At 51.2% G+C, this 136717-nt stretch overlaps 7 protein-coding genes and 1 long non-coding RNA gene across 26 annotated transcripts in view; 4 read left to right on the forward strand and 4 right to left on the reverse strand.

The window, feature by feature from the left end:
• Window positions 1–619: 619 nt before the first annotated feature.
• Window positions 620–32681, forward strand: Sorbs3 (sorbin and SH3 domain containing 3). 4 transcript variants are annotated; one of them, XM_063234861.1, is made up of 22 exons: window positions 620–4556; window positions 8397–8546; window positions 13086–13242; window positions 13481–13598; window positions 14918–15111; window positions 15895–15958; window positions 19209–19247; window positions 19787–19877; window positions 21091–21181; window positions 21351–21437; window positions 21533–21586; window positions 22364–22450; window positions 22847–22932; window positions 23345–23487; window positions 23608–23660; window positions 23756–23802; window positions 24002–24116; window positions 26788–26913; window positions 28437–28730; window positions 29580–29677; window positions 29995–30101; window positions 31973–32681. In XM_063234861.1, the coding sequence occupies exons 2-22, from the start codon at window positions 8440–8442 to the stop codon at window positions 32032–32034; spliced, it is 2220 nt and encodes a 739-aa protein (XP_063090931.1). In that variant the 5' UTR covers window positions 620–4556; window positions 8397–8439; the 3' UTR covers window positions 32035–32681. The 4 variants fall into 4 exon arrangements, with proteins under 4 accessions (XP_063090931.1, XP_063090932.1, XP_063090933.1 ...); XM_063234862.1 differs by lacking the exons at window positions 620–4556; window positions 8397–8546 and adding an exon at window positions 10201–10384; XM_063234863.1 differs by lacking the exons at window positions 620–4556; window positions 8397–8546 and adding an exon at window positions 10249–10384 and having other exon boundaries at window positions 13089–13242.
• LOC134472716 (uncharacterized) lies at window positions 7659–9884 on the reverse strand. Its single transcript, XR_010042643.1, has 2 exons — window positions 9584–9884; window positions 7659–8482 (listed from the first exon to the last, which is right to left on the reverse strand). It is a non-coding gene; the product is annotated as an uncharacterized LOC134472716 (long non-coding RNA).
• Window positions 31971–37352, reverse strand: LOC134472714 (uncharacterized). 2 transcript variants are annotated; one of them, XR_010042641.1, is made up of 2 exons: window positions 35122–37352; window positions 31971–35037 (listed from the first exon to the last, which is right to left on the reverse strand). XR_010042641.1 is itself a non-coding variant. In XM_063234876.1 (2 exons), exons 1-2 carry the CDS (start codon window positions 37226–37228, stop codon window positions 35761–35763), a joined length of 762 nt encoding a protein of 253 aa, XP_063090946.1. In that variant the 5' UTR covers window positions 37229–37352; the 3' UTR covers window positions 31971–35760. The 2 variants fall into 2 exon arrangements, 1 of the variants encoding a protein (XP_063090946.1); XM_063234876.1 differs by having other exon boundaries at window positions 31971–36372; window positions 37079–37352.
• Pdlim2 (PDZ and LIM domain 2) lies at window positions 35103–47283 on the forward strand. 6 transcript variants are annotated; one of them, XM_013143573.3, is made up of 10 exons: window positions 35103–35236; window positions 37411–37505; window positions 38117–38268; window positions 40431–40500; window positions 40620–40768; window positions 40913–41006; window positions 44235–44305; window positions 44503–44651; window positions 45606–45723; window positions 46739–47283. In XM_013143573.3, the coding sequence occupies exons 2-10, from the start codon at window positions 37413–37415 to the stop codon at window positions 46917–46919; spliced, it is 1077 nt and encodes a 358-aa protein (XP_012999027.1). In that variant the 5' UTR covers window positions 35103–35236; window positions 37411–37412; the 3' UTR covers window positions 46920–47283. The 6 variants fall into 6 exon arrangements, with proteins under 6 accessions (XP_012999027.1, XP_063090944.1, XP_063090945.1 ...); XM_063234874.1 differs by having other exon boundaries at window positions 44506–44651; XM_013143572.3 differs by lacking the exon at window positions 35103–35236 and adding an exon at window positions 35924–36061.
• Window positions 47284–50275: 2992 nt separating this feature from the next.
• Window positions 50276–54815, forward strand: CUNH8orf58 (chromosome unknown C8orf58 homolog). 3 transcript variants are annotated; one of them, XM_063234873.1, is made up of 7 exons: window positions 50276–50482; window positions 51563–52053; window positions 52357–52497; window positions 52632–52740; window positions 53036–53145; window positions 53324–53427; window positions 53927–54815. In XM_063234873.1, exons 1-7 carry the CDS (start codon window positions 50434–50436, stop codon window positions 54036–54038), a joined length of 1116 nt encoding a protein of 371 aa, XP_063090943.1. In that variant the 5' UTR covers window positions 50276–50433; the 3' UTR covers window positions 54039–54815. The 3 variants fall into 3 exon arrangements, with proteins under 3 accessions (XP_063090943.1, XP_023417332.1, XP_023417331.1); XM_023561564.2 differs by lacking the exon at window positions 50276–50482 and having other exon boundaries at window positions 50524–52053; window positions 53042–53145; XM_023561563.2 differs by lacking the exon at window positions 50276–50482 and having other exon boundaries at window positions 50530–52053.
• A 566-nt stretch (window positions 54816–55381) lies between these two features.
• On the forward strand, window positions 55382–75007 carry Ccar2 (cell cycle and apoptosis regulator 2). Of its 5 annotated transcripts, none has more exons than XM_003479356.5 (21): window positions 55382–55563; window positions 56414–56509; window positions 56780–56871; window positions 57471–57562; window positions 57756–57870; window positions 58051–58180; window positions 58363–58459; window positions 68274–68393; window positions 69862–70084; window positions 70164–70277; window positions 70536–70699; window positions 71022–71193; window positions 71275–71508; window positions 71603–71839; window positions 72434–72578; window positions 72710–72792; window positions 73101–73247; window positions 73360–73471; window positions 73556–73744; window positions 73846–74051; window positions 74210–75007. In XM_003479356.5, the coding sequence occupies exons 2-21, from the start codon at window positions 56452–56454 to the stop codon at window positions 74252–74254; spliced, it is 2775 nt and encodes a 924-aa protein (XP_003479404.1). In that variant the 5' UTR covers window positions 55382–55563; window positions 56414–56451; the 3' UTR covers window positions 74255–75007. The 5 variants fall into 5 exon arrangements, with proteins under 5 accessions (XP_003479404.1, XP_063090929.1, XP_012998829.1 ...); XM_063234859.1 differs by having other exon boundaries at window positions 72713–72792; XM_013143375.3 differs by having other exon boundaries at window positions 71603–71797.
• A 177-nt stretch (window positions 75008–75184) lies between these two features.
• Window positions 75185–115130, reverse strand: Bin3 (bridging integrator 3). 2 transcript variants are annotated; one of them, XM_003479659.5, is made up of 9 exons: window positions 115018–115130; window positions 92974–93022; window positions 88855–88895; window positions 88483–88544; window positions 83544–83680; window positions 83221–83261; window positions 78663–78804; window positions 78359–78493; window positions 75185–75902 (listed from the first exon to the last, which is right to left on the reverse strand). In XM_003479659.5, exons 1-9 carry the CDS (start codon window positions 115023–115025, stop codon window positions 75756–75758), a joined length of 762 nt encoding a protein of 253 aa, XP_003479707.2. In that variant the 5' UTR covers window positions 115026–115130; the 3' UTR covers window positions 75185–75755. The 2 variants fall into 2 exon arrangements, with proteins under 2 accessions (XP_003479707.2, XP_012998830.1); XM_013143376.3 differs by lacking the exons at window positions 92974–93022; window positions 115018–115130 and adding an exon at window positions 88041–88293.
• Window positions 115131–133105: 17975 nt separating this feature from the next.
• Window positions 133106–136717, reverse strand: part of Egr3 (early growth response 3) — a 5353-nt gene continuing 1741 nt past the window's right edge. For all 3 annotated transcript variants that reach the window (XM_003479660.5, XM_005008113.4, XM_005008114.4), the window contains one exon: window positions 133106–136717. This exon is cut by the window's right edge and continues 26 nt beyond it. In XM_003479660.5, coding sequence (XP_003479708.2) covers window positions 135731–136717 — 987 coding nt within the window. In that variant the 3' untranslated portion in view covers window positions 133106–135730.

Here is a 136717-nt window from a genome sequence, read left to right on the forward strand (position 1 = left end):
ATGCTCTAGTGCTGCTATGTCAGCTGCTGACATAGCAGTGACAGTGCTGCTATGCTCATCTGTTTCAGTGTCAGTGTTTCTGAAAGGAGCCAATGAGGGTAGGATCATCCCCTCATGAATTGAGCCTTCTTGAAGGGCATTGGGTTTCCTGTCTTCTAGATCTGGTTAGAAGTTTGTGCCTCTGTCTTTCACGCTTATTAGGTTGAACTGTATGTCAACTTTCATTAACATATTGTGGGATACAAAAACAAGTGTTTAACTACTGTGTTTAAATAATCTTCCCTTAATTTGTTTTTCATGTCACAATCTAGTGAAGGAAATTCTGGATATCCTTAAAATCCTGTTACTGGCTTAGTCTGAACACAGGTGCCAGGTCACCTCTGTAATAAGAGTTTGTGTTTGGGCACACTGTATAAAAAGAATGGGAAAAGCAAATGCATGGCATTCCTGACTGTCATTTGGGTGTGAGAGTCCAGTATTGAAGCTGAAGGAAGTGTCAGAAAACAATGTACATTTTCCAAAAAAACTGTAATTTAATTGGAAGAATGAAGACTTAGCCCACCTATTTGTTCTGTACATTTTTGCTAATAGTTCTCAGATTGTTTATGACAGAGACCAAAGCACTCTTGGTGATTGGACTCTGCCTGCATGGATTTCTCTGTCAATAAAAGAAGCAGGGCCTGATGGTGTATACCTGTAATCCCACTATTCCAGAGTGAGGTAGGAGGATTGCCATGAGTTCAAGGCCAGCCTGGACTGCACAGTGAGAACCTTTCTCAAAAAAAAAGAGAGAAGTGATATTGGGGGAGAAGATAAAGGATTTCCTACTGAGTTCTAAATAAAGCGTAGGAGAGAAGAGAGAAAAAGACTTGAGTCCCTATCCTCTTCCGAGAGAGGAATTAACTCCCATGGATATCCTCACTTTCCTCTCTCCAACCTCAGTGAGAGAAAAATTCTGTCTTTGGAAATCTCACCTATGAATCTGAGTCTGTGTGACAGATTGTAGAGCTGGGAGTCCCTTACTACTTTCTCCTTTTCATTGCATATTGTTACATGCACTACACAAACACTGTCAGTCCATGCGTGGAAACTACTCTTAAAGGTCTCCATCTGCCAGCAGTAATGAAATAGTTGCAAATCCTTATGACCAAACAGTGCTTTTCTAGTGAAAAAGTACAATTATTTAATAATTTCATAATCTCAAAAAGATGATAAATCAAGTTCCCTTCAGAGTCATGTCATAGAAGATGCTGTATGGGTGCCCTCAGAGCTGTGAAAAGGTGAGAAGAACTTTTTCAAGAAAACATGAGCAAGTTTAAGACAGAACAGCACCAACTCTCAAAGGTAACTGGAATCAGAAATTCCGACTTCTAAAGATACTTCTGTGGAAAACCAGGCTCTTGGCTGGGGGAATAGCTTAGTGATCAGCCACTTATCTGGCATGTGGACCCCAGCACTGCAAAACTGAACTGAGAGAATGAATAAGATTTTTAAAAAGTGAGTCTTCCTTTTGGCATATAGTTCCCTAATACATATTTGCATCTATGACTAGAAACAGTTTCAGAGGCATAAGCGTTAGAAGTATGTTGTTTAACCAGACATGGTAGCACATGTTTGTAATCTCAGCTCTCAGGAAACTGAGACAGGAGGATCACCAAGAATTTGAGGCCCACCTGGATTATATAGTGAGTTGAAAGCTAGCCTAAACTACATAGTACAACCCGGTCCCAAAAGAAAAGAAATGTGTTGTAATAACAGTCCTGTTTCTTCACTTTAGGTTTCACTGGAGGCTTTTAATACATTTCAGAATGTTTGAATCTAAGCAGTAGCTTCCAAGGTGGCTAGATGCCTACCCTGGTTTGCCCTCGGACTACTGTTTCTGCCAGTAACCATCATTGTGAATAAACATTGTAACTGCTGTTGAAGCTCTGAGGTGTTGGCATTTTCAAATCCTCTTCTGTTTTATTAAATCCTTTCCATGTTCTAAAGATACTAAAATTACTTTCCTTTTGTTCACCTTCACATTAAGGTTCACAAGAACCTTCTTTTTTCTTAAACTTCTCCCATTTAGGAAAACACTTATGATATCAGTTCCCTGAGCATATCTGAAGACACCTGTGTATGATTTTCTGAAATGCCATTTTGAAAATGATGTTTCACATGGACAAATCTCTCAATTTTGGTTGCATGCACATCATGAGAAATTTTTAAGAAAAAAGATCAGATAGCTTTTTAAAATAAAAATTTAAATCATCCCACACTATTTCAAAACACTTATTTTAAATCTGTATTTTGATAGTACAAAGACAAAGTGATACACCTGTGTGTGCATGCGTGCTTAGCAGAGTAACCACAAAACCAGCTTCAGTTTTCTTTATGGCCTCAAGGTGACACTTTGCTTATGAGAAGAAACATTGCTGATTTACTGGACTTTTGTAACTAGAGTTTGATCAGAAAAGTGAATCTGACGGACTTGATCACACCTTGAACTTTGTGAGGAATAGAAAGTCTGTCTGTCTGGAAATATTAGAATATTTTCTTTTATTTGGATTTGCTTTGCCTTTTCTGTTGTTCCATGAACAGTTGCCATTCATTGAAGAAAAATTTCTTTAGGTTTTTTCAGATTTTTTAACTTGATAACTTAGGGATAGTTCCCTTATTTAAGAAAAGAAAACCTTTCGTTTGTTTTTGTTTTGTCTTTTTGAAACAGGGTCTTGCTGTGCAGTTCAGACTGGCCTTGAGCTCACTCGTAGCCAAGGCCAGTCTCAAACTTGCAACAATCCTCCTGCCTCAGTTCCCAAGTGCTGCGATTATAGCACTATGCCCAACTAACCCTTACTTCTTTGGTCACTCAAATCTGTATTATTTAGTGTCATTAAGGAGCATGGGTGGGATTTCTGTGAATCACTGGGAAGTTTCAGTCTTGGTATTGTCCCTTTCATCCTCTTCCTTCTGAGTGCTTTTAAAATACATTTGGAGGCAGCTAGTCTTTAACAAGAAAACTACTATAATCCATGTGAGATGCAGCTGGGCCTTTTGTCACAGTCATTACTTAGGAGCCTCTCCAGCTTTTCAGAATGAGGAAGGTAGAAATCTGTGCCATCTGCCTTCTCTTACTTTATATAAATGTTGTTGCTGGTCTCAAGAGCTTTTAACTGTACCTTATCCCTTAATATAAAATTCAAGCTCTTCAGAGTTAAGTTCATCCTAACCAGCCTCAGTGATCAGTCAGTTAAACTGGTTTAGGAAGAGAATGTCCCACATTGACTGATTTCATAGTTTTACTTTATACTGTCAAATTTTTCTTCCCAGTCTTTGTATTGAAATTACTTTCAGTAAGATTTTCAATTAGATTTGGATCTAAAATGCACTCGAGAACTCTCAAGTGAGAGAGGAGCTTTTAGAGGGAATGGGTCATGGTGAGGACAGTATATTCATCAGTGATTTAATGCATTGATGAGTTCATAGCTGAATGTGCTTTAAGGTGGGGCTGGATGGGGGAGGTATGTTCCTGGAGGTGCCTTTAGGAAATGTAGCTCTGTCTCTGACTCTTCCTGCTGTGTCTTGGTTGAGCAGCTTCCTTCTGCCATGCCATTTCTACCTTGGAGCCATCTGACCATGGACCGAACCCTCTAAAGCTGTGAACCAAATAGTTCTTTAGGTTGCAAGTGTCAGGTATTTTGTCCTAATGATGGAAAAGTAATATAGTAATCCATAAAGACTTGTTCAGATAGCATTCTAGAATCTCCAATATTTATTGTAGTTGTTATGGTAATAATAGAACCTCAGTTTCTTTAAAAACATTATTCAGTTTTTCCTACCCAGGCAAATACCAGAGGGGGAGAACCCAGAGCTCCAATTGTAGGTATGAGGCTCCAATTTCTTAAATTACTTGGGGTTATAACCATGGGTTCTACCTTCTCTGGAAGCCAATCCACATCTTCTCTGAAATCTGCTAGACAGGGAGTAAAGGTCAGCCTATAAAGGCCCAGCAAAAGATTGATAGTCTGGGTTACATGGAGGACACTTCGAAAGTATGATACTGCCACAGCTCCTTTTCAGCCTGATGTGATCACTCATAGGAAGGCTGTAATAAAGAGCAGATGTATGTAGAGGAAAAAAGTTGTGTAGCTGAAGGACAGAGGTGTTACTGTTATCGGAAAAGCCAGCAGTGAATTGTATTAACAATAGGGCTTTGTGCCATTGACAGAGTGCAGGAGAGGGACACCCCAACATTACACTTGGACTTGGACCTGCCCTGCCTCTGTCTGGCTAGCCAGAGTGAATGGGGTCAGTGTTAACTACCTTCATCTATGCAGTCACAAAGGTAAAGATGATACTGGAGATTATATTCCCTCTTGGGAAGACTTGACCTCATGCCCCCACAACTGTGGCAGGCCTTGCTAAATAACACCTTTGTTTGAGACAGGGATATGCGTCTTCTCCTCCTCAGCTTCCTCATGACAAGTCTAGGTGGCTTCAGATCCAGAAGCAAGGACGTGAACATGGCCCATCCTTTGGTGCAGCTGTGAAGTGGGGCTGTGCATACTGCCTCTGTAAGTTCTGGCCCAGGGCTCCCCTTCATCACAGTTCTCTCCAAAGACCTTTTTAAATTTAAGTATTTTGCATGTTAAGGTGAAGTGCATGTAGTAAGGAAAAGGCAGCCATGAATTTGATTTGGGCAATATAGATACGTTGTCTATCACAGTACCTTTTAGGAAATGCTATTGAAACACATGTTACCTTTCTCAGTGTGTTGTAACCAATAGCATAGAAACGTCAGCATACTTTCTCCAAGAAAAGTGCCTGATTTTGCTTCTTACTTGTGGTGGGCTAGTTGTGAGGCTAGTTGGTATTGTTTTTCTAAAAATTCTTCTGAATGATGGATTGTTTTGCTTGGATATAGAGACTGCCTACTTTTTCTTTCAGTGGTGTTAAAGAAATGAGAATGTTACTTACTGGCAGAAGTCATTTATTAAATCTTTTTGTGAACAAGACGTTACTTTGTTAGAACTTTGTTACTATAAATTGGAAGTTATCTTAAGATAAAAAGAAAAGACCCTTAAATTGGGTAATTTATTGGCTCCCTGTGTCTTTATTTCCTTGTAGAGGCACTGATACTTGGTTCCTACCCATTTAATAATTCTAGGAGTCAAGGGAAAGCCTGGTTTCCAAGGTCTGGTCTGTCTGTTACTTATCAAGGATTCTCCTAAAGGAGGGATCCCCTCACAGTAAAAAGGACTTCCTTCCTTCACTCTCCCAGTCCTTTAGTTTAAAGCTCTCTGGCAGCTATTTCCATGCTGCTTTTCCCACTGGAAACCTTACTACTACCTTGACTCTGGCCTCCTGGCTGGCATTTTGCCCACCATTGTTTCCTCCTGGAGCCCATATGCCTGTGACTTTTCGAGCAGAGGTCACTAGTGAAGAAAAGGAAGAAGGATATCCCAGAACACATAGTCTTCACAAAGGATAAAAATAGGTTTTTATTATGGTAATTTAATAACCCTGTATGTGATCCTAACACTAGACATGGCTGAAATGCAATGTAGGAGGAGTCAAAGAAGCCAGAGAGAAGTTGAAGTGGAGTTGAACTGTTAAGAACAGGAAGTCCCAGAGCAGCCTTTTGCTTCCTGTGTAAAGGGGAAATACCATGAGCTGCTGTGGATTCCTGGGGACAGATTCACTCCTCTGGGCAAGTAGAGGTGAAGATAGGCAACACTGAGGTCCTGGTGTAGAGGTGAAAGGGCCCAACCCAGCATTTCCAGCCCCAAACAGCAGTTTGAATTCAAATACATTAAGATTAAGGGGCCACCGTGTAGTTTACAGGCCAGAAAACAAGCTCAGATTTCTAATTTTACAAAAGCTGAGTGTGTGTTACCCCATGGCGTCCTGTGTTAGCAGGGTCATTTCCCTTAGCCAAAATACTAGTAAAATGAAGTATTACTTGCCCTTATTTACAGAGTTGTGGAAAGCTTCTGTAAGAGCCTTGGAATGAAAGGCTAATACAAAAATGCATGTTGACCTCTCCCTGGAGCTAGGTCTAGTCCCCACTTGTTGGCCTGGTACAGGTAATTGCATAGTCTTGCTTTTTGGTTTTGTTAAAGAATTAATTTTTAGAAAGTCTACTTATTGTTGATACAGGGGATTCATAATTTACTGCTAAAGTAAGTCTTTCCCTATTAGGCAGTGAAGGAGGAGGTTCATCGCAGAATTCAAGGAGGTGGGAAGACAGGTTATTCTTTGTTCTGAAGTCAGAGCACTGCCTCATGGTGTCCACTGGCCAGCCAATCAGCCCGCTTTGCTGCCTTATCTCAGTTTACCTGAGCAGAGAAGGAAGGCTGAGGCAGACCTAATTTTCCAGCCCCTGGTTCTATGCCCTTCTCTGTGGCCAAGTTGGCTTGGTTTCCCCTCTGAGATCATCGTGTACTTATCCCTCCCTTATAAAATCTGCTTTCTAAAGAGCTGACAGCTACTCGGTCTTTTTGTCTTTCCTGAGATCTGAGATTTGTCTGCTTAGATCTTCTCAAAGACACCCCATCTGCACATTGTGTTCATTTGCTCATCCATAAAAAGGGAGAGAACAGTTGTGGATGTGATGGCCATGTCACAGCTTTGGGGGACAGACTGGGAAAACTGGGCGAAAAGCCTGAGTTCTCTTGCAGCCCTTGGGGACTGGATGTGAGTGACGGAGAGCCCTGAATAGAAGCCTGTGGCATCATGTGTATGCTATGCAAAGATTAGTGAAAGGTAGACCTGAAGCCTCCACTCCCATGGGGTCCATGTTCCAGTCCTGGCCACTGGCCCCAAAACTAACGCCTCACAGAGATCCCTTATTTGTAGTGACTATGCCAAAAAAAAAAAAAAAAAAAAAAAAAATGTGGATTCCAGATGGCCAGGTCATGCCATTGTCTGCATAGGAGGGCCTTTGAAGCCCCAAAGTGGGTCACCTGCACTTTACTTCCTTGCTTGCCCATTCCCATGAGTGGCTGGCACAGAAAGGGCCCTCAGTAGAATTTGGCTGGCGGCACTGCAGGAGCAGGAATCAGGGGAGGACCCAGGAGAGAGGATGGGGCCCAGGGGATGAAACAGAGTCCAGACCACACTGGCATATCCAAGGTGACGTGATTTCAGCTCCTCACTGCCTTGTCACTGGTCTGCTTGACTCCCTTTGCTAACCCTCCCTGATCTACAAGGAGAAAACACTCCTCTGAATACACAAAAATGGAGCTTACCTGGAGCGTGTGCCAGCATTAGCAGAAAAGGGACAGCAGACATTGTTCCTCTAACACTGGGGGCTTGGGGCCAGGGCAGAAGTGGGAGATCTCAGAGCATGACCATGCAAATGGTAGCCTCCCAACACTAGAGAAAGACACTCAGCAGCAAATGAGAGTTGCCGAGTCTGGTGGAGCACACCCAGGCAGCAGAAAACAGCAACTTGACAGCTCTGTTTCCCCTCATTCTTTCTTTTGGTGACAGTTGGTGTTTTTGACTTCCTTTTCTGTGTGAGGAGCCCCAACACTTCTGGGTAGCTAACCATATGCTGGGGTGGTGAGGAGGACTGGAGTTCTGGCTTGGCGAGGGTATTCAACAGACAAAGTTGCCAGCCGCAGCCAGGGCTGGGGACCCCAGTGACTGGAATCAGATAGCTGAGAAAAAGAGCAGTTACATAACTGTGTTTATTACGGCTCAGGTGGCTGAGGAGGCCAAGGCAGTCTGACCTAGGCTGGCCTAGGTAGTCACGTAGCACACTTGATGAGAGCGAGCTCCCTTTGAGGGCAGACCGCAGGGGTCGGGGCAGTGGAAAGAATCTGCTCCAGGCTGTTCTGGACCATCTAGTCTGTCTGTCCAGCCTTGCCCCGGAAGCTGCACCAGCTGTGGAAGCCAGCCAGCAGCAGAGCTGAAGCTGGGAGAGGAGCTGGGAAATCAGATACCTGGGTCTTGGCCTAATCTCTGAACCTGGCTCCCTCCATCCCCTTAATCTGCTTTTCAAAAAAGAATTCTCCCTACATCAGGACTGAATGAGGAATGAGTCAAGTTTCCTTAGGTATCCCCTGACGCTGTGGTCACAGCCCTCTTCCATCCTGCCATCCACGAGGCCAGCTGGCCATCATGGAACATGGGGAGAGAGAGAGGGCTGAAGCAGCTGGGCCACCAGGCCTCCATAGGCAACAGAGCCAAAGCAGCTGAGAAAAAGGCTCCGGTCTCCAGCCGGGCCTCCCTCGAGCCACCACCTCCCTCCTCCAAAGCTGTTTACTGAGCTCCCCATCCCCATAGAGATGGAGCTGGTGCCCAGGTCCTTGCCCATGGCTGTCACCTCCCTTTGTGAGAATCACGAAGTTGGGGCCTTTAGTAGCTCAGAAGCTCCCTCTACATTAAATATTTATCTTGGAGTCCAGGTCAGAGCCCTAGAGAATAAGAGACGTGCACGCGGTGAGGGGCATGACCAGGATTCCTGGAGCTGGAAGATCTTCAGCTTCACCACCTTTGGAGAACAAGGAAGAAAATGAAAGTGATGAGACCCTTCTTAGTGCCAAGGACCCTTACAGGTGGGAAAACGCGGGGCTAGGGGAAGGGAGCTTATTTTCTCAGTGAATGGGAAGAGGCTGGAACCACGGGCGAGTGACCAACCCTGTGTCTCAGGAGGGCAGCAAGGACTATTCCTGAACTGCTGCCTTCTGTGGGCACCTGCTGCCCACCCTGTCTCCATTCCTTCTGCTTCCCGGGAGAGGCAGAAGGTATCTGAAGTGTTTGTTATCCCATGAAATATTTATCTTGGAGTCCTGGTCATATCACTAGAGAATAATGGAAGCTTGTAAGTTTGCCCTGCTCAGGGCAATAGTTGCCTTTTTAAAATTCTTTCGCTGCTGGCAGAATGGAGTCCAGTCATCATTTTAAAATCTTTCTTGGAAGCCTAGAACTGCTTCCCAGTGACCCCCTCTGCCAGCGCAGCCTGTCTCCATGGGCAACAAGCAAACATGGGGAGCCCCTGGCATGCCTGTCTGGAGCTCCTCCTCTGTACTTGTTCCCACACCCCCGGCTGGGGAGATAAGCAAGCAGTAAGGGAGGCAGGGATGGAGAACTGGAGAACTGCTTCATCTTTTTTCCATTCTTCTCAATTTTTGCCTTGAATGGTATGACTGGTACTGCACATTGCACGGTGACCCCAGGCACCAGTAGGATACCCCGTCGGTACCCGATAAATGGCATGATTTGTATAATGTACCCTCTATCACGACACTGCAGCTGATCAACTACTTGTAGTTGGTTTGTTGGGGCAAGGGGATCCCAGAGCTAAGCCCAGAGCTGAAACAACTCCAGAGTCTGTTCCCACTGTCAGTACATATTCATTATGTAGTTGAACAGGCCTTGTGCCGCCACGCTGGGGGTGGCCAGGGAGGGCGAGTGAATGGGGGAGCCAGTGGGCGGGGCCTCAGGGTCCACGTCAGAGCCGCGGGAACAGCGGAAAAGCCAGGAGATCAAACAAATACGGTGGATGGGAACGCGGGGACCCTCTAACCTCCTCCCCGCCCCGGGGACCCCACCCTCATCCTCTTTAGGGGCGCGGCGCACTTAGGGAACCTACGCCTGGCACCGATTTCCTCTCCTGCTCGCACGTGTGTGAGCATCCGCCGGTTCGCCAGCGCACGCGCGCGTGGTCTGTTTGCACACGCCCAGCCAGTGCTGGCTCACGCACGCACTCTCCCGGAGCGCGGGAAAGGGGAGGCGGTGGGGCCTTCCAGGCCACCCTGCGGGCAGGACGCCCTAATCTCGGTCCCACCCCGCCCGCTTCTCCGGGCGACCCGCGGCGTTAATCATCCCTCCCCCTGCCCTGGCTCCGCTGCGCAGAAGTTCACTCCCCACACCCTGGAAAAGTCGCTGGAAACTCTGAGTGGCCCTCGCCAGCCCGCCCGCCCCCTTCCCGACGCCAGCCCTGTGGTGGGGGCCGGGGGAAGGCAGCTGGGAACGCGAAGGAACTCCCCGGGGACCCTCGGCGGCCCCTCCCGGCACCGCCTCCCGGCCGGCCCAGCCCCCTCAGCAGTGGGCCACCAGCGTCCCCGCGGCGCGCCCCGACCGAGGACACTTGCGCGCCCCGCAGGCGAGAGGGAGGCTGCAGCCGGCCCCTGCACCGCACCCCCCCTCTGGCCCCGGCCCACAATTGTGATCCTGACCCTAAACTCCTCCCGCAACGCGACACTCACTGCCCGGCCTCCCTCTTCCTCCTCGCGCGCCCCTCCTGCCCCAGCGTCCTGACCGGGTCACGAGGCCGCGTTGGCCGGCGCGTCTCCCTGCCCTCCCGCTTCCAGCGTGTGCCAGGCAAGATCCCGACCGGGATGCTCTGAGCCCCCGGGCGACCGCGAGCCCCACCACCTGGTCGTCGTGGAAGGTAGGTGCGGGAGATGATGGGCGGGAGGCCAGGTGCCACCTCCCCAACCAGGCTAGGGAGGGCACGAAGTCGTTCCCCAGGGTCCCTGTCCCAAACACTGACAGGAGTAGTGAGAAGTTCCTCCACTCTCCATTCAGGGAAGGCAGAACTGGAAGAAGCCTGCCCCTGTGCCTGTGCCTGTGCCTGTCCCTGTGCCTGTCCTTGTATGCTGATAGCTGAAAAATACCTGGGAAAGCAAAAAGCCAAGTCCCAAGGCCAGGCTGGTGCCCAGAGGTGGGGGGAATGTGCCATCCACAGCACGGCGGCTTGGCCCCCTCCAGCTGTTTGGAGCTGGTTGCTGGGGAGAAGGGGGTGCCTGAATTCAGACAGCCCCAGAGCTGTCTGATACCTTGTCTTCTGTGAGGCAGGGAATAGTTCGTTCCCCAGGATGCCTCCATCTTGCCCAAGAGTCCTGCTAATAACAGTTGGCAGAGCTGCCAAGAGAAAAACTGGGACCCCCTTCCCATCAGACCCCTCCATGCTCCTGGGGAGTACTTTAGTCACATGAGCAGGGTTGGGCAAGAGCACATGGGGGCTCCGAGGGTCAGCTGCCCCTGAAAATAGGTGGGGACCTCCTTGGGCTGCCCATCCTAGGAGAGGCACTTCTCACTCAGCTTGGAGGGTGGGGCCTGGACACTCAGGGAGGAAGGCAGGGTCAGCTGATGGTCAGGCCTGCTGGTGCTGAGCCCACAATTTGGCCTTGAGCAGTCAGCAGGGCAGGGAGGATGGCTGTTGAGAGCTAGTGCCCTGCACCCCTCATCTTCCACTCTGCTCTGCCTCGCTTTCCCTATGTGGGGAGGCCCTGCCGTGGGAACTGGGGTGTGTCTGCATGTTTTGCTTTTGGGAAGAATCCTAATTAGATCCAGCTGCTTAGCTGCCCCTCCTCCTGCTTCACTCCTTTGCTCCCTCCATTTAGGTTGGCATGGAAAAGCTGTAGCCCCAATAGACTGCTCAGATGTCCACATGATACCCACAAAGGCAGACCAGAGACAGGGTACCACAGTGTATAGCCTTCCCTGTACACTTGCCAGTCCCCCAAGGCCTAAGCAGGAGCTGAATCTGGAACAGGACTCAGGACCCCCTGTGTACCTTCATCTCTGCTTCTCCTATGTGGCTCACAGGACCACTGCTGCCTGCACCTACTATCCACCTATATCCACCTACTACCTGTATATACCCATCCCGCCACCCCCAGGCTGCTCACACAATCCCCATGGTACCCCAGAAGTCCTGTTCACAATGCTGCATGTGTATTCACTCCACTCCACAGGACAGGGCACCCCAGCATCTCTTGCCCTCATGGAGAGTCCCACAGTCCCCATGGGCATAGATGAGTCTGATCTGGTCCAATCCAGAGGTGGTGGAGGTTGGCCCCACTTTCAGCCCCATCCAGCAGCAGAGGTGAGGAGGCAGTGCTCTGTACCACGGTTGTCTGGGTGCAGGAGAGGCCCCTAGACAACCAAACACAGGACCTCCCCTCTGTCCTCTTGTACCTGCCGCCAGAGTCTCTTCTTGCAGGTCAGCATCTCCTGGATGTCCCTTCCTCTGACCTTCGAGTAGGGCAAAGGAATCTACTAGGGAGTCAGATTTGGTGCTGCCAGGGAAGACCTTCCATTCTAAATAGACTGGATAATATCTGGATGTGGTGGCGCATGCCCACAATGCCAGCACCTGGGAGGCTGAGGCAGGAGGATCGCTGAGAATTCGAGGCCAGCTTGGGCTACATAGGGAGATCTTGTCTCAAAATAGCAAGCAAAGGCAGGAATTTAGCTTAGTGGCATAAGTGCCTGGCAAGCACAAGGTTGTGAGTTTGATCCCTAGGACCAAAAACAAACAAACAAAAAACCCAAGCAAGCAGAAGAGCCTGGAGGTGCAGGCCGAAGTGTGTGTGCACAGGAGTGTACCTGAGGCACTCAGCACCACCCCTCCAGTAGCAGGACCCTCTGTCTCCCTTTGCTCCACTCATGCTCCCTCTGCCCCCATCCCTAGCTGGCTTCCTGAGCGCTCTGAGTCTTCAGTCTGCAAAGGAGGCCAGAATGAAGCTGACACTTCCCCTGAACTCAGGGGTGGTTCCTGCCGCCTGGCAATGCCCCCCATGCTGTCCAGGGCCCTGTTAGGAATCAGGACACTGCTGGCTGCTGGCCACGACTGTGGGCTGGTGGCCTTGCTGTTGGCCTGAAGAACCCCTTGTGCCTTCGGGCAAGCACATGCTACACAGGCCTGGGGGAGGCAGAGGAACTGAAACAGTCCTGCTGTCCAGGCTCCTGGCTGCCAGCTGTCCCAGTTCCCGGTGCCTTCCCCTGGGGCTGCTGCCTGCACCACAGCAGGGCAGCCCTGAGGGCCTGGCCAGTGGGGCCACAGGCCTGCTCCTGGCCAGCATTCCCTTCCCTCCTCCTGGCCCAGGCCTTCCCCTCCCCCACTCCCACCCAGAGCTGCTGCCCCAGCCTAACAAGCAGCCCATTGTGCCTCTGGGAGCCTGCACAGGCAGCCTGCAGGCGGGCACCCAGAGTGGCCTGTTTCCTGGGTCCTTGAGCTCCCACCCAGCTGGCCCCATCCCACTGCCACAACCAGGCTCTCCTCCCCCACCCCAGGGTCGGGAGCCAAGAGGGCACGAGTGCTGCAGGCCCAGCAGGGCTTTCCCTTCCTTCCTCCTTCCCCACAGAAGACGTGCACAGGAGCAGCTGGCACACCCAGTGTCCTCCAACCCTGACCTCAGCATGCAAGGTCCACCCTGCAGCCTTCCCGCTGGGCTCAGCCTGGACGACTTCATCTCTGACCGCCTCCAGGCCCACGCAGGGTCATCCTCCCGGGGAACGCGGGTGAGTAAGGCGGAGTAGGAGAGGGTATGCTGTGGGCTCACGGTAGGTGGGGCACTGGCAGGTCAGGAGGGGACACCAAAGGACTGAGAGGACAAGTGGGAGGGAAGGGGATCAGCAGAGAGCTGCCCCCAGAAAGCTCAAGTGGCCCTTAGACCCTCACCATTGGGGGCGGCTGTGCCCTCCTCCTGTTTGGTGGGACTTCTGGGCCCTGAGCTGCTGCTCCTGGCCCTCCCCACAGGTGCCTATCATCCGGAATGGTGGCTCCAACACCCTTAATTTCCAGTTCCATGACCCCGCACCAAGGACTGTGTGCAATGGTTACATGCCAGTATCCAGAGATGATCCCCAGCACGCAGGTGGGTTCATTCAGGTACAGGTGCTCCGAGGGTCCCATGAGGGACCTGCTATCAGGCACCACTGTGTGGGATGCAGGCAGCAGGGAGCATGAGACCACCAGGAGGTCCTTAGGTCCCTCCCTGACTCAGCAAGAGAAACTGCTGAAACAGAGACACAAGGCCCAATGCCAGGGGAAGTCACTGTGCTGGTGCTCAGCCTCGGCTGTCAAGCGGACCACTTGCAGATATCAAGGGGACCGCTGGCAGCCTAGGAATTGCTTGGGCTAGACTGGGAATGACAGGAGTAGAGAGAATGCCAGCAGGAAGGGGTGGGGACTGAATCCCCTTAAGGGCCTGGCTCCTCCTCAGAAGGTTGTAGGGTGGCCCAGAGCTCCTCCTCCTCAGAAGGTTGTAGGATGGTTGTAGGGTTGTAGCCTGGCCCAGAGCTCCTGGGAAATTCTGGGTACAGGCCTGCCCTGAGGCAGGGATGTCCTTTATCAAATACACCTTTGAGGCAGACCCAGGGACTTCAGTCACTTAACAAGTAATGAAGAACACAGACATTTACACAAGACAGTTACAACCTAACTTCATTTTATTCCTCTGCATCCTGGAGAAGAAAAGTACAATATAAAGCCTGAATCTCAGAGCTGGACAGTAGCTGAGGCTGGGCAGACACTCAAACCCATGTTCTTTTGTTCACAAAGCCCTTTGATGGCAACACTGGCTACTTAAAGGCTACAGATTCTAGGGAAGCTGGTGACACCGCAGCTGTGACTGCAGAGTGAGTTTCTGTCCTCACTGAGAACCCTTTGACTGTGTGTGCCAGGCAAATCACACACACTCCATGTCGCCCAATCTTTGCCATGCTCACACTTGTTTCATAGAAGTGAAAACTGAGGCACTGAGAGGTGACTGATGTGCTCAAAGTCACACAGCCAGTAGGGGGCAGATCCGGGCTCTGAATTCAACTCTGTTCTTTCCAAACCTGGTATCTTTTTCTGCCACACCCCAGCCGGGATGTCCCCAGCATTTTCTCTAAGTGATGATTCCCAGATCTCACTCTGCAGACTTTTAGAGCAGTCCCAGGAAAGCAGGATGGGGTGGAGACAGCACAGATTTCTCAGGACGAAATCTGTTTTAATTCACTTGCAAGAAATAAACAAGCAGCAGCCTGTGGCATTGCTGGGGATGAGGAGGTTTGCAGAGTCTGCGTCATCTACTCAAACGGGCATGTTGAAACCGTGGACCCACGGGATCAATGTTCAATGGAGCTAAGGACAAACAGGTCAGGTGGGGACCCTGCCCTCAGCTAATGTTGTCTTGCACATACTCCACAGACCCTGCTTGGTACCAGACCTGGCCGGGCCCTGGGAGCCGGCCCTCTGCAGTCCCAAAGACTCCTACCTCCCAGCACACCCAGAACTGGTCAGCCACATGGACCAAGGACAGTAGGCATCGGGACAAGCGCTGGGTCAAGTACGAGGGGATCGGGCCTGTGGACGAGAGTGGCATGCCCATTGCCCCCCGATCTGTGAGTCCAAGGTTGGGAATGTCACAGAGATGGGATCTGGGGACCTACACTGAGCTGTCAATTCTGTCAGCTGGATCTTGGACAGGGCAATAAAGTCTTTGCCCGGACCATTCCAGGGGTTAGTTTCAGGAGGTGATGAACCTCATAAAGTTTCGGGCACCCTTATGTGTTGAGTTTCAGGTCCAGAATTCCCAGCAGGTTCTCCACAGTGGAGTGAGCCACCATCGTAAGAACCGAGCCTGGCAGAGACCCTGCTCTTCTTAGTTTTGTAGGGCCTGGTGCAATCATGGGCTCACAAAGTAGTTACTGAATGACTGAATGGTGGAATGAGGGAACAAGCTCAGGTGAGAAGGGTCCCGGGTCCCCAGCATTGCCAGCCCCTGTCCTCCCTCTGTCCCCTTCCTATCCCGAAGCAGCCATGGATCCTCACAGGGCAACCTGTTCTGGTAACAAACCCTCTCTGCATCCCCCGGTTCAGTGGAGGGGAATAATTAGAAATACCATGGCCCACTTCGTTACATAGAACCACATGCCCTTTGTAGAACAGGAGACATTGTAGACAAAGAGGAAAAGTGTTAATCACCCAGCTGTCACCAAGCAGCGGTACTCTGTGTACACTGGTGGAGGCCGTCTGATATCTAACTCACACATGGCATGCTGCATGCTTAGTGCATGTTGATTGTCATAGAAAGGTGCCACCAGAGAAGAGGCTCACAAAGGCAGGGCTTCATTCTGGGAGTGTGGGTGAGCAGGAAAGCCTGACTCTGTGTTTTCTGATTGCAGAGTGTTGACTGTCCCAGGGACTGGTATCGGAGAATGTTTCAGCAGATTCACCGGAAAATACCAGGTTAGACACTCAGGCAGGGCCCACAGTGGGCTCTGACAATTGCTTTGTTTAATATATATTTGCGGGGGGGGGGTGCTTTTTTTTTTTTTTTTTTTTTACTGAGGATTGAACTCAGACCTCATGCTTGCCAGGCAGGTACTTGTGTCACCGAGATAAATCCTTGGTCCTTTTGGTGTTTTTGTTTGTTTGTGTATTTGTCTTAGGCAGTCTCACTATGTAGTTCAGACTAGCCTTGAACTTGCTTGAGTAGCCCAGGCTGACCTCGAACTCATGGTGATCCTCCTGCCTCGGCCTCCTGAGTGCTGAGATTGCAGGAATGGGTCATCACACCTGCCCAGAGTAGATCTGGTGTTGCAGCTGAAGAGATGGGAAGGGACAGTAGAGGTGATATATCAGTTTAGGGGGTTGTCGAGACACACAACGCAGGCTGTCAGATGAGGGCTTCCTAAAACAATCCAAAGAAAGTGCTGTGAGTGGTGGCACACGCCTGTGATGTCAACACTCAGGAGGCTGAGGCAGGAGGATCACCATGAGTTCAAGGCCAGACTGGGCTTAAAGTGAGTTCAAGGTCAGCCCAAACTGCAGAGTGAAATTCTGCCTCAAAAAGATAAAAAAAAGAAAGGAAGAGAAAAGGAATCTATTTGCCCCCTGCCTTTCTTCAGGGCCAGCAGTGACCTCTCTCCAGAGCATCCTGGGGCAGACAGTGACTAGATACTGTCCCCCAGTGCCCTCTGAAGGTGCAGGGAAGCAGCCCTTCCTTGAAATTGTGTTATTTTCCTGCCAGGCTGACATCACACCATTAATGCCTTAGTCCTAGACCTGAAGCATTGGTTTCTTCCACAACCAGAAATGCAACCAGCCCCGTGGCCTGCATGCGCGTGTGAAATGGCCACAAGGGCACCCATCCATCCGGCACTCCTTGTCTACCTGTCTACAATGTGTGCAGCAGTCTTCTAAAATACAAGGGGAGATAAATGGAAGACACAATAGACAGATTAAACCTGCAGTGTGTGGCAGCAGTTGTGGTGGAAAGGCCAGGGAGAAAAGAAAGGCCAGGGAGCGGCCTCAGCCACAGCTCTATCAGAGCCCTAGAGGGCGAGCCCTGGTTCGCAGGAGGCACCAGCAGAGCAGAGGAGGGGCCCTCCTGGCCGAGCAGGTACCCAGGGAAAGCAAGGGGTCACGTGCTCAGACTGCAGAGGCTGGAGTGGCTGTCCTAGGCTGAAGGCATGCAGGAGATGGTAGAAGAAGCAGGGGCCCATTTCCCAGCTTGGCAGCACTGGGGGAAAAGTTCTGCTTTAGGCCAAGCTCAAGACTGCAGTGAGCTGGGCCAGGGCACCACCTGCAGACCTGGGTATGTTCCAGAGACAGTGATTGGAGTTCGCTGATGGATTGCATGGAGTGTGTCAAGGATGATCTTAAACCTGAGCAAGCTGAAGAACAGAGATGCCATCCGCAGAGACAGAACTGCAGGAATAGCTCTTTTATTTTTGTACCTGGAATCAAACTCAGGACTTTGTGCTTGGCAGGCAGGCACTTATGCCACTAAGCTATATCCCTGGCCCTGTTTTGTTTTGAGACAGGATCTGGCTGTGTATTTCAGCCTGCCTTCAAACTCACTGTGTAGTCCAGAGTGGCTTCAAATTTATGGAAATCCTCCTGCCTCAGCCTCCCAAGTGCTGGGACTACAGGTGTGTGCCACCACACCCAGCCTCTGGAGCCATTAAGGGGCATTTTGGTTTCAGATCTGTGTCACATCCAAATGGAAATGTCCAATAGGCAGTTGAATACTCAAGATTGTAGTTCAGAGCGAAGGTCTGAGCTGTGGCTGATAATACCCAGGGCTCACTCAAAAGAGATTTTGATTGACAGTTGTCTGGGTAATTCTAATGTGCAGCCAAGGCTGTGAATCATGGGAATAAATGATATAGTCATTGCCCCTCAAGATCCAGGAGGGACAGCGTCCATGACTCCTGCAGACACAGAAATCCTTGGCTGCTTGAGTCCCCTGGCACAGCACTGGCCTCACCCTACTGCATGATTTGAGTAGGCAAACTGCAGAATGACACAGTGTTCGCATACAACCCACGCACGTCCTCCTGTGTGCTTTAAGCCGACTCTAGGTTGCTTGTTAGACCTAATACAAAGTAAGCACTATGTAAATAGTTCCTATACCATAACATTTAAGAGACAGTGACAAAACAGAAAGCTTGTACATGTATTTTTCCTGAACATTTTCAACAAATGGTCTGGTTCAATCTGTAGATGCAGAATTTGTAACAACAGAGGTTTGACTGATTTTAAAACCTGGGAGGAGGGTACACACCTGGTAATTCCAGCTACTTAGGAGGCTGAGGCAGGAGGATCATAAATTCAAGGCCAATCTGGGCAACTTAATGAGACCCTGTCCAACAGAAAAACATTACACAGGTAGCTTTGTGGTGAGGCCTAGCATATGTGAGACCTTGGGTTCAGTCCCCAGCACTTAGCACTAGTCAGGGTCACCCAGGGAAATGGAGAGGCTGATCTCCCAGGCAAGAAGATGCTCGGAAGTTCCAGAGACCTCAGATATCAGCCAGAAGGGTGGAAAAGGCACAGCCAGGGAGGCAGAGGGGCACCGAGCCTTCTCCCTGCAGCTGAGCCTTCTCCCTGAGCCAGGTGAGGAAGGGATTTCAAAAGGAGGAAGTGGAGTGCTGTGATGGTTGCTGCCAGGGGTCATTTGGAGTTGAGGGGCTGAAGACTCGTTCAGGAGGCGGTTTGGGGAAGTTGTGAAGCAGAAAACCCTAGGAGCCAGTGCTGGGGCTGGGGCTCGCTGGTCAGTTACTGCTCTTCTCTTGAGGCCCCCCAGTGGTTCCCACGTGCCAGGAGATAGGGGTCTGGGCATGGGGATGGGGAACGGTGGGGAGGAGGAGTGCATTCAGAAGAGGGCACTCGGAAGGCAGGGAGAAAGCCAGAGGGGAGTCTGGCCTCCCAACCTGCACTGCGGCCTGCAGGACAGGTCTGCAGGCCAAGCCGGGGAGGGTGCCTGTGCGTGGGAACCCCTGACAAGGGCAGCAGTCAGCTGCCAGCAGCATCTCAAGCCCTCCAAGAGCTGCCTCTTGATTCCTTCCCTCCCTCCGGACATTCCTGGGGCCCTGACTCAGCCATCAGCCCCTTGGGAGGTGGGAGGGAGGCTGGGAGTGGCCCAGCAGCCGCCCAGCGTGCCCCACTCACTTTGTGCTCCACCTGTGACCTGATCCTTTCTACTCCTCAGACCTGCAGCAGGACTGGACCTTCCAGGACGCACCCAAAGGTGAGGGGGTGCGGGCTCACTTGTCACCCCAGCCTACTGCGAGGGCTGAGAGGTGCAGCCCCAGTGGCTTTGGAGGGTGGGGCAGCTGGTGTGGTTGGCCTCGAAGGTGTTGGTAGCTTTCGGGGAGTTCAACTGCCTTGGCAGCTTCGGTTTGGCGTGCTGACTCACTCCTGTAATCCCACCACTTGGCAGGCTGAGGCAGGAAGATTGCTAGGAGTTTGAGACCAGCCTGGATTACATAGTGAGTTCAAGGCCAGCCTCAACTACATAGTGAGACCCTGTCTCAAAACAACCAAACAAGGCCTCAGCTCCCTTGCCACGCCCTGGCCAGATTTCCTTGGATGTCTTTCCTCATCTGCGCTATAGGGCCACAGAGCTGTTCTGAAGATTTTGTAAAGAGTGTAATTCTGTGGTGCAAAGCCTAAATTGGGTGTCCCTGGGAACTGATCCTGGGAGCTGGGGTGAAGGTGGCAGTGTCTTGGAAATATAAGTGGGCCTCACCCCACCCTACCCCGCCCCTGTCTGTCTTCTACCCACAGTGATCTCCTGCGCCTCCTCACTGGACCCCAGGCATCCAGGGCTCCAGCAAAGATTTGCCCGTAGCCCTGGCACCACCTCGACTTCCAGGGGGTAAACTGTGGGCAGGGGCTGCCCAGGGCCAGCTCCCCTCCTTGCTTGACCTGCGCCCCCTTGTGGCCACAGCCTGCACAAGGGTCTGGCTCTGGCGCTGGTTTCCAGGTTTTCACTGCCTGATTTTCTGACTCACCAGAGCAAAAGGAGAAAGGCAGCTGTTCCTGGTCAGAAACGACTGCCAATCCCCATCAGGAGAACCCATCCCCCCTAAGATCTGTGGGCCACGTTTGGTGGGGGGAGTGTCAGGGCCCTTGGACAGAACTGTTGAGGGCAGCATGGAGCTGTGGTCATCCGCTTTGACAGTTGAGAGGGAAAAAAAATGCGCTTGGGTCCTGCCCTGATGTGGCTGAAACACAAGCGGTAAAGGTGCTCTCAAGGTGAAATCCATGAGTTGCTGGTGAGCTCACTCACCTTGCTGTTGAAGGCCCAGGTCTCTTGATTCATTATCGTCATCTCCAGACTGGTCCCAGAGTTGGGGTTCAAACTAGGGCACTGCCTTTAGCTGTTGGTGCTCCCTTCGGGGTGAGCGTCATTGGGTGTGGGGAGGCTGAGGCTGGACTGGGATCCTATGGACACCCGTATCCTGTCCAAACACAGTGACTTCGCCAAACATGAGCAACGCACAGGTTCAGCTAGGCCCACAGCCTCCTTAGATGAGCAGTGACACATTCCATTCTTATGATCACTCTTATTATTGCTAAAATCAGAGCAGAGCCATAATGGCAGCCAACAGCGCCTGAGCCTCGGGGTAGACATTCCATCATTTGATAAGCCAGATATAGTGCTTCTACTTGGTAGAGACTTTCAAACTAAAACCAGAGGGGGACATGAAAGCCAGCTGGAAGGGAAACAGGGAGCTAAGGTAGATGGGTCAGACCAGTGCCCTGGTGGCTGGGGTGGCTGCACAACTGATACCACTGATGTGGCACAGCCCCTCCCCTCTGGGGAATGGAAGTAACTGGTCCAGGGAATCCCAGGGATAGGAGGGGGCATGAGGTGGGACCACCCAACCATGGCAGCTGCTTTTCCCTAAGCCCTGGCCCACCATGAAGTGGAAGGAGCCAGGGCAGTCAGCGCAAAGGCAGCTGCCCATAGGGCCCTGGTGGAAGGGGAGTGCAGCTCTTTTTCTCAGGGCTGTGAGCTCCCTTATTCCTTAGTTTCCCTTTAAAAAAAAAAAAAAGCCTGAAGGAATGCCCTTCCTTTTTATCAGGAGAAGCTGGGATCACTCCCAAGAGCCACCTAAAAGCACCTTCGATTATACTCCTGGGGCAGCGTCCTTAGGACTCCATCGCCCAAATCAGGTAACCCCCAGAGTGCTCCCCACCCCGGGCCCAGCTGCCTGCTATCTGGCAGAGGAAGTGCCCCCTCAGTATGGATCCTTGGAGGGCCTGGAATGGGGGCAGGACAGGGCCTGAAAGCCGTGAGCTGATACCCCACCACTCAAGCCAATGGCCACCCACATCCAATCAGGTGCCCAGACACCGGGAGAAAGTGGACAGTGTCTGGACAGAAGACTCCTGGAACCAGTTTCTGCAAGAACTAGAGACTGGGAAGAAGGTGGGTGTTGGCCGGGAGCTCTGGGAGTGAGTGCACCCCTCAGCTGAAGCGTTTGGGAACCAGGTCCACCCCTGACACTCCCTTCCCACTTTCAGCCCAAGAAGCCGCTGGTAGATGACCCTGTTGAGAAGCCCTCGCAGCCCATCGAGGTGAGTGCTGTGGACTCAGGGTTGGGGTGAATGGAGGAAGATTCTGGGTTGTGCAGGGACCTCAGGGACCATGGGCACAGGCCAGAGGCTCTGTCTCCAGTGCCCAGCGGTGCCTACCTTACAACAGGGCTTGGCAGACACAAGCTGAATGCATGCTTCATGGCAGGAGCAGGGCGGGCGGGGTCCATGAGGAGCGGGGCTGTAGGAAGCCTCATGAGGTCAGGCAGCTGAGGTCCAAAGAGACCAGAGGGCAGCCAGGCAGAGTGGTGCATGCCTGTAATCCCAGCCCTGCTCTAGGGAGGCTGAGGCAGGGACGCCCAAGTTCAAGTCCAGTTTGAGCAACTTGGTGAGAGTTTAAAAAAAAGGACTGGGCTTATAGCTCAGTGGTCGAGCGCCCTTGGGTTCTATGCCCCTGGGATGGGCAGCGTGAAAGCAGCCTGGCTGAGTACCAGGGAGCCAGCCAGTGAGTGGGTGGCTGTGGAGGAGATGGCAAGGAAACAGCCCCCTGGGTCTGGATGGAGGAGCAACAGGCATGACTGGTGGGAAGGCACCACCGGCAACCTGGAGCATGAGGTAGGGAGAGGGGACAGGGATGTCCTCCTGACACCTGGAACCACATCTGTCCTCCAGGCCCACAGGCAGAGAGCTGTCCCAGGCCCTGGAGCTTCCAGCTGCCCTTAATCCCAGCACGGTGGCCTGGCCAGTCCGTGACACACGCGTGAGCATGCACACACACACAGTGCAGGCTCCTTGCTGCCCAGTCTCTCCCCACCCCAGGTCCTGCTGGAGAGAGAACTGGCCAAGCTGAGTGCTGAGCTGGACAAGGACCTGCGGGCCATTGAGACCCGCCTACCGTCCTCCGAGGTACCAAGGAGCTTGGCCAGGCCGGGTAGAGTCCAGGGAGGCTGCAGCAACTTGAGTGGACTTCCCTGGTCATCCCTGTCTCCTCTCCAAAACACGGGGCATCCACTTTCCAAGTGACCCCTAGGAGTCCTCGCAGGCTACTCCACGTCAGCCTGCAGCCCAGGATCCCGACCCCACCCGCCTTCTTCCCGGGCACAGGCTCCCCTTCTCCTCCCCTCCCTCTCCCCCTCCCTCTTCCTTTTCTCCTCCCCTCCCCTCCCCTCCCCTCCGCGCGGCGCCTCTAGGACCCCGCATCCCGCCACCCCTCCCACCTCCGCCTCCCGCCTGGCAGTCAGCGAACTTTTCCAGGGAAGGCGGCCTCGGGGTCCGGGCCTCAGCGCCGCGTCTCCCGCACAGACCTCGCAGGTGCCCAGACGGCCTTCGGAGCAGGCACAGACCTCACAGGTGCCCAGACGGGCCCCGGAGCAGCGGCCCCTGGCCGGGTGAGTGTGGGACTCGGCGGCTGGGAGGGGACGTGGCCCTGAGGCGCAAGCAGGGAGTGGCCAGAGGGCAAAAGGTAGCCAGAGAATCGCGGGGCGCCTCCGACTCAGGGCCAACCCGCACCCCCACCCCGGGCAGCTGAGCCCCAGAACTTGGGTGGCGGCGGAGACAAGGATCCCGCTCCGCCCCTCCCCGCCTGGCCTCTGGCCGCCAGGGCCTCACCCATTCCTGCCCTGGCTGAGCTAGGAAGTCGGACATCCTGCTGCGAGCCCAGGACCTAGGAGAGCCTTGGGACCCGCAGCCTTCAGGGGGAGATCTGGGCCCAGGGGGGAGATTTGGGACCCAGGGAGGTGTGGGCTGAGCCAGGTGGGCCCGAAGCTCCAGACAGGTGGCTCAGTCCCTGTGTTCCCACAGTCCCACCCCAGCTTGGAGCTCCAGTGCCCTGCATGCACCTTACCCAGGGTCTTCCCGAACCTTGAGCCCCCACAGAATGGCGGATGGAGGAGGAAGCCCCTTCCTAGGTCGTAGAGATTTTGTCTACCCGACCTCACCCCGTGGTAAGGACCAGATCCCGCCCCAGTGGGGACAGGGTGGGCACGGGCCTACCCAGGGGCATAACCCCACCCAGGCCTTTCTGCCCAGGCAGCCTGCCCAGGCTTAGCCGTGTCTCTCCACAGACCCCAGGGTCCCCAATCGGTGTGGCAGCCCAGCCAGGAAGGAAGAGAAGAAGGTAGAGGCGGGCGCCGGGGTCAGGGTGTGGGGTGGGCCTGGGACTGTGGCCCCTGCCTGACTGAGGAAGCCCACCCCGCCCTCTCCCCTGCCCAGAGGAAGGCTGCCCGGCTCAAGTTCGACTTCCAGGCACAGTCCCCCAAGTAAGCAGCTTTGTCAAGCCATGGGCTTCCAGGGCCTTCCACCCTGGATGGTCACTGAGCTTGGGAGTGGGTGGGAGACAGGGCTCCAGTCAGTGCCCCCTGCGGGATTGGGGGGATCCGGGTTCACTGGGCAGGGCCTGCCGCAGGGAAGGAGGTCAGGAGGCTTCAGCTTGCTGTGCCGTGGGGCTCCGGCCTGCAGGGAGCTGACTCTGCAGAAGGGCGACATCGTGTACATCCACAAGGAGGTGGACAAGAACTGGCTGGAGGGGGAGCACCACGGCCGGCTGGGCATCTTCCCTGCTAACTACGTGGAGGTGAGCGGCAAGGCTGGGCGTTGGCAGGAGCTAGGCAGGGCACAGGTTCCTGTGCTGAGAGACTTGGGCTGCAGAGCCCAGGATGCCTGGGACTCAGAGCCTAGAGGGGCGGCGCCCCCTCCCTCCCCTGAGTGTCTCTGCCCTGCAGTCCCAGCCTAGCGCCCAGCATATGCCCAGGCTGCTGCAGGAGGGTGGAGCCCAGCCCAGGAGTGGACCTTGTGGCCCTGATTCTCCACTCGAAGCCACCACCCAATCAGTGTCCTGGGCTTTTACCATTCCCAGTCATCTTTCTGAAACTGTCCTTGAGCCAGATGTGTAATCCCAGCGTTCAGGAGGCTGAGGCAGGGGAAAGTTCTGAGACTGCTCTGGGCTACATAGTGAGTTTAAGGCCAGCCTGGGCTACACAGGGAGACTATACCCTATCTCAAAAAACCAAAACAATAATAATAATAATAACTGTCCTTGTGAGTAATCCTAATTGTAATTAGCAAGAATTCAAGGTGTATAATGATTTAGAAGAAATAGTGCTTCAGGTGTATTAACCTCCTTTGTTCTTCCATTGCCTGGGGGCCACAGATTATCCCCATTTTACAAACAGCATTTCAGAGTTTCAGTAAGATTTACTAAATCATGCAGTTCTCTCCGTTTCAGACAAGTTCTAGACCTGATAGAAGCCTAGGTTAGCATAGGTTATTTTTAGGATCTGTGTCTTTAAGAATGTAGTGGTGCATGCCTGTAATCTGACCAACTCTGGAAGGCTGAGGCAGGAGAATTTCAAGATCCAGCCCAGTCTGGACAATTTAGTAAGACACTTTCTTATGGGGCTGGGGATTTAGCTCATTGGCATAAGTGCCTACCTTTCAAGCTTGCAGTCATGAGTTCAATCCCCAGTACGGGGTGGGGTGGGGTGGGGGTGGGGGAGTAATTGACATACTGCAAAGGCCCTAGGTTTAATCCACAGTATGTAAAAAATGAATAAATAAATAAACTAAGTTTTTAGCATAAAGTTGCTCATGCTAGTCTCTGATTTGTGGCACCAGGGATTGAACCCTGGGCCTAATGTATCCCAGACAAGCATTCAAGCACAGAACCATATCTCTAGCCCCTTTTTCTTTTTACTTTGAGACAGGTTCTTTCCAAGATGATAAGCTGCCCCAGCTGAGCTCAAACTTGTGTTACTACTCCTGCCTCCGCCTCCCAGAGATTATAGACATGTGCCACCACACCTGGCTTATTATCCTTTTGATGTCTGTAAAATGTGATCTGTTTTTTTATTTTTGGTATTGGCAATTTATATTCTGGCCAGTGATTTTTAAAAAATTTTTATTAGTGCATGTTTGTGGTACATAATGATTCTGTTCCTTGTGGGAAGTTGGTCCATGGACATGACACATCTGAATTCTTTTCTTTTTTTGTACACCTTAATTCTTTTTTTTTTTTTTTGTCAATTTCATGGATTTCTACCTCTTTATTATTTCCTTTTTTGCTTATTTTAGGTTTAATTTGTCCTTTTCTAGCTTCTTAGAGTGCATGTTTAGGTTATTAATTGGAACCTTTCTCTCTAATGAAAACATCTGATGCTTTCAGTTTACCTCTAAGAACTGCTTTAGCTGCGTGTCACAAGTGTTGATTTTTTTTTCATTCAATTTGAATGACCTCATTTCTTCTCTCACTTCCTGTCTGACCCAAGGGTTAGGCTGTTGTTTAATTCAAGCTCTTGATTTAATAGGCATCATAAGCCTCCCTTGCTAATAGGTTAATCTGAGCTGAAATCTCACAGTGTACAAGATTCTATTCCACCAGTTATTTATATCCTATTCTATTTATTTTGTTTTGCTTTTTGAGGCAGAGTCTTGCTATCTGGTTTAGGCTGGCCTTGAATTTACTGTGCAGCCAAACTGGCCTTGAATTTGCAATGATCTTCCTGCCTCAGCCTTCCAAGTGCTGGGATACAGGCTGAGATCAGGCTTGCACCACCACATCTGGCTCTGTGACTTATATCTTAGTGAAACAGTTGACCAGATTCTTAATTTTTATGAGCAGGGTCAACAGTGAGAGCATTGGGACTGGGCCCTGGTCAGGGAGGAGCAGGGAGGAACCAACACACTGAACCCAAGGATACTGGGTTTCATCAGAGGTGAGAGGTGAAGTCCCAGCCTCAGGACACATCCCAGATCCTCCCTGTGACTCAGTCCTTACTCTGCTCTGCTGGCCACTTTACTCTGAATTGAATGAGCTTCCACCTTTGCCCTTGCCCTTCCCTGCCCTGCCGGTGCCTGTTTCACGTACCTCACTAAGGTTCCTCCTGCAGGAAGCTGCTATCTCCACCTCTTCCTCCTCTACATCCTGCACCTCCTCTTCCTTTTTGGTTTCTTCAAGATAGCCTCTCACTGTGTAGTCCAGGCTAGTCTTGAACTCACAGCAGTCCTTGTGCCTCAGCCTCCCGAGTGCTGGGATTACTGGGTGCACCTCCATGCCCAACTAGGACGCCTTCTTGGATTCTGTGTCTCAGCTCCCCTTGGTCGTGGCTGCCACCAGGGCTGTGTCTGGTGTCAGTGTTGGAGGTGATGTCTTCCGTTCGGCCAAGGGAGCTCCTCCCCTACTACAGGGAGGCCTTGGTGAGCCAGGCAGATGCCAGCACCACATCTATCTCATTCCTTCCTTCCTGCAGGTGCTGCCCGTAGATGAGGTCCCCAAGCCCATCAAGCCGCCCACCTACCAGGTGGTGGAGTATGGAGATGCCGTGGCCCAGTACACCTTCAAGGGGGATCTGGACGTGGAGCTCTCCTTCCGCAAGGTAGCGGGGAGTGACAGGTGGGGTGGGACAGGGGAGAAGCAAGGGAATGAGCAGAAAAAACGAGTTTTTAAAGAGTCAGGTGGGGGGGGGGGCTGGGGATTTAGCTCAGCGGCATAAGCACCTGCCTTGCAAGCAGGCAGTCGTGAGTTCGATCCCCGGTACCAATAAAAAGGAAAAAGAAAAAAAAAAAAAGAGTCAGGTAGACCAAGCATGGTCGTGCATGCCTATAATCGCAGCATTTGGGAGGCTAAGGTGGGAAGATTGCTTCAAATTCAAGGCCAGTTTGGCTGCATAGTAAATTCAAGCCGAGGCTACATAGTGAGTTCAAGGCCAGACTGAATTATATAGTGAAACTGTCTCTAAAAGATGAAAAAATAAATAAATAAAAGTCACATATACCCACCTGTGCATAGTATTTCTAGTATTTCAAATTTCCCCCTAGTCTCTTGGAGCATGTTCCCTGTAGTCTAGTCCATTTTTAAGATTGTTACAAACTTCTGTAGTTTTTGGGCTGGGGATTTAGCTCAGCAGCATAAGCGCCTGCCTTGCCAAGCACGTGGTTGTGAGTTCAATCCCTGGTACCGGAAAAAAAAAAAAAAATCTAGAGTTTTCATTTTTCAGTGGCATGTTGGTAGGCCATGTATTTTTACAGCAATAGGTAAAAAATATTAGATTACGTTCTGTGTAGAAAGAGTGTTTTATTGGGCTGGATTAGAATAGTGATAGAATACTTGCCTCACATGTGCAAGACTCTGGTTCGATCCCCAGCACTGAGAAAAAAAAGTGTAAAAGAGAGGAACCTGGCTTGGTGGCACAGGCTGTAATCCCAGCTCCTCTGGGAGGCTGAGGCAGTAGGATCGCAAGTTGGAGCCCAGCCTCTCAAAAAATAAGAGGAGGACTGGGGACGTAGCTCAGTGTAAAGGCCCACAAGAGAGGGGTTACCTGATCAGACTCCAGGCAGATGGCGTGTGTGGGTGCTGCACAGTTTTTTAACTATAGATTATTTGAAAGTATTTTGAAAAATGCTGTCCTGGAAAGTAAAGAACCGACCTCACTGGGATTACTCTGGGGATAGAGTTCATGAGCGCTCTTGGGGAATACCACCCAGAGGACCCAGTCCCAGGGACGAGGGGAAGCAAGTGGCTGGATAGGACAGAGCAGATGAAGCCCCCACTCCCCAGGGGGTAGTGGTCCTGCTCCTAACCGCAGTCAGCTGGGGGCTGGAGAGCAGCACCTGCCCTGGGCACGTTGTGCTTTGCCGCGTTGGTGACAGACTGTCCCCACATGGGAGGCAGGCGCTGCTGCTTTCCCAAGCCTGCCGTCATCTGGCCAGATCTGACACTGGAGGAGAGAAGCTGAGAGAGGATGAGCAGCTCACCCCCCCACACACACCCTTCAGCGCCCTGGGACTGGGCAGAGCCCAGCTTGCATCTGTGCACCACCAGCTGCCCTGTGATTGGCGCCTTGGGGAGGGAAGGAGTCTGGGTGGGGATGAGGGGCGCACTCACCCTCCCTGCCTGCAGGGGGAGCGCATCTGCCTGATCCGCAAGGTGAACGAGAGCTGGTACGAGGGGCGCATCACGGGCACCGGGCGCCAGGGCATCTTCCCCGCCAGCTATGTGCAGGTGTGCCGTGAGCCCCGGCTCCGCTTCTGCGATGACGGCCCCCAGCTTCCCGTGTCCCCCCGCCTGACCCCCGCTGCCCGCCCGACCTCTGCTGCCCGCCCGGCCCCACGCAGCCCGGCCAACCCAGCGGACTGGGGGTGCTGTGCCTCGCCCCGGCGCACCGGCCTCACGGAGCCCAGGCCCCAGACCCAGGTGAGATGGCCAGGTCCCACCCCAGGTCTGGCATCCATTGGGAGTCTTGCCCAGGCCAGAGTAGAGGGCACACTGGCCAGCTCCAGGAACTCCAGACTTCAGCCAGCCTGCTTTAGGTCGAACCCCAATGCCAGCCCAAACCTGGTGGCCTTCCAGATGCCACTCTGTCAACATTTGCCTGGGGCACTGTGGACCTGCAAGGCAGGTGCCAGTTGCCTGCTGTGTAAGCCAGAAAGGGTGCTTTCACATCTCTGGGGTTGTGTTCTCGTCAGAACAGTGAAGATTCAGGTTTCCAGTGGGGAGGATGCATGGATGGGTTTGAGTGGGAGGTTATCACAGCTGACATAGGGAGCAGCACTGTCCCTGGGGCTTTGTGACCCATGTGAGCACCTGTTCACCCAGCACTCCTGTCTGAGAAGGTGCAGCCCTGTGTGGGGCTCCCATGGATTCCCAGTGTTGTCCTTGCTGGCACTCAGAAATCCAGTCACTTAGCTGGACACAGTGCTAGCTCCTGTAATCCACCACTTGGGAGACTGAGGCAGAAGGACTGCAAGTTTAAGATCCTCCTGTACAATTTAGACCTTGTCTCAAAAAGGTGGGGAGGGGGCACTGGAGCTATGGCTCAGGGTAGAGGCCCTGGGTTCCATCCCCAGTACTAGGGGGAAAAAGTCAGTCACTTACCGCTCCAGGCCTACTTCCTGGCATCTATGAAAAGGAAGAAGTCCTGGCACACTCCTGGAATTAAGGGATTTGTGAGACAGGATCTAGAAGTGTGTAGGATACACACCTTGTTAGCTTCTGTCTGATGCTGCTTCCATGTGACCCCCCTTTCCTCCTGTGAACCTCCAGAGTCTCGGCACCCCTGGCCCAGCACTGTCACACCCTCCAGGCCCCAGCCATCCCTCGGATACCTCGCTGCCCAGCACCACGCAGATACACTGGACCCCGTGAGTTACCACCTGAGGGCACTCGTTCTGGATCGGGATCACTGAGGTAGCACTGAGCACCTGGCCCCCACCTCGGGCGTGGCAATGCCTCTTGGGTGACATTTGTCCTTGCAGAGCTTCTGCAGCAGTGACGGTGAACCTTTTAATGATACAAACAGCTTGCTGCACATCACTGACCTAAGGGATTTAGACGCAGCGAGGAGTACTGGGGGAGCCGGAGACATTCGCAGGAAGTGGCAGCTCTTGGTTGAGCCTGAACTTCCGCCCAGTCTGGGGAAGGGGCAATGAGGATTCTGGCTACACTGCATTCCCTGCAGGTACCGGGCCATGTACCAGTACAGACCACAGAATGAGGATGAGCTGGAGCTTCGTGCTGGGGACCGGGTGGATGTCATGCAGCAGTGTGACGATGGCTGGTTTGTAGGTACGTGGGCTGGGATGACTATGGGGCAGGCTGGAAGGGCATCTCAGGGGCCTCTGGGTGGGCTGCTCCCCGCCAGCCTGATACACCCACCTAGTTTCCCACCTGGCACTGGCTGCTCCCCCAAAGCCAGCCTTCCTGTTACCCCGCCTTAGAGGCCCTGCAGAGGGCCTGACCCAGCTTCCTGATGGATCCCCTGCTGTGTCCCAGGGCAGGGTTCCTGGAGGGAAGAACACAGTCCCACACCCATATACACTGCATGTAGCCCAGGGCAGCCCCGACACAGCACTAACACAGGAAACCTCAGGTGGGCTCTGGCCTAGTTCAGGGTGATCCCTGTTCAGACCGCAGCCTCACAGAGTGGGCCAGCACAGAAGTGAGCAGCCAGAGCCCTGTCGTTCAACAAGCAGAGCTTAGGGCCCAGAGAGTTAGGGGGTACCTGGGCAGGAATGGCTACAGAGACACTCCAGATGTGGCATCTTGTCTTTTCTGATCTAAATTTCAACACTTAAGTACCAACCACATTTCTAATAGACAAGTGACTTTTGTTTCTTGAGACAAAGTCGCATGGTTTGTGGTTCGGTCTATGTGGTTCAGGTTGACTTTAAATTCATTATGTAGCCCAGAGTAGCCTTGAACTTGTGGCAGCCATCCTGCCTCAGCTTTCCTAGTGCTGGGCTCTCACGCATGTGCCACAGCTAGCCACACAAGTGATTACTAAGCAATAACGGGTGCATAGTCCTTACTTCTAGGGACACACTGTAATTTTACTTTGTACATTTTTGCTTTTGAATTTTTTTATGCTGCTGCTAAAATCTCTAGACTTGGGGTACACACCCCAGCCCTCAGAGGCATGGCGCACATTGGCACCCAAAGAGTGCTAGCCACTGGCCATTTTAGCTGCTCAAATGTACACAGGTTAGAATGAAAGGAAGCACAAGGCTCTTCCCCTGTGTTACACTAGCACGTTTCAGGTGCCCACTTACACATGACAGTGGTCATCAGTCTGGACTGGGCAGGGCAGGCTTCCTGGAGGAAGTGGGTGGTAGGCCCGGATGGTGGGCAGAGGAATGACCTGGGGAGGCCAAAAGGAAAGGAGGGCCCTCTAGGTGGGGCCTGGCATCAGTGAGGGCTTCTCAGGGCAGAAGTCAGAGTAATGGCCTGGGAGGAGGTCCAAGGCCGCCAGCACACCCCAGGCTCATGTCTTTCCACACTCCTGGACTTCCAGCCTTTGTGTTCTTTTCCCCGGAAATGTGGTCCTTGCGTCTGCTGCAGTCCCAGTTCTACCCTGAGCGGCAGTGGTTTGGGGCTGTTCACCTGGCTTTCTCTTAGGTCTCACCCACCCTTCTCTGGAATGAGGGTGCCAGGCTAGCCCAGTGAGGTTTCTGCTGGCAAAAGTTCTGTGATTCACCCTCCTGCTTTCTGGCTTTCATAAAGAAGGGTGGAGATGCGGGTGTGGCGGTACACGCTGGGATCCCAGCCCTCAGTAGGCTGAGGCAGGCCAATGACTGAGTTTCAGGTCAGCCTTTGCTTGGTACATAGTTCATGGCCGGCCTGAACCAAAACCATATCTCAAAAAAAAAAGGGAATAAAAGGAGGAGGAGGAAGAGGAGGAGGGTGGAGTGATTTGTGCTGTGTGCCGTTGTACACATTTGCTGAGAGCTCTCTTACTTGATTTTTGAGCTTGGGAAGCATCACTTGGCCTAGCTAAACTGCTGCCACCTGGGTGCAGAGGTGAGGAAAGCAAATCTTAACTCCTCTGCTGGGAACCAGGCCCCATCTGCAGTTCTGGCCCAGGCCAGCAGGTGGCGGAGGCAAACACCCCACCACCACCACCAATTCTGGTTCGAGCTGTGTGTATGTTCTTCTTTCAGGTGTCTCCCGGAGGACCCAGAAATTTGGGACATTTCCTGGAAATTATGTCGCCCCGGTGTGAATGGTCTTCATGGCAGCTTGGAGCCAGCTAGGATGGGGCGGGGAGCGCTTGCATGTGGTGGGGGGAGCAAGGCCCCCGTATCCTCTTCCCCCAAGACCTACCCTGCCACTATCTGCGGAGACCCCAGCAGCCTCTGCTCCAAGCCTCTTCAGAGCCTCCTGGACTAGTTGCCACCCACAACTCACAGGCATCTGACAGGCCCTTCACCTTCTCCCCCTCCCCAAATACAGAGGTCTGCTTTGAAGTGGAGACTGTTTCCAGACTTTATTAAGACCAGATCCCTGGTCCCCATGCCAGGCCCTGCCCGCTGTGTGCGCCCTCTAACAGGGATGGCTCCCAGCTTTACCCTGTGGGGTTCCTCTAACTAGGACCAGCCTCCTGACCTGATGGAGACCAAAGGCCACCTGTGCCTGGAGGGGCCTCCTGCTTGCCCACTGTCCCTTTGCCTTCTGGCCTCCAGCTGGGGCTGGGAGCAAGTGGGGACAGATGCAGGGTTATCATAGCCTCCAGGGCCACCTCTTTTGAACAGCCACTAGGCCTGATCCAGAGGGTTCATAGGGGGACCATTTGCTGTCCTTGCCACCCGGATCTCCCCCTGCATCCCCTTTCCTTCTGTACAAGAGCAGAAAATAAACATGGGTTCCAGAGCCTGGCCCCTAATCGTCCTCCTGCTGAGCGCCGTGGGGCTGTCCTGCAGGGGGCCATACCAGTCAGGTCCGACAGGTTGTGTTCATGCAAGGGGAGGCTGGGAAAACCCCATGGCAATCTTCAAGATCTCAGCCCTCGGGTGCAGGTGAGAGGAGCAGCCCCGGGACCGGGTAGCTGTTGGACCAGAAGTGCTGAGTGGACGTCACAGGGCCAGGAGAAAACCAGAGATCAAGTGTGGCCTTGTTTGCGGGCTATTTTGGAGCTACCACTGTGGGGCTGCTAGACTAGATGACATTTCTAACTATTCCACTGCTAATGTTTTCCTTCTGTGCATTGCATTTCCGCACTGAAGCTTGTGTGCTTGTTTATTTTGTTTTCTGGACTCAAGTTTTTGAGCAATCGATTGCGGCAAGCTGGGAGTGGCAGGGCACAGCCAGCCAAAACACTGCTCCCCTGAAGTTTTAGAGCCATGGGTCTGTGGCTTCTGTGGGACATCAGGGATGGGACAGTCCAGGGCTGGCTGCTTTTCCAAGAAGGGAAGCCCCATTTCTGGGGTGCTGTGGAGAGTGGGGCAGGAGTAAGACACCGGTTTGCTCCCTAAAGCAGGCATCATGGGCAGCTGCACGGGCTTCCATCTGACCAGAGAAGTAAACGAGGCCTGAGAAATTACACGGCTGAGTCACATAGTTATTCAGTGCTGAGCTTGGTTCCCCCTTGCTGCATATACTCTGCCCAGGGCCCCATGGTGCTTCTCCAGAGCCTCTGGAGGAGGTTTGCATGGGCTGTCAGGGTGGCCACGGGCTGGGGTGCTCCCATGTTCTTCCTGGGACTCTAGTCTCCTCCACCTGTCACGCAGGGTGCTGCTGCCCCAGGCAGGTGGGGAGAGCTGTTTGCTGCCATGAAGGGTGGTGGTGTCTGGTCCTGTCAGGATAAAGGGAGCACCCGGCCCACAAGCTGGTGGCCTGGCCCCGGCAGGTTCCTTGAGCCTGGGTGTGCCCTGGTCCCTGTGGGGATTGAACAGTGGCTTACAGAATGAAACCTACATGCCCTGCTTCATCTCCATCCTTCACGCCACGGCTTGGCTCTACCATGGCAGGTCCAGGCTGTCCTCACCAGAAATGACCACTCCTCAGAACCCCTAGCTTGGGCGTGACCCTCCACCCTAGCTCCATCCACATAAAACATCAGAATCAGGGCTGCTTTTCCCTGGGCAGAAACAGTCCACACCCTGGCTCTGATGGGATGCTCTCATACAGCAAACAAACCCTGTGTCCGCGGCTGCCTGCCTGCCAGGCGCATTCTGTGCTGTGCCTGGGCCTTGGTGTGAGGGGCAGGGGAAGAGAGGGTCAAGGCACCCATGGTATGGCTCACCCAGCAGAGAGGTGGGCAGAGGGACTCGTACCCAGGGACACAGAGTCACTTAGGGAGGTCCCTTCTGTGTCATGGAGACAGGGGACCCGGATCAGCTGATCTGCTTTCATGGAGGGTTTGGTAAACAGTTCACAGCACAGAACCATGCAGATGGATCTGGAGATGCTTCCAGGGCCTGTTAAGGCCCGCAGTAAGAGGGTCCCTCTGAGTACTTGTCCAGCAGTTTCTTGCACACGGTGGGTACTCTGTATTTGTGAAGCCTGGTGCAGTGCTGTAATATCAGCACTCAGGAGGCTGAGGCAGGAGAATCACAAGTTCAAGGCCAGTCTGGATTATGTAGAGACCCTGCCTCAAAATAATAATAATAATAATAATGATTTGTGTCTGGAGGCTGAGGCAGAAGGATTGCCATGAGTTCGAAACCAGCCTGGGTTACAAGATGAGTTCAAGGTAACCTGAACTACCTGGTGAGATCCAGTCTCAAAAACCAAAAATAAATATTTGTGGGATGAGCAGGGTCTCCTGTCCACCCCCAGTTGTGGCAGGCACTCTGGTTTCACCCTTCTGTGGCCCTTGGACTTTGCCTGTAGGAGAGTGATGCATACAACAGAGCAGCTGTGCATCTGCTTGGGAAAACGGAGGCCTCGAAGGCTGAGGACGTTGCCGCGGTCACACAATGAGAGGCAGCTATGGCGTTCCTGGAGCTCTGTGCATCCTGGAGGCCCAGTTTGCCCTATCTGTGGCTTCCTGCTCCCTCAAGGAGCTTCCAGGGGCAGGGTGTGGCTCTGTGGCAGAGAGTGTGCCGAGCATACATGAGGCTCTGGATTCAGTTCCCAGGCAGTTTGCCTGCCCAAAAAGCAAGGCAATAGAGCAGGTGCCTTCAGGCTCCGATTAGCCCCTGAAGTGGAGAGTGGCTCACTTCCCGCTCAGTTCTGGGACCACGGTTGCAGGAGGTGGGGCCAGGGCAGTGACCCGGGACAGCAGCTGAAGGTGTGGGGAGGAGACAGAGGTGGTGAGGAGGTGCTCAGGGAACTCCTCCCGAAGGACCTCGCCAGCAATGACTCACACCTGAGCCACGCAGGTTACAGCTGTGTCCGCAGATGCGCACCGAGTGGAGCGCCAAGTTAGGAGACGCAGGAGGTGGCTGGCTGGGCCTCGAGCTCCCCAGGGTGAGGGTTGCCAGGTATGGCTCTGGGGAACCACTGGGCACCTGGGTCCCCTGCCCGGCTGTCCTGCCTGACTCCGGGAGCCTGAGACCAGGTGGCTGGGAAGGGACAGAACAGCCCACCAGTGGTTGTTGGTTGGGGCTTCCTCCAGCGCGACTCCAGGCAGGGCTGCCCCGGGCCAGGCATCACCCTTCACGTGCTTCCCACCCCGCTGGCCGATGGGCTCACGGAGAACTGCTCGCGGGCATCTCTGGCAGGGACGCGGGGCGCTGCGGAGAGGGAGCCCGGCGGGCAGCGCCAAGCCAGTCCCCTGGCGTCCGGGAAAGGGATGGTGGGGATGAAGGGGTGGTGCTCGTGGGAATCTGTGGATGCGAGACCGCACCGGAGCGGGTGGAGGAACCCAGCAGAGCGCAAACCGACCCAGCCGGCCCTGCCTGCCCCGGAGTGCCGGGATCAGGCTCCCTTGAAAGTGGGGTGCTTGGCGCCCCTGGCTTGGGAGAGCCTGTGGGGCCCGCGGCCTGGGGAGGGGCAGGGCGGGGCGCTAACCCTTAAGCTGCTGCTCTGAGCTCCTGGCTGCGCGCAGGACGCGAGCTCCTCGCCTGTCACCGGTCTCCTCGCGGGGCCAGGTGGCAGCGCGGGACCCGGAGGCGCGGAGGCGGCGGCTTCCCGGGCCAGGGGCGCGGCAGGGGCGGCCCCGGATCTCAGGGGCGGAGCAGGTCGCAGAGCCCCGGGCGCGCTCTCCCGAGAGTCGGGCAGACGGCGGTAGCGGGCGCGGCGGTCCTTGCTGCCTCTTCCTGGCTCCCTCGTCGCCTCGCTCCCGGCCCGGACGCCCAGCGCGACAGGTGAGCGGAGCCAGGTGAGCGCGCGCCCGCCGTGCTCCCCGCACCCCGCGCCCCCTGACAGCCGCTGACCCCGCACAGCCGCTCGGCCGCGACCCGGGGTCCTGGAATCCCCCCACCACCACCACGCCCCGGGTCTGGTCAACCGAGCTACATTGACCTTCGAGTTGAAAAGGCTCCAGAACTGGGAGAGCTGGGCCAACGGGGCTGGGCTCCTCCCCGCGCACGTCTGCCTGCAGCTCGGAGTCCACTGGCCGGCTCAAAGGTCTGGGAAATCTCAGGGCGATTGCGTCTCCAGCGCCCAGCCTGGGGACCTGAGGAAGGGCAGAGGCCAGGCCTGGGCAAAAGGGGAAGCCAGCTGGCTGCGGTGGGACGGACAGACCCGCTGGCTTAAGAGTCCCCTGCCTCCCTGATGTCCTTAAGGAGAGTGGGCAGCACTCTCTCCAGACCAAAGTGAGATCTTTGGATCTCCCCTGGGCATCCCAGGATTCGTGCTGGGCTGGGTGGTGCCCAGCCTGGCATTGCAGCTTCCTGGCCGGGCTTGGCTCCTGGCTCCAGATCTCAAGGCTCAGGAAATCCCACACGGGCCTGGTCTGCATGGACACTCTCATGCCCAGCAGAGGGGGCAGTAGGCGGATGCTGGCAGGCAACATGAGGCAGCTCACCCTGTGGGTTGGTGCCAGGGGTGGTTGTGCACTGCTCCGCAGCCAAGGTTGGGGCTGTTCAGAGGGCAGCAGGCCCCGGGGGAGGTGTGAGCTGGGTCTTGTCTATCTGAACCACATTATCAGGGTTGGGCAGGCAGCCAGCTGGCCCCTCTGAAGACTTTGGCCTGACCCCAGCCAGCACCCAATAATGGCCAGCTTTTGGCATAGCCTGGCGAGGCCAACTCTGTTCCTTACCATCCCTCCTGTGCCGGAGCCCTGCTGTCCCTAGCCCACCCGTCTGCCTCCCCCAGAGTGGGGAGGAAGTACCTTGTGCTGTCAGTTTTGGGGACAGGAAGCAAACACCAGAGAGACTTACATAGCCTGGTGGAGGAGGGGAGAAGGAGAAAATGTGGGTCTCTGCCTCCACTTGGAACCCCTGCCCACCCATCTCCAGCAATCTCCGGTCCTGTAGTGGGACAGCTGCCTGCCCAGCTGAAGCCCACGGGGCAGGAAAACTCAGAGTCATGGCTTCCCAGAGTGGGGGGAAGTGAAACTCAGGGGTGAGGAGGGCGGGACTTAGCCACTTCCTCTACCCACTCTGCACACCCCCAGCCCTGCCGGCTGCTCCCAGACCTATCCCTCACTTTCCCCTTTTGCCTCTGGGTAGGCTGGACTCAGCCCCCCTCCTGCCCCCCTCCTCTTCCTCAGGTATGGTGCTGACTGTGGATGTGGTGGGGCCAGCGCCCTGGGGCTTCCGCATCACTGGGGGCAGGGATTTCCACACACCCATCATGGTAACCAAGGTAAGGGCTGCTTCCAGGACCACAGGAGCTACCCTGAAAGTCAGACCTGCTTTGTTCACCTGGGTCTCCTCTGGTGCCCTTCTTGTTTGCTTCTGGAGCCTGAGGCCTGTGGCTGACAGTGCTGATGGGGGGGGGGCTGTTGTGTGGGTTGTGGGAGACACTTCAGAAACAGGCTTTCATGTGGTGCGAGGGAGTAGGCCCAGACCAGCCTACGCTTTCCTGGAGGGTCACTAACCCACACCTGCTGGCAGCCATTTTAGGTGGTCACAGCAGTGAGCTCTAAGGGATGCTGGGCAGTGTTCTCCCACTGGCCCCGGCCAGGGTGCAGTGTGCAGGCAACCATAGGCAAGGTGTGATTTGCACAGGAAGGACTCTATCCAAAAGTATTTTCTAGCTCGGTGCTAAAAGCCTGCCATCATGCATTCTGTGGGTAGCCTCCCTTAGCTGGCTATGTGGGGTGGGGGCTGTCCTTGTGGCTTTGGGAAGGGATCAGCTGGTTAGCCCACAGACTCATAGCCAGAGAGGCTCAGCAGAGTTTTTGTGTTTCTTGGGCACCTTCCCTGTGTGTCCCAACAGAGGGACTCAAGGCTCACTGGTCTTCCTCCTTGCAGGTAAATGAGCGGGGCAAGGCTGAGGCCGCTGACCTCCGGCCTGGTGACATCATTGTGGCCATCAATGGGGAGAGCGCAGAGGGCATGCTTCACGCCGAGGCCCAGAGCAAGATCCGCCAGAGCGCATCTCCCCTGCGACTGCAGTTAGACAGGTAGGCCTGCACGGCTACAGCCACCACCGCCACCACCACCCCAACCTGGCTGCCCTGGGCTCCTCTAGCACGTCTGTGACAAGGTCCCAGCTCTGGGCAGCCCCAGATGCAGTGGGAGGTGGGGTAGGCAGAAGGGTGTCCCTGTGGCCAGCTGGGTGAAGGTGGGCGCCAGCCTGGGCGTGCAGCCACAGGCTGGGTAGGGCGAGCTGGCACCAGCCACCTGGAAGCCCGGGTCTGACTGGTTCCCAAGAGTGTGCAGAGTACAGGCTGTGGGCATGAAGTGGGTTGAAGAGGGGAAACTTCTGGGCAAGATGTTCCCTGGGCTGGGCCGCCAGGACCCCTTCCTGTCAGAGGTGCAGAGGAGTGGTTGGGGGCTCATTGCGCACAGAGCTCATCCTTTCCTCCCCATCACTGCTCTGAGCCCTGAGTGAAGTCGAATCCTGGGCTCATGAGGTTTGGGCCTTGATGCCAGGGTTGTGGGGGTGACAGGTGACTCCCCAGGGTGGGGCATTGCAGTGAGTCACCACCCAGGCACGCTGGGGGATCCTCCAGTCAGGAGAGCCCTCTGGGCAGCCTGGACCTGAGTCAAGTGCCTCCTGCTTCTCGACTGCCATCCGTGCTGCCAGGCTCTCGCCAAGCCCTACCTCCATGCCCTTCCTCATGAGGGCCCTGTCTGTGGTCTGCAGAGGCTCCTCCCGGCAAGCACTGCCTCCCTTTTGCCAGTCTGAGAGTCTGCAGGACTGGGACCCTGAGGAGGAGGTGCAGAGGGGCTCGTGGAAATGCAACCAAGACCTATGAGGCGAGCAGGGAAGGACAGGCAGTAGCTGACACCTTTACTTCCTCCCAGTCCCTGTGGAGGGACCAGCCACCTACCCTGGGCTTCCAACTGCACCCCAGCTCTTCCTTTCTCTGCCTGGTTGAGTCTTCTGTTGACGCCCTATTGTCAGCTCCCCTAGATCTGACCTGCGCCCTTCCCAGGGCGGCAGAGGAGGCAAGTGGTCCAGGAGCAGCACTGGCGAGGCAGTGTGGTGGGGACGGGGATGGGTGCTGGTGCCACCTGCCTGACAGGGAGGAGCCTGAGCAAGGGCATTCGGGCTGGCAGTGGCACCGCTTGCAGGGGTCCAGCCTGTGGGTGGGAGGAAGTGAGTGTCTGGCCCAGGTGCTGACGAGCTGGGGGCTTTGGGCATCTCACTGTCTCTCCCTGGACTTCAGTTTTCTTCTCCACAAGTTAAAATCTAAAGAATTATTTATATGAGATCAGCCAGCTTCCCCACAGTGATCCACAACTCTACATGAAATTGGGAAAAGAGCGGGGCGTGGTGGCTCATGCCTGTAATCCCAGCACTGGGAGGCTGAGGCAGGTGGATCGTTGCAAGTTAGAGACCGCCTGGGCTACAAAGTGAGCCCAAGGCCAGCCTGAACTGCACAGTGAGACCCTGTCTCAAAAAGAAAAAAAAAAAAAAAAAAAGGGAAAAGAAGGGAAGGGGGGATAATGGCAGGAATTTATAATCAAATTGAATTATGAAACTTTTTGTTGAAATTATGATTATGAAATCTCTTTTGTTTTGGCCCTGATTTTTCTTTTCTTTTTTTTTTTTTTTTTTTTCCTTCTTTTTCAGTACTGGGGATTGAACCCAAGGCCTTCACACTGAGCTACATCCCCAACTATTTGTATTTTTATTTTGAGGCTGGGTCTTGGCAAGTCATTAAGTTCCCCAGGCTGGTTTCAAACTTATCATCCCTCCGCCTCAGCCTTCCAGAGTGCTGCAGTCACAGGCGTGCGTACCTCTAATCCCAGTACTCAGGAGGCTGAGGCAGGAAGATCATCATGAGTTTGAGGTCAACCTGGGCTACATGGTGAATTCAAGGTCAGCCTGAACAAAAAAGTAAGAATCTATCTCAAAAATCCTCAGGGCTGAGGGTTTAGCTCAGTGGTATAAGGGCCTGTGAATTCGACCCCTGGTACCAAAAAAAAAAAAAAAAAAAAAAAAAAAGTTGAAAAACCCTCACACACAACACACAAAAGGATTGAGTGTCACATGCAACATCCAGGTGCCCTGCGTGGTCCCTTAGTTTTGAGAACCAGGTCTGAGACAGTATGTGTGACGAAGCAGACTGGGGGCTGGGCCCTGGGTGACACTCCTCTCTCTATGCCCCCTCAGGTCTCGGGCTGCCTCTCCAGGGCAGGGCAACAGCGATGGCTCCTTGGAAGTGCTGGCCACTCGCTTCCAGGTGAGCGGATACCACCAGCCAGGATCGGGAGCTCAGCTGCCCTGCGGACGATGGCGATGGCGGCTGGAGGTGGGCGGAGGGCTCCAGCCCAGCTCTTAGCGCAGCCCCTCTCTCCACAGGGGTCCCTGAGGACCCGCCCCGACAGCCAGTCCTCCCTGTGGTCCTCCTACTCCAGCCCAGCCTCCCTCAGCCCGCGGCCCGGCAGCCCCTTCACCCCGCCCCCCAGCAGCCCCCTGGGCCTGGCGGGAGAGGCCCCCACTGGCCACAGGTGAGCAAGCGGGCCCTGGCCTGACGCCCCCCAGACTCGCTGAGCCTCAGATGTGAGCAGGGAAGCCTGGGGGCCCCCTAGTGCCCGGGGCGTGCTCGGTGGGGCGGCACCGTGTCAACCATCGTCTGCCATCTGCCCTTCCAGCTTCCAGAGCTTGGCCCACTCGGCCGCCCTCTCCAGTGCCACCGTGGACCACTTGTCCTGCCCGTCCCCCGGGGGCCGCCCCGCATGCCGACAGGTGAGGCTTCTCTGGGATGAAGAGGCGCCTCCCATGTCACTGGCTGGGCTGCCAGCTGGTGCCACCTGTGGGGCCCTCTCCTAGCGACAGGCGAGTGCGGAGCTCCTTTCAGCCGCCTCCCTCCCTGCCTCCTTCCCCTGTGTTTCTCTTGGGCCGGGACAGACATAGTTTTGCTGACATCCCCTCTGGGCTCTGGCGGTGGCTGGGCTCTGGCACATTCCTCCCATCTGAGCCCTGACTCCCATCCCAGCCCCTCTGTCCCCTGACTCAGCCTGGGAGCCCCCAAAGGACTGCGGGCAGCCCTGAGCTGCCCTGGGCTCGTTCCATCCACCTGCTCCCCCTTCTCTGCTGGGCCCTTGTCCACCCAGGTCCCTAGGCCCACTGGTGACAGCCTAACCTGGGTGGCATTTCTCCTCCCCAAGGGCAGGGGTGAGCGGGTGAGGGAGAGGCAGCCAGCAGCCCTGACCACAGCTGCTGGGGGCGTGTCCAGCCTTTGGGGCGCAGGGGATGAGGCCCAGCTGCTGGAATCTCACCTCGGGTTGGTTCTGCATTCCAGGGAGCAGAGCATTTGGGGGTGGTTGGGGGAGGGGATGAAGGATGGGGGTTTCTAGAGAAGGGTGGGGCAGGATCTTGGCGGGTGCTGCAGCATGGGGACTGCCTGGGGACCAGTGGGGTGGGCATCCTGGCCACTCTGCAGTGCGCTTCATGAGATGCCTGTCTTTAATCGTGTGGGAAGCAGTTGTCAGCTAAGTTAAACATGTGAGATGATTTTGGAGCAATTAAGCCCAGCCAGTGTGGTATTAATTAGAAAAGCAGGGGGCTTTATGGGAAGGGGGAGAGAGCAGGGGCCAGGGCGGCCTGAGGAGGCCTCCTCAGGAATTTTGCTGGCCACGGAGGTTAGAAGGGGTGGGGCTGGAAAAAGGGTGATGGGCAAGCAGGAGGCGGGGCCTCCATCTGGGTAGGGCCTGCAAGATTTGGACTGAGGGGACCTGAGTTGTGGTCCCAGACAGGCTGGGAGTGAACTTGGCCTCAGGCTAGAGGTCAAGGGCGTCCTGTGTCCTCCTACCTGCCTTCTTCCAGCCCCCGAGGGCTATTGTCTCAAGGGGCACTACAGGGAAAGCCCCCTCCCTGGCAAGAGGGCATGTAGGTGGTATAGTGTGTGTTCTTCGGGTCTTGTTTTTGTTTTTGAGACAGGGACTTGCTACATTGTTCAGGCTGACCTTAAATTCACTATGGAGCCCAGGCTGACCTCAAACTCAGAGCAATCCTCCTATTTCAGCCTCCCAAGTTTATAAACATGCACCTCCATGCCCGGTGGCTCTTAAACTATCATTAACATCTGGGAATCTGTTGGAAATACAGGTTCTCAGGCCCCAGTCAAACCTGCCGAAAGGAGCATAGGGTGTTGGGCAGCAATTGGTGTTTGAACAGGCCCCCCATGAAAGGGCAGCCTGGCTGGGTGCCTGGAGATGCTGGTCAGTCACGCACCTCTGCTGGGAGGCTGGACTGGGTACCCTTTCTGCTCTCTCAGAGTCCGCGGAAATGGGTGCACAATTCCCTCCTCTGACCCTAAGGACTCCTGTCATTCTGCTGGCAAATATTCATGGCACAGCTGCTTTGTGTCTGGCACTCTCTGGGCTCCCGGGATGCATCTGTGGAAAAACAGAAGAGCTCCTAGCCCCACGGGGTATGGGATGGGTATGGGGGGCACAGGATCCTGTGTCCCTCTTTCGACCTACTGAGCTTTAGTCTCTTAGAGGCTCAAAGGCCGTGAGAAAGAAGGACATTTGATGTTTGATCGGATTAACTTTCTAAATCTATTGAACTGCAGAATTTTTCCTGGTGTCCCCATAACCCTTAACCCCTGTCCTGCTGCCCCACTCACCACGGCACCCCAAGTTCCCTGCAGGGGTGCCAGCTGCAGATTGAAGGGCAGAGCAGGAGCACCCTCCTGCACTTGGAGATGAAGGGTCCATGCTGGGCCCAGTTGCCTAGGAGGAAGGAAAGGAGAGAGAGAGAGACAAAGGCAGCCACTGTCCCAGTGAGGCTTTTGAGCCCCACCCCCGGAAGAGCTGAGGTGAGGCTCAGCTCTTTGGAAGCCTTTTGGAAGGCCCCTGGTGCAATCCCCGGTGTCACCGAGGCTGTATGCCCAGCCTCTTAAAAAGTTCTATTTTTAAATTTTTGTTTTGTTTTTCAGGTGGGTATGGTAGCACATGCCTGTAATCTTAGCAGTCAGAGACTGAGCAGGAGGAACATGATGAGTTTGAGACCAGCCTCGGATATATAGTGAGTCATAGTGAATTCAGGGTCATCCTCATAGTGAGACGTTGGTATAAAAATTTTTTTTAAGGCAAAGTCGAGGGCCAGGGTTGTAGCTCAGTAATGCAGGGCCTGCCTAGCAAGTGTGAGGTCCTGAGTTCAACTACTGGTACAAAAGAGAAAATAGAGGCAGAGAGAGGCAGAGAGAGAGAGGCAGAGACAGAGAGAGGCAGAGAGATAGGGACAGAGACAGACAAGGTCTCAGTTCAGTTGCTAAATTACCCAGGCTGGGCTGGGACCTGTGATCTGCTTGCCTCAGTCTCCCAGAGTTCTAGGACTGTAGGTGGACAGCCACCGTGCTGGGGCTCCTCACTTAGTAGAGTTAGGGTGACAAGGGCGCTTGAAAGGAAACTGGCCTCCAGCATCAATCAGATCCACAACTGGGGTGAAAAGCCGAGATTTCCACTTGGAGAGCAAAGGCCACAGCCCAAGAAGACAGCACTGCTGGGGCCAAGGTGTGGGCTTCCCAGAGCCCAAGCCATCTGGGGCTGGGGCCAGGGCCAAGTGAGAGGTAGGAAAGGACCTGCTAGGAAAGCAGAGGGGCTGGTGCAGAGCCCCACGCGCTTCCTTCATCTATGGGCTGCTCGCTGCAGGGTGCCCGCGTGCTCCTTCTGCCCTGCTTCTCCTGGACAGAGCCCGGCCCAGTGTGCACCTCTTTCAGGATGTGCAGCGTACAACCTGGCAGAGGGGACCTGGTTTCCAGCTTCCTGCATCTGCCCAGGCTCCCGGCAGAACTCCTGTAGCAGGGTGCGGCCTCGGTTCCCTTCTGGACCCGCATCCCTAGGGCCTGCGCCTAGGCCTGGGGGCAGTGAGGGCCGCACGCCCCCTGGCGGGAGCCTGGGAATCAGCGCCTGCCCGCGGGCCTGGGCTGGCTACCGCTGACTCCTCCCCGCTGCCTTCCTCCCACAGGCCGGCCCGGGCCGGGAGGGAGACTTGGCTGTGCGGGTGCTGCCCCCACGGTCCTCCAGCCCTAGGATCAGGTACCAGCGGGGCCTACGGATGGGGTGGGGGTGGGGTGCTCCTGAAGGGCCTGGGCGGGTTCGGTTGGGGCCCGGGCTTCCCCGAGGGATGAATCCCCGCCCAGCAAATCCGGGATCCAGGACGCCCCCACCACCCCACCCCACCCCTCCCTCCTTGCACGGTTCCGGACCCTCATCCCTGCGGCCCCGCCCTGCAGCAGCCCGAACTCCGAAGCCGGGAACTTCCTGCTGGAAGAGGACTCAGAGGTGTTCAAGATGCTGCAGGAAAACCGCGAGGGGCGGGCAGCCCCGCGCCAGTCCAGCTCCTTTCGACTCCTGCAGGAAGCCCTGGAGGCTGAGGAGAGAGGTGAGGCTCGGTTGCGCTGGGAGGAAGCTGGGGCACCGGTGTTTCCTAAGTGCCCGGCCACCACGCTGCCTGTCCTGGAGCAGCTTCCAGTGGGCTCAGGGGTACGAGATGCGCACCCAGAAGGTGGCCGGCAACACTGGCTGGCACCAAGACGGCCCTCTGGGAGGAGGGGAATCTAACTGGGCCTTGCAACAAGATTCACGGTTAAGCGAATGGCCTTAAGATTGGGCCGGGAGCACCGAGGAACGTGGCAGCCAGAGTGCTTTTGGGTGTGGGCAACAGAGAACAGCCTGGCCAGGGGGAGACCCCTGACCCAGCAGGGTAGTTTAGGCCTTCCGCTGGGTAAGATGCCATGGATAGCAGTGCAGGCCACGTGTGACCACAGTTATTCATTCCACAAACACGGATGTGCCTGTTGATGGAGCACAAGTATGCAGCGTAGGGATGGAAGATGAGGAGCTCCTTTGGGGCAGACAGGCCTGGCCAGCTCCCTGCTGTGGGAAACAGGATATTCCTTGAGGGGCCAAGACCAGCAGAAAGGGCAGACAGGAGTGAGGGCAGAGTGGCACAATGACCAGGGCAATAGTTCGTGGCTCACATACAGTGGTGCATATAAAAGCCCTCTGAAGACTGGACAAAGGCACTGGGGTGCTGTGACCTCCCGGGACTGTTTTCTGTTGGCACAAGCACGGACTCGGCACAGATGTGCCCAGAGACCTAGAGGGGCAGACTTGGCCTTGGGTCGTGCTTCCAGTCATCCAGCAACCCCATCTCAGAGCCTGGCTGCCATTCTCAGTCCTCCTTCCCCACCGTCACCCACGCCCGCTGGGACCCCAGAGGTGTGTGTCTAAGTGGACCTTCTGTGACTAGTCTGGGAGCGGCCCAGGAGCCATCATGGCCTGACGGCTGCTGAGGATGGCTGAGCTTGGGTGTGTCTGTCTCCCACCCTCCCAGGTGGCACGCCTGCCATCGTGCCCAGCTTACTGAGCCCCCAGTCCTCCCTGCCCACGTCCAGGGCCCTGGCCACCCCGCCCAAGCTCCACACCTGCGAGAAGTGCAGCACCAGCATCACGTGAGTGTGGGGGGACAGGAACAGGGACAGGAGAATGGCAGGGTGCCTTTTGGCAGGGAGGGGCCAGGGACCCTCAGGGACCCTGTGCCAGGCAGCGGGGGGTTGGGCCCTTTGCAGCCTTCCCATGAATGCCTGGCTGGTGCTTCCTGGCCACCTCCTCCTCTCATCCTCCCCTCCTCCCTGCTTCCGCTCCTCTCCCCAGAGGAATGAGAAATGCTGCTGTTGGAGGTTTCCCCTCTGCAACCTCCAGGCCTCCCACATCTGCCCCTAGACAAGGCCCCTCCTGGAAAATCTCCCTCTTCCCCTCCCTTGGCCATGAAGCAGGCTGGGTTTCCAGGGTAGGTTTGTTCTCAGTGGGTGGCATCAGAGTAGGTCGAAGTCTCTCCAGGATTGATGCCCCCTCAGGTAGACATTCCAAGCATTGGTCGAGGGTCAGGTGACTTGCTGTAGGGCAAACCCTTCATCTGGATAGGCTGCAGCTCAAGAAGAGGTAAAGACCCAGCCCCACTGCGTGCAGAAGTCACTCTGAGTGGGTGCATTTTCAGGGGGACACCCAGGCTACGTGCCCAGCTGGATCCCCACCTCAGCAAGCCTCGGGTCTGCAGCGTGCATGTCTGGCTGCCTCCTAGATGCTGGTGCTGGTGGTCCTGCCCCAGGGGCTATGCTGAGAACCACAGCTCTCTCCAGAGTCCAAGGCACCAGACTTTTATCAGTCTTCGTGTCTTTGTGTAGGGGAAGGGTGACTTCTGTTGTTGATCACAGCTGCTGATGGGGTGTGTGTATGGGTGTTTTGTGTATGCTGGGCTGCATGTGTGTGTGTGTGTGTGTGTGTGTGTGTGTGTGTGTGTGTGTGTTGGAAATCGTTGAAGGGAGATTCTTGAGGGAGTCCTGGAATTCAGATCCCCGAGAAGGTCTGCATGTCCCAGGTCCTGACTCTGACTGGGGACCAGACTCAGGGGTAAAGGGCTTATACGTGGTCTTCCTGTCCACTCATCCATCCTCTTGTTCCCCGCAGGAACCAGGCTGTGCGCATCCAGGAGGGCCGGTACCGCCACCCCGGCTGCTATGCCTGTGCAGACTGTGGGCTGAACCTGAGGATGCGCGGCCACTTCTGGGTGGGCGACGAGCTGTATTGTGAGAAGCACGCCCGCCAGCGCTACTCAGCACGCTCCGCTGCCCCCAGCCCTCGGCCCTGAACCTGGGGCACCCTGGATGCCGGTCCTTGGAGAGCACCTTGCAGGGAAGAGGCAGTGGTGGGGGGTGGCTCTTACATGAACTCAGTTTGGGGACAAAAGACCCCTTGGTCCTCGCTGGATGAGGCTAAGGACTGGAACTAGGGGCTTTGGATGCCTAGAGTAGCCCTACCCTCCCAGCCTTCCCCCTGTAGGACAGGCACTGTGCCACCTGCTGAAGTGGCCTGCACGATTGATATTTTATGTACAGGATGGGACAGAAACAGAAGGATCAGGAAGGAGGGGGTGGGCCAGAGGCCAACGGTAATCACTGTGCAGTGTCGGACACGAGCTCTATAAATATATGTATATGGGTGCACACAGCCAAGCAGATGGGTTTCTTTCCTGTTCTCTCATTCCCCGGCCCTTGAGTAGAGTGTGTCCCCTGTGTCCCTTCTTAGTTCACCTCCTTCAGCCCTGAACTCTATGCAGCCTAGCTGGCCTCCAATTCACTGCAGTCCTCCTGCCTCAGCCTCCCAAGTGCTGGGATTACAGCCGGAGGCCACCACACCTGGCTTTTAGAAGGTTCTTGAGGATGCTGCTGGATGCTGCCAGTTGGTCCAGGATGGTGGCAGCCTCAGCTTTACTTTTCATAGGGTGCCATGTCTCAGGGCAACCTGTGCTGTCTGGCTCTTCGGTGCAGGTACATTGATGCAGGCTGTGTGTTACCTCCTCCAGCACCTGTGGATATAATTTACACCTCGATAGCATCGTGTTACCTTTCACCTGGATGGCTGCCCAGTGACCAACCTTTATTTTTATAGGAAAGATCAAGGCAGTCTGGCTGGCACAGGAATCCCTGGGGCACCGCGGTTGGGAAATGGGTGGCCTCTTTGGCGCCACCTTGTGTCTAGGGCCACCCATGGCAGGGAGTTTGCTCAGGAAAGGGAATTGGCGTCCACAGCGGTGGGGATACTGGAAGATTCAGTGCAGCACTTTCCTTGCTTCCCTGAAGATGGACAAGTAGCAGCGACACAGTGCAACACGGCAGTGAGCGCTGGGGCGTCTTGGGGGACAGGAGCAGTGGCCATCTGGGCAAAGGACTGTCAAGTCTTGGGAGGGAGAAAGGCACAAAGACTGGGCACTGAGAGCAGACAGTGATGTTTATAGCAGTGGCTGCTGAGGATCGTAAACTGAGACTGTGCGGGGTCCCCGAATGCAGGCTGATGTTTGAACGTTACCTCAGGGCCCTGAGGACACTTTGGAAATGTCAAGCAGGGAGGCCACAGGTTGGGAAGGATGAGTAGGAGTCCGCCATACACAGCCATGGAGACACAAAGTCTAAGCGAAAACCTGCCCGTGGACCCTTGCTTACTTGGCACGGCTGGCTCTGCACTGGCCTTGAGGGTTTGGATGTGCAAGTTCTCTGAGGCCACGCAGCCCGCCCAGCACTGGCAGCAAACTCCTGGGGAGATGGCATCATCAGCTAGACCAGTCGGTCCGCTGTGGTTGGGGCAGGCTGCATATTTGTCCCCACCCACTCTCCGACTGCTCTTTCGTGGGCCTACATTGTGTACTTCCTGCCTCTGAGAGACGTTCCGAAGCGGCCCAGGAGAACATGGAACAGGACCCCTTTTGGGCAGAGCTGGGAAAGGGAGCTTTCAGAATTGCACAGCTTAGGTAGTCGGGAGCACTTTGGATGTGCTAGTGACACTTCAATGCCTTCACCGCCTCCTCACAGCTCCAAGGTAGGCGTTGCCAGAACCTTGTACTATAGATGAAGAAACTCAGGACAGGGACATTAAGATTCTGACCCAAGGACTCCTAGTTAATAAGGCAAGGGGCCAGGAACAGGACCACAGCCACCATGCAGGCTTCCTGGGGAGTGGGTGGGGAGCTGTCCCTCGGTCACCAGAGCCAGCCTTCTAGGTACAGCCCCAGCCATTGCTGGCCAGGGCGAGAGGTCAGCGGGCCCGTCAGGCTGCCTCAGCCTGGCAGCAGCTGCTCCAGGCTCTTGGCTTTGTCCTTCCTCCCCCAGGGCTCAGCTCTGCGCTGAGCTTGCAGGAAGCGCACTTCCTGAAGTGGGGCTTCCTCACTGGAGGTGGAGGGGCCCCGGGGCATGGCAGTCCAGTTCTGGATGACTCAGCCTACTACTGTCCTAGGATCTCAGAGTGGCTGCTCAGCTAGGGACGGCTGTGATGGTACAGGAGTGGACCACCCCAAAGCTCATTCCCAGGAGGGCTGTGGCACAGGGGTAGGGGCGTGTGCGGGGTTCTCCCAGCCACACACAACGCTTTGTGCTGAGACACTGCATTCCAGCTGACCGGGCTTCCCGTTTCCAAAGGCATTCCTGCCCCAGAGTCACCGCGGAGACCGCTTGGAATCCGTCCCCACATTCTCCAGATTCTGGCCGCACTCTGGCAAAGTCTCCCTCCCTTTACCTCCCCACCCGCTCACCCAGAAGGGCGGATGCCACCCGCCGGCCGGCGAGGCTGATGCCCACATCTTCCTGAGCTCCCAGAGGGCAGTTCCGCCAAAGTCTTGCTTTTCCAGCACAGAAGGGTCTGGCCCTACACATCAGGGTATTGAGAGGGGGCAGGCAGTGTTAAATTAGGGGACTTGGCTGACATTGGCATCTGGGGGCTTGGTTGTGGGCCCCGGTTTCCCGAACTTAAAAAGTGAGCACTGGTCCTGGGGCTCCGGAGGCAGCCGCTTCCATCCGTGGCTGTGGCTCCGCCCCTCCTCCAGGGGCCCAGGTGCGCGTCCGCACGTCAGCCCTGCTCCAGGGTCTGCCCCCGGGGTCTTGGACCCCACCGAGATTTTGTTCTGTCCCTCCCTCCAGTGGGGAGGCTTCTTTAGAATCCGACAGCTCCCACCCGGTCACCAGGCTGTCATGCTCCCCAGCCGCTCGGGCTCCTTTTAGGATGGTGGGCTGGGGGTGGGAGCGAAGAAGAGAGGCGCGAGGTGGGGACGAGAGGGCAGCTCACCTCTTCCCCAGTCTCTGAAGCCCCAGTCCCCTCCCGGCGCCCCGACAAGGAGGAGGAGTGGGTAGGGCAGGGGTTCAGATGCTGCCCGATGCGTGGAGCGCCCGCACTGGCAGTGAAGGATTCCGCGGTGCGCGAAGGATCCCGACCCCCTTTTCCGCGCTGGACTGCAACAGACCTAGGGCCCGCCCCGGGCCACCCAGCTCGGGGCGCCCTCTACCAGCACCCCGCGGGCTCCGTTTCCACTGCGCGCGAGTCCAGGCTCCACTCGCACCCTGGCTCGAGTGCGCGCGCGCGGGAAGGGACAGCAGAGCGCGCCCCAAGCCGGGACGGGGCGGCGACAGCTCCCGGGGCGGGGCCACCGCGCTCCCCCAAGGACGGCGGGGCGGGGTCCTTCCTGGGCCACCTCGTCCCTATCGAGACCTGGCTGCACCCTCCCCGCCGCTCCACAGCCCGCGCACCTGCGCCCCTCCACGGGCGTTTCCCTGCGGGGCGGGGACGCGGCGGGGACGCGCGGGCACACGGCGAGGACGCGCGACGGGCGGGGAGCAGCCATGCTGAGCCGGCGCCGCGTCTTCGCCGTGGAGCCGCTCGGCGGCAGGGGTGAGTCGCCCCCCTCCGGCCCGTGAACCCCGACTGGCGGACCCTCGTGGCTCCACGGCCGCAGGCCGCCGCCCCCCACCCCCACTCCCGCCGAGCCCCCTTCACTCCATCCGCCCCGCGCCTGGGGTCCCCGCTTCGCCTACTACGCGCAACTGCACCGCCCGCGGCCCAGTTCCAGCCCCGCGTTCGCTGAGCCCCTCGCGGGCGCGACCCCTACCGCCTATGTTTTGCAGGGTTGGGGGCAGTGTCTGCCTCTGCTTCTTCCCAATGGAGCATCCCGACCACGGGACGCAACAATGCACGGATACCAGCTTTCTTTCGCTGAAGTTTTTTTTTTTTTTTTCTTCTAAACGCTTCATAAAATCTTCACTATTTCTCACATCAAAGAACAAAAGACCCAAATAGCCATAACTGCCGTGTGTGTGTGTGTGTGTGTGTGTGTGTGTGTGTGTGTGTGTGTGAGTGTGTGATTTTTCGATTGACCCCAAGGAGCTAAGTCCCAGTCCTTTTAAAATCATATTGCCAGTCGAGGTCTCATTAAGTTGTCCAGTTTGACTTGGCACTTGAGATTCTCCTGCCTCAGCCTCTCAAGAACTGCATTTCCACCTCTGGCTGCTCCTATTTTTTATTGCTGTCTTCCATGAGCTCCAGGAGAGACTTAATCTTGCATTCTGGTGCTGCAGAACCCCTAAGAGCAGTGTGGACCCCAGGCTTCATACTTTGTAGCTTTCCCTCTCCCAGAAGCCCAATCTCTTGGGGGAAAGGGCTGCTCTCCACTTCAAAGGTTGGAGGCTTAGGCAGACTTTGGGTGGGGTTTGAGGGGGCAGAGGAATCTAGGGAGCAATGGCTGTGACCTACAAAGCCTTTGCTTACCACACAGCTGGAAGTGTGGCTCCTCATTGTTCTGAGTGTTGCCATGCAAGTGCCGCCCAGATGATTCTCAAATGGGGCTGGAACCCTTTGGGGACAGGGCTTTGGCTGGCCCAGGTCCTTCTCTTACCACTGACCCAGGGTGCTCCCTCCTCAATGCCACGGGCATTGAGGGCAGACTGTGCAGGCTGACACTGGCTGTCCTTGCAGATGGGGCTGGCAAGGCCCTGGCACACAGCTGCATTGTGCCTGGGGTCACCAGTACCTATAGACGGATCCCGGACTCAGCTGATGGATGTACCCTGGGCCTCCCAGAAGGAGAGGGCGAAGAGCCAAGGCAGCTGCTACTTCCCAAACTGGCCTCCTGGGACTCAGGTGTGGAGATGGTGGCAGGGGACAGCCCCGTGGCTACCTTTCCAGGGCTCTCTCAGGACTCTCTGAGTGTGGAGCCTACAGGGAGCTGTGAGCCCTCAGCCCTTGCTGCCCCCGAGCCCCCCGGCCAGTTGGGCCGGCTGCTGGCCAGCCGCAAGTTGGAGCAGGTTCTGGAGCGGTCCCAGGCGCGTCCCCGCTTGTCTGCACAGTGCCATGCCCTGCCATCAGCACCCTGGAGCAGGCCTGGGTGTGAGATACCCCTGCTGGGAGCAGGACAGGAGCCCACCAAGGCCAAAGCTGAGCCAGAAGTGGACTTGGAGGAGGCAGAGGTGGTGACTCAACCTGGAGCTGTGGGGGGAGCTGGGGGGGGTCACCCGCTCTCTTCCCCTGGAGCTCTCTCAGGGTGGGCTTTCTTTACTCCTAATTGATGGTGTGTCACTGCTTTTGGCCTCATGCCACTCCCAACTGCATGTGGCCACCCCCACGGAGAAGGTGGGCAGGTTTGAGTCCCTTTCCCAGTGGGTCGGGGACAGCCAATTGGTGTGTATCCTCAGTTGCCCGCTTCACCCCCATCTGCTGGTGAGGTATAGCCTGGCCATCTAGAGTTTCCCCTACTTGACTATGTCCCCCAGGGAGTGACTGTGGTGCCCAGAGCCTGGGCCTGCCTCCCAGGACAAGGGCTTCGCTACCTGGAGCACCTTTGCCTGGTTCTGGAGCAGATGGCGAGACTGCAGCAGCTCTACCTGCAGCTGCAGACCCAGAGGCCCCCAGAGGTGAGTGAGTTCCTGGGCAGGCAGCCAGGCGAGAGTGGGGAGACAGAAGAGCAGGACCCTGGGAACTGTCCCTGCTTCTGGAGCCGCCACAGCCTTCCCATTAGGCACCTACTGTCCTATCTGTCCTGTTCCAGGATCCGGAAGAGGAGGAGCCAGCCTTGGTGCCCTTACCTTCCCTTTCGCCTGCCCCAGGCAATGGGATAAAGGGATCAGAGGAGCTGCTAAGCCCAACAAAGGAGACAGGTACAGGGCATTTTTTTTTCCGAGACAGGGTCTTACTGTGTAGATCTGGCTGGTCTTAAACTCAGTGCATGATCCAGGCTGGCCTTGAACTTGTAGTAGTCCTGCCTCAGTCTCTCCAGTGCTGTGATTATGGGCATGGACCACCATCCCCAGCTGGAGGGGCAATTCTATCTTCCTCTGTGTCCCACCGGCCTCAGATGCCTTCCTAGGGTCCCACCAGTAGAGGCTGGGAGCTGAAGCTTGAGGAGATGACTTCTTTCTCCTGGTCCCAGGTAACCCAATTCTCTTTCTGAAGGAACAGAGGCAGCAGGCTCGAAGGTTGGGATGCTCGGAGTCAACCCTCCCCGGCTGCCAGAGGCCCCAGCTGAACCAAATGACAGCTTCTCACCCTCCCAGGGACACAAGGTAGTGATGGACTTATGTGGGCAGGTGATAGGCTGGGGGACTGTGGGATGGTGTGTGTAGGTACCCTGAAGGCTAGAATTGTTGACAAGATGACAGGATTACTGTTAGGAGCAGGTGACAGCTGTGCCTTGGGGCTTTAGTAGGGGATGTGTGTGACCCCTTACCCTCTGCTCACCAGGATCCCTCCCACTGGGACAAGCTCAAGGTCATGCTAAACCGGATCCGCTGGAGGAGCCCTGGTCACCTTGAGCCCTCTGTTCCTCCTAGTGGTTGTGACCCCAGGTAAGCCCTGTGCCCAGACCAGAATGGAGAGGAGACTGGTGAAATAGAATGCTGAGATTGTCCAGCTAATGGCTGTTTTTGTCCCTATGAAATTTGAAGGATGTGTTGGAGGAGGTGCCAGAAGGAAGAGAAAGTTGCTAAAATGCCCTATTTACGGATAAGGCAGCTGAGCCTAGTGGGATTTGAGACAATGGCTTTCTGAAAACTACTGAATGAGTTGGTGACAGAGCCAGGGAGGGCCAGATGATGGGAAATCTCCCTGAAATCCCTTTTCCCTTAATGCTGAAGCTCTCTGGATTTATGGGGTGAGCAAGGTAAAGGCCCAGACAAGGAGTTTTGCTTTGGTAAGGTCCAGCATACTTGGGGCTGTTAGTAATTCTCTAGAGGAAGAAGAACCAGTTTAATACCTCCAGGCTCCCTATAACAGATAAGCAATGCCCCTATCAACTCGGGGGCCATTCTTTTCTGGGGGCTTGAAGACTCCTTTTCTTTTCCACAGGACTGAGTCCAGGGACCTCTCTGAAAGCCCGCAGTGCCACCACCACCAGAAGACTTTTATGCCATCATTAGTGGTTAAAAAGCAACGAGCAAAAGACCTTTCTGTGTGCTGAGGCCTCAATGCAGCTGGTGGCCCTGGCAAACGGGATTTACCATGGACTCTTCTTTGTCATTTCCCCTGTCACTGTGTCTCTGCACTGCCAGGAAAAACTACTGATTCTTGCTCTTCTCCAAGGCGAGGACTGAATCTTTCTCCTCTGAGCACTGTGGCAGAGGAGCCCTAATTCCTGGAGGGGTACCAGGGTGTGACAGCTCCACAGCTCTGCTGCGTGGCTAGAAATCCCTGGGCCCAGACAATGTGAGCTAACTTATTTATCAGGCTTCCATGAATTTGGTGTGAAGATGCATTGCATTCATGTGTGATGATACTTTTGTGTGGGGCTGTCAGGATTGGTAACTGGCTGGATTCAAGTATGCCCGCTGGAGTCATGCATCCTAAGGGTAGGGTAACTATGGAAGGATGGAGCTGGGCTTCATTCCACGTGGGGAACTTATTGCTCTGGATTCCTGCTTGCCTTCTCATGCCTGAATTGGCAGCTCCAGCATAAAGAAGAGTGCTGGCTTGGCTCCCTCTGTACCTGGACTCCAGAAGACTATATGAGGAATGGGAAGGGATAGGGGAGGACAGTGTGGAGGACAGCAAAATAACCTTCAGGGTCAATTCTCAGCTGCTCTGCTCCATACTAGCTTTTACATGTCAGAGCTGAAACCTGCAGCTAATACTTAAGAGAGTCTCAATTTTTGAGCCACAGCTTCCCATTTTGGGATAATGATGCCTGCCTTACCTACCTCACAAGGTTGTGATGAGGATAAAATGAAATTAAACTGTCTCCAAGTGTGCTGTGAATGTTAAGTGAATAGGAAATGGGGAAGGGTATGGGTGCTGGAGGGAAGTTGGACTGGAGGGGTGATGGGGAAGTCAGGCTAAAGGGGGACCCTTGACAAGATTTTGAACGAATCATTTAACTGAAGCTTCTTAGGCTTCCATATTCAAGAATTAGGGCACAGATTCCTGATGTACTTACTCCTGAGGGTTGTTACCGGTTGTAGTCAATGGAAAGACAGGGATAGGGATGGGTTCATTGGCTTGAGTCATACAGAAGAATGTTTCCTAGATACAGCCGCTGGTCAGGCATGTCCCTTTTCCGGTTAGGTGAGGCTAGTTCTCTTGCTAATGTATGTAGTCTTGGGGGTTGCCTGACCAAGGCCGCTGTGTGAGCGGTACGCCCTCCTGGTGTATTGGGGTTCAACTTCTACTAAACTTGGACCAGGAACCAATGCTCCAAAGTCTACTTTTCTGATGGGACACTTAAGCTTGGGACACCACTGAGGCGTGGCTGGCGAAAGCCAGTCCGATCCGGGAAGGCGCACTTCCGTTCCACTATTGCAGTGGGATGGCAGGCAGACGTGGGGGGAGGGAGACGTCGGTGGAGGCGAGGGAGGGACCATATCCGGGAGAGTGGCAGCTTCCGACCAGTGGTCGCACTTCCGGAGAGACGCTTCCGGTGGCAGCGGCAGCAGCGGCTCTGGTGGTTCCGGGTGTCTTTGTCCCCCCAGTGTCGCGGCCCTGGCCCGCAGGTGGGTTGGGTGGCCTCCTGCAGCTTCTCTGCCCCTTCTCCTCTCTCCCAGCAGAGGGGCTGCGGGGGGTCGGGCGGCATAGATGCTCGGGACGCAGAAGGGGCAGAACCCCCTTAGGACTGCGAACCTCGTCTCCTTGGCAACGGCCTCGGCCCCGGGGGCGGGCGGGAGCAGGAGAAATCGCGCGCCTTCATCCTCCCACGGTGGCCTCACCGCAGCCCGGCCCCGGAGGACGCGCCGGCTGGTGCTCGGGCGGAGTGGAGGGCCGGGGAGCTGGAGCAGGAGGGCGGCCCTGGGTCGATCGGCCTTGGGTCGCCCGGAGAACCCTGTCCCATCCACCAGTCTGGGCGACAACGGGCCGGGCTTCCGGGGACGGGGCCCGCACCGGTCTCCTCCATTTTTCCAGGCCCAATGTGGAATGTTTTAGCGGATGTTTTTGAATGAATGAATGTCACCGGAGCTCTTTTTAGTCCCCAGTCTGTAACCTCTCTGTGGGTGGTACGGGATAGGGAGAGGCGAGCTGGACTAGTTTAGAGACCTCAGTGTGAGTCCCAGTTGTGTCCCTCCCTGGTTTTGTGGCCTGGGGCGAGTCTCCTAATCTCTGTGGTCTCTAGCTTGCTTCTCTGTAAAACAGCATGTCAATTTCATCTGCCACTAGGTTACTCTGAGAGCAAAATGGAACAATGTAATTTCTTATTTCCTTTCCTGCCTCTTTATAACCTCTTGCTGTTTCTCCATCCTCAGCACTCACGTCTCCACCTTCCTTTAAGATCCTTAAGATTCTTGTCTTTTTCCGGATAGGTGGAAATCTTACATACGAGGTGTTAACTTGTTTCTCTTCCTATTGAAGGTTTCCCCCCAAGATTCTGAAAGAGATCAGCATTCCCAATGTCCCAATTTAAGCGCCAGCGGATCAACCCGCTTCCAGGGGGACGCAACTTCTCAGGTGATCACTTTCCCCTACCTGGCCTCATACTGGGATGTGTGTGCGCTGGAATTATGTATCCAGAAGAATGACTTTTGGAGTTTCTCTTGTGGAAGGCAGTTTACTGCTACTGATTCTTAGGAAATGAGATCACCACAATGGTTGCCAGTGAGGCTGAGGAAGAGCTGGCCGGAGGCACTTTGCCCCCTGGTTTGCTGTATCCTCTTAAGCTGCCCGTAGTGCTTAAGGTAGTAGATTCAGTTCCTGGAAATTGCGTCTCTATCCCCATAGGCGCAGCTTCAACATCTCTTCTGGGCCCTCCCCCTGGCTTGCTTACTCCTCCTGTGGCCACGGACCTGTCACAAAATGCCAGGCATCTTCAGGTAGGTTGGGTATCCATTCTTGGGAATTTCAGCCTTGGCCCTGCCTTGGCATGCACACATTCCTGATTCTTTTTCATTTCTTACATTATAGTGGTCTGCATTCCTGACTCCTGTTCTGATAGTAGGCCAGGGCTTTCGGGGTGGTGGTGATGACTAGACATTCTTCTGGTTGGGCAGTCTTAATTTCTGCCTCCAAAGAAATCTTTAGGATGCTTCTTGGGATTAATGAATTGAAAATCCTAGAAAAATCTTGTGAGCCAAGATGAGTTAGTCTCCCCTCTCCCACAACAGTTAGTGTCTTATTTTTTCCTAGTATTGGGGATTGAATACAGGGCATTCACACCTGGCTACATTCTTACCCCTTTTTAAATTTTGAGACATGGTCTTGATGAATCACTGAGTTGCTCAGGTTGGGTTTGAACTCCTGTCCTAGCCTTCTAGAGTGCTGGATGATAGGTGTGGGCCACCATGCCCAGCTCTGTGTGAACCTCAGTTCAGGCTTCTGAGCCAGGCTCCAGATGGAGATGAGACACTAGAGGCAGAGTGTGATTTTGTTCAGGTTGCTCCCTATTACCTTTAATCTGCCTTTTTGCTTGCAGGGTGGGGAGAAGCAGCGAGTCTTCACTGGGATTGTTACCAGCTTGCACGACTACTTTGGAGTGGTGGACGAGGAGGTCTTTTTTCAGCTAAGGTAGATTGAAACTAGTCCCCTGCTGAAAATACTGATTGACTTTGTTTCTGTCACCATGCTAATGAAGCCCCCTTCTCTCGATCCATTGCTTTGCCAAGTGTGAGGATTCTTAATGGGAAGGCCCCATGGGCCAGTCAGGGTGGCTTTGCCAGGGTTCTTCTCTTGATGGGGTCTCTTGCTTGTGTGCTGGTAGTGTGGTGAAGGGCCGGCTGCCCCAGCTGGGTGAGAAGGTGCTGGTGAAGGCTGCATACAACCCAGGCCAGGCTGTGCCCTGGAATGCTGTCAAGGTGCAAACGCTCTCCAACCAGGTACTCATTTCTCTGTACATGTGCCCTGGAGCGGGGAGAGGGAGGCACACCCCATGCCCTGATAGCTGGGCGAGACCCTTACTTTTGTCCAGGGGGTGGGACTGCATCTTTCCAAGATATTAATGCAACTTTGGGATCTAACTTTGGGATCCCCTGAATTTCCTGACAACTGTCCCACAGCCCCTACTGAAGTCCCCAGCACCTCCCCTTCTGCATGTGGCAGCTCTGGGCCAGAAGCAAGGGATCCTGGGAGCTCAGCCTCAGTTAATCTTCCAGCCTCACAGGATTCCCCCACTCTTTCCTCAGAAGCGTGAGTACCAGTGGCATGGATGGATGTTGGGGTGTCGCTGTAGAGAGTCCTCTGGGTGACTAGTAACTTTTAGGCTGCTGCTCTGAGGATAGAAGTGGGTCCTCCTGCACACTGCAAGGAAGGGAGGGGGAAGTGGGCCAGGTTTTCAGAGTTTTTGAGTCATAGCCTTTTCTTCTCTGTAGCTCTGAGTCTCTTCCAAACATCCCACACACTTCACCTGAGCCACCTGAACAGATTTCCTGCTCGGGGCCCCCATGGACGTTTGGATCAGGGCCGAAGGTAAGAGAAAGATCAGGCAGGACAGCTGTTGTGGTTCATTTCCTTCTGGTGTGGTATCCCTCTTTTTTTTTGGCCACCTGTTGATAACTAACATTCTTTTGCTGCAGCTGGATCCCAGCCTCTTTCTTGTAAAATAGGTGTATATGCAAACAGAACTTTATAAACTGGCTCAGCAAAGTAAGGGTTTGGTATGGGTTGGCTTTCAGAATGTCATATTAGATACTTTTTTAAATACATAATTGCCCTTGTATTTCTAGTGACTAACATTGAAACTACACAAATTGTTTCAAGAACATGTCAAAAAATGTAGCATTGCAGTGTGTATTTTAATTCCTAGTTTAAATGATTATTTGTGTTTACTACTTATTTAAGTGCAGCGCTGAAATGTGCTGCTGCTGTCCACCATGGACATGTAGGCCGCAGTCTTTCTTGGCTAGAGGTGGAGCAAGTGTGGTTGACTTCCGCTCGGCGGAGATCCCAGTAATCCTTTGTCATCTGTGAGCGTCCGTGACTACAGGAGCACACTGTCTCCGGTTCACATGTCCCTTATCCTGCCTTACTCTCCGGGAAGTTTTACTTATCATTATTATTGTTTTCCTCAAATCCATTTTATTTCAAGGAGAAAAGAAGAAGAAGAAAAAAAAGAAGTAAAACAAAATTTCAAAGCACATCAATCAGGGGGCAACAATGGTACATATATTGTACGTTGTTACCCCCAAATCTTTCACCCAGAGCACAAGACATCTGCTTACAATTATCTGAACAATGCCAGCACAAATCTTTTTCTTCATTGAACTTGGAAAAATCAGTAGTATAACTATCTAAACTATTTTTTATATACATATACATACATACATATATACACATTTTTCAGCTTCTCACACTAGTGAGACAATACGATGTTTACATGTATGTGTCTTATTTCACTAATGAGTATTGTCTCAGGTTGCATCCATTTAGCTATCAGAGTCTCCAGCTTATCCTTCTTTATGGTTGAATAGTACTCCATTGTATTTTTATACATCTTTTTATCCATTCCTCAGTTGATGAGCATTTAGGTTGTTTCCAAGATGTGGCCATTACAAATTGTGCTCCTATAAACATGGGTGCACATATATTGCTGTGGTATGATGCTTTTGATTCTTTTGGGAAGATACCCACGTAGGGAATAGCGGGTCAAATGGGACTTCCAATCCTAGTTTTTTGAGGACTCTCCATACTGATTTCCACAGTAGTTGCACCAGTCTGCACTCCCACCAACAATTGAAAAGGGTTTCTTTTTCCCCATAGCCTGTCTAGCATTTGTTATTGGTTGATTTCTTGATACTAGCCATTTTTCTGGGGTGAGGTGAAATTTCAGTGTTTTTTTAATGTGCATCTCTTGAATGATAATGATGCTGAACAGTTTGTCACATATTTATTTGCTTTTTGTATTCATCTTTAATCTGTCCCATTGATCTTCAGTGTACCATACAGTTTTTATTACAGTAGCTTTATAGTATAATTTTAGCTCAGGGAGTGTGATGCCTCCTATCTTGTCTTTGTTGTCCAGAATTGCTTTTTCCCATTCTATATCTCTTCTTGTTCTGATGAATTTTAGGATTGTTTTCTCTAATTCTATAAGATACGCTATTGGAATATTGATTGGGATTGTATTGAATCTGTATAAACAGTTTTGGAAGTATGGCCATTTTCAGTATATTGGTTTTTCCTACCCAAGAGCATGGAGTTTATCTCCGTTTCGTAATATCCTCGTAAGTCTCCTTTTTCAGAGTACTATAGTTTTCAGGGTAGAGGTCTTTTACATTGTTAGTTAGATTGATTCCTAAGTGGTTTTTTTTTTTTTTTTGGATGCTATTGTAAAAGGTGTTATTTCCCTGATTTCTCTGACTGTGGGTTTGTTATTTGTGTACAGGAAGACTATTGATTTTTGAATGTGGTTATTGATTTTGCTTATTAAATCAAATAGTTTTTTGGTGGGGTTTTTAGGGTCTTCTAAGTAAAGTATAATACATCTGCAAATAATGATAGTTTAACTTCTTCTTTTCCTGTTTTTATTCCTTTTATTTTTTTCTTTGTTTAATTGTTCCAGCTAAAGTACCCAGGACTATTTGAATAAGAGTGGAGACTGATTTTAGAGAGAAAGCTTTCAGTTTTCGTTCATTTAGTATGATGTTGGCTGTTGGTTTGTCATACATGGCTTTTATCAGATTGAGATAAAGATCATCTATTCCAATTTTCTGTAGGGTTTTTATCATTAATGGGTACTTGGACTTTCTGAAAAGCTTTTTCTGCATCTATGAGAGGGTCGTATGATTTTTGTTCTTGGCTCTGTTAATATGGTATATTACATTTATGGATTTATGTATGTGGAACCATGCCTGCATTCCTGGGATGAATCCCACTTGGTCATGGTGTATAATCTTCTTGATGATTTGCTGCAGTCTGTTTGCCAGTATCTTACGAGGATTTTTTGCATCTGTGTTTATTAGGGAAATTAGCCTGTAACTTTCTTAGTTGGGGCCTTCTCTTGTTTTGGTATCAGGATAATACTTGCTTCCAGGAATGAATTTGGAAGTATTGCTTCCCTTTCAATTAATTTCATTAAAGAGTTTGAGAAGTAATGGGGTTAGGTCCTCTTTAAATTTCTTGTAGAATTCAGCAGTGAATCCATCAGGACCTGGGCTTTTCTTTGTTGATAGATTTTTAGTTACATTGTTGATTTCATTTATTGATATTGGTTTATTTAGCATTTTTATATATATTCAGCTTTGGTAATTCACATGTATCTAGGAATCTGTTCATTTCTTCTGTATTTTCCATCTTGTTAGAAGTTTTCAAAGTAAATATAAATAAATGATCTGATTTCTGCAGAGTCTGTTGTGATTTCACCCTTTTCATTCCTAATTGCATTTTCTTTTTTGATAAGGTTGGCTAAGGGTTTGTCAATTTCATTTTTATTTATTTATTTTTTTGTCTTTTTCATGTTTATCGGTACCAGGGATCGAACTCACGACTGCCTGCTTGCAAGGCAGGTGCTTATGCCGCTGAGCTAAATCCCCAGCCCCTATGTCAATTTTATTTATTCTTTCAAAGAACCAACTTTTTGATTCATTGATTCTTTGTATTATTTTTTTTAGTCTCTGGTATGTTAATTTTTGCTCTGATCTTTATAATTTTCTCCCTCATATGAGCTTTTGGCTTAGTCTACACTTTTTCTTTTTTATGTGCATTTGCTCTGTTTTCCTGAAATGGGTATTTACTGCTATAAATTTCTTTCTTAAGACTGCTTTCATTGTGTCCCACAAGTTCCCGTATGTTGTATTATCATCATCATACAATTGTAAAACTGTCTAATTTCTTCTTTAATTTCATGTGTAACCCATTGATTATTCAGTAGTGTACTATTTAATTTCCATGTGTATGAAGTTCTTGTGGTTTCATTTGGCATGGATTTCCAATTTCATTGCACTTTGGTCTGATAGTATGCATGGTATAATTTCAGTTCCTTTGCATTTACTTAAGCATGTTCTGTGAGCCAGTATATGGTCTATTTTGGAGAATGTCCCATGTGCAGCTGAGAAGAATGTGTATTCTGATGTTGTGGGGTGGAACACACTATAGACATCTACTAAGTCCATTTGTCCAAAAGTTTGATTTAGTTCTAATATTTTATTGATTTTTTTTGTCTAGTTTATCTGTCTTTTTGTGACAGTGGGTATTGAAGTCTCCCAATACAATCGTATTAGGGCTTACTTGGTTTCTCATGTCCATTAGTTTTATATAGTTGGGTGCACTAGTATTTGTTGCATATATATTTATGATTGTTATCTCTTCCTCTTGGATTGTTCCAAGAATGTAGTAACCTTTATCACTCTTAATTAGTCTTGGCTGGAAAGTCACTTTGTCTGCAAATAGAATAGCTACTCCAGCTTTTTTCTGGGTTCTTGTCCCATGGAGTATTGTTTTCCACCCTTTGACTTTCAGTCTATGAATTTCTTTTTGAATTAAATGTGTTTCTTGTATGCAGCATATTGTTGGATCTTGCGTCTTGATCCATTCTGCCAGTTTGTGTCTTTTGATTGGTGAATTGAGACGATTAACATTGATGGTTATAACTGATATGTATTGACTTGTCCTTGTCATGTTACTTTCCTGTTGTTGGCTCCCTGCTTTTTTTCCCCCTCTCCAGTTAGTTGTTTGCCATTTCCTGGAGGATTCCTTCTTTTGGAGTTCCCAGAGCTATAGTCATTATCTCTTTCTAGAATGTCCTTCAAAATTTTGGAGTGCTGGTTTGGTGGCCATAAATTTCCTCAGATGTTCTTTGTCATGAAAGTATCTTACTTCTCCATCAATTTTGAAAGATACTTTTGTGGGGTACATCAGTCTGGGTTGAAAGTAGTTTTCCTTTAGAACTTGGGAGTGCTTCATTGTAAGCTTTCCTTTACTTGAGGGTTTATGCTAAGAAGCCACCTGTAATTCTGATGGGATTTCTTTTATAGGTGATTTGTTTCTTTTCTCTAACAGCTTTTAGGATTCTGTTCTTATGTTGACTGTCTGGAATTTTGACTGTGATATCCCTGGTTGTAGATTTTTTTGATCATTGCTAGTTAAGAGTTCTTTAATATGTCTCACTTACTCGTATGCCAAATTCTTTTTGTCTTTCAGGAAAGTTTTCTGTCATGATGTCTGCAGCAGTTTTTTAATGTCATTTGTGGTATCTCCTGCTTTCATTAACTCTAGTCAATCATAAGTTAGTCTTCTTTATCTCATCTAGCAGCTGCTGGATTGATTTCTCATGGTCCCTTGCTAGCTTTGAGAAATCCTTCTTTTTGGGGAGGGTATTGGAGATCGAACTGAGGACCTTACACTGGCCAAGCAGGCACTTGTGCTGCTGAGCTAAACTCCCAGCCCAAGAAATCCTTTTTCTGGTTGCTAACTGCAAGCCTGTGTTCAGAATGTGAGATCCTGTCCTTACAATGCCTGATCTGCTTCAAGTACTTTCAATGGAGTTTTTATTCTTCTGGATATCTGTTTGAATCTGCTTATGGATTCCATTTCTTTCCTGTGCTGAGTTTCCATAATGTTCTTTGGTTCATCTATTTTCTTATTTCTGCTAAGCATGGTGTGTGTATTTTGGTAATCTCTGAAGTCATTTGTAGTTATTTCTGATTTCATTCTTTTTATTCATCTGCTTTGTTGTTATCACTTGAGAGAGTCCAGGTGGGGGGCTTTCGGATTGTCTCACCTCATGGCCCCTGGTTTTGCCTCTGGAGTTGCATTTTATCTTCTTATTTTATCTTCTCATTTTATTTTCTCTCTTTTTCCAGTTTAACTCCTGGGGTGATGCTTATAAGTTGCCTATGGTGGGTTGCTTTATTGGTAGTTTTAGGACCCTTAGGTAATGATTAGTTCTGTGAGGTATCTTCCAGGTATAGCTGGTTTCTGGGTTTTGAGTCTGTTGGAAGATCTGACCTCTTCAGTTTGTTGGAGATGAGAAGCTGTTGCTTATTTGCCTTAGTCTTTGGTTCTTTGGTACTGTGCCACTATATTTTCTCTGATCCTTAGTCAATCTCAGTCATAGAATGCCAGGACCAACAGCTATTTAGAACAATACCAATAGCATCAAACATAGTCTGTAAAACAACAAACTGAGCTAACCTTTAATTTTCAGCTTTTAACTGTATGAACTAGATTTGTGATTATACAATAAAATGTAAATCAGACCAGATAATTATATGCAATTATAAGTGCTTAATGTGTCAATTTTGCCCTTGGGGGTTAAACTTTAAAATGGATTAAGAAATAGAGAAATGGAAGAAGAGAGAGATTAGAAGTAAGATTGGAGGACAAAGAGGGAATCACACCAACTTTGGGAAACTGAGGCAGAAGACTGAAGGAAAAGAGAGATGGAAGAGATAAAAGAAAGAACAGAACAGAATCACACCCCCAGAGAGGTTAGAACCATTTTCATACTCATATAAAAATAATGAAGGAGAAAGAGGGGAAAAAAAAGGAAAAGAAAAACTAAAACAAAACCCAAAAACAGTCTACTTCCAGGATTCTCTGTGGTTTCACTAGTAGACAGCCTGTGGAGACAGAGTCCCAAGTCCTGCTACTCTATCCCGGAAAGCCAGCAGTACCTTTTGGGGGGGGGCAGGAGATACTCTCAGTGGCCTTCCCCGAGACCAGACTCACTGGGCTCACTGAAGTCCCAAGCAATTTCCTTAGGTCTGTGTCCAGCTGGGAGCTGCTAGATGCGGCCCAGGGATTTAGCTCAGTGGCACAAGGGCCTGCCTGGCAAGCCAGCAGCTGTCCCGGGTTCTGAGCCTAGCCACTCGTCTCCAGTACGACTCCTGGCCGAGGCTCTCTCCTGTCGGATGACTAAGTCCTCTGCACTTGCCGCCAGCCAGTGCAGTCCTCCATGTCCACTGCTGCCCTTCACTGCCAGGTCTGCAGAGGCCTCCGGGGTCGCCAGCCATCACTGTCACCATCACTGTGACTGTGCGTCCCCAGGTTCAAACAGCTCCTCTCCCAGTGAGTCCTGTCTCAGGGTAAAGCCTACCACTTTATTCTTCATTGATTTTTTTCTTTTCACCTCTGTGGGCTTTAGTTCACACTGCACACTCTTCCAGAGTCCAGGAGACCCACTTCCTTCCTCCTTGTCTTCCATGAGTCCCGTGTCTGGATGGTGACTCGCAGAGGGGCTGTGTTCCCTGCTACTTACCGCTCCGTTATCTTCCTGCAAATCCTGCTTATTGTTTTATATTCCTCTGGTGCTCTAGAACTGAGCTCCATCCCCAACCCTAATTTTTATTTTTTAGTCTGAGACTGGGTCTCACTAAGTTGTCCGGGCAGGCCTCACACTTGCAGTGCTGTCGCTTCAGGTTCCTGAGAATGCAAGTGTGTGCCACTGTGTCCAGCTTGCTGAACTTTATGTAATGAAAAATTTTAGTGTATGCAAAACAAATGAAAAGTTACAGTAACCCTCATATCTTTATCCAGCTTCAGCCCAGGTCATCATCTGCCCTTTTCACCTCTTCCTCCCTATGCACTGTCTCCTACTTGATTTATTTTTTTTCCTACCAGGAATTGAACTTATGACCTTGAGCTTGGTGGGCAGGCTGAGCTAAACCCCTGGCCCTTGATTTAGTTTTTAAGGTGAAGTTTGTGTAGAAAAATGCATAACCCTTACCTGGCTAAATTTGGTACTTGCAAAAAATCTCATGTAACCCTTCCTCTAGAAAGATCCCTCTAGAAACTTCCTTTATGTAGTTTGCTTTTGAAATTGGAAATGTGCAGGAAGGGAATATACCTTCTTGCAGATGCCAGTAGATGATTACAAGTGTAAACACTTCAAGGAGCATTCATAGCTCAGAGAAGTTGAGGCAGAGTGAGAAGCAAGCACCTGCTGCCTCTCACAGGTCATCGTGGATTTGAAGCGGGAGGCAGCTTTGGTATTGTACTCCATGCTGTCTGTACCCTCGACACCCTCCGGCCTGCTTTCCAGTCTTTGGAAAGCACTCACACCTGTCCTGTGCATCTTCCAAACCGTATTTCCCAGGACCTTCACTTGCCCTTCTGTGAGCCAAAGAAAGCCTTCCTGAGAGTCTCAGTGGGGTTAGTGTGGCAGGGACCTGATGTGTTTGGTTCCCATTCGAGCTTTCTGCAGCCAGTTGCACTGGATCATCCTAGATGTGCCGACTCCTGTGTGATGTCATCAGTTTTGGTCAGGGCGCTTCCATGGCAGAGCTGCTAGAGGAAGGGAGGGAAATAGGACCACCAGTCAGACAAGAGTGTGAGATGAGGAAGAGGGCTGGTAGGGATTAGGTCACACTGGAGGAATGACATGAGCTCGTAAGGGACTTAGCCACATTAGTGTTTTGTGTGGAGTTTCAGTCTTTGGGGTGCAGGGAACTATGTCCCCATTGGGGCAAGCCGAGCAGCTGAGGGCTTAGACCAGCGGGCCGCTGCTGCAGCTGCTGGTGCATCTGCCATCGGCTGTCCTTGGGAGCTGCTTCTGATGTTTCACAGTGAGGGCTGGAGGCTGGCTGTTGAGTCCATAGGACTAGTGGGGCACGCAGTTTAGCTAGAAGTACACAGTGTTCACTGGAGTTCCCTGAGGGCCATTGGAAGAAGTTGGAATAATTCTGCCATTAGAAACCTGGAAGTGTGTGTCCTGAAAAGGTGAGAGATGGTTGCTTTGGGAGACAGAAATGCTCACGAACAGGACAGAAGAAAACCTTATGTCCAGTGTTACCAGCTTAGTTACCAGGGTGTGGCCCGTGGAGTCAGCTCAGCTACCTGGGCATTGAGAGTTGGCAGGTGGTTTTCTGTCTCATGTGACAGGGATTTATTCCTCACCGGTGTAGCATTTGGCTTTGTTTTTTTTGTGGTGCGAGGGATCAAACCCAGGACCTTAGGACGAGGTAGGCAAGCATTCTGTCACAGCTGTGCCCCATGTCGGGCATTTTATAATAAACAATGTAAAGATTTTCCTCTACTATTTTTATTGTACCTCCATACTACGTGATCATGGAATTAGAGAAAAAAGTAGAACTTTCAATATTAAAATAATAGTAAAAGGTAATGGTTCTCATCTCCTTCCCTTTAATAATCTGTTATTAACATGTAGATATTCAAGAACTTTGGAACTATTTTTTTCTTTTTTGTCTTTTTTTGAGACAGGGTCTCACTATACAGTTCAGGTTGGCCTTGAGCTCACTTTGTAGCCCAGGCTGGCCTTGAACTTGCAACAATCCTCCTGCCTTGGCCTCCCGAGTGCTGGGATTACAGTTGTGTGCCATCATGCCCGGCTCTAGAAAACAATTTTGAAAAGGAAAATCACTGCCACTTTTTTCTCCTGTGAGCTTTTCTAGTTTTTATCTGTACAAACTTTTTGCAATTTTAATCTGAGAATGCAGATTATGTTTGTATATTCTTTAAGCACTTTTTACATATTGCACCATAATCCTCATGATTGTTTAATGGTTGTGGGGTTATTATGTTTACATTCCGTAAAAATTCAAGTGTTGCTGGATATGTGTGTTTACTCTGTTTATGTTGCTTGCTATTTTCTCACTCTAATCTGTTTTCTTTTGAATTAACTTTCTTGAGATAGATTATCAAGAGTGAAATTATTGGAGCAAAGAGTTTTAGTATTTTTATGTCTAACATGTACTGATAGGGCATTAAATGTCACTTTTAATGACAGATTTATTTTCTAGACCCCATAACAACTTATCATATATGTGTCTCTTACTGAAAAGTTCAGTTCTCTTTTCTTCAAAAAATTATGCTAACTATAATTTGTAAAGTTCAGTCAAAGGCATCCACTATTAGTATTTTCTTCAGCTGTTGAGGAACACAGTTGAAACGTTGTATATATACTGTGCTTTTGCTTAACATAAAGATTTTCCTATGGTAGTAAGGTATAAATATCCATTTTTAGAAAATACCAGTTTAATATTGTAACATTCTATCATGTGACTGTTAGCATAGTCTCTCTCTTTCTTGCTCATTCTCTGTCTCTCTCTCTGTCCCTGTCCCTTTCCCACCCTTGAGACAAGGTCTCGCCATGTAATCTGTGTAATTCAGGCTGCTATGTAGCCCAGGCTGGCCTTGAACTCATGGCAGTCCTGCCTCAGCCTCCCGATTACAGGCGGGAGGTGGGATTACAGGCATGTGCCACCATTCCTGGCTACTATTTTTTCATGTTGGGGATTCAGTTTGTTTCCAGCTTTCTTTTAGGCCCATTTTATTGAACACGTGTGACCATACGGTTTCTTTCTTCCGGTGATGGCTCAACCTCCAGTGACGACTATGACTCCAAGAAACGCAAGCAGCGGGCTGGCGGAGAGCCTTGGGGTGCTAAGAAGCCAAGGCATGACCTGCCTCCTTACCGGGTCCATCTCACGCCCTACACCGTGGACAGGTGTGTGACAGGCCGAGGGGGCGGGCACCAACCACCAGGATCTCGGGGAATGGAGACAGCATCCATGCAAATGCATGTGTGTTCTGACAGCATTTTGATTTTTTAAAGCCAAGCAATGGAAACCTGCTATACATTCTGCTTGGTTATTTTATCTTAGGATTTATTCTCTGTTAACATGTATTAGTCTCATTCCTTTGGCATTGCACCTTTCGATTGAATGACCTGTAATTTGTTTAGCTCTCCATCTGTAGTTGGCTTATCCTAAGGGGGTCGCAGTAAACATCCTTCCTGTACATCCAGGCACATGGTGCACACTGGCTTGTTGGCTGGTTCGTAGCGTTTCTTTTAAACTGCTGGCCTCCGAAAGACGCTGGCTCTTCATTCCCACTGGCCAGAAGGACCTGAAGGCCCGTTTCCCCAGACATTCGCTGACAGTCTTTTTGTGGTGGGGCTTGAACTCACGACCTCACAGGTGCTTGCTGGGCAGGTGCTTGTGCTGCTGAGCTAAGCCCCTGGCCCTTCGCTGACAGCCAGCTCTTTCGTCTTTGCAGTCTAAACAGTAAAAAATGATTCCCTGACTTGCATTTTTATTTTACTAATTTACTTTGTTTTGTGTTTTGGAAACAGAGTCTCACTGTAGTTAGGGCTGGCCTTGAACTTGTTATGTAGCCCAGGATGACCCTGAACTCGCAGCCATCCTTCTGCTTCAGCCTTTCAAGTGCTGGGATTGCAGGCCAGGCCATCACACCTGGCCTTTAGTTGTTGCTGTTGGTGTTTGCTTTGCTTTGTTTTTTTGAGACAGGATATCACTATGTAGTTCAGGCTGAGGTTGAACTTACTGTGGTGCCCAGGGTGGCCTTGAACTGATGGTGATCCTCCTGTCTTGGCCTCTTAAGTGCCGGGACTACAGGTGTGTACCACCATGCTCAGCTGTGTCTTTAATACAAGCTTTTCTGTTACATACCTGTTGATGGCAGTATTCCTAGTTTTCTCTTAGGTGCTTGCTCTATGCTTACTGCTTTGTGAGTTCTTTCGCAGTAAGCTCTGCCCATTTCTCTGTCATGCAGTGCAGGTGTTTCTTTCCTTTCCTAGCTTAACTTTCTTTGCTCTAAGGAGGTTGTGTATCAGTGGTGTCTTACTTAGAAAGTCCTGATTTCCCAAACTAAGTTGCTCACTCTTCCAGGCTTTTACAGCATTGTTTTGCCCCGGTGGTACTGGGAATTGAGTCCAGGGTCTTGTGCATGCTAGGCAAGTGCTTTACCACTGAGCGACAGCCCTGGCTATTGGTACATTTTATTTTGAGATAAGATTTTGCTATATTGCCTAGGTTATCCTTAAAATTGGGATCCACCTGCCTCAGCCTCCCAGGTAGCTGGGACTGTCCTGGGCATGTGCTCTTCCACACATGTTCTTGTGAGTTCTCGTTCTTAACGTTTTCAGTGTGGGTCCCTCTGCTGTCTCTCTCTAGCCCCACCTGTGACTTCCTAGAACTGCAGCGCCGTTACCGCAGCCTGCTGGTCCCCTCGGATTTCCTGTCTGTGCATCTGAGCTGGCTGGCAGCCTTCCCCCTGAGCCAGCCCCTCTCCCTCCACCATCCCAGCCGGATCCAGGTCTCTTCAGAGAAGGAGGCGGCTCCAGACCCTGGTGCTGAGCCCAGCCCTGTGGACAGTGACCCCACTTACAGTTCCAAGGTCGGTTGCCAGGGCCCCTGTTGCTTTGTCACTGTGCTAGGGACGGAGTGGCTCTGAGCATATGTCACCCTCTGTGCAGGTCCTGCTGCTCTCCTCCCCTGGCCTGGAGGAACTGTATCGCTGCTGCATGCTCTTTGTGGATGACATGGCCGAGCCCAGGGAGACGCCAGAGCATCCTCTGAAGCAGATGAAGGTGAGAGCCGGGTGCAGCACGCCTGGCACGTCCCTAGTGGTGTCTGGTGCCTGTTGGGTTTTCAGTGGTTTGGTTCCCACTCACAAATGTGTAGGACTCCTATGTAGGAGTCAGGTGCTGGTTTGTGTTGACGGAGAGGGAGCCCCGGGTGTGGTCATTGCTGCTTCCTGTGGCCCTTGGTTTTGATGAGTGGTAGCCCCGTCTCACTTTAGGGACTGCAGGCAACGCGGATTGCTTTCATCCTCAATCTCTCTGCAGTTTTTGCTGCGCCGGAAAGAAGATGAGGCAGTGCTGGTTGGCGGGGAGTGGTCTCCTTCCCTGGATGGCCTTGATCCCCAGGCTGACCCACAGGTGCTGGTGCGCACAGCCATCCGCTGTGCCCAGGCCCAGACCGGCATTGACTTGAGCACCTGTACCAAATGGTGAGTGGCTTCCTGTGTGTGGCCGGCTTGCTCTGGGCTGATGCCCTCTGGCCCGTCAGTCCCTGCGCCCAGGCACAGCTGCTGGGGCATGGGGTGCTGAGTGGGGCTGTCTTAGCACAGTGTAAGTAAGCTGTCCACTCTGCGCCTCCTGTTGCCTGTCAGTTTCTTGAGGACTTTGTCTGTACTTGTTTGCATTTTTCACACTTGCCATGCAATGTGTGCTCACTCAGCGCAGACTGGAAGCAGACGCACTCCTCTGAGTATGCGGGCTGCATGAATGAGCCGCAGTTGATGGCTTCCCTTTTCACTTTACTGTGAACAGGTGGCGCTTTGCCGAGTTTCAGTACCTGCAGCCGGGACCGCCCCGGCGGCTGCACACGGTGGTGGTATACCTGCCGGACATCTGGACCATCATGCCCACCTTGGAGGAGTGGGATGCCCTGTGCCAGCAGAAGGCTGCAGAGGCAGCTCCCCCTCCCCAGGAAGTACCAGGGGTAGGCTGAGCCTTGGGATGACCCAGGGAAAGCAGGTGCCTGACTCAGCACCTGAGGGTCACATCCTGGCTGTTGTCACAGGAAGCAGAGCCGACTGAACAGGCCCCTGATGCGTCGACGGAGCAAGCAGCAGATCTTGCTAAACAGAACGCTGAGACGCCCGAGGCCACGGTGCAGCAGGAAATGGACACTGACCTCCCAGAGGCTCCCCCACCCCCGCTAGAGCCTGCTGTCATGGCGCGTCCTGGCTGTGTCAACCTGTCCCTCCACGTGATTGTAGAGGATCGGAGGCCAAAAGAAAGGATCTCTTTTGAGGCAGGTGGAGGAGTCTTGAGGCTTAGAGGGGATGTGGGGTGCGGCCTGCTTCCTTTCCCCAATGCTCACAGGCCCTTGCTGCCCGCTCCAACAGGTGATGGTGCTGGCCGAGCTGTTTCTGGAGATGCTACAGAGGGATTTTGGCTATAGGATTTATAAGATGCTGCTGAGCCTTCCTGAAAAGGTCGTGTCTCCCCCGGAACCTGAGAAGGAGGAGGCGGCCAAGGAGGAAGCTGCGAAAGAGGAGGAAGCTAGCAAAGAGGAGGTGGCCAAGGAGTCCAACGATGAGGTACAGAATGAGGGCTCGGCTGCTGAGTCAGACCCCCCACTGGTGAGTACCTGCGGCCTGGGGTGGCCTGGGGACTGCGTCATAGTGCCTAACACCCTCTGAGTCCCCACTGGTGCCAGGCACTGTGTCCCACGCATGCGCTGCTTCCTGTCTTCTGCTCCCTGTACCCCACCCACTTCTCCCAAGCCTAGGATGGACTGAGGCCTGGATAGGGGACTCTGCTGCCTGTGGCCACATACCTGGGAAGTGGTACACCTGGGGCAAGGGAGGTGGCATAGAGGGGACGGAGGCTCCCGAGCCACTGAAGCGCAGACATCCTTATTAGAGTGCTGGGAAGGGAGAAGTGTGTGGACAGCCTGGTGGTGAACTCGACAAATTGTTCAGCTCTTTCTAAAGCATGAATCTTCTCCTTGCCCAGACACTTTCAAGGAGACAGTTTCTTGTGGGCCCCAGATTGCCTCCAAAGGAAAGGCCAGGTGCCCATGGTGTGCACTGACTCTCCTGTGCTTAACTCAGCCCATCATGTCCCTAGCCCGGTGCCTGGCACGCAGCTGGTACTCAGGTGTTGGCTGTCACTATTGTTCGTATGCTGGGAACCTCATTCCTTCCCCTCAGCACCTTGGTCTGCTTCCTTAGAAAGAGGATGGGCTGTTGCCTAAACCACCGTCCTCTGGTGGCGAAGAGGAGGAGAAGCCCCGGGGCGAGGCGGCTGAGGAGCTCTGTGAGATGGCCCTGGACCCCGAGCTGCTGCTTCTGAGGGACGATGGAGAGGAGGAGTTCGGTACGTCCTGGGTGAGGGCTGTTGGTCCTGGCGGCTCTCTAGGTCTAGCCACCCTGGCTTCCTCTGGGGACTGTGGAGCAAGGATGGGCCCCTGTGGGCCCCGCTCCACGTTCAGCTCAGGCTTCCTGTAGCAGGAGCAAAGCTGGAAGACTCGGAGGTGCGGTCTGTTGCCTCAAACCAGTCAGAGATGGAGTTCTCCTCACTCCAGGACATGGTGAGAGGTCTTCTTGTGGTGGGAGGCTTAGCAAGGCCACTGACTGCCAGGGAACAGGATGCCTACCAGAGGCTTCTTCCTTCAATTGGCAAATCTTGGCTTACAGAAAACATTTCACTCTCCAATGGGTGGGTCAAACAATGGGGTCTGATGCGGGAAGGCTCCCCTGGAGGCCTGTGCCCTGCATGTGCCTGCAGCTTTGAGGCCTCCTAGAGGCTGGTGGCTGAGCTGCTCGCTGTAAAGGGGCTGTGTCCTGCACCACATAGCCACTGAGTGCCATCATAAAGCTGTTTATATTTCCTCCACAGCCCAAGGAGCTGGACCCCTCTGCCGTGCTCCCCTTGGATTGCCTCCTGGCTTTCGTGTTCTTCGATGCCAACTGGTGTGGCTACTTGCACCGGCGAGACTTGGAGCGGGTCCTCCTCACGCTGGGCATCCGGCTCAGTGCAGAGCAGGTAGCTCCGTCTGCCCTGGCTTCTTCCCGAGCCCTCTCCGACTACAGGACTGGCTCTCCCCAGCCAGGCTTTGCCCCACCTGACCAGCAGGTGGCGGCTGTGTTTTCCATAGGCAAAGCAGCTGGTTAGCAGGGTGGTGACGCAGAACATTTGCCAGTACCGGAGCTTGCAGTACAGCCGCCCAGAGACAGTGGATGGTGGGCTTCCCGAGGAGGTGCTCTTCGGTATGTCCACCTGCATGGCTGTGGGGTTGGGATGGACTGCTTTCTGCTGGAGATGAATCCTGACTTCTTTGGTGGTGCATCTAGGAAATCTGGATCTGCTGCCTCCTTCTGGGAAGAGCACAAAGCCAGGTGCTGCTCCCACAGAGCACAAGGGCCTGGTGCCCCACAATGGCAGCCTGATCAATGTGGGGAGCCTGCTGCAGCGCGCGGAGCAGCAGGACAGTGGGCGGCTCTACCTGGAGAACAAGATTCACACACTGGAACTGAAGCTAGGTGAGGGTCTGGGGCAAGGTGGGGGGCACTGCTGGGTAGAGCCAGGCCCTTGTCTGGGCTCTCGCCCTTGACTGAGCTTTTCGGTGTCTTTCCCCACACAGAGGAGAGCCATAACCGTTTCTCGGCCACCGAAGTAACAAACAAGACATTGGCCGCAGAGATGCAGGAACTGCGGGCCAGGCTGACAGAGGCTGAGGATGCGGCCCGTGTGGCCGAGCGGCAGAAGGGCCAGCTGCAGCGGCTGCTGCAGGAGTTCCGCAGGCGCCTGGGCCCACTGCAGCTTGAGGTGCAGCGCATGGTGGAGAAGGTGAGGGGCAACGGCACGAGGGGTAGCTGTGCCCTTTATGGGGAGCGCTCACTGCCCAGGTTTTGTCCTCCAACCTAAGCCAGTAATTTTTAGGGAAGCCAGCCAGAGGCAGCGTCTCCTGATGGTCATCCTTGTAACTTTGTCCTGTCTGCTTGTAGGCCGACAGCTGGGTAGAGAAGGAGGAGCCAGCGCCTAGCAACTGAGAGCCTCGCCGTTCTGAGGTCAGCGATGGAGCCTAAAGACGTTAGAGCCCTTTTGGTACCAGAAAGCAGCTGGAGCAGGGCCTGGGAGCCACAGGCAGGGGTGGCTGAGCCCTGTGCGTAGCCTCTGCAGGGGACGCCAAGCCATCAGGGTGGGGTCTGTGCTATGAGGATGGATATGTGAAGAACCCCAGTTCCAGCTACAGCTAAATACAACATCTTTTGCACCCCTAGAATGTCATTTTGCCCTCAACCTTGGAATTTCTCCCGGGGCCCTTGTAGTCTTGTGCTGTCTCCTGTCCTCTTCCAGTTTTGAGTAAGACGGGAAGAAAAGGCTTTTCAAGCCTATGACAAGGTCTGATGCCAGTAAACTGAAGGGACAGACGTGGAGTCTGATGGGGGCCAAGAAGCCCTTCTCTGGACGGCACAAACCCCGTAGCTCCAGGTGCAGCTCCTGGGGCACTCTGTGGCCGTCGTGGGATGGAGCCTGTGCTAGCAGGCGGCCCTTGGCATTGGGCTGCAGTTGCCAGTAGAACACTGTGTTCCAGCCACTCTAGACTTGCCAGAAGAAACCAGCACCTTCCCCGGCCCTGTGTTCAGAATGTGGTATTGGCTCTGGCCCAGCCTTTTCCCTATTACCCATAATTCCCACCTCTTTCCGTAATCCATGGTTTCAGTTTGACTTTGTATATAAAGTTGTTTTTTTTTTTTTTTTTTGGCTTTTTGTTTTTTAAATAAACCAAAGTCAAAAACAAACCAAGCATGTAGATCTTCCCTGGTGCTTTTCTGGGCTGTCTGGTGCTAGCCCCAGCAGAGGCTCTGCTGCTTACTGGCCACTGCTACGGAAGGTGGGAAGGGGAGGTGTTCCGGGCCACTGCCCGCAGGAGCCTGGCTCAGGTAGAGAAGCTGCCACGGCACTTCCTGCTCTGGATGTTACAGTATCACACTAGGAGATATTTTATTGGAAACTTTACTTGCAAAAATAAAATTCCAGTACATATTCAGGTGTGATGCGAACCCACCATGTTGGCTCAGGCCTGTGGACTGATGTGATATACCCTGGGAGACGACGCGGGGCTTGGCCCTGTGTGGACTGGGACCTCCCTGTCCCCCAGAGCAGCGAACCATGCTGTTGGGGTGAAGAGCAGCAGTGGGGGCACATTCCTGACATGTCCCCTGGAGGTAGATGCAGCCTGCCGTTGCAGGCAGAACTAAGCCCTTTGTGCTGATGCAGTGCTGCAGCCTGCTCTGGCCGGGGCCAGGGTGCGCTCTGGACGGTTCTGGAAGTGAAGGAGCCCCTGGGGTTTTCCTACACTGCTTACCTATACCCCAGGCTGTGGTAGGGAGAGAGCCTGCTGGTGGCTTCTGGTGTCAGGCTCCAGACAACAAAGGCACTCAGGTCAGAGGGCTGAAGCCACAGCAGGGGCCACTGCGGGCTCCAGCCTGCCAGTGCCTGCTGAGGGCAGAGGCTGCCTGCGTCCTGGGAGTCTGTAGAGGGCTGAGCTTAGTCATCGGCCACGATGGACAGGGCACGGAGCTCGCTCAGCTTGGCCTCATTTTCCCGCTCCCGCTGCTCATCCGAGTGGCCTGGCTGCTCAAGTTGCTGGGTCAGGTCTCCGAAGATCTTGTGCATCTCCGAGTAGTACACCACCTGGCCAGAGACAGGCACTGTTGGCAGGGGCCAGTCCTGGGGACCCCTGTGCCTACCCCCAGCACCCCAGTCCCTTGGGCAGCTGCAGACCACCCAAGGGGGATGTCCCACTGCTGCCCCGCCCCTGCCCACACTGCGCATCTTGGAGCAGCCTTCTGGGGAGAGTGGGTGTCCACTGTGCTGCACAGAAACACTCTCGTCAAGACGAGGGCAATAGGCTGGGAAGGGCTCGGGGTCTGGTTTCTCTAGTAACAGGGCTGGCAGGAACCCTGTGCTTGTAGGTGGCCACGGGACATACCAAGGCCAAACTCAGGCCTCGGACAGTTGGCTGACTGATGGGCAATGTGCCTTGGGCTTCACTGTGTTTTCTGAGCCACATGAGAAGCCAAAGGTTTTTGTCCACAGGAGATACATGGCAGGTGGTGACCACTAGAGCCTTGAGAGTCAGTTCTGAAGCAAATGCAAGAGGTGACACCTTTCCACTTCTGACCCAGCCCACGCTGACCTGGGCCTGGCTTTGTAGCCAAGGGAGCAGCTCTGAAGCCTGGCTCCCATCCACAGCCCTTCCAGGCCAGCCCCAGCAGTGGGGTCTAGGGCACACAGAGACGTGAGGTTGGGTAGGTGCAGGAGTCAGGGAGACTCAGCAGCTCCAAAGAGGGGGACAGGTGCCACTTCTGCTTCAGTGTCCACCTCATGGCCAGTGAAAGCCTCTGCTCCTGTCATCTCCTCAGCTCTGGGCAGGCAACAGGAGAGGGACTCATCCTCCACTTGGAAATATGGAGAGGGCTCTTGGGAAGGTGGCATACTCAGGGCCAGGCTTGTCTCTCAGGAAGCCTCCAGACAATGCAGCTGCTTCCAGTAGGCCGAGGGCAGTCCCAAATGACCTATCACCTCAGTAGCTGGGAACCTGCATGAGTTCTGGGGAGAGGCCTTGGCGCTCAGTGAGTCACCAGGAATGCTTACTTACCCAGTGACTAAAGGCAGTGGCAGTTGGGTAAGGAGGCGGCAGGTGGAAGGCAGGCAGTAAACAGCCTGGTTACCCTGCTTCTTGATCTCAGGCCTGGGCCCCCTGCAGCCTCCTCCTGGGAGCTGCGGGTGGATGGTAAGTATGGGGTAGCACAGAGGTCATTGGGGGCTGCACTGGGGGCAGTGCCACAAAGCAGAGGGAAGGTAGGGGTCTCCTTCCAAGCCCCCTTCTCTGCTGCAGAGGGTGTGGCTGGGGAAGGTCACCCTCATCTCTGGGCAAGTGAGGAAAGAACCCTTTCTCCTTCTGCTGATGGCTTTGACTTGCTGCCCCCTGGAGAGAGCACCACACAGCACAACTCGGGTCACCTAGCAAGCCCACCTCTAGTGTAAGTCCTACTCAGGTGTCCTGATGCCAAGTCCCTACCCAGAGCTTGGGGAGTTCCCCAAAACTGCAGGCTGGGAGGTGGGTGGGATTCAGGCCCTTAGGGGCTCAGGTGACTGGGGGATCAACAAAGAATGATGATGGCCACTGGAGGGTGCCAGACACCCAGGCAAGAACACGAAGACTGGCTGAGGGTGGGGCAGGAACCTTCCAGCTCTGTCCCTAAGGTCAAAGGTGGAAGGGTGTTCCCATCCAGAGCCCAGAAGCTGATGCTGGTATCTGCGGTCAGTGGGGCCTGCATGGGGGAGCTCTGTTCCTGGCTGTGGCTCCTGACCTTTCTTTCTTGCCTGCAGAATCTTCCAGGGAAAGCTTGGTGACAAGTGGGCGGGGTTGGGGGTTGTCTGGTACCACCCACTCTATCCTCACACCCCTGGACAGAGGAGGAGACAGGCTCTAGTGTCCTGGCCCAAATGCACAGCTGGGCAGTGCTACTGCATCACTGAACCCAGCCTGCTCTCTGCTGTAGGCATGGGGTGCCCAGAGTGGACAGCAGCTGAGCAGGGCTCCTCCCCTCCCTCCCCCTACCCTGTGAAAAGTTGAGTCAAGACCACTGCGGTTTCCTGTTAAAGGACTAATGGGGGTACTCAGAGAAAGGCATTCACCCTGGAGGACCTGGACCCTTGTTCTCTTGGACCAGGGCAAAGAACCTGCTCAGCCAAAGTGGCAGCTGATGGTGTCACTAGCTTTCTTCTTGCAGCTCACAGTAAATGAGAGGAAGAACTCAAGGGAAGAATGGTTGGGAGTCTCAGCTGGGCGTGGTGACACGACTATAAACCTAGCACTTGGGAGGCCGAAGCAGGACATCGTCCGTGAGTTGGAGGCCAGCTTGGGCTACATAAACAAGTTCATGGCCAGCCTGTGCTACATAGTGAAACTGTCTAAAAAAAAACCCAAGAAACAAAAAAAGCCTCATCCATTCTAGGACTGGGACTGACCCAACAGCACAGAGGAAGCCCAACAGAAATTCCGGTCTGTGGCCCAGACCCAGGATCCTGGCACTGACTGATTTCCCATGGTGCCCAGGCTGAGGATAGACCGGTGACCTCACCTGTGCCCGGATCAGGGACTCAAAGCTGGGTTGGAAGTAGTCAAGGCGGCTGCCATAGAACCGTGGCATTTCATCCAAGAGCTGCTTGTTCTTGGCCTCGAAGTCCTCCCGCACAGGTCGCAGCTCTTCTCGGGCCTAAGGGTGGGAGCCTGGTTTCAGGACACAGGTGCACAAGTGGGAGTGGGGATAGCTGGTGTCTTGGGCCCTGCAGGTCCCCAGGTGAAGAGCAGAACTTGCTACATGGCCCTTCTGTCTACCCCGCCCCTCCTTCCGCTGACCACTTGCCGCTCCCTGTCCCTGGCACCTGGTGGAGCTTGGCCAGCACAGGCCCCGTCTTTTCCTTCTCCTCGTACTTCTCCACCTTGGCCTGCAGCCGCCGATAGTCCTGCAGCGCCTGCTCCCGGCGCTTCACCGCCATGTTGAGACTCGGGAACACACTGCCAAACCTGCAGGTACAGCCTGGTCGGATGTGGGCTCACGACTCCTTCACAGGTATCTGCAGCTAACCTGCTAAGTGCCGGACCTTGCTCCAGGCCTGGGCTCACTGGGCAGATAAGGCCCTGGTAGCCCAGAGCTCAGGGACAGAGAAGCCCACTGCACAGGACAGTTAATCAAGAGTGGATGGGGCTGGGCACCACTCTACTGAGCACCACATGAGGTGACAATGATGTCCCTTTCCTGCCGCTGCCACCCTGCCACCCATGGAGGCCTTATCACATTCAGGAGAGCTCCAGGCCAGGGAGATGACATGCGACTTGCCAAAGGTCAAGTCAGGTAGAGATGGCCCAAAAGAGAACTCAGTGTCCAAGTTCTCTGTCTGGCATCTCATGGTGCCACCAGCAGGTGACAGATCTGAAACTGGAAGCTACTTCTGGCCAAGAACATCTCTTCCTTCAAGAATTCCTTTGCACCACAGGAAAGCAGAAATGCCACAGTTCTATCACCACCGAAGGGCAAATGGCCAAAGCAGATGCTTCAGGAAAGTGACATGGGGGCTTCCTCCTACCTCCATGACTAAACAGGACCTCCATGAGAACTGGTCAGGGGTGGGCTACTTAGAAAGGGCACCAGTGGGGTCCCTGGGCACAGCCAGCTTGACGAGTATCACCTTTATACAAAGGCCCATGGGTCTGGGGACAGGCCTATGAAGTGAGATCTTATCTCAAAAACAAAGAAACAGAAACAAAGAGCAAAAAGCCTCAACAAATCAAGAGAACATATGAGGTAAGAACAGTGATGAGTGTGTTTTTCAGAGAACAGAAAACATAAACTTGGCCAAGCATTAAACTGCCCAAACTAAGTTATACCAAGAGAGCAGATTATGGTGGAATAGGGCTTATCCTCAAAGGCCACTGGGGTGTCCACACAGGCATCCCACCTAACTGAAAATGCTAAGGAACAGATTGCTAGAACGCTGGCCCTCAGCCATGCACCTGTTCACAGTGACTGCACTGAAGGCCAGCAGGTTTGCCAGGTAGAAGACACAGGTCCACTCTGCGGTGTGAACCAGGATGGCCCAGGCAGCAGCTCACGTGTCGCTCACAAGCAGGGCTGCAAGGGCAAAGCCCAGCAGCTGCCACCGCACTTCCAGCTGCCAGGGTCATTGCTCTCCCTTCCTGGGCAGCTGGGCAGTGTCTGGCTCAAGGCAGCAGGTGCACTTGGGCCTGAGAAGCCACCAGGCTGCCCTTCCCTCCACCCCAAAGGGACCAGAGATGTCCAGCAGCTGTTTGATCCTCTTGCCAGACGCAACCTGCTGCTTGGGTGGCCCCAGTGCCTGAAGCCTGGGTGACTGCAGGAAGAGCAACAGGGCACAAATGACATGGGGGGGGGTTCTTGTTCTGGCCACAGTGCCACACCACTTGGGGTCACCTCCTGGGGCAAGGACCCCATGGGGATGAGGCAGTGTGTGAGGTGTAAGTGTAGGGAGAGCGGAGTGTCACCCTGGAAGCTAGGCAGCCCTGGAGACCTCAGTGGTGTGGGTTCTGTGGGTCACCATCCCAGTCCCTTTCCCATAGTGGCATCTCCACGTGTACTCAGCTCTCAGGGGGGTACTATGTGGAAGGACCCAGTCAGTCCTGGATGATCACAGCAGCTGAATGCAGAGCAAGTGCGGATCCGGGATGCTGATGGGGAGAGCCTTGGGGACAGTGGCCTCGCGCCACGCCCCACAGATCTACCTAATAGAGGTTTCTCCCCCACAGCCTCTGGAACCCCACCCTCTCCAGAGGCTGTTGTTTCTTGGTGCACTCAGTTTCAGCACTGCTGGCTTCCCTGGGGAGGGGAACCAAGGCCACCCAGTCCTCTGATTCTCCAGGATGACAGTGGGGTGTCACATCTCTGTATCCAAGGGGCAGCCCCTGTGAGTCAGGGGACAAGTGTAGCCAAACCTAAGGTGGCTGAGGAAAGACCGGGGGGGGGGGGGGCTAGAATGCTGGGACTACTCCTGCCCCTCCCCCTCTTCCCATTTTATTCTTCACAGCCAAGAACAAATCATGGCAGCCCATGTGGTGGGAAGGGTGGCACCCAAGGGCTGGGGCCTCACAACAGGACTCCACCCCCACCAGAGCAGATGCCTCCTCCAGCTGCAGAGGGTCTGGTGACATAGGCAGAGGCTGGTGCCCTGGGACCCCACAGAGGTACCTGCCAACAGCCTGGGGGAGCAAGGCAGAGGGACCCCAGTTCTCCCCCAGGCATGATGGCTGCATGTTTACTGGTCTGCCACTGGCCAGACGTTCTCTGCTAGGCCTCTGCTGCCTCTGTAATTAGTGGTGAGATGGGAGGTGGAGGTCCCTCGGCCAGGTCTCCGCCCACTCAAATCACACCTCCTGCTGCCTTCTTGGCCTACCCAGACCTATGGCTCTGCTCCTGAGCTCTGCCCCTCCAGACAGGAAGCAGACTGAGACTGGGGGTGGCGGGGATTCCTCCATGTTCCTCCCAGCACTACACCCCTGCTGTCCTAGGGGCCCACAAGGCTCCGGTGGACAGATTCATGCGTTCCTGAGGAGAGAGGGCAGCAGGCCCCACCCAGGCCCTCCAGAGGCTGCTGCTTCTTGCTGCACTCAGTTTCAGCACCAAGCTGTCTTCCCGGGGAGGGGAAGCGTGGGGTGAAGGGGAGCAGGGAGGGAAAGAGGCCGGCTGGGAGGTGGGCTGGGTGCAGCCGGCCTGTGGGGAATGCCTGCCATTCCTCACTCAAGCCCACGCAGCCGGGATCTTCCACCCACCAGGAAAGGGAAATTGGAAGCATCCCTGTCCGATATGTGAACAGACCCAGGGGCTGGGGGATTAGAGGCTGAGCCCCCTTGGGGGGAGGTTGAGGGTGGCAGAGTGACCATGTGGCCATGATCTTCATCAGAGGACAGGAAAGCTGCAGTTTCCTGTTTCCGGTGTTGGGGTCCTGGGGAGCGTCTCTCCTGGCACAAGGCAGTGAGTAGGGAGGAGGCAGCAGGCAGTGGTGGTTTATGCGGTCAGGAGAGATCGCATGTCGGCCACAGGGCGCAGGAGCCAGCCAGGGTGGTCAAGGGCTCATGCAGGGGTCAGCAGATCCGTTGCGGAGATGGCGGCCACCCCCTGCCACGCCCCCACCTTCCTGGCAGGTGGTGGGCTGCGAGCTGGTGGGAAGCAGCCGGGGTTTCTCTCCATGTGGCTGCAGAAGCCAGGGATCTGATTTCAAGGCCGCCTCACTGGTTGTGAAATCAAGACAGCAGCCAGCTCCCCAGTTCTCCAAGCCGCTGTCCCTGCCTGGCTCTACCAGCCCTAGATGCCTGCAGCTGCCTCGGGGACCCTGAGGCCCTGACAGGCAGGGTGCTCTGCGGGCAGGGCCTATTCTGCCTGTGCCCCTTTTACTCAGCTCTGAACTTTTAGTCTTGGAGGCCAGGCCTGAAAGCCACCAGCCAGAGGCTCCCGGTGTGACACAGGGCTGGGGGAGCCCACTCAGGGAGGAGGCTGGGGAGCAGAGTGGGAGGAGGCGGGAGAAACCCCTTTCTGCACCAAGCTGGGCCTCCAGCTTTGCAGCGTGGGCCTGGCTTGAGAGGAAGCACTCTGCAGGTCAGGGGGACATTTTCCTGACCCCGCCTCTTGGAGCCCAACAGGGAAGGAACAGCTCAACACCCCCCAAAACCAGGGGCCAGAGGATCAAACTCTGCTCTTTTCATCTCCCTCCAGGCCCTGTTCCGGGCCTAATGATAATTAAGCAGAGCCTCATTCCCCTGGGCCTGGCGAGACAACTGCCAGAGACCACCGCAGAAGAGGTAATAAAGTACAGCTGCTGGGCTTCGGTGGGAGCCTTCGGAGGTCAGCACCCCAGGGGAAAGGCTGGAAAGGAAGGGATCGGGAGCATCAAGGCTTCGGCCTCCTTGCCCAGGGGGGCCAGGGAAGAGGCCTGATTGCCAACCAGGGCCTGCCACTCCGAAAGTCTTCTATAGGAATTCCTGGCCCTCACAGTCACAAGTGAGGGGACCCTCCCAGGCGGGACCCTGAGGCTGCACCCTTCCCACCCCATTTCCAAAGCCAGCGCTGTGGGCAGCTGCATTCCCCCGGGCTGAGATGAAAGACTGCCCTGTGTCTGCTGAGTGCTCTGCTAGCTGAACTCAGCTGGCCTGGCCCCATGGTCCCAATCACAGGCAATGGAGGCCAGGGCCAGGCAGCCACTAGAGCACTCCTCCAGCACTCTGGTGGGAGATGCATGGCCGCAGGTATGGCTGGGCAGGGCTGTGGCTGTGGGAATCTTGGCCTTGAGTCACGGAGCATGTGGCTGGAGGCCCAAGGGATGCAGGGAACAGGCTGCTAGGTTAGCTCCTCGGTCCCCAAGGTTCCTGCGCCTTTCCCATTAGTGCCCTGAGGCCTGTGTCCCCAGGTGACCTTACTTTTTCAAGGGTTCGATGACTGTCTTTTGGATCTGGTTCACCTGTCAAAAGAAAAAGGCAGTCACATCTGAGGGGAGCCACGCTCTTCCTAAAAGGGGAGGCTCCGAGCTCCTCAAGGACAGACCCATGGGGACCCAAGACTGGGGTGCTATGGGGGGGGGTAGTGTGCACAGAGGCCTGGGGCCAGGTTGCACTGTCCTCTGCACCCTGAGGCTGGGTGGGCAGAGCAGCCTCGAGAATGCCCTCAGGCTGGGGCAGGCGCTCACTAGAGGTCCAGAGGGGAAGGAGGTGGAGCCTGCCTCTGGCTACAAAGACTTAGTCACCTTTTCCTGGTTGAAGGCGTCCATCCGCTTCATAGCTGTGTCCAGGGCTGTCACCATGTTCAGAAAGTCCTGGTCCTGCTCACACAGGGGATTGGAGAGGAGGTCCAGGGAAATCTTCACTGCAGATTTTGACATGGCTGTAAGCAGCAAAGTGCAGTGAGCCCGCAGGCACAGACTCAAGGTCTGGATCACCCTGCAGTCCAGCACCTGCACCCCCTAACCTTGCCCCTTGCCTACCATGGCTGCACAGCTATGCAGGACCACACAGTGCCACCCTTAAGGCTGGATGTGCATTTCTGACCACAGCACCAAGCCAAGGAATTCTTGTGAGCAGCTTTATGGATGGCAATGATAGTATCTCTGACTCCAAAGGTATGGCCAGTAAACCCAGAACCTGAGGATATGCATTTTATTTTTTGAGTCAGGGTTTTGCTATGTAGTTCAGGCTGGCCTTGAACTCACAGCAATCCTCCTGCCTCAACTTCCCGAGTGCTGGGATTATGGGCATATGCCACCACTCCCAGAGAGAATATGCATTTTAAAGCCTCTACAAGGTGGTGCTGGCACATGACTCAGTCTAAGCCTCCCATGTACATGGGTAGCAATACCTCAGCTTGCACAGGGGCAGTACACTTTGAGGGTAACCACTTCATGCCCCGTGAGCCACCTGGAAGCCTGGAGGTCACAGGCAGCACCAGGGCAGGTGCTTGGTCCCACACTCACTTTCAGGTCTGAATATCTGCAAACAAAATTCTAGAGGCAGAGGGAGAGGGACTGGAGGTGGGGGCCTATCTGTACCAGTCCAGGGTGCTGCTGGCTCAGTCTTGGGGCAGAATTCTTATCTCTTATCTCACAATTCTTTCTTCTCCTTAAAAGCATTAGTTTAGCATGCCCTAATTGCACAAGTTAATGGGTTTCACAGCAGCATGTCCATATACTGTGCTTTGATTGTACCCACCTTTTCTAATACCCTCTCCCCACATCACATCCCCCTTTGCCAAAAGGTCCCCTTCTTCCTGCTTTCCCTCCCCTGATGCCACGTAAGCAAAGACCTACCATGTGTGTCACTAAGAGACTGGCTTATCTCACTTAAGGTGATGACCTGTGGTTCCATTCAGCGTCCTGCAAATGATGGACTGCTCTTCCTTATGGCTAAAGACTACTCTGCTACATGCGTCTACCACATTTTTTAAATTCCAGGCTGATTCTGTACTTGGCTGTCATGCACAAGGCAATGATGAACATGGTTGTCCAGGTATCTTTTGTATGCTGACTTCTGATTCTTTCTGGGACAGGCCCAGGACAGCTAAAGCCAGTGCTGTGGAGGGGTTTCCATACTGTCTTCCATAGTGGTGGCACTGTTACCCTCCCACCAAGTGTGTGACAGTTCCTTTTTTCCATGATATTTGCTATTATTGTTTTCTTGATAACAGCCATCCTGACTGGGGCAGGATGCAATCTTAGTGTAGTTTTGACTCCATTTCCTGCTGACTAGAGGGTGAGTATTTTTTCACTTATTGGCCATTTGTACTTCTCAGAAGTATCTATTCAGTTCATCTGCCCATTTACTGATTAGATTACTTGTTCTTTTGGTGTAGCAGTTTTGGAGTTTTTTATATATTATGGATATTAATCCTCTGTCAGATGAATGGCTGGCAAAGATATTCTCTTATTCTACAGGCTAAGAAGACAAGTATTTCTTTTGTTGTTTTTCAATACTGGAGGTCGAATCCAGGGAGCAATGAGCTACATCCTTAACTAATATTTCCTGCAGCATGTGGGGCCCTTCCTGCCAGTGAAGCCCAACCAGCAACATCACGTCACATTTGTTTTCGGTGGTGGTGGGGTAACCAGGACTTGAACTCAGGACCTCACTCTTGCAAGGCAGGCACTGAGCCACTGAGCAATATCCCCGGCCCAACTCATTTGTTACTACTTTTGAGATGAGTTCTGCTAAGTTGCCCAGGCTGGCTTTGAACTTGCAATCCCGTCTCGGCATCCCAAGCAGCTATTACTATTTGCATGCATCATCGTGTCTGGCCAACAGGCATATTTTTGAATGCAGAGTTTTTCCCCTAATGTTATGTTACTAAATTTAAGATGTTATCATGTGTGGGGTTGGTTTTTCTTTATTTTTGGGTGGTACTGGGACTCAAACCCAGGCCTCAGGCCTGCTGAGCAAGTGCTCTGAAAATGCTGCCAATCAAACCAGGACACACTAGCCAGTGCTATAGTACTTTCGCTTCCAGTACGTTAAGTATGTCTCAGGACTAAGGCCCTGCTTCCTGCCAACCTGTGTGAGGACCAAGGAGCCCCACGCCTGGCCCCAGCCTGCTGGCCCACTGGGTCAGGAGAAGAGAAGCCCTGGTGAGAATGCTGCAAATACTGCAAAAGGGCCACACAAGGGTGAAGACCAGCAATGGGAACCCTCCAGAAACATGGATGCAACGGAGGAAGGAACTCTGTGAAGAGACTTCGTAGGTTTAAGAACAGACATTATGCATCATTTGATTTGATTATGAAATGATCACATATGCCATAGTTAAGAGATAATAACCTTGAGAAAGCTGGAAAATTTTTGAACAATGTCCTTTTTTTTTTCTTGAGGGGGGAAATTCCTAAAAGTTGGGGGAGACTTTTCTTCCTAGGTTTCCTTCTCTTTCCTAGCACTCTCCGATCTCCAGGCTGCTGGCTTGGCTGAAGGGCATGAAGTCAGTGAACTGTGCCTCCTAGGCCACCAGCAGTGGCAGAAGTGGGTCTGGCATCCCACAGGGCACAGCCTGGGGCTCGTGTCTGGGATGCCCTAGTCCCTGTTCCAGATCAAACTCTTTTGCCTCTGCAGGGCCTGGGCAACCCCACATAGTCTGGAAGGCTGGGTGAGCTTTGTTTGGTAGACGGTATTGTTATGTAGCCCAGGCTGGCCTCAAACTCAAGGTGATCCTTGTGCCTCAACTTTCTGCATTCTGGGATTATGGGTGTGCACGGCTAGGCTGTGAGCTCTAAAAACTCAAGATAAAATAAAGGTTTTGGGCTTCCCTTGGGATCCAGAGATCTCTCCAAGTCTTGATCACTCTGAAAGTCATACACACTTTCTGAAGGAAAGATCATCTTTAGACAAAGCTTGGGGATTTTACATCCTGACTGGGAACTCAGAAGATTCTAAGCTCAGGAAAGGTATAATTTAATTCCCGCCAAATGCCAAGGCCAGCAGCTCTCTCAGTATGTCCCTGATCGCAGTGCTCCAGTGTCACCTGGGAACCCAGCAGAGACACATTTCCAAGCCTTAGCCACACCTGATAAATGAGAGATGGGGGCAGGTCCAGCATCCTGGGCCACCTGTGATGAGCTTGCTTGGAGGCTGTGCTCCAGGACAGCTCTCTGCCCTCGCTAGCTCCTTGCCTGCTCCTCTTCTGGGGCCAGGGACCTCAGACTCCACGAGCTGTCACTTGATCCTGTTTCTTTGTTGAAAGCCAGGCTTCCTGCAGCCACAGCCTCTTCCCTGGGGTCCCTGATGCTCTACTTGGTTCCAGAGCAACTTACTACAAAACAAACGGGAAGCTTTCCCCAGTGCATTCTGCCAGTGCAGATGTCTGGGAGGGGCTGGGGAGAGGCAGCAGGTCACAGCAGTTTTTCTGCTCAAGGGAGGCAGTGGACAAGTGCCCCCAAAGTAATGCAGATCCAGCGTGGACCCAAAATGCGCAAACAAACTCCTGAACCTGACCCTCAGCTCAGAGCGGCCTATCTGCAGGAGCACAGGACCTGGGGTTCGCAGAGCTGCCCAGGGGGTCAGCATGCGTGGCTGGGGTGCTCCCTTTTTCCTTCTGCACCATCTGCTCCTCACCCGTTTTCCTTACAGCACTCGACACATAACTTGCTTTATGACGCCGGCCTCATATCCTCCCTCTGAGGTGAGCAGCTACTGCCTGGCATCACTGTTGGATCCCCAGTCTCAGAATGGACATCTGCGACCTGTCCATCCAGGCCTCGAAGGCCCCGCTGAAGCGATGTGCAGATGCGCCCCTCCCCCAGGAGGGGGCCACCTAGGTTCACCCAGCCAGGGGCCTGGTCACTGCTGCCCCCGACAGTGGAAACTGACCATCACTGAGGGGTGACCAGGTGTTGGCACCACTCTTAGGCCTGTTCATTAGCCTATATCACGGTCACATCTGGTCAGAGAGGTGGGGACCAGCAGCACTTGGATCTCCTGGATGAGGAAACTGAGGCATAGTGAGTTTAGTGGGGTCCAGGGTATGGGTAGTGCCAGAGTTAGGGACTGGCTATTGGCCAATGCTGCAAGGTGGGATGGGGACAGCAAAGGACAGCGCCCTACTGTACCAGCTGCCCTCAGTCACCCCAGGCTGTGGCCCTGGCCATGGCCTCTTGATGCCACCCGATTCAGTGCTGCCTTTGTCTCTGGCCTCCTGGGCCTGTTTCCTCCTTGTTGCAAATAAGACCTCAAGGTCCTAGCTGTTTCCTGGTACCTGCTGGCCCACTCACCAGGCCTTGTAATGCTCTTTGAAAGGACACAATCATCCTGAGGGGTTCCTGGCCCTATACATGAGGCAAAGTTTCTGCTGAGGAGCATGGCAGCTCAGTTCCTGCCACCCCTGGAAAGCCAGGCCTCTTGTTTCTTCGAGGAGGAATCTCCATCTTCTCTCTCTGACCAGCCCAGGTTGTGGCTCAGGAAATGGGAAGTGGGTGGGGCACACCAGTGACCCGAAGCTTCTGCTGGCCATGGTGCCATCCTGACCTGGAATGACAGCAAGCTTAGGCCTGTATCAATTGCCACAGCAAGGTGGCAGGTACTCTGGGGAAGCAATGATCTGATGGGTGATAGTGCCCTGTGACACCACTGCTCAGTTCATGGCTCAGATGGTGCTGAGCTCACAGGGCACCCTGACCCCAGGTGCCATGCCAGGTGCAGGGCACGGCTACCCACCTAGGTCGGCATCCGTGCTCTTCTTCATGTCCTTCTGCAGCCGCTTGGTCTGCTCTTCCAGCCTGCAAAGCAGTGGCAGCCCTGGGCACCAGCCCTACTGCACTTAGCCCCTCTCCCCACTAATGCTAACAGGTGAGCCCCCCAGCTACTATGCAGGTTGCCGGCCCACTCCCACACCAGCACGGCGTGACCCTCTGTCTGGGGACGCTTCCCATGGCTTGAAGGAGGTCAAGTGCTCAAAGTTGACCTCCTTCCTGCAGCCATGTGCAAGAGGAGAACTCGTAGAATGTGACCTAAGTTGCGCTGTGCTACCAGCAGCTGAGCAAGGGCTTGCCCCATCTCCCACTTCACTCTCCAGGGTTTGACACTCACTGCTGAAGTTTTCCATATTCTCTTTCAAAGTCTCTCTCCACCTGTAACAAGAAAGAGATAACTCAATCAATGGAGAAATGACAACAGAGTGGAAAAATCTCCCGGCCTGCGGAAACTCTCTCCACACCCTCCTTGCAGCCCGCAGGGAGCCTGCGGCAGATGTTAAGGACACTGTATCCCTGTGTTCCCAAATTAACGAAGTGTTGATTTGGGGAGAAGTCCTCCCCTCCTGGAGGGGCCGGCCAGGCAAGTCACAGCGGGTTGAAGCCCTGTTCTGCCACTGCAGGGAGCCAGGCGCCAGGCTGGGTGCCCTACCTCACCTCAACCCTGGTGGCAGTCAGGGAGCTGAGTGGGACTGAAAGCCAGCCCAGGAGGCAGGCGGACGCAGAGAAGGTGGTTGTGGTTCAGGGCTGGCTCTGCTGCATACCAGTGGGGGGAACCCAGCAGGTCCTCAGTCCTCTCAGCCTCAGTTTCCTTCCTGCCTGGGTGGGCTCAGGGAAGATCTGAAAGGTCACATCTGTGACTACAGGTGGGAGAGCTATTTGGGAGCACAGGGGCCTCACCTAGGCCCTTCCAAGTCCACTCCAGTAGAGCTTTCTTGGCAGGTGCCGTGGGAGGGCAGCTTTCAAAGGGTTCCTCTGAATGGGCAGGGCCAGGGGATCCATGAACTCTGATACTAGCTGTAGAACCTGGAAATATGTCCTCACATTTCTCAGCCTCACTTCTCTGGTAAAATGGGGTAATTTCACTGAGTCATTCTCCATGACACCTCTGTCTCAGAGGTTTGTCATCAGACTTAAATGGGCAATATGTACAGAGCACAGTCAGGCGGCAGCTGGCCCATGACCGAGCACACTGAGCTGTACAGGGATGCAGATACAGACCATGACCTTAGCAGAGAGAAGGCCCAAGACACACAGGGTACAGCAGCAGGAAAACCTTGATGATGGCTAAGCACGGAGCCCTGTGCTACATGCCACGAAGGTTCTGCAGCTCTCTTTTCACCTCAGGGAGGTGGCCGCTGGGCGGCCTCCTGAAGCCTTTATCCATGAAAGGATGAAATAAGAACTAAGTGTGTCTTGGCCAGAGTGCAGCACTCTCAGAGACCCGAAGTGCCCCCCGAGTTGCTGTGCCCTGGCTCGTGCTCTTGTGCAACGTGCTTAGCGTGCTCCTGTGTGTGGGATGCCAGAGAACACCTGGTCTCCCCGGCTGATGACTGCTTGGACTTGCACAGCAGGGGACTCAGGGTTGGGGGGTGCCTAGGTGATGAGGGCTCACGCTGAAAGTGGCCAATGGGTTACAGCAGGGTGGGCGGCTGGCCCTCCACTCAGGGCTGTGCACACTGCTGCCTGACAGCATTTTGTTGCTCTGCTTTCAGAAGCTTACTAGGCCCAGGTCTCTCTGCACAGGGAGAAGACCAACTGAGGACAGCAACAGATCCAGCCCTTCAGAATATGGTGGAGGGAGTTGCATTCTGAGGGAAGGAGCCAAGTGGAAAAGATCTGAACATCTTTGCATGCTTGATGCGTTTGCCAAAAAGGCAGCTGGAGCCCAGTCAACAATGCAAGTGCAAACATATGTGCACCGACTGTCAGGGGACCAGGCCGGGCTGGGCCAGGCAAACTAGGTTAGCCCATGCAGGACCAAGCTGCAGACGGCTGTCCTCAGCCACTCCTTGCATTCCCTGGGCTCAGGGTGCAAGGCAAGGAGTGGCACTGTTCAGTGAATGAACAGATTGAGTGCCCCCCAATTTAAATTCTTGGTGCAAAGGTACATCACATCAGGGCTCAGGCAGAGGACCTTCTCTGAGCCCCTCTACAAGGGCATCGCCCAAGAGGCAACTGGGAGTGGGGCGGGCACAGGGGCTTGGCCGGTATTCTGGGCCTCTAGGGAGCTCGACTCTGGCCAAGAAATGCCTAGTTTCCATTTCATCCTTTCAGTCTGCTCCAACAGGATTAGGGAGGGTTAGGGAGGCAGAGGGTGCCTCTACTCAGCACATGCAACCTTTCTCCCCTGCAGAGGTTCAGTGTGGTTACTCTGGGGTCTAAGCAGAAGGCCAAAACCAGCAGGTGGGGGTTCGTACTCTGTCTTGGTGCTTATGGTCAGCACCTGCAGAGAACATGCCATTGCTGCCACGGCCTTGACAGCAGTGGAGTGTATGGTAATAACCTGGACGCAGGAGAGCGGTGAGAGCAAAGACACAATGCTTCCTTTGTGGCTGACAGTTCGGTGCATGAGCCAAAAAACCTCCTGAAACTCCCTGAAGATAACATGAGCATTTCTTCCCATGACAGGGGTGCCATAACTTCCAGTAACCCAGGCGGCCACATATGCTCCCCTCCCTGAGTGCCTGGGCAAGAACACAAGTGTGTCACCACCAGCCGCGGGCAGCTGCCAGAGATGCCGACTCCTGCACAGCCTGGGCCTGCTCTGGGGGCCACAGTGAGCCGGGGAACACACAAGAGGCAGGGTCTTGCTCCATAGACCTTAGTGCCCTGGGGAGTGGAGGAGAACAGACTAAGTAAGCACACAACTCTAGGCCAGGCTGTGATTTGGCTTTAGTTCTTCAAGGGAGATCAGAGGCCCAGCCTTGGATTCTGCTGCTGTGGGAACGGAGCCATGTGGACAGGCTGCATCCTTGATCACCTGGTTTTCTGTAACACAGTGGGCATCATTGAGGGCTCAGTCAAGACACTGGGCTGAGCACCTTCGATGTGTGACACTTGTGCAATTCAGAAAACATGGGTGCTGTTGACACAGTTTTACACACAGAAGCTAAGGCCTGGAGAAGCTAAGGAACACCATTTTTCTGTAGAAAACAAAGGCCATTTTTATGAAGACTGGGTGCTGGAAGGTTTTTTTTTTTTTTAATCTGTTGGTGTTGGTTCTTGGTAGCGAATGATGAGAATAAGACCCTTCTAAAACCCACTTCTCTTTTGGGTCTGCCATAGATTAAGCTCTAGAGGCTCAGAGCCGCACCTCCTCACTTCCTGTAGCCGGCTGGGGCCCGGTATTTGCAATCCCAGATTCTTGGGCTTCAGCTGAGAGCTTTCACAGATGGTCGGCCCTGCCGGAGGCGCCTTATCTTTGCATGAAGCAGCGGAGGACTCTTTTTAACTCGCGCCCAGTTCCTTTGGAGTGACCTCACTTTGGATTTCCCAAAGATGGAGGTGCTGGTCAGGAGTATGCTAACCTTCCTGCCAAACCAAAGCAGCATCTTTCCTGGAGTTTTGAAAGCTGAGGTGAGGAGTGAGAGAAGTCAGCAAGAAAAGGAGGTCTTCAGGGGCCGGGATGACAAAGACAAGGCCCTTGCCTTTCTGGAGGCATCACAAGAGAGCTGCTGCATTGCAGGTGCTCATGTTAACAGCAATGGCCACACTCAGGTTTGTGGGTGAGGGGATGGGCAGAGATTTCACAGCAGAATTCCCAAGTCCTGGAGATCCTCACGCCAGAGACAGCCTGAAGCAAGGGGAAGGGTGCTCAGACAGTGCTCTGTCAACAGGGGGATTTCACACCTTGGAACATCTCCACCACCCTATGGGCCTTATTTTACAGTGAGGAAATATCAAGAGGTTGGGCCAGATGAGCTCTCAGGGCTTCCGGCTCTAACTTTCTAGGTTCTGTGACTCTCTCCCTCTTCCACTTGAAAGCTAAGCTGCGGCTAAACACTATGGCTGGAAGGCAGAATCATCCTGTGCTGCCCAGGGACTGTGTCACAGAACAGAGCACTTTTGGTAGAGCAGATGAAGAGCCTGGATCACCTGAAGATGATGATGCCTGGTCTTTACATAGCTCAAGTGAACGCAAGTGCAGGTGTGGCCATGTGTCTGGTTGGGTTCCATGGTCCAAGAATCCTCTTAGGAAAAGGACTGCTCAGATGCAGAACCCTGCAAACCAATTCTTCTACCCACCTGAAGATGAGCAAGAGCTGGAAACACCCCAGGTCAGGAGGCCCCCACAAGTCCCATCTTTGAGAGGTTCTAGAGCTACATGCCTGGGAATGAGGCCCAGGCTGCCATTTTCCCAGCCCTAAGAGCTCAGAGTCAAAGCGCTGGTTCTATGTAGATGCTATGCGAGGCAGAAGTGAGCGCCTCAGAGTGAAAGAATTAGGGTACTCACTGTTTTGGGAACAATTTGTTTCTTGGGCTGCCCAATCTTGAAAGGAATCCTGTAAGAAAGAGACCAAGGGGGATACTGTGAGGAAGGCAGAAGGAGGTGGCTGAAAGAAGAAATGGGGCCCCCTTATCCCAGGGGAATGGGGACTGGAAGGGCTGGCTACTTGGCACTTGTACCCAAGCCCTGGAGGGCACAGGACCATGGGCACCTCCCACAGTGTCCCGTGCAGCTCCTGGGTACCACCTCTTCTCCAGAGCATCTTTCCATGGATAGTCTATGGTTCACTGAAAAAGTGAGGAGTGGGGAGAGACCCCTGAATAACAACCCCCATAAGTCTTTTGTGCAACTGCAAAGGAAAAATTGCGGGCTCCCTGGAACAGCTACCATTCTTGGAGACATTCCCTTAAAATCCCCAATGAATGTCACACGTCATCTACACCAGGTACTTCAGTGCTTCTCTGCAGGGGGACACACTGGGTCTGCACGGTGTCTTGGGCGCCAAGAAGGGGTGAGCTGAGCTCCAGCCCAGCCTCCGCCTCCAGCACTGACACACCAGACTTCACTTTCTTACTCTGGCAAATAAGCAGAGTAAACAGGTAGTTTAGGCACTTCCTCCAGGCACTGAAAACTCTCTACTCTTCTACTATGCTGTGAGGAGGCTAGAAAGCCAACACAGCACATCCCAGTAGTCACAGAAATAGCAGTGGCCCCCTCTCCACTGCCCTGTCCCCAGAGGAAGTAAGTAGAGCCCCCTCCCACCTTTCCCTTTACACCCTTCTCTTCCAGCCTGCTTCCATTTGGCCCAAACTGACCAACACCACTAAGCCCAACGGTATAATTAACTACCGATAATAACCCCAGACAACAAGCTGGTTGAGGGGATGGGCCGGCTTGAGTCACAGTGGTTTAAATTTAATTTCTGGAGGACATCCTGTTTATTGTTAACCCAGCCCCATAATTTGGGAGCATTAACCCTTCGAGGGCTGGCTGATTCACATGGATTCTGTCAACAAATCATCTTGGGTTATGTAATTACCAGGAGAGGAAAGGGGAGGAAAAAATGAAATTCCTATTTCCCTTTCTCAGACCAAAGAAGAAGGGCTCATGGACAGGTGAGTCCTTCCCCCACATCCTCAGTCACTTTCCCCAAAATCAGGGTTAGAGCTGATGGACGGGATGGTGCGCAATGGCCCTCAAGGACCATCATGGAGGCAGCACAAATGAGGTCCTGGCAGCACTGCCGCAAGACTGCTCGGCTCCTGTGGGAAGCATGCTGCAGTGTAAAAACTTCACTGGGAAGCAGAAAAGCTGGCCTGTCTTACTAGTTTTGTGATTTGAACAAATCGCATCTCTCTAGAGCCCAGTTTCTTCAACTACGAAACAAAGGAGTGGTAGCAGATGGTCCCTTGTGCTCATGAGTGGCATCTCATCCCAGGAACGTGGGGAGTGGGCCAGCAACCCTGAAGAGCCCTCAGAGTGGTCTGCACCACGACTGCCTTGGAGGCTGCTACTACACACACCAGGAACCGGCAGAGTCGAACTAAGTTGCCATTACTTCTAGCGCTGCAGCTCCTCTCTAAATCTTAATATAGAAGCACAGTATTTTTAGAACTGCAAGTCACCATAGAAAAATTTTTTCCAGTTCAACCCTCTCATTTCGCAGACAAGCAGATCAGGAGCAGCTCAACAACTCGCCCAGGGTCGTAAGAACAGGACAAAGCCACAGGGCCCTGGCTTCTGGCCCAGCTTTCCCTCTGCCATTCAAGGGTCAATGCTTTTCTCATGTGGATTTTTATTAGTACATGTGTGCAATACACAGTGGTTACATCAGTACACATAAACAACACATCTTCTTTTTTGTCCTTCCTCTCCACCTTTTTTTTTTTTTTTTGGCCAGCATTAGATTCACTTATTTATCTTATAAAGTGAATTATCACATATACAGACCAACACCCAAACTAACAGGCCAATAAAAATGGGAAACACATATAAGTGTACTAAATCAAGGTACACATATAAGTGTATTAAATCAAGGTAAATCAAGCATACTAAATCAAGGTACATTTTTACATTGCCCATGCTGGATCACAAAAACTTTCTCTCACACATGGACTTTTAAATATGGACTTGATCAAAACATCTAATTTACAAAGTGCTATGGAAGCAGAAGAGGCTCACAGTTCTCCAGGAGACTGGAAAGAGATCACGGTGAAGGACAGGACAGCTTGGCACGAGGAGAGGTCGTATTATGCAGACTAGACAGTCTCTGTATTTCCGATGCAACTACTGACCATCAGATATAACTTGATTACACTGTTCTGATTTTTCAATTCACAGCTCAAAAGCTGCATATCTACTTGTTATTATGTCCTTTTAAAGAAAACTCTCTCTCTCTGACTGAACTCAGGACCGTCACACTGAACTAATCCCCAGGTTTTTTTTTTTTGAGACTGGCTCTAAGTCACTCCAGATTGGGCTTGGACTTCAATCCTCTTGCCTCAGCCTTCCAGAGTGCTGGAATTACAGATGTATGCCACCACAACAGGGTTTATAAACTTTTTATTAAGTTTTAGAAAAACAGAGAAACTGTGAGGAAAGTCTGATAGGAAGTAACTCCCCCACATGCAGTTTCCCCTTTTATTAAGCACCTTAAGTCAGTATGGTGCACTAGTCATAATGAAATACCGATGGAAGGTCCACATCCAGATGTGCCCCGAACGCCTTCTCCAGGGCTGGGAATTCCCCCCCCCCCCCCCCCGCCGCCCTGTCACTGTTACATTTGGTCTGGAAGTCCCCCTAGTCCCCTTTTGGTTGTGGAGGTTGTCTTTGCTTGTGTCCAGCAACAGGGACGGTCTTAAGGCGCGCTGGGCGGACCTCTTATAAACCCCACCCCCTGGATCTGCTCCATTCTTTTGACTATTCCAGGGTTAGGGACTGGGTAGGGGGAAACCAAGCTCAGGAGCCAGGCTCATCATGTCTCAGTAAGCACACACGCTGTGGTCACAGCCTTCCATGTGGATGCGTCCTTGGCCACCAGGATGAGGTTGCCTGCCAGCTTCTCCTCTGAGTGGCCACTGCCCTCCCTCATTCCTACAAAGCCACAGGGAAGCTAAACCTTAGTCAGTCACTTATATTACCATGGACTCACTGATAGCGATTTTAGACTTTGGGTTATAAACTGATGCTGCTTTATTTTGATCCTAAACTTGTGCTTTGTTGATTGGCAGCTTTTTCCACACTGCTGACATACCCATGAGTGAGTGTTTTGCTTAGTTCTTCTTTAACTACAAAATCTCCATTTGTGCCCAGCCCTGGATCTGTTGGAGGAGCCTACATGCACTTTCAAGTGCTTCTGAATGGTCTCAACTTCCCTCTGTCTCCTTTCCCATCCACCCAAAACAACCATGACAATCTAGCCACACAGCTGTTTGTTACTCCCCTGAACCTAGACTCCTCACAACCTCCTGTCCCCAACTGGGACAGTTCTGAGCGCCTGTCACTGGGACTACTTCAACTGTCCAGGAAATGGGGACAGGGCTGAACCACCCCTCCTGGCTAACTTCAAGTTCTTCTCAATTCAATAAAGCCTTGCTTACCTTCTTCTGAGTGTCTAAGACTTCTCTGGCATTTTAAAATGCCCTATCTTACATAGATTATCCCTTTAAAAAGTAAAATATGCTCACCAGAGAAAAGGGTGGAAGGAAAAGATGAAAAAATGCAGTCATACCCTCATTATTTCAAAGTTGACCAAGATAATGTTTTAATTTTTAACTTTTTTTATGCTGGGCATGGTGACATATGCCTATAATCCCAGCACTCAGCAGGCTGAGGCGGGAGCATCACTGTGGGTTCAGGCCTCAGCTATATACTATGTTCAAGGACAGCCTGAACTACATAGTGAGACCCTGTCTCTAAACAAACAAAAACAAAAACGTGTGAGTATGTCTGCAGTACATAATGACTACATTCATCATGGGGAGTTAGTACAGGCAGATTAATGTTTGGTGGTGCTAATCATATTTTTTAAATTTGAAAAAGAAAAATAACTGAGGCACATAGGCCAACTGTTAGCAGTGCTTACTCCTAGTTGGTGAGAATATGATTATTGGTTTCTTCTTTACATTTCCATTTTTTTTCTCAAAAAAACCAACAACAACAACGAAATATCCTTCAGTTTTTTTCTTCATTACAAAAATAGTTCCTGACCAATGTTAAAAACTTGGGAAGGAATGGAAAAACACAAGGGGCAAAAAAATGTTTAGAACCTCCCAAAGGAAATAATGAGCAGTAATATCATCGATGCTGACATGTATTTACAGTCCTCCTGCCTCAGCCTCCTGGCATATGCCTCCATGCCCAGCTAGCATCCTGATTTGATACAGGTATATAATGAAAATGTGCCCAGCTTTATTTTTATAATTTATGTCACTTATTGTTAGTCTTTTCAACTCTTTCAACTTTTGCTTCTAAACAAAAATTTGAATCACTAAATCATGTAGCTAAATCTTTGTGTACCAAAGATGTGTCACATAGAATAAGTTCTTGAAGCCAGAATTGGTGGTCAGCCGGGGATATAGCTCAATGACACAGCACCTGCCTGGCAAGCATGAGGTCCTGAGACTGATTTGCAGTACAAAGAAAAAAATAAAAACAAAAACTTGGCAGTCAAAAGATAAATACAGGCCTGATCAAAATATACAGTGAATAGGGGCTGGGGATTTAGCTCAGCGGCATAAGCACCTGCCTTATAAGCAGGCAGTCGTGAGTTTGATCCCTGGTACCAATAAAAAAGCAAAACGACAAAAAAAAAAAAAAAACAGTGAATGTTTAAACTTTAAAAATTACAGTAATTTTTGCCATTAACCCTCAAAATATTCCCCATTTTGAACACACGTGCCCCATCATTAATGCCACCTTCTGAAGTGTTCTGAAAGTGTTTCTTCCCTGAGCATCTTTCCCAGGTATGATCAAAAATACAGTCAATGCTGCTGCCAAGTGCCATCTAACAGAAAGGCAAGCTTGTTAAAACATTATGGTCTCTCTAAGCCGGGCATGGTGGCACATGCTTGTAATCCCAGCACTTGGGAGGCTGAGGCAGGAGGATCATTGAGAGTCTGAGACCAGCGTGGGCCAAGGGAGTGCAGGGCCAGTTTGAACTGCACAGTGAGATCCTGTTTCAAAAAAAAAAAAAAAAAAAAAAAAACCAAACCAAACCAAACCAAAAATTACCATGCCCTCATCCATGTTGTTCACAAGATCTGGTACCACGGGACTTCTTGCTCTTTCCCAAAGACAAAATGAGTAGGAAAGGTAAACATTCTGAGTCAGTTCTGGCCAGCAAGACAGCCACAAGAACCCAACTAAAAACACGAAAGAGGTTTTCAAGAGCTGCTTCAAAAAGTGGCAAATGTGTTCCAAGTGAAGGAGAAGACTTTGAGTGTGATTAATGGCAATGTATTTTTCACTGCAACAAATTATTTTTAAAAATTAAACATGAAAGGGCTGTTTCTGACTGTGCCTCATATCTGAGGTTTTGACACATTTTGCCAAGGTGCTCTAGAAAAAAATCAAAACAACTGACCTTTTTTTTGAGGCAGGGTCTCACTGTGTAGACAGGCTGCCCTAGCACTCACTATGGAGCCCTGGCTCGCCTTGAACTGCTTCATTCTTCTGAGTGCTACAATTACAAGTGTGCGCTTCCACGCCCAGCTGCTATTCTTTGAAATGATGGGAACATCCACATTTTACCAGCTCCTTTGCCTTGCATATCTGCATTTTTGTGTTGATTATGTTTGCCTTTCACTTTTGTACTCATTTGTATTTGGAACACAGAAGTTTTTGATTAGTATGAACCTACCTCTTCTATTGTGATTTCTCCTTTGGTGTAACAGTGAGAAGATGCTACTCCCTCTACCTGCCAACTTAAATACACTGTCCTTCCTTATCTACACCTTCTGTGTCTGCAGATTCAACCAAATGCTGGTTAAGAACATTCAAAAAAAGTGCACCTGTGAATACAACACAGAGTTTGATTCCATCACCATTCCCTAAGTGACACACTGTAACAACCACTCACAACTACTCATAGTGCATTACATATTACATATTACTCAGCTAACAATGGGAGGATGTGCACAGGACATTTTACATATAGGTACTTGAGTACCTATAAACATCGGTACCCTGGAGCTCCTGAAATCAATCCTCTCCAGATCCTTAGGGACAATGTCAATTCCTTTGGCGGGGGTTGGGGATGTACCTTTGCACTGCTAAAGCAAAATGCTTACACTGCTCCCTCTTGGTGGTTAACTTTGAAGCACTTACCCTGGAAGGTGACTTAGCTAAACAAAACATTTTCAACTTGCAACTTACCTTCTTCTGAGGATTGTTATCTCACAACCTGCTGAGATTAGTCAGTAATAAGTAAATGCTTACAAGGACATTGTGAATTATTTTACATCCCGCAGGTCAGAGCCCAGGGCTGCTCAGCGCCAGTCTGACCTGCAAATGCCCTGCAGTCTCAGTAGCTCTACATCCTCCTGAGAGTGAGCCAAGTCCCAGCTCTGCTGCTCCCAATTCTTAACCAACACAAATGGTTTACATTGTTGTTTTGAGCAACTGAGCAGTGGGGTGATTTGTCATACAGTAATGCATGACTAACAGCACTGCTGCGTTTTTTTAAAACTTTTTCCTCATTTGTTTAACTTTCTGTTATTTGCTTCATTCAATCTGTTGTCTAACTCCACTTCCAGTGTGTGTGGTGCTGGGGATCAAACCCCGGACCCTGTGGAGGACAGGGAAGTGCTCTACCCTTCAGCTACATCTCCAGCCCTGGATACGTTCATTCTTACCAGCTATTTGCTGTGCTCCATTCTGGACTGGCTGCCTTCTCCCCTGGTGTGGCTCCATTCTCCACGTCCTCTTTGGGATTCCTGCGACCTCTCTTCCATTACCCAAGCACTCTTCCCTCTTTTTTGTGTTACACTTTATTATATTCAGTATAATATTATATTATTATACTGAAAGAAAACCCTTCAGATATTTCACACAAAACACATTTTACCTATGGGCTAGTTTGAATGAATATGGAATTATGGGCTGGATACCATTTCTTTCAGAACTTAAGGGCACTATCTTCTAGCAACCTCTTCTGATTTTTTGTATGCAACTTGTTTATTTTTTTATGCAAGCTTGCATAATTGTATGTTATGAAATCTTGGTGTTATATAATTTTATTTTTTATGCTTTAAAAATGTATTTAGCAGCATATTTCATTAAAAAATACAACCAACTGAGGTGGTATATGCCTGTAATGTCAACACTCAGGAGGCTGAGGCAGGACTGGGCTACAGAGAGAGCTCTAGTTTGAGCCAGCCTGGGCTACACAGTGAGCTCTAGGACAGGCTGAACTACATAGCAAGACCCTGTCTCACAAACTAAATGAAACAGAAATAAACCCAATCAATAAATAATGAACAGGAATCGATGCACTGGAAAAGATGAAGATGTAGTAATAAGAAAGGGATAACAGCAAATTCCATAATGAAAAAGAAATAATTATAAAGTTCACAGATATTTTAATTTCTGAGAAAAGTCTCACTATGTGATACATAATTCTATGATTTTGTTTATAGTTCTGTCTTCATCTTTGGTATTGCATACTCACAGCTAAGTTTCAACTTAGGAATTTATAATCTTCAGTTATAGGGCCCAAAGCCATTGTTGACATTGATTTCTCTTCCATGTTCTCTATTTCTTACTTCTGATATTGTTACAATTTTGATGAGACTTTTCTTGGCTGGTCTTCTAATTTCTCTGTTTTTCAGTATTTTCTTAATTTTGTCTTCAAACATTTTTAATGCATTTTTTCATTTCTGCTGGTTTTACTTTAAAATTCATGGCTTTAATTCCAATTACATGGCTTCAGTTTAGTACAGTTTACAAAAGAAATCAAAGGACTGGGGATATAGCTCAGTGGCACAAGCACCTGCTTGGCAAGCACAAGGTCTTGAGTTTGATTTCCCTCACAAAATCTAATAGAAATGCTAATAGAAAAGCATGTGGTTACTTTTTACCTATTGCCAAGGATGCAAAATTCTCATAGTTTTTATTTCACATTATTTTATTTTGCTACCAGATTTTTAATTTCTAAGGGCTCTATTTAATTTTAGGAAACAAGTCATTTGTAGGAAAATAGATGTACCTTGAGACCACAACATTAAGTAAAATCAATCAGACACAGAAGCTTAAATATTATGTTGTTTCTCTTATATGAAAAACCCAAAATATAAATAAAGAACAAAACAAAAGATATTAGGAAGCAGGGTGACAGATCTCTCTCAATGGCACCGGCATCAAGAGACAGTGGGAGGGCAAACGTTATGTACATGGATCACTCCCCACAAGGAATGTAATCAGGTACTGCAAACATACACTGATAAAAAATAAAGTAAGTTCATAACTATGAACATGTAAAAAAATTCAGGATGTTCCTTTTTATGGTGTCCTGTTTTTATTTCACAGATGCTTTCTCTCTCTGAGGATCTAATGATAGCTTAAAAATAAAGTTTCTTCTCCCTTTATAGTCTTAGTTCCCCTCCAAGTTGCTTTTTGCCTGTCTACTTAGTCTTATATTTTTTATGCTGAATGTTTCCCTTGGATGTGTGATAATTCTCGGTTGCCTGCTCACACATGTCGAGGTGATGAAATAAAACTAACTAGCAGCTCGGAGCCCAGGGATGAGGTGGTCTGCTGTGAAGTGGGATCTGGCTGAGCATTTTGGTGGTAAACTAATAATTCATGAGGGTTGGGATTATAGGTGCACCCCATGCACAGCTATCTTGTCAAAACAGTCCTTTCTCCTGGGTGGTAAAATCTCCTGTAAGAGTCTACCCTTGGGCTGGGGGCATAGCTCAGCAGCACAAGTGCCTACCTGGCAAGTGTGAGGTCACAAGTTCGATCCCAAAAACAACCAACCAACCAACCAACCAACCAAACAAGAGACACCTATTTCTTGCTTCAGGAAGAAGGCCCAGCTCATTGTTCTGGGAGCGGCTGGGCATGGTGGCACATGCCTGTAATCCTAGCACTTGAGAAGCTGAGGCAGGAGGATCATCACAAGTTTGAGGCCAACCTGGGTTACATAGCAAGATCCTGTCTCAAAAAAACAAGAACCCCACAAAAAACAACCATCACTGTTCTGAAGCTCAGTGAGTGGAAGGAGTTGTGTGCTTGTGGATGGGTGTGTGCGTGCACATGTGCTGGGTGAGGGGCAAGCATGTTTTGGAAGCTCACATTTTCCTCCAGACTCCACTGCGGCTGCCCTACTTCAAGTGTGTTTGCTATTCTGTGAGGCAGGGTTGTGTTTCATGGGCCTGAGCTTATATAATTTTCTATGGCCCTTTAAGGAAAAAGAATACAAAATCACAAATATAAAAATAGGCATGAAACTGAAAATCTGAAGAGAGTAAAAATCTTAACAAGTCTTAAAGAGGACAAATGATACAAACAGCATGAAATGAATAACCTCTGTTTCATTAATCACCAACCTGACATATCTCTATATATTTATCTCTACATCCTGATCATCTTTGATTACCTCTTCAAATGTCAGAGTTGGCCACATCTTTTTCTTAGAGTGAAAGGAAAGATAACTCAGCCTTTTCTCTAGGATGGCTGATTTAAATTAAATGTATTTCCTATTACAGTTTAGAAAAGCTTCCCCCCCAGCTTATTGGTAACATAAATTTTCTGATTATTATAAAATTTAGGAAAAGCTCATGTTTATTTCACAAATAAATTGTAAGATTTCAGGGCACATTTCAAGATTTCTTGTAGTGACTAATCTTTAACGTTCTCTGAATTACTGACAGTAACTAGTTTGTCACTGATGTCCTTGTCAGAGGGCATATCATGAGTTCTATTATTTTTGTCTTTCATGTTAAATTTCAATGTTTTATTGATGTGTTCATATGAGTCACTCTTCTTCTTCATTAACTGTATTATGAAACAATCATCAGGCCAATTTAAAGCTGATTTTTTTTTGTACCAGGGATCAACTCACGACCTTGTGCTTACCAGGCAAGCGGTTTGAGCCATTGAACTAAATCCCCCACCCTTTAAAACTGATTTTCTCCCCTCAATGGGTTAACAGCTTTTGGTATGACTGAAAATGTTTCTTATACTTTGCTTGACTTCAGACTAATTTCTACTCCCTCCATATTTCCCACTCAGTGTCAGTAATTTTTCACTTGTTCTGTTATAAATGTCTCTACAAATTGCAGTTAAAACAGTGTACTTCTGAACCCCTACCCAGGCCCATCTCCAGCAAGGCCCAGGCTACTCAAATAGAAGACAATGGTACAGGATTTTGTTTCTAAAAAACTAACTGTAGTATAAATACACTTTCTTTTCAATTTACAAAAACAAAGGACCAGGTGAATGCACAGCTAAGGTTTCTTCCAAGGGTCTCAGAGAAGGCAGGGTTCTCAAAGCCTAGGCTTCATTAGTTTCACAGTCTGCCATATTCTGTGTGCCCTAGCACAGAACCCTCTGGGGTTTGGGAACCCTTCCTCTTTCTGCTAGGGTGTGGCAGAGGTCTTCCAGTGAAATGGAATTGAAGGGGCATCAGGGCTTTAAATTTGTTCATGAACAGCTTTCAACTGACCCTTAGCTTCACTCCAGCTCTAGAAGTTCAGTGCCTCCCACTTCTGATCTGTGGAGGATTCTGGGATGTAAGGTGGGATGGCTCTTGGTATTCCCATCCCCAGTCCAGGGTGGGTTTTTTTTGGACCACACAGGCTCGTATTTCAACGTGGCTTTGGTTTGTATTTCCCTAATGACTACTAATGTTGAGCATATTTTTGTGTGTTCATGGACCACTTGTCTTTTAAGAAGTATTTCCTGAGTTTTGCTACTGAGAATTGGCCCTTGTATACGCTAGGTCTAAGTCCCTAATTAGATATATGACTGGCAAATATTTTCTCTTATCTCTTGAGTTTGTTTTTCATTTTGTGTTTTAAAGTTTTAAATGTTAATGAAGTCCAACCTAATTTTTCTTTTGCTCATGTGTTTAGTGTCATTTAAGAATTCTTTGACACATTCAAGGTAATAGAGATTTGCCCTTATGTTTTGTTCTGAGAGTTTTATGGTTGGGTTTTAAACTTAGGTCTTTGATTCATTTGGAGTTAAATTTTGTATGTAGTGTGGGAGGTAAGGGTCCAACTCATTCCTTTGCAATTCTCATTAAAAATTAACTAATCGTAAATGTAAGAATTTATTACTGGGTTCTTAATTTTTTTTTTTCTTTTTATCAGTACTGGGGATTGAACTCACAACCAGCTGCTTGCAAGGCAGGTACTTATGCTGCTGAGCTAAATCCCCAGCCCCTGGGCTCTTAATTCTAATTCATCAATCTATCTGTCTAGCCTGCTGCCAATACCACACTGTCTTAGTGACTGTAACCATAGTAAGTTTTAAGGTTAGGAAATAAAAGTTCTCCAACTTTATTCTTTGTGAAACAATTCTGAATATTCAATGTTCCTTGCATTTCTGTATCAAGGTTTTTAATTTTTTATATTAAAATTTTTACTCCATTTAAAATTTGAATGCATAACAAGCCAGTTGTTTTAATAGTCAATGCAAAAATCATTTTATCAATGTTAAATGCTTCTATACCCTATCACAGACTGATCTACTCTCTAGTGAGGCTTACAAAAGTACTTAGCACCTACTAAAGTAAATCCTTTCCCATTATGATTCTTTCTCAGGTAATTTTTGGGACTATTTTCATTTATTTATTCAGGATGAATTTGAAAATCATCAGCTATGCCCCCCAATCCCATAATATACTTAATATTATGGGAAACACATTACATTTAGTGGGGGTTGTGCATGTGTAAAGAACCTATATCTTAGTAGCTGGGCGTGGTGGTTCACGCCTCTAATCCCAGCTGAGGCAGGAGGATCGTTGCAAGTTTGAGACCAGCCTGGGCTACAAAGTGAGCTCAAGGCCAGCCTGAACTGCACAGCGAGATCCTGTCTCAAAAAGACAAAAAAAGAAAAAAAAAAAAAAAAAAAAGAACGTACATCTTTACAAATACTAGGTTTACTCATTTAGGTAGGGCCATATTTCCTCCTGCTCAGTCTAGTCTTATTTTATTAAGTTCTTCAGTCTTAATGGTTTTTACTAGATTTTTTATACTTATTTTCTTAAATATTAAGATCTCAAGTAGTACTAATATATTACATTTTTGGATCCACATGTCTTAGGCGCATTCCATGGGATTTTATATTTTTGGTCATACTATAAAATGGGACTCACTCTTTCATTTTATCGTGCTGGTAACAGACCATATATGTAATCTATGCAGCCTGAGAAGTTCAGTTGGGGTTGGGATGGACTAATTGGTTTTCTAGACAGACAGGTTTTCCAGTCTTATGATATGAAAAGCAAGGATAAAATATCCATTTTCTTACCTAGTGTTTATACCAATTTATGTTTATGTTACTGTTCTACTGTGTTAGGTAGAAATTGTATGGGGAGAAAAGTTTTAGGTTTTACATCTGATCTTCAATATTAAATCATGAAGGGAGTTTCTGATTTCAGCCAGAAAAACCTCCTAATAGTAAGGAAGCATCTTTCTGTTCCTAGATCACTAAAACACATAACGGTCGTATGTTTTACTTATCCCCCTGACTTTTCAGCATCTTAGCAGGCGGCCAGTTCACTTTGTGATGACCCATCACTGTGATGAACTGCAAATGCACTTCCCAGGCCTGAGCTGGTCTTTCATTTCTGACGGGACTCTGCTGGGTAAAGGAGGCAGGCTAATTAACCACATCTATGACTTGGTTTCCAGGGACACACAGCTCCTCAAGGGTAGGGACTATAAATGTTGTGCTTGTTTGTAACTCCAGCAGGTACTCTGCTAAGCACAGTGCTACTGTCAACCTTTCACTGAATATTTAATAAATATTTCAGGGCCACCTCTGTGCCAAGCAATGTGCTAGGCTCCAGGGATGCCACGCTAAGCAAGACAGACTCACGCTTTGACCTCATGGTCAAGTTCACATACACAGTAAGCACTGAATAGTAAATGTGCACTGCCCCATGGGCCCTGTAAAATACCACACTGTGCCTTAAGGTTCCTGGAAAAGCTACTCTTACAGCAAAGAAGTAGTATCATTCATTGTCTTCCCTCTCCCAATTCTGAATTCATCACAACTAAACCTATGAGAGGTGTCACAGTTCCAGGGACAGGACATTCAGCAGAGACCCAAGACAAAAGAGCAAGCCTTTGGTCTCAGAAGTGGAGCTAGAAGAGGTGATCAGAACAGAGGTACAAGATAATACAAAGGCAAAGGAGACAGAAAGTCAGGACATTGGGGTAGGCATCTGGATGCAAGGATCAGATTCCCTCTGCCCCTGAATGGGACATCCTAGCAGGACCCACCCAGGTGGCAAGGAGGGGTAGGCAAGAGGAAAAAGCAACCCAGCTACCATGCCTCAGCTCTTGGCCTCTGCTTCACTGCTGGCACGGGAACTTCAACACAAATTGCAGCTTTGCAGGGCTGTGAAGACCACAGCATCTCCAGGGCTGCAGCTGCCTGGGAACTGCTGGGTCACATGGGCTGAGGCCCCACTCCTCTAGGACAGGGAGGACCATGGGGCCTCAGGACTTTTGCTCCTCCTCCTGCTCCTCCTCCCAACCTCTCAGCATTCTCCCTACGAATTCAAAAGAAAATCTCTATGCTGTAGAAGAAATCAAGAGGTTCTGAGTCCTCTGCCCTCAGAGTTCTTCGTTCTGTGTGCAATTCCACAAACACAAGCACCAGAGGGCATGAGAAGGATATTCTGGTTTCAGCCATAAAATGGAGAGAACTGCTCTCTTAGCCTCTACTGTGCCCCACCTCTAAAAGGAAAACAAAAGTTGTATGTGTACGGAGGGAAAGGGGAAAAATTCTATTTTCTTTCACAATAAAGAAAAGTCAACAGGATGTTCTCCAAAGCGACAAATATACTTTTCAAACAGTAAATATCTCTATTAGCAGCATGATGCCAGTTGGCTAATTCTGTCTGTCTCACTAAAACCTTTCCAAAAAAGCTCCTGCTCTTGTGTAATGTCTATTTACAAAAACAGCTCTTCTGCATTTTCAATTTGCTGGGTTTCTCAATCTTTTGTTTCCTCACCCCCTCTACTGCAGAGGCAGAGACAAGAGGCAGGCCCAGATGGCAGTTGGGTGGGGATCCCCTGGTCACCCCGGCAGAGCTCTCCACCTCTGCCTTCTTGGGAAGAGTTCTCCACTCCCATACCAAGGAGTGGAGAGAAGCTGAAACCTCCACATGCCTTGCTGTCTTCGCTTGGGCTTCCAGAATCTGTTTCTAGTGAACCTGCATCTAGGCTTGGCTTGGGGGTGGAAAGAACCCTGAGATGATTCAGTCAACCCCACCCTGGATCCCTCTGACACCCCAGCTGGGCAGGAGATCCACAGCACTGGGGGAGGTGAGGGAGGTGAGAAGGTGGGGAGTTAGGAGCAAAGAGTGGGTGGTGGTTGATAGTGGCTGAAACCCTGGCTCCCCAGGGAGTGGTCTGGGCCTGAGTCACTGTCTCTGGCAAGAGCAGGAAGGTGGGCGAAAGGCAGCAGCTTCTGCAGGCTACAAGGACCGGCCCCTCCCCCAGCCTTCTGTGACTCTGTCCTTGGATTGCTGCCTGCTCTGGTTTGAGGCCCCACGAGGCCACCACTACCTTAACAACCAGGGAGGAAAAGCAGAGGGCCAGGATTGGGCCAGGCTATGGAGACTCATCCGGCTCCGGTGGGACAGCTGTGTGCTGCAGCCATCCTCTCTGGCTCTTGGGCCAGCTGGCCTGACACGTGGGGGTTGGGGAAAGTTCAGCCGCAGGCAGGATGTGAGAGACCCCAGAGAGAAGGACAGTGGCTCTAGCTGAAGTCACCCATCTCGGGACCCATGACCGCAGTCTCTGGCCCCACCTGTCCTTGCTGTAAATTATTGGATCCAAAACCAGAGACACAGATGACCCCAACTTGCCAGCAGTACGAGGAAGTGTGAGTGTGAGTGTGTATGTTTAAAAATAAAAGCCATGACTCTGTGACTTGGCTGACTTGTTACTGGGACCAGAACAATCCTCCGGCTCAGCTGTGATCTCTCCTTCCCCACCACTCCCCAGGATGTCCTCTGAAAAACAGACAGAAAGAATTACCCATTGTCTGGTCATGTGAGCACAGAGACCACCTAACTAAAGTGACCACTGATTAAGCATCTTCTCTGGGCAGATTCTGTGCGGAGTGTTAGGTGCTGCGTGTTCTTGATACATGGATCATTTGAAGTGGTCCCCTCCTGTGCTTCCAGAGACAGACCTGGATGAGGTTGGACTAGGGAGTCAGACACTGGGGTTCAAATCTTGACTCTGCCAATTTCCAATTGTGAGTCAAGTCCCTTCCTCCTGAGAGCCACACTTTCCTTGTCAAATGGGGTAAGCATCGGCTTGTTCTGCAGGGTTGTGAGGGTTAAGTGAGTTTAACCCCACCCTCAGCAGTTTACCCCAAGGTCACTCAGGCAGTGCGTCCATTTCTATACTGACTATCCCGAGTGTTGCCCGAGCAAGTGTTCTTTCAAACAGTTAATTCTTGTATTGAATAGATCTGATAAAATTGTTTATTTCCTGTTATCTTATAAAAATTAATAAAAAAATACAAATGCTTTGGTCCCCCTGTATTTAAATACCTGAATTGGTAAGTGGTTAATGTTTAATGGCCCCAGATGGCAGGGAGCCATCTGTAAGGATTTGTTGGGGCATTCAGATGATGAAGATCAAAGTGAGGCCCAGTGACTGACTCTGTTTACAAAGGAAAGGATCGGAGAGCACACAGCCACCTCACAGTATAAGCTCAATTTACACATCCACTTAAAATGGAGTAGGGACTGGCTCCTAAACCGGGAGCATTTCAGACTGAAGTCTGGGGGCTGACACAGCACCTGAAGTTCAAAAAGAGAAGGCAGCAGGCAAGTCAAGGAGGCTGTTTATAATTTTATTGTTTTTCAGCTTTCTGATAAGTTATCACCTATTCTTACTCTAATCTGTAAGACCCGAAGGGGAGGAAATCCCCCCCCCCCCCCCGTTTTTGGAGACAGGTAGTTCAGGTTAGTCTTGAACTCACATATAGCCCAGGCTGGCCTTGAATTTGCAGCAATCTGCCTGTCTCTGATTCCCAAGTGCTGAGACTGCAGGGAAACACAAGGCATTCTGAGGTGTCTGGCTCCTCTTGCTTACTCAGTGAGCTGGAGAAGAAATCCCTCTGGCCTCTTTTTCAAGGTCAGGCTAAGAGTGCTCAGTCCTGGCTCCCAGAAGCAGAGACTGGCTGGGGAACTTCTGAGGCACTAGCTCTAATCTTGTTTTCACAGTTTTCTCTTCCTAACCAGGCAATACAAAGCCCTCTGATGTTACCCTTTTCCTCTGCTCTGCTCAAAGTGTAGCCCCTAGAACACAGAGGGAAGGAGGAGGGCTGAGAATGCAAAGTCATTTGTAGGCCCCTCCCTAGATCATGCCCATCTACTGGCCACAGGGAACAACTATTCTCATGCTATGGAAGGTGAGGTCAGATTAGAATTAAAAAGTTTTATGAAATACTGGAAAGATTCAAAAAGTTGCAAAGAATATGTATTAATTATCTACCACTTTTGATATCCTAACACCGAACCACATCAGATTCCGACCTTATTCTTCAAGTAATGGAGTGGTGCCTCAATACTTATCTGCAGGCCTGGTTCTGGACCTTGGCTCAAATTCATGCATACTCAAGTCCCTTACAGAAAATGGCCTAGGATTTGCACAATCTACGCACATCGTCCTGTACACACCACTTCTACCTTACTAACAATTTCTAATACAATGTAAATGCTATACAGCTGTTACACTAATACTGCTTAGGGAAGGACAAGAAAAAGTCTGTACATGTTCAGTATGGATGCAATTTTGTTTCCCTAAATATTTTTCTGTGCACACTTGGCTGAACGCTCAGATGTGGACCGCATCCCTTGACAGGCTGATGTCCAACAGTATAGATACCTTTGAAGCACTGTTCTTTGAAGCACTTTCCCACTTCCTCCTCCTTTTCCTTGTGACCATAAGGTAACCACTATTCTGATTTAGTATCTATTATTCTTGTACTTCCTCTCCACAAATTCACATCCATAAGCAAGATGTAGTATTGCTTTACAGGTCTAAACTACATACAAATCGTACCACGTGGGAGACAGCGGCCTGAAGCTGTATGTTTCTGAGATTCATCTATGTCAATACACACAGCTCTATCTCATGTGTTTTAACTACTAAGTGATATTTCACTGTGGAAAGACATCCCAAGGAGTCTTCCCACGCTCTGGCTGGGACACCTACAATGATGGCTTCCTGCACGGGTCTCCTGCTGCACAGTTCTGAGTCTCTGGGGTCAGGGTGCTGCAGAACCTCCAACTCACCCTCTCTGGACCTGCCAGTGTGTGAGTTCCCACTGCTCCTCAGCCCCTGGTACTTGGCACTGTCAGACTTTTAACACTTGTTCAGTCTGCTTGTGAAATGCATCTCACCGTTCGCCTCATCTTTCTGCTGATTCCTTGTAAGATTAAACATCTTTGTATGCGCCTCTGTCCACTTGGGCTTTCTTTTCTGGAAAGTGATGGACAAGTGTTTCAGGGACAGCTGCCCCTCTGTATTTCTTATTATAACCCAGCAAAAACAACACTATCTTTAGCTGGCTGGGATCAAAAGTGTTACTTTCTAGCTTGAATATTAGCAATCAGATTCCTAGAAGTTGTTTTTCAAACTGGAGTCCACACATGGTAACTATCAACTCATTCATATATATGTATTTTTTAAAAATATGTTACTTTGGGGCTGGGGATTTAGCTCAGCGGCATGAGCACCTGCCTTGCAAGCAGGCGGTCATGAGTTCGATCCCTGCTACCGATAAAAATGAAAAAGACCCCCCCCAAAAAAAGTTACTTTGTGGGGTAGGGGATTGAACCCAGGACAACACACCAATCACTTAAAACTGCCATACATTGTTTCACTATATACATATGTCAAAACATAAATTCACTGAGGTGAATCACCCTTTGAAATGTGAAAAAGAACATTCTAGAAAACACTGGAGTGCACTGCACATATACTGTGTGAAATAAGTATAAATGTGTGTGTGTGCGCATATGTACTGCAATGTCAAAGATATTTTAGCTACAAGTTGTGCTCAAAAATTTCTAGAAGCCAGCATTCAAGTTGGCTTCCTGACTCCATTCTTTTCCTTTTTGGTGCTATCCTGCAGGCCACTGTGAAAACAATTGGGCTAAATCATTGCTTTTGCCATGCCACTTCCCTGCTCAAAAGCCTTCAATTTTCAAAAGGCCAGGCTCAATTTCAATTCCTCAGCATGGCACTGAAAGCGCTATACGATGTGGCCTGGAACTGGGGGGCCAATTCTCACTACTGAGGCCTCTGCCCAGTCACTGTTTATTGCACCCAAACTGGCCTCCTGTCTGACAGCATGAAATATTCCCCACGCTTCCATCTTGCCTCACCTGCGCCACACGGATCTCTCTCTTCTTCCCCAGAGAAACAGCACCAACTTGTTAAGTCAAAGTTCAGTTAAAATTGCATCTCCCACTTGAAGTCTGGCTTGATGATGTGATGCTGACATTTAGTGACCAGCTGTCCTTATACTGAATCCTAAGCACTTTTCAGACACTGGCTGAAGACAAGCATTTACTCTTGCCGTCTTTCACATGCCCTGCAACATTTAGCACAGACATTTGTTATGTTGTAAATGTTTTATGGGCATAGCAATAAATATTGTTGAGTATTACATAAGTGCACACTACCCTACAGGTGCCCTTGAACTTATGGTACTATACCTTGCTGAACCCATGTAAATTAAAAAGATCTTATTGGAAAAAGCATTCACTAACCTAATCTACTGAACACCCTAGCTCAGCTGCACAGGGCTGTAAAGAGCATCGTTTACTCTCAGAATTGTACACTTAACAGGGAGCTAAGCACTGAGCCCAAAGAACACTAATATTTAGGGGCAAACAAGAAGAGCCTAGAAAGTCAAAAAGGATCTTATCATAGACAGTCTCCCTTCATTTCACAGCTGACCCACGTAGCAGAATGTCTACTGGGATTATTTGTTCTTTTATAGATGCAGAAAACAAGGTAGGAGAAGCTGACTGGCTATATACCGCGAGCAACCAAACCAGAATTTGAGCACAGCACTCTACCTCCTAGTTGAATTTATCTCCATTGCCGCTAATTTCCTTCTGTGGCTGCAGGGAAGGCTGCAATTATTGGAGAGAGCTAAATTCACTATTCTTAATTCTTTCTCCATACCATAACAAAAACATACATCAACAGGAAGAGAGAAGGACAGGGGACAAAGTGGGAGGCTAGGAGGGAGGAAGGGAGACAAAGGAGAGAGCGTCTGGCTCACAGCCATTAGTCAACCAGAGATCTGAAATGTGAACATCAAATGCGTTCTTCACTGGGTTGCCTTGCTGAATGGCACATGCATGGACGCCTGGCTAGTACAGGAAGGCAGCAGGTACTCACTAAGTAAACAGAGTGGGCAGGCTGCCTCCACAGAGGAAGCAGAGAACAAAGGCCTCTCACTCTTCATGCAAAGTCCACAGTGTGCAAAGGGCATCAACACTGGACATTTCTTACTGTGACATTTTGAAAGCCCAGCCTAGCCCCAAAACAATGGTTACCCTTTGGGGACCATGGGCCATGTGCCCCTAGGCCGATTTAGGGATGGCTGGCACAGCCTATGTACTTGGTGAACTTGACCTTGGGCATCAGCCTCCCAGGATGGTTCTACGTCACTCTGGTCTCTTCCCCTACTCAGAATTCCAGTCTCAGATGAATAGATGGATTCATTCTGGGAGCAGGAAAACCACTCTGGGAGTGAATCAGAAGGACCTAGTCCTGGTCCCCTTGCCAGCCATTGAGCTAGGAACTGAGTGTGATTGTGTGCCCAGGCGCCGGTGCTGGTCCCCTCTTAGGGAGAGAGGGTCAGGGACCACGCAAGAAATGACGTAGACAGTTTTTAAGGAGAAACTGAAAAGAATCTCAGCTTTGAAATACAAAGCCACCCTTTTGATTGTGACCCTCAGTGTAAGGAGGTAACGAGATGTGCACGTAGTGGTAAATTAATTCTATTTCTTAAAAATCTCAGCTCCTAGATAGCTGCCAATTTCAGTTCTCTCCAACCTGATGGACTTCAGTGAATGGACTGCTAGTTTTTCAAGGAATAAACTTTCTGCAAGAGAAGTGGAAACAACTTGTCTCAAATCACCCAGAAAATCATTTACTGTTAGTATTCTCTGACCTACTTTCACCCAATTGGTGAAGAGATTGACTCAATTTTTAAAATTTTAATACCAATCTAAACAATACAAAGCATCTGTACTTTTTGCTTTTTACTTCAAAAAATTAGGCAAGGGATTTAAGATGGGGCCAACAAGAGGAAACAACATCACATCACAACCTGGGGGACCCAGACTGACACTTAAAGAAATTTTCTCTTGGAAAGGGAATTGAAGAATTACCACTTTGTCCATCACTAGCTAAGCAATAATGAGATAAGAAAGTTAGATTTTTAGGATTTTAGTTCTCTGTTGGACTCCTAGAGCAAAAAATGGGAAAAGCAGCAGCTCCTACTGGGGCTTATTAGGGCACTGCCTCAGGCTTCCTTCCACCTGCTGTCCTGATTGACAATCAACCCTGGTCTAAGAAGCAGGGAGGGAAGGGGATGGACATGGTTTACATCTTACATTAGAGAACTATCTTTGACACTGACTGACAGACACCACCTTTTCTGGCTATAGCATGGTCTCCACTGATGGTCATGTTAGCCTGCAAACACATCCCTGAAGGATAATATTTTTCTATTTTCATTCATTCATAACTGATCACTATGTACTACTTTGCATAAACAAGTTAGACTGAGGACAGAGTGGCAAACATGTTTCCAATGTTAATGGAACTTGAGTTCTAAAAGGGTCAATACATCTTCTACCTCTCTGGGGGTCAATTTATTCATACAATTGGATTATAGTTGAATCTCGAGATGAGGGCTTGTGGATACACAAGTTCTTGAGCCTGATGGTAAGGTAAGGTCCTTGACATGGGCAGCCTCTTGAGGAAGCCCCAGGAAAGAATGCAAGCCATGGTTCTTTCCTGTGAACATCACACTCCAGAGCAATGAACAGAGACTGGCTACAGGGCAAGCAGTCTTACAAAAATAAATCAATCGTTAAACATTATGAAATGTCTACTACGCTCCAAGTATCACCCAGCTGTGCAGTACTTGGAGTTGTGACTCCGCTAATCTAAGACCCTTGGCTTCTTTTCTCATGGTGCGATAGTTCCATAAGGTTTAAATTTAACCATGTCTATTTTGAAAGGAGAGTAGTAAGGTCACGGTCCTAGAAATCACTAAAATCCACATTAAAGCAGTGGGACTGGGGTGTAATTCCGGCCTCTTCCAAAAGAGATACTAGTTTTCGTTGTTTTTTGAAGGCTGGTAAATGGTACAAAGGCTAATTATCTGAAAGTGGGTGGTTTCTGATCACTACTGGTCTCACAATGCCAAAGTGAGGATCACAGATCTGGGGCGAACACGCGCCGTGGAGAGCTTCCCACAGTGAAGGAGGAAGACACTGATTCCACCCCAATGGATACTGTAAAAAGAGAAAAGTACAGGGAAGTCTTTCACTTTTAGGAGCTGGAAAGAAACACTTCTTGGAAAAGAGAACCAGGAAACATTGTCAGACTCGGGATCCCAGGCTATGGGGATCTTCTCGCCCGTGTCCGAAAAGTCTGGCCGAGAGATGGCGACTCCGGTAAGACATAGAGGAAGACCCCTGGAGCAGGGGTCGGTGAGGGAAGGGCGGGCGCCGGGATTCTGAGCTGACACAGGGCCAGGCGCAGGTGGGCCCGGGGCTCAACCGGATCCTGCAGTCTGGGCCTCACTCACCAACTCATGGTCCTGAACCTGAGCCGGTGCCGGGGTCCTCCGCCGCACCGCAGTCTTCAGGGATCACTTCCGGATTCAGCCAGTCTCCAGGAAGTGACGTCAACCTCCCCCTCTGCGCGGAAGAGGCGGGTGAGGGGGCGGGGCTTAACAAGTTAACCCTTTGGCCGTCGAGTGCTCCAGTGCTTGCAGAGGAGTTTCCCTTACCCGCGGCTGTTGCGCCCTAGCTTCGGGCTTTGAGGCAGAGGGAGGACCTGGGGATGGAAGTGGGGTTCAGACTTCCAACAGTGACTCTTGTATCTGGAGATCTTTAGTCAAAAGACAAGCTCAGCAGTTGTGGGTACAAGAAGCCATTGAAGGAGAAACCATGTGAAGAAGACTTTCATTTGCCGTATACTCTGTATCTCCTAAATATTACGTTGCTGCGTATGCATTACCTGCAGCAACCAACAAATGAGTCTTTCCCTCTGCCAAGAAGGCTCAGAGCTCAACTTTAGATAGGTTCAAGTGCTTTGCAGGCTGGAATGTTTTGTGGATTTAACTTCCCAGCCCTAAGTTCTGTGGCCTCCTGTGTAGACTGAATAGTATGAATAGTCCTACTCTTTCTATCTCTTCATTTAGTAAATACTAAGCTCCTGCATTGTGCCAAGCACTGTGCTCAGCTTGAGGATACAACCATATAAAAGAAGTATAGATTCTGCCCTTGTCCCCTCCCAGTGCTACTTTCCTGCAGGGACAGGTGAATAGGCACTTACAATAGTACTATAGAATTGGACAGTGCAAGGTGCAGGAGCAGCCTGTAAAGAGTTCAGGGGCACTCTAAGCTGAACATGAAGGCTTCTGGGAGGAGCCAGGGGATGGCCAGGTGGATCCGAGATGAGGGCCAGATGGGCCCTGGCAGAGAACTTGACTAAGCGGAGGAATGAGGTGCTTTGCTTCCTTAAACATCCCAAAATAAAATTTCAGGGTCTTGGTTCTTCATAAGCTTTGGGTTTTGGACTGAGATGCTTTCTGCAAGCCAACTAGCTCAATGTCTTAGAAAATAGAAAAAGAGGGAGAAGGCTCATGCTGGCCCCCCCCCAAAACTTTGTAAGAATTCTCTTTCAAATGAACCTCAAGTGTTTTAGAAGCTGCCTGGAGAGCAGTTAAGCCAAAGACCTAGAGCAGAAGATACATATGGTTCAGTCTGACCTAGGGTGGAATCAAGGGTTCAACCAGGAGAAGTAGGGAAGTTCAGAGTGTGGCCCACAAAAAGTATTCTCTCATTTGTATTTCCTGTTTCCTCTCTCAAGGGTTCATAGTTTGACTCAAAAGGGGTTTTCAGCACGAGGTGAGTCCCTAAGCACATTACAGATCAGCTTCATCACCATGCTGCTCTTCAGGAAGCAGGACAACATGAGTTCACGGGCAATCTTAAAGAGAAAAGGAGAGGTCACCAAAGGGCAACTTGGGCAGAGATTGTAGGCAAAGGGAGGGTCATTTCTTGCTGTTTTGCAGTGGATGTGATAGGTAGAAGGGGTGCTATGAATGTTTCTTCTGTTTCCTCCATTCCCCGTACTCTGCCTCCCTCATGTATTACCCACAGTGATGTCTATAAAAGTATTCGTTGAGGCTCCTTTCATATACCCAGAGAAGTATTTTAGGACTGTGTTGGGATAGCAGACACATGCTATAGGATGGGAATGGATGAGTTCTGGACTAAAAGTCTGGAGGAATCCTGGGCTCTAGTTCTATCTTTGAAACCATGACCACAGAGGTTACATCCCTTTTCCAGAGCTGGTCTTCTCTTCTAAGGAGAAGTGGATAGATAATACTGTCAAAGTCTCCCACATTCAAGTGTCAAGTCCATTTTCATATTGCTTTGACACTGTTGGGAAATACCAGAATAGAGGGGGCAGAGGAGGTAGATCGTGAACAGAGAATCGAGCCCAGAGTAGTGAGCAATTTTGAGCAATCAATGATGTCTAGGGATGAAACCAAATATGAATCTTCTGGGAGGGAAGGATTCAGCTTAAGGTCTGACTAGAGCCATACTGTTTACCATCCACCTCAAACCTTTAACATTGTCAACAAGACCTTTACAGTCAGTGGGAAGAATGCTGGCCTCCTGGGCCTACCTGCAAAATGTTCGCTTTAAGTTGAGCTTGGCTCCCTGTACTTAGCTAGAGTGGACAGGCAGGCATCCTGCTGTCCTGTGCATCCACAAGCTTCCTCCATGACCTGCCATGCTCAGCTGGAGCAGCACTGGGTTGAGGATGGACAGTCAAGTGTCCTGCTGTTCTGTGCACTCATAAGCTCCCTTCCATGACCCTGCCATGCTGTGCGGCACTGATCCTGGGAAGCTGAGAACAGGGACATACACACACTGCCCACTGTTGTGAAAATTTCAGCCTGCAGAGCCAGGCACTATGTCTTTCCCTTTTATAACCGAAGGATAGCACAGCACAGGCTGATCTTGCCCCTGCAGAGGAGAAATAGGAAAGGAACAAGGTGGGTGTGTAAGTAGCAGCCCAGAGTGCAGGCCTTTGGGGTAGAGGCTATTGTCCTGGTTTCAAGGTTGGTCAATACTGCTTCTTCCCAGAAATCTCAGCCTGAAAAGTGTTCATGTGGCCAAAGTCTACATCAGCAGCAAAGCCATGGGAGAACTGGCTCTGGCTTCAGCCTCTGACCTCTCTTTGGATTTTTTTTCCTGAGAGATTTGCATGCAGGTGCTCCATATGGACCTTTGTCTCAGGGCTTGTCATATCCTGCTGTCTCCCAGCCTTTTCTGCTCTGAAGTTGAGGGCTGACCCATGACTTTCACCATGCCAGCTTCTAATTGGCAAAGAACGAGGATTCCCAGAATCTGGATTATTAGGAGCTTCATTAAAGCATCAGACTAAGGTTGAAGAGCTGAATTGATAGCCTAAGCGCCTCATAGCACTGACGGCCTTGGTGCCTCAGGGAGGCTCCTGCAGCAAAGTAAGACCCAGGTCATTGGGTTTCTTCATGGATTCCCCACCCCACTTCTTCCTGCTGTGCACCCACTCAACAAGATGCCCCTGAACCAGAGTTCCCTAGACAGCCAGTGGACAAGGATATGAGAGGAAAACAAAGGTGGCACAAGGTGGGACTATCAGGGTGAGTGTTTTTAGTGCTTAGAAGCCTGTACTCATTGCTCAAAGGTCAGAGTGAAGCCAGGTTGGCAAGCGAACTCAAGAACAAGAGTACCTTTCTCGATCCTGTTTTTTGCCCTAAAGTAGCTTGAGAAAATCTATTTCCTTCTCCATCTTTTGGACTACAATGTGAAAAGCCCAGGTTAGATTTGGGATGGCAAATGGTCATCATCCAATATGCCAACTCAGATTCTTCATTACTGACTGCTTGGAGGTACTGTGTTGAGTATTCTAGTGAATCTGCTCTTGGTGGATAAGTTCTGTGATTGATTAGTAATGTCTGCCTTGGACAAGTATGGGGATATTGTGATCTATATGATATTTTATTATTTTGTTGTCATTATTCTGCTTATGAATTAGTTATCAAGCACATCTGTCATGCTGGATACTGTCCTAAGCAGCTCATATTTAATCTGCACAACAACTCTATGAGGTAGGTACTGTTGTTATTATTTTACAGATACACAAGTTAAAGCACAACCATTGAATGCTAAAGCAGAGGTTCCAATCTGAGCAAGCTGGGCCTCAGCTGAGTCCTGTGCTTTTTCTTCTAAGGAATACCACCTCCCTCCATGACCTGAGGCTCTTGCCACCTCTGACAAACTATGGCTCCCCTGAGGCACTGTGGGTTCACTGTGTGGGTTCACAAAGCAGTGAACTAGTGAACCAGAAGCAGCCCCAGTCCTAAATGGTAAGACGACAATGGAAGAATGGCTATCACAGGCCAGGCACCTAGCAAGGAAGCCATACTGGGTCTCATGCTGGGAGCTTTTACTATATATCTATCCTTCCTCCCCTTGGAACACTGGGACCAGCAGGTGGCAGCACCTGGCAGGGTGAGTGCAAAGGGCAACTCCAAGTCAGGAGTTGCCTTGGCATGGACTCCTTTAGGGATCAGACAGTCCACAGTCAAGGAAGGCAAGAACAGTGGAGGTATGGAGAAAGGATGGCCAGCTTCCCCCTCCTCCCTGAGAAGAGGGTGGGCCTGCCTCAGACCCATAGGGAGCTAGCTACCTCTGCCAGTGCTTTGGGTCCACCCAGCAGCGGGAGCCTCTCAGCTTGCATTTCATGGTGCCTGCTGTGGGCTCCTTTTTTTTCCCCACCACTCTGAGAGAATGACTAACTTTAAAGACTAAAAAAAAAGTGTTTTGATTACACTGCCTTTTTACCAACTGGGAACATTAGTCACTGTGGATTGCTGCAGATAACGGGGAAGGCAAGCAGCGTCCTCCTCCTCCCCCTCCTTCCCTCTGATTAGCTTTCAGGCCCAGGGAAGAGACTGCGAATGTAGAATGTATCCGGGAGGACAACAATCCCCCTGGACCATGTATTCCCCAGGCGTCTGGCCAAGGGCTACCAGGTGCTAGGTAGGGGTGGGTACCCCCTACCCCCACCCCTCCCGACAGCAGCCTCTTCACTAGGCCCAGACCCATTACGAGGCACTTTCTGGTAGGGAGACCACTGAGTCAGGGCCTTAGGTTCTGAGATGGCACTAGGTGGCCTGTTTCCCCAACTAGGCCCAGGGTATCCCCAGGAAGGGGAAATGGGAGACAATCATTGAAGTCATAGCTTCTGGCATGGGGCCACAATGGCTGTGATGTGGAACTGGGGCTCAGGTCATGGTGTTGTTAACAACCGTTGCCTTGAGTTTAAAACCTGACACTGCACTGGGGCTAAGAAGTTGCTGGCAGGTGGAGATAGCACCCATGTCCCACTCCTTACCTTCAGCATCCTCCCCTCATCTCTGTCCTGGGGGAGGGGGCAACACCAGCTTTGTTCCCACCTTGGGGCTGTGCGACAGTAAGGCCAAGGCTCTCTCTTGGTCTGGCTTTTTGCCCCAGGCTGCCAGCAGTGGGTCTTGCTGCCGAAACTTGTACAGAAAGGGTGGCCCTGAGCTGCTTGAGGGACAGGCTAGACCCATGAGCCGAGGTCTCACAGTCCAGCTCTCCTGTCCTGGTGCTGCTCTGATCTGGAAAAAAGCCATGAAGCTGAGTGGCCCTTTGAGTGGCAGGGCTGTGAATATTTGAGTGAAGAATTTCAAGCATTGGGATAAATAATCTTACTATTCTAACAGCAAAGAAAAAGACAGAAACATGGTTCTATTTCTACGTCTGGCAGGAGCAGCATGCTGGGCTTCATCTGTAGTTCACTGCTGCTGATTCACTTTTAAAAATAAAATATCTACAGGTATTCAATGTTCTCTGGCCTCCAGAAGCTTACATGGCAGTCTTGGAGCAAAAAGGGTTGAAAGAAGTAGGAGGGTTCTCCTAGAGACAGGAGGCTTGTGAGTTAGCCCGCCCTCAGCCCCATAGCTCCACAGAGGGTGTGGGCCCTGGGGTTGCAGTGTAGGGTGTCCCTCAGCCTGAGTCTCTTCAGAGCATCTTACAGTTGGTACATAGATACTCCCCACCCCCACTCTCTGCTCTTTGCAGCTCCCAGTAATCATAAGCACCATTGTAGAGTCTTGTTGGCACTGGGTGACACATTTTACTCATATTAGATAATATAGCAATTATTCACAGCAATTTAGAGAGGCAGCTTCTCTGATGATCTTTTTCTTTGTACTAGTAATTGAACTCAGGGCCTCACACATGCCAGGCAGGTACTGTACAACTGAGCTATAGCCTGGCCCTGATTACCTCCTTTTTACAGATAAAGAACCTAAGGCTGAACTAACTCATTGCCCAAGGCAATAGTGCTGGCCATGAGAAAGACAGGCGTTTAAATCTATGCTGTCTAAAATGCCTTGGAGTAGAAAAGAAAGTAGTAGAAGTTGCCAGAGGGTGGAGTAGGGAGAGCTGGGAATTATGGAAGATTCACTCTTTCATGTCATCTTCTAATTAAACCCTGCTGAAGGGGGTTGATGAGGCTTGGCCAGCTGAAGATCAAACCAATGTCCCTCTTGCTTATTGGCTGTACTAGTCAGAGGTCAGCTTGTAGCCTGGGGGTGGGTATCCCCTGATACCGGAAGGCAGGAAGGAGAGGACACTGCTTACCTTGATTGTGGGAGAATAGAGTGGCCTTGAGACTTTTGTCCCCGGGCTGGGATAGCCATCCACCCTCAGGAAGCTGTTGGGTATCCCAGGTAAGCACTGCTCCTGGGGGCATGTGATTTTCTTAGGGAATCCTAGCTGGTCCCCCGCATGGTGAGCAGACCAGGGTGTGGGCGACACTGCCCTAGCTTGACCTTGCTCCAGTCCTGGCTGCCCAGTGTCTGTTCCCTACTGCTGTGGCCGAGACAGCCCCCAGACACCGGCAGGGCAGGTGGCAATTATCCCTGGGCACTGATTACACTGCAAGGCCAGCAGTGCCCCAAATAACCCAGCAGCCCAGCCTGGTACAGGGACTGGGGGAGGAGAAGGGTCCCATGGAGGAGGAAGGGGCATGGTTAGGGAGTGGATGTGTCAGAAAGGCAGCAGCAAGGATTTCATGCCAAGTCTGTGGGCAGCCCATGACCCTCAAAGAAAGGGACGAAGTCCCACCACAATAAGCCACCCAGAGCAAGAAGATGGGGCACATGCCCTCAAGTCTGGTCACAGTGAAAACATGAAACCCCAGTGAGGGGCTTGTGGAAAGGATCTCAATGCTGTATAAGAGAAGCCAGTAGTGCCACTGACACCAGGTCAGCTGCCAACCTTCAACTTGGCCTGCTGAACCTCTGGACAGCTGAGGAAGGAAACCCCAAAGAAGGTACATGGAAGGTCATGTCAGGGTGAGGAGGAGGGTGCTGAGGATACCGTCCCCCATCCTGAGTCCCTCTTGCAGTCTCAGACTCCCTGGGCCTTGCATGGGATTGCAACTTCTTAGGCCCCAGAGCCCTCTTGCAGATCCTCCTCACCCATGGGCAAAGCCAGGCAGCTGGAGGCCTTGGTGGCTGGGGCCTCTGCTGGGGCCAGAGCTTTTGGATGGAGCATCTTGTCAAAGGATGCTCAGGAGGAGCTTTGGATTATCACTCTTCCATTCCTAATTGCTATTTCCTCTGCCAAAGTGTGCTTGTTGCTGGACCTCAGTTTCCCTAAGATATGAGCCAGGCCAGCACCTTCATCATGAGGACCAGGGAAGTGGAAGAGCCCTGTTTCTGAAGTCAGTGGCACAGCTCTGTGGATTGGCCCTGAAGGCTTGTGGTGGGGTGAAAATCAGGGTCCTTTGGGGCTTCTCTGACTCCCTACCCCCATCCTAAAGCTGGCTTCTTTAGAGCAATGTCCAGAATTGGTGAAGGGAAGGGGCAACAGATGAGAAAAAATGAGAAAAGAGGGACTCCCTCACCATGCACCCCTATTTTCTTCTTGTGTAAGTGCAACTTCCACTGAATGGACCCCGCCTATTTTGAGTCTGCATCTAAGGCAGCTCATCCAATGGATGCCCAGGGAGAGGCTGAGCTCCTCTATCTCCCCAACTGGAAGGGGGGACCCTGAGGGCAGTTTGTCCCAATATTCACCAACTTGGGGGCTTGCCACAGCACGCACCCAGTTTCCCTGAGGTCTCAAAGGAGGGGGAGTGGCAGTGACCCACGTGGCCCAGCATCTTCACTCCTTTCTTCACCTGAAGGACTCAGCATCTGTCTGGTGGCACCTGCTCAAAAGCCACCTGTGAGTTCTGGGAAGCCAGACCAGAGCAGGAGGCTGTCAGAGGCTTCCAAATATCTCTCCCAGCAGCTCTGCTAATCCAAATAAGATAGGGAAAAGGCAGTGGGAGGAAATGATAGTTTCATGGTTATTTTCAGAAAGGAAACAAAAAAAAAAAAATGCAAACAGGAGCACACCCTGCATTTCGGTACAGAATCTAGGAGTCTCAGGAAAAGAACCCACAGTTCTCCCTTCTTATCCTCTTACCAGATGCAAGGGTGGGGTGACTTGGGCTGTGGGGACCCCAGCCTGCTCTTCTGTACAGGGAAAGGAAGGTGAGAGGCTGCTGGAGGCAGGTGTGGGAGGAGCCAGCAGAGACCCTTCCCATAAAGGCTGCCAGAGGAGGCGTCTTTGTCTGTTGGGCCGACAGGAACCCAGCCTTTGGAGGGGTGGAGGGAGTCAGAGGAGCAAAGAGACTCTGGTCTTACACGCAGCGCAGCGGTAGTGGCAGGAGAGGGGTTGGCGGGCAGGGAGGGTGTGTCCTAGGCTCGCGGAGCACAGAGAGCAGAGAGGGGGAGGAGAGCAGGGAGCGTGTGCACGCTTACTCCTGGGAGAAAGGAGTAGGGCTGCTGCAAGCATGTGTGTGCAGGGCGTGTGCAAAGATGGGGGTCACAGGAGAGACTGCCCAGGGTCCCCTGCCAGCGCCAGGGAGTCCTGTGAACAGAGGGCAAAGCCTGCCTTCTTGTTCCCAGAAGAAATCTGGGCTTCACTGTCTAAGCTCTGGACTCCCCCAGGGAGGGTGGAGTGGGGTGGGGAAGGAAGCAGCAGCCTGAACTTCTTCAAGCTTTGTCTGCAGGACTGTTTGGTGGGAGTCTCCCCCAAGACTTCTCCAGGAGAGTCTGCAGAGACCCTGAGACGAGGAGGAGGTGGATGGCAGTGACGTGGCAGCTGGGTAGAGAACTGGTGGCCCAGATAATAGGGCTGCAGTGAACTAAGAATCCTAAGAGCTCGCAGATGATCTGTTCTGAGAGTCAGGAAGAAGCACTGAGAATTCGCTGGCCTAAGAGAATTGGAAGAGGACCTTGGGGAAATTAGCTGGCCCAAGTGTCCTGCCTTGAGGCAGGGGAGTAATATTGTCCCCACTTTACAGATGTGTCATCAGAGGTCCAGAGAGTTTCATTGCTGGGTCAAGGTTTCAGACCTGCCAGAGAAAGAGGTGGGTGGGGAGATACACAGTGAACAAACTCAAGGGTCTAATTGGTGATACTGCTCTTCCAGGGAAAACCAAATTAGGCTGAATTTCAGGAAAATCCTGGTCCTGGGTGGCCCATGGGCTTGGAGGCTCCCCACCCGGAAGGATGGAGCCTGCTGAACCAGACTCAGCCCTGGAACCCAGTAGGGTTGGGAGGAGATGGAGGCAGTGACTCAACCCATCCATTCGACACAGGCTTGACCTAGGCTGGTTGGGTAACTCAGCAGACGCTACAGTGGGGTGAGGGAGGGAATAAATGACTGATGCTCAGATAAGGCCTCGAGGGTGTGCCAGGAGGGAGGGGTGCTGGTTCCGAGCAGCACAGTTTGGGAAGAGGCTGAGGAGGAGCACACATGGGCCATGCAGATTGGAAAGAGGGAGGTTGCTGGGAGGCAGAGGCTTCAGTGGTGGGTTTGGGGCCATTGTCCCACATTGGAGGATTTTCAGCAGGAGGAATTTTCAGGGAGGACACTATGCAGAGATTGTGAGCCTGCAAGGCTCTTGCTGCTTCCTTACCAGGGCAGTGGCTCCACCTAGAAGCCAGTCACTCAGGTCCTTCCTTTCCCATGGGTGAGAGGCTGACCTGTGCACTGCAGGCCACTGTGAGCATTTCTGGGAGATGGGGACCCAACCCAGGGACTTCACTATGATAGGCTACTATATGACAGATAGGAGAAAATGGGTTCAAATCTACATTGCAAGAAACAATCACAGCCTAAAACATCCTCTCACTGACTCAGGAAAGAGGAGCTAGAGTCAGGCAATGAGAAGCCCAAGGACTCCGAGCCACAGGAAGCCATGGAGCCTTGAGGACATGGGACATGAGAGGCTAGAGACTGAGTGGGATTTAAGCTTGGGCCTTGGAGCTGCCAGGGGAGGGTGGATCTTGTGTGCAGGGTAATGGTTATGAGTTTTTGCATGTTAGGCTGATGGGTTCCCTAATAGGATGACTCGCTTTTCTGACAGGAACTTTGAGACCTAGAGAGTGACTGTAACTTTGTACGTCACATAGCTCTGTTCCAGAGTCCGAGTCAGGAGAAGCCAGGCAGAAGGACCCATGAGTTGGGTGATACACATTCTCATTGGACAGAGATCTCAGTGTCCTGAGGCACACAAGACACAATCTCCACAGTGAATCGGGGCGGTTCCTGGGCTTGTCATGTCTGAGCCATCTGGATCCTGTGTGGTTTGCTCCCCTGGCCTGGTGAGAATGGTGACCAGTCGGAAGAGGAGTGTCCCATCCTCCCTACCTCAATGGTCTTCTCCAGGCTTCTGGGTCAAGGCAGCTCTTGTCCATAATTTTACACACGATAGATCCTGAGTGATCTGTGAGCATCAGGCCATGGTAGAGATAGGGACTGAAGCTCAGCCAAGTCAAGACTGACTTCTGGTCCAGCTCAGGGAGCAAGGTAATGCTTGGGCTCAAAGCAACAACTTTGCTTTTTGGTGGAGGGGCAGAGCTCTTTGATCAACAGAGGCAAAAGGGAAGCAGGTGGGTGGCTGAGAGAGGAATAGACAGCGGCTTGTCCGGGCCTGGTGGTGGACTCTAAGTGGCCCTGACAGGTAGGGGACACTTGGTTTTTCCTCTCAGTTCCCCAGTTCAGGTCCTGTGCAGAGAAACTGCTGGCTCCTATATCCCAGAGGGAACTGCTACCTGGACCAGGGGAATCCGAGAGTGAAGTCCCCTTCAGCAGCCTTCCCCCAGCTCCAGAAATGTCTCCCTGTAGCAGGGAGAAGCAACCAGAATGTGGCACAGGGACGTGTCATCTGAGTTGGACAACCTCCACCAACCCAGCTGGGCACACACTAGAGATGCCAAGCTGCTGTTATTTTCCAAAGCTGAGGGCCACTGGCATTTTCTCTTATTCCTTTAGGAATAGAATGAAAGACTGAGCAGCCCCACAGGCCAGCAAGCAAGACCACAGGGTCACTCCACTCCTCTCTAGAGTTCAGTGGGATAATTCATGCAGTGCAGTCAGCAGAGCACTCAGCACGTGGGAAGTACTCATTATGGCAGTGGCTTTGTGATTGTGGGGGACATAGAAGAGGGTTGATTGAAATCCTCCACAAAGTTTCCTCTTCTGCTCTCTACTCATTAGACTCTGATGTAGGTACCTTCCGTCAGAGACCACCACCATTAGACACCAGTCCTGGTGTATGCAAATCATCTGTTTATGTGTCCCTCTCCTCTGACAGAAGACACCCAAAGGTAGGGACTCTGTCGTGTCCATCTTGGTTCAGTGACCACTTTTACTGAGCACTGTACTTGGCTTAATATGGTTTTGCTGGATGAATGGAATGTAAAGCAGCCTTGGACAATGCTGTGCTTTCAGGGAATGATGGAGACCAAGTGACAGAGATATAGCCTCGGACAGACAGGAAATGGAAGATGAAAACAAATTCAGGGGAGGGTGGAAGGTATTTCCTTCCTTCCTCAGGAATAAAACTTCTCAGCCTATAGAAACAAGGCTACAAGACAGATTAGTATGAAGCCAGGGAAGGGATGGCATGTTCCTGACAAAGAGTACACGGTGGATCCAAGGATGTCTGGTTATGCATGTCCAGGACTCAGGGCATAGGTGGGAGTATGACCCTTGTGGCAGAAGATGGCCACCCCCCAGCTCTGTGCCAAGGCAGGAAATATGAGCACAAAGGAGAAAGCTGGTTTTGCAGGAACAAATTTCTGAGAGATGAGCCCAAGGAACATTCCTGCTCCTAGGCTGTGAAGCAAGAAGAGTCATCCATCTTCTTAGGAACTTAGTACACAGCAAGTGCCAGCAGAAAGGAGGAGGCGCTCAGGCTGTGGTTCCTTGAGAAGGTAGTCCTGGCTCTCCTTGGTCAAGCTGGGTTTAGGAATCACTAGTGGTGTCTGACCGATTAGGTATGAAAGGGTTAAGAAGACTGTAGTCAGGGAACTATGAGGTCAAGCAGAGGAAGAAGAGGGGGGGCACTCTGGATACAGGAAGGAGAGGCCGCAGGTAGGACAGGGCAACTGCTCCCTGGCTGATCGCCCAGGTAGGTTGGGGGCTCTGACCAGGATTTGTGGGGCTTTTCTTTTTTCTTTTTTTTTTTTTTTTGTCTTTTTCCTTTTTCTTTTTATCGGTACCGGGGATCGAACTCACGACTGCCTGCTTGCAAGGCAGGCATTTATGCCGCTGAGCTAAATCTCCAGCCCCGGGGCTTTTCCCTCACCATTAGCCTCCGGCATTTGTTACCTTCATTAATTTCTCCGCAGAGCTCCCATGATTTGGGCCCATACTGCCACTCTGTCTTCATCTCCAGTGGTTGGGCCTGTTCCCCACTCTCCCAGACACTTGCTCTACAGCAGGTCTTGAACCATCTGAGACACTATCTCTTTAGGACCCTGGCACTGTGTCCACTGCTTGGCCCCCAGACCTATTTCGTCACCTCCTGGGCTTGAACTCACAGCCTCATCCCTGTGAGGCTGTCCCGGACCGCCCACATTGAGCGGTGACTTCTTCCCCCCAGCCATGCCCGTTCTTTTCATGCTGCTATATTATACCCCATAACATACATCACAGTCAGACATAACTCATATTTGCTTATCTTTTTTTCCAATGTGTTTCTGCCCTGGAGAAGGTAAGCGTGGAGAATTCAGAGGCTCATTGTTCATTGCTATATCTGTGGTACCCAGAGAATGTGTTGTACCTGGAGGGCCCTCCAAATATTTACTAGATAAACAAATATTTCACTACATAAATTAAGCAGTCAGCACCTTTCCCTGGGACCCGCCACTGAGAGCAAGAGGATCTAAAATCTTTGCTCTGCCCTAACTAGATTGGGTGAGCTTGGACAAGCCACAAACCTCTACAAGCTGTTTTCTTACCCGCAAGGGAGTTACACTGGCTCAATGACTCTATAAATCTAGGGGGCCTGTTCAATAAGGTAGGATGAGACATAGGCCCTGAGGTCCCAGGTTCTTTCAGAGAAAATCACACCATTGGGGCTGGGGATTTAGCTCAGTGGCATAAGCACCTGCCTGGCAAGCAGGCAGTCATGAGTTTGATCCCCGGTACCAGTACCGGAAAAAAAAAAAAAAAAGAAAAAAAGAAAATCACACCATTATAGCCCTTGATGCCATTCTATTCCCAAATTTGGGGTAGACAGGTGTAGTGCCACCAGCCTGACAGCTAGAAGCTGGGAGCTGGCCAGAAGGCTGAGGTCAAGGATGGATGACTAAGAACCAGCCTGGAATCAAGGGAGCAGGATAGATGGGGCAGAACTGGGGCTGCCACGTTTTATTCAAATCCCTGATAAGGATCAGGAAGCAGGCAACAGCCTAATGACACATTAATTAACTTAGCAAGTGATACTCCATCAGGAAGGTGTTAATCCACCCATCTCAGTAAGGGAGAAAGAGGACAAAAGGACCTAGGAAGAGGTCAGGAGCCAGGCCGGGAAAAGACAACAATGAACCTCTGTTGTGGCCAAGAGGGGAAAGAACCTGAGCTCTCTCGGGGTGGACTGGGGGACAGATGGAGAGGACCCATGTTCACCAGTACGGGTCTCCAGTGGGTGGCAGGGTGAGGACTACATAGTCCTTTGGCAGTGAATAGGATGAACTGCTCTCTGGTGGAAACAGGCTCTTTTTCTTACAGGACAGGAGTAGGGGACAGGAGTAAGGGACACTAACATTGACAGAGCACCCACAATGAACCATACATTGTATATATGACTTCATTTGAACTCCACAATTGCAATGAAGAAACAGGAGGAAACAGCATAAGACTATCAAATTTGTCAATAGTCACAGAGCAAGGAGGGAATGGAATTGAGATACATATCCAGGATAGCGATTGTGATCTTAAAGCAGGTTAAGAGTTCGGAGGGAAAAACAGAATAGCTGCTATGTTATCAAACTGCCTCTTAATTGTCAGGACAAATCTGAACAAGCAACTGAAGTCCCCAAGAAGATGTTCCTTAATGTCCTGGAGTCCCATGGGCAATGGGAGTTTTGGGCTCTTTTGTTGAGATGACCTGACCTTGCTAAGTAGCATGAAGAGGGAATTATGAACAATGGAAGAGTGTCAAGCCCTGGACAAGCTGGAGGCACAAAATGCCAAAAGTAGAAAGTGCCAGAGCTCTTGTAACCTGGGACAAGGATTTGGAGGCTCAGTTCTGCCCTGGTCACTAACATTTTTCTTTGGTGGAGATGGAGTACTGATAAATTCTGGGCCAGTGGGTGGATACCTCTTGAAGGGAGCTATCCCAGAGAATGCAGGCCCACAGACAAGGGGAACATTCCCTGAGGGGGGCATGGCATGGTCCCAGCCTCAGGGCTGCAGGTGTCTCTTTTTTTCTCTGGGGAGCTGAAAGGAGGAGACATTGTTGAAACCATAGCCAGAAACTGAGCAAGTTTCCCAAAGGAAACTCACATTTGGAAGCTAGTGATCTGTTCCTTAGTGGGTTCATAATGCCCCGTGAAAACTTCAAGGCCCAAGGTCCAAGGCCCAAGGTCCAGGACCAGACCAGCCTGCTGGGAAAAGCCAGCCTGAAAGACCAACAACCCAGTCATGCTTCGCATATGATGAGCGGGGCCCAAAGAAACCACTAGAGCTAGGAGAAGATGAGAGAAGGGTGGAGTCCTGGAGGCCTCAAGAACAGGGTAAAGTAGGAGCCTTCTGGGGCAGCAAGGGAGGCCTGAGGTCCAGGGAAAGCATTTCTGAGGTTCAGAGAGTGGGTCTTTTTTATCCAGGGACCTTGGTACCAGAGCAGAATCTCTGCGTCAACCAGGGGTACACAGAAGCCATATGTCCCAATCCCAAGACAATGGACTGGGGGCCTCCACAGAGGCGAGGCCAAGGAGCCAGTTAGACAATGATAAAGAGACCATCTGGTGGTCCAACTCCCACCCAGCCTAACAGAACTTTTTTGTTGATTTTCTTCTTGCTTGCAGCTTTGTGGCCATGTCCTGTTTGCATTAGCTTTTTAGTAAAATTGCTCAGAAAATTCTTTTAGTCATCTGTGCTTCCCCTTTAGAGGAAGGTACAGTGTTTCTACCCTGGAGTCAAAGGCCCCAGTGGCCAGCAGAGTGGGTGGCATGGGCTGCTTCTTTCCCTAACCAAAGAACAACCAGCTGAGAGAGGAAGGAGACTCAAGATTCAGGGCTGGGCTTGTGGGGCCTACGATGGCACATCACAGGCTGAACCACAAATTGGACAAGCCTCCTCACATTGCTTCTCACCCTGTCCCATTCCTGTTCTTGCACTGGGCTGGGAAAATGATCAGTCTTGAAATTACAGAGTCAATGAGAACCTTGCAGCATAAGGGCAGTAGAGTTCAAGAGATGAGATGCTGGAAGAAGCCACAGGCCCAGACCTTGTCCGTGGACGACAGATGAGGAAGACTGGGTATCCTGAGGGCTGTCCCAGGAACTGGTCTGGCCAAAGGTCTTGAAGACTCACTTGGATTCTTCCCCTTCCTCTGGAGATCTCTTTTCTTTGCTCAAAAACTGGGTTTTCTGAAAAGAACCCCTTGGGACAGATTTAGGACTATGACCTACTTTAAAAACCAGATGGTACCTTTTAGAAAGTCATGCATTTCCCCCTAGTCACTAAGGTTTTACCAGTATGATTTCTAGTCTTTGGGACACACAGAAACCTCTTGCCTTCTTCAGGCTTATTACTCCAGGACACCTGGAGACACATTAGGGCAAGGAAAATGCATCTTACCACCCCCTCACATACAGCAGGCAAATCCTGGACTAGCAAAAGGTGACCAGTAACAACTGGTCCTGTGGGGCTGTAGCTGTAGCTTTCATTCACCAAAATCCACCTTGGTATTTCCTTCTATAATCACCACCATCACCACCATCACCATACAAAAACATACACGGTGCCTTGCCTCACATCTTCAAAATTATCTCATTTATATTCACAGTTCTCCAAGTACAATCTTGTAATGAGCATCACTCTCAAGATGCCACTCCCAAAATGGCACATGTGCATATGCATGTATGGTACCTTGTAATTCACATCTGGGGGGGGGGTGCTACCCTTCTACTACTTCCATACTTTTATGTTTGATTTTGCCCCGAAATTTCTTCTCTGCAAGGCCTGCCAATTCCTTCTTATGGAGGATCCCCCTCTACTTTCCCAGTGTTTTCCTCTACCATCTCAGTGCTTCACCTCCAGGTTTCAGGGTTGAGTCTCCTCTCCCCATATTTATAAAACTCAAGACAGGTTGGGTAGCTGGTGTGATGCTATCTGGGACAGCCTTATCTAGCTACAAAGTGTGAATCAGAATCAGTTATTACACCACATGGGGCTGGTGCCAGCCAGGCGGGCTGCCATATTGCCAAGTAACCCAGTGGCTGAACCAGGTTGGGTTGAGTAACATCCACCAATGGGAAGTAAGTTTATTAATCATGTAGCATACTACCCTGTTGACAAAAGGGCCGATCTAAAGCCTGGTTTGATTGGAGAAGATGCAGGTGGAAGTTTGGAAACTATGAAGACACCCAGTGATTGTATCTTTAGCTCTGATACTATTCATTTGAAAAACAGGAAAATCTGAAGGAAAATATCCAGTTTAGCAAAGAGATGGATTTTCAGTCATCTTGGATTCTTTTCACCAAAAAAAAGTATCTATGTGGTTCCCTACAAAGCTGCAGTTTGGACTTCTTAGTTTCATAAGGGAAGACAAAGGAATTCAAGATGGCAGCCAGTGACCTAGAATTGTGTGGGTGCAAGAATTTAAGATCCCATACTTCTCTTTATTCATCTCTCACTTCAAAAACATTCTTTTCTAAGGCTACAGCTCACCTCCTCCACCCAGCTCTGGCCTTGACTTCTTGGTAACTATAGCCAACCAGGAAGACCACCCATGTTCTGTGTTGGGCCTGCATTGGTGTTGTAAGAATTTTCTGACTAGGAACATATTTCTGTGGCTTCAAGGTTGGTCTGGCTGGCACCTCAGGGGTTGAGACACTGGTCCCTGTCATATTCTGGCGCTATGTTTACATAGCCTAGTGTCATGCACCAAGCCCCAAACTTTGGTGAAGCAGATGGTATATGAAACACACAGCAGAGAAGCCCAGGTGACTTCCACTTGGCAGGCAAGAGGAAAGAAAGGGAGAGAGGGTGGCACTGTCCAAAGATTGCTCTAGAACAAGCCTCATAGGGATAAAGGATTCTAAAGTAAGAATAAGGTGAGGGGCAAGGATAGATATGCAGACACAAGCAATGAAGGGCATGGATTTTATCAAGGGCAGAGGGGAAAATTCTAGGTTGGCAAGACACCTCAGTTATGGATGAGGAATGTTCTGGGGAAGAAACTTGTGCAGCAGGGGAAGCACTGCTTTCATGCAAGACAGAAATTACATGATGCTATACAAACTTTCCCGGTGCATCCTCCAAACCCCAATGATCTCTCTTCCCTTAAAAGCATCAGATCTTTGGGTCATTCATTAAAAACTACTTCCAACAAGGATGAACTTTCCCAGGCACTGACAAGTAGTGAGGCCTAGGGGAATCCTGTCCAAGTGAGATTAAAGTTGTAGAACTTTAAAACCTGATTTTCCCCCAATTATCTGACCACAAAAGAGCTGCCAATCTTTCTGGTTATCTTGCCAACCCCAAAGAACCCCTGTCAAGTCTCCACCTGTTTTTCAGACTTCAAAAGCTTAAGCAACAGAACTCTCTGTGTGCCTATAGAGGCCCTTCAGGGTCCTAATGGGAGTTGGTAAGACCCCTGGAGAAACAGCTCACCAACTAAGAGATTTGGAAACCACAGGAAAGGTTCTAGAAAATTCCAGTTACCAGCCCAGACTCTCATGAGTTTATCCAACTCATTCACCTAATTTCCCTGGCAGTTTGAGACTCCCAGAAGGGTGGAATGGAATCCTGTTCTCCTAAAGCTGCCATAAGCACTCAAAGTTAGATACCAAACACCAGAGTCCATACAAAATTTCTGAGCAACTTCCTGTAACAAGTTCTGCATTTCCAATTTAAGAGTATACAGAGCAAGAACAGCAAAAACCAAGCATAACAACTATGAAGCAAACCACCAGCCAAAAACAAAACAAGACAAAAAACAGACCAAACCAAAACTTTATGCTATGAAAACAAGAAACAAAATAAGGAGATTTAAAGGCCGGCTGATTGTCAGCAAACACAATATATTTACTGTATTGGCATTTGCTCACAGTGCAAATGGTACAACATTACACCATTTCAATTATTTGGGTTTTTAAAAATGCTGTTTTCATTAACTATATTATATAGGCATAACAAGGTGACAAAAGAGCAAATGAAATGTTGGTGAAGAATTTCACCTTTTCACAATATCAAGCATTTTTTAACCTTAGTATAAGGTACTATAAATCCAAGAAATAAAAACATCCACAAAATATATTACATCTGGTTTGTCTTTTTCTAAGTACTCAACTTTATACAAAAGTCTTTCAAAAAATATCATTCCCCATAGGTTTTCCTGTTTAAAACCTGATTTTTTTCTCTCAGTTCACGTAAGTTAGAGTGCATTTCCTTTTGTTGGTTTTTAAAACATGCAGACATATTAAAAAATCCCAATAGCACAACCTTTTGGCAACAAAGTTATTTTTCTCTTAGTTTAGCTTAAATGTCTGAGAACAGTTTTATTAAAACAAAGGAAAACTCAGAGTTACCATGCAGTGACATGCATATTCCAGAAGGAGCAAGGAAAAAATATTAAAGGATATCTGATTCCTCCTTCCAGCTTTGAAGTGACCAAAATTTTGTTTTTTAATAATCATCACATTATAAAAAGTATTCAGCAAAATACTGTCTCTGCAAAGAAAGATTTTACCCTTCAGCTGAAAAAATATGGGCCGTCCTGGCAAACTTCATCTTCTTCTCTCTCCTACAAAAAGCCCGAGTACCTGGAAATTCACAATCCCCCTGCTCTTTGAGTTTCTCTCCCCTTTCACTAGAGTCCTTTTAGTATTATTTATCCACCACCAAAACGGTGCTTTTTTATTTAAAAAAAAAAAGTGGGAAACGCATAAAGTGACTTTAAAAACAGACATTCTGTAAACTCCAGACCTTTGTTCCTCCTCTCTGGGCCGCTTTCTGGCCACAGGAGAAATAATGCGAATAGGGAACAGTACATTCAGTCAAGACGGCTGGAGGCTGTGTCATAGAGCACCCTTCCCTACTTCTCGCTTCCAAAGGGCCACCCTGTGCGAGGGAGGGCTGCAGGGACCTCGGCGGAAGAAGGGGTGCCTGAGAAGAGGTGAGGTAGGGCAGGGAGAAGGTGAGACGGGGTATGGAAAAAAAGAGATGCTGCATTCATTAACATGGATGGATGCAAAAATCCTCATGTATCTGTGAGGAAAATTTGGACAGAGATGTGTATGCATATCTATACACATTTATGCATGTATGTGAGTAGGTAAATTCACTCTGCATACACATATGTAGATATAATTCCATCAACTAACATTTTCATAAAAATAAATTATTTAAAGCTGTATATGCCTACAGATTCTCTTTACTCCAGTGCGCTGCACTGGATAACCAAGTACCTTGGAGATTTGCTTTTGCTAGGAATACATACTGTGTGTATATTATATATACGTATGTCTGTGCCTTTTTATACACACATACATATATATACACACATCAAATACTTAATATTTAAATTCTGTCTGTTGGGCAAAAAACCCCAGAGCCAGCTCTCTCATGAAAGGTGGGAAGGAGAAATGGGGATGTGACTGAAAGCAACCAAAAAGCCGTGGCTGGTTGAGGCCTGCCTTTCTGGGAAAAGATTCGGAGAAGCACTTGGACAAGGCTAAGAGAGAAGGGAGGAGGAGAGCGGGGTAGGTCAGAGGCCAAACTCCAGAACCAGATTCAGGAGAAGAGGGGCCGAGGAAAGACATTTTTAAAAGGCAGGCTCAGTGATGATGCTTACTCCCCGCAGATCAAAGTGCCCTGAGGCCTAGGAGGCAAGCGCCCCGCAAAGGAGGGGTTTCGAGGGTTCAAACCCAAAGCGGCGGCAGCAGCACCGCGGCGGCGGCATCCGAGGCATTTCTGTGAGAAACATTATTTCGGAGCAGATGGAAGCCCATCTCCCCCTGCCATGTGCAGGCTCCCAGCCCGGGACATCCCCCGGCGCCTTGGGGACCCGATATGGGGAAGAGTTTGGGGTAGACACAGCCCAGATCAGCTCAAGAGTCTCACATACACACACGCGTGCGCGCGAACACACACACATACACACACAAACACACACGCGAGCACGCACATACTCGCGCGCATCTCCGCACGCAAGCGCGCGTGCGTGCGGCGGGCAGCAAGCTCTGCGCTTTGGTGCGCTCCATGCCCCCTCCCCCTCTCGGGTCTTCGATGGGGGACCGAGGGAGATGCTAGGGAATCAGTGAGGTGCTTGGGTCCGGCGAGGGTTGGGATTGACCCCGTTCAGTCCCCCGCAGGTCCTTGGCGCGGCCCAGCGGCCCCTGGATCAAGGCGATCCGAACTGAACAAAGCGGGCTAGACGCCACCTTTCCGCCCCCACGCCTCGGTTAAGGGGGGGACGGCGAAGGGAGGGCGCCTCCAGCCTTGGCCCCCAACCGCTGGCGGGTGTGAAAGGGTGGGAGTGGGGGCATCGAAGGGTGCAAGGGGCCGCACGTCCATGGAGAGGCCAGGGCGCGGCCCCTAAGCCTCCGTGGCTGGCTTTCCCACTGCTTTCAAGCGAGCAGCTGGGAGGCACTGGAGGGAAAAAGAGGGGGCCTGGGAGCCCGAGCCTCAGGCGCAGGTGGTGACCACGGGGGCCAAAGACACAGAGGGCGCAGAGGATGCAGAGGGTGCACCCCCTTTCTCCGCCTTCTTCTCCTTTTGCTTGAGGTGGATCTTGGCGTGGCGCTTGCGCTCGTCGCTGCGCGCAAACTTGCGCCCGCAGAACTCGCAGGCAAAGGGCTTCTCGCCCGTGTGCGTGCGGATATGAGTGGTGAGGTGGTCGCTGCGGCTGAAGCTCCGCATGCAGATCCGGCACTGGAAGGGCTTGTGGCCCGTGTGGATGCGCAGGTGCCGGGTCAGCTCGTCCGAGCGGCTGAAGCGGCGGTCACAGCCCTCCGCTGGGCATGCGTGAGGCCGCTCGTGGAGCGGGGTCTTGCTAGGCCGGTTGGGGTACTTGCGAGGCCGGATGGGCTTGAGCGTGAGCGGCGGCTGGGGCAGGCCGCCAAAGCCCGGGTGAATCTGCTTGTCTTTGAACGCCTTGATGGTCTCCAGAGGGGTGATAGGGGGCGGGTTGACCCGGATAGGGTCCATACCCTGGAAGGGCTTGTGCTCCGGAATGGAGCCCATGTCGTTGGGGTGGTGGTACAGGTTGTAGTCTGGAATCATGGGGAAGAGATTGCTGTCCAAAGCCGGCTTGGCTGATTGGTAATCCTGGGGGGAGTAGGCGAGCCCGGGGTTGCCCTGGGGGTCGTGAAAAGACACGGGCTCCGAGTAGAGATCACCGCAATTGGAATAGGGGGGCAGCGCCGGATACATGGCCTCCACGTCTCCCTGCGGCGGCTGCACCATGCTGCTAGCCGTGGACGTCTGCGTTGTGAGCGCCCCTGAAGCCGGGGGTACTCCCAAAATGCCGGCGCTCATGAGGCTAATGATATTGTCCTGGCACCAGTTGGAAGGGGAGTCGAAAGCGAACTTTCCCAAGTAGGTCACGGTCTTGTTGCCGGGGGCTGGCTGGAAGGAGCCCGAATATGAGAGTTCCGGGTTGGGTTTCTCGTT

This window comes from Cavia porcellus, unplaced genomic scaffold (assembly GCF_034190915.1).
Source record: "Cavia porcellus strain 051 isolate PalLab524CR breed Dunkin Hartley unplaced genomic scaffold, mCavPor4.1 scaffold_24, whole genome shotgun sequence".
Lineage (NCBI taxonomy): Eukaryota > Metazoa > Chordata > Mammalia > Rodentia > Caviidae > Cavia > Cavia porcellus.

Excerpts from the sequence above, each read along its gene's own strand:
- Sorbs3 (XM_063234861.1), top strand. The coding sequence starts at position 8,440 with ATGACCAGGATTCCTGGAGCTGGAAGATCTTCAGCTTCACCACCTTTG. Across the intron at positions 8,547-13,085 it reads AGTGCCAAGGACCCTTACAG|AAGACGTGCACAGGAGCAGC; the intron begins GTGGGAAAACGC and ends CCTTCCCCACAG. Across the intron at positions 21,182-21,350 it reads GACTCCATCGCCCAAATCAG|GTGCCCAGACACCGGGAGAA; the intron begins GTAACCCCCAGA and ends ACATCCAATCAG.
- LOC134472714 (XM_063234876.1), bottom strand. The coding sequence starts at position 37,228 with ATGACTCTGAGTTTTCCTGCCCCGTGGGCTTCAGCTGGGCAGGCAGCT. Across the intron at positions 36,373-37,078 it reads CCCCTCCTCCACCAGGCTAT|GTCCCCAGGCTGGGCGCTGG; the intron begins GTAAGTCTCTCT and ends GCCCTTCCTCAG.
- Pdlim2 (XM_013143573.3), top strand. The coding sequence starts at position 37,413 with ATGGTGCTGACTGTGGATGTGGTGGGGCCAGCGCCCTGGGGCTTCCGC. Across the intron at positions 40,769-40,912 it reads GAGGCCCCCACTGGCCACAG|CTTCCAGAGCTTGGCCCACT; the intron begins GTGAGCAAGCGG and ends CTGCCCTTCCAG. Across the intron at positions 41,007-44,234 it reads GCCGCCCCGCATGCCGACAG|GCCGGCCCGGGCCGGGAGGG; the intron begins GTGAGGCTTCTC and ends TTCCTCCCACAG.
- CUNH8orf58 (XM_023561563.2), top strand. The coding sequence starts at position 51,427 with ATGGGGCTGGAACCCTTTGGGGACAGGGCTTTGGCTGGCCCAGGTCCT. Across the intron at positions 53,146-53,323 it reads CACCCTCCCAGGGACACAAG|GATCCCTCCCACTGGGACAA; the intron begins GTAGTGATGGAC and ends TCTGCTCACCAG. Across the intron at positions 53,428-53,926 it reads CCTAGTGGTTGTGACCCCAG|GACTGAGTCCAGGGACCTCT; the intron begins GTAAGCCCTGTG and ends TCTTTTCCACAG.
- Ccar2 (XM_003479356.5), top strand. The coding sequence starts at position 56,452 with ATGTCCCAATTTAAGCGCCAGCGGATCAACCCGCTTCCAGGGGGACGC. Across the intron at positions 72,793-73,100 it reads TCTCCTCACTCCAGGACATG|CCCAAGGAGCTGGACCCCTC; the intron begins GTGAGAGGTCTT and ends TTTCCTCCACAG. Across the intron at positions 73,745-73,845 it reads CACACTGGAACTGAAGCTAG|AGGAGAGCCATAACCGTTTC; the intron begins GTGAGGGTCTGG and ends TTCCCCACACAG.
- Bin3 (XM_003479659.5), bottom strand. Across the intron at positions 88,545-88,854 it reads GAATATGGAAAACTTCAGCA|GCTGGAAGAGCAGACCAAGC; the intron begins GTGAGTGTCAAA and ends ACTGCTTTGCAG. Across the intron at positions 78,494-78,662 it reads TGCTGGCCAAGCTCCACCAG|GCCCGAGAAGAGCTGCGACC; the intron begins GTGCCAGGGACA and ends TCCCACCCTTAG.